Source organism: Watersipora subatra, chromosome 2, assembly GCF_963576615.1.
Source record: "Watersipora subatra chromosome 2, tzWatSuba1.1, whole genome shotgun sequence".
NCBI lineage: Eukaryota > Metazoa > Bryozoa > Gymnolaemata > Cheilostomatida > Watersiporidae > Watersipora > Watersipora subatra.
Window position 1 is genome coordinate 62,087,244 of NC_088709.1, and position 144,179 is coordinate 62,231,422.

At 34.1% G+C, this 144,179-nt stretch overlaps 4 protein-coding genes across 4 annotated transcripts; 2 read left to right on the forward strand and 2 right to left on the reverse strand.

Moving 5' to 3' along the window:
- Nucleotides 1–10,887: 10,887 nt before the first annotated feature.
- LOC137387696 (uncharacterized) lies at nt 10,888–12,662 on the reverse strand. Its single transcript, XM_068074184.1, has 2 exons — nt 12,295–12,662; nt 10,888–11,392 (listed from the first exon to the last, which is right to left on the reverse strand). The coding sequence occupies exons 1-2, from the start codon at nt 12,627–12,629 to the stop codon at nt 11,212–11,214; spliced, it is 516 nt and encodes a 171-aa protein (XP_067930285.1). The 5' UTR covers nt 12,630–12,662; the 3' UTR covers nt 10,888–11,211.
- Nucleotides 12,663–32,340: 19,678 nt separating this feature from the next.
- LOC137386983 (uncharacterized) lies at nt 32,341–94,251 on the forward strand. Its single transcript, XM_068073240.1, has 22 exons — nt 32,341–32,467; nt 48,397–48,513; nt 56,616–56,842; nt 64,363–64,529; nt 65,331–66,084; nt 66,647–66,898; nt 67,798–67,980; nt 68,651–68,835; nt 69,180–69,633; nt 70,767–70,880; nt 73,030–73,121; nt 73,464–73,605; nt 76,330–76,547; nt 78,934–79,121; nt 80,282–80,490; nt 81,693–81,821; nt 83,576–83,850; nt 85,961–86,204; nt 89,265–89,353; nt 90,491–90,641; nt 91,670–91,876; nt 93,190–94,251. The coding sequence occupies exons 1-22, from the start codon at nt 32,455–32,457 to the stop codon at nt 93,907–93,909; spliced, it is 5,130 nt and encodes a 1,709-aa protein (XP_067929341.1). The 5' UTR covers nt 32,341–32,454; the 3' UTR covers nt 93,910–94,251.
- Nucleotides 94,252–98,221: 3,970 nt separating this feature from the next.
- Nucleotides 98,222–114,278, reverse strand: LOC137387122 (FK506-binding protein 2-like). The gene is made up of 5 exons (XM_068073430.1): nt 114,136–114,278; nt 113,515–113,723; nt 107,837–107,982; nt 102,847–102,977; nt 98,222–98,523 (listed from the first exon to the last, which is right to left on the reverse strand). The coding sequence occupies exons 2-5, from the start codon at nt 113,700–113,702 to the stop codon at nt 98,365–98,367; spliced, it is 624 nt and encodes a 207-aa protein (XP_067929531.1). The 5' UTR covers nt 113,703–113,723; nt 114,136–114,278; the 3' UTR covers nt 98,222–98,364.
- Nucleotides 114,279–122,097: 7,819 nt separating this feature from the next.
- On the forward strand, nt 122,098–134,434 carry LOC137387631 (putative uncharacterized protein DDB_G0271606). Its single transcript, XM_068074111.1, has 7 exons — nt 122,098–122,124; nt 126,798–127,732; nt 128,345–128,474; nt 129,775–129,831; nt 130,857–130,997; nt 132,629–132,857; nt 134,036–134,434. Exons 2-7 carry the CDS (start codon nt 126,924–126,926, stop codon nt 134,191–134,193), a joined length of 1,524 nt encoding a protein of 507 aa, XP_067930212.1. The 5' UTR covers nt 122,098–122,124; nt 126,798–126,923; the 3' UTR covers nt 134,194–134,434.
- Nucleotides 134,435–144,179: the final 9,745 nt, after the last annotated feature.

Sequence of the window (144,179 nt, forward strand, 5' to 3'; positions counted from 1 at the left end):
GGACATGTTTTACTAGGTAAAGGCACTATTTCAAAGCCTAAATCTCACTAAAAATAGGTTTATCAGAATTATTTCTTATAGTTTCAACAGTGCTGGTATTTAGAAAGTTTAGCTACTTTACAAAAATGTTATTGACCCCATTGCTAGTAGGCCTATATTGATAGTGATATTGATCAAGTGGATTCAAAATTTTTGCAACGCTCACATTCTATGAGGTCTAGAAGCTGCCTATAAAAAAAACACGAGTTTGCTCTCCAAACATAGACAGACTCATATTAATAGCCAGTGAACCAAACAGACTAAAATAGTTATTGTATTTGGGAATACCAAGCATGAATATACTTCTGTAGCTCACACCAACTCCGCTAGCTAAATAAACTTGCTGAACTTTTGCCAGCTACTATAGCTGGCAAAAAAGCAACAAGTTGGCAACACACACCAACTTGTTGCCATGCAGCTACAGTATTATAGCTGGCAACAAACACCTATAATAGGTGCATTTGTAGACAGGAGATGACAAGCCTTAAAGTAGAATTATCAACAATAATTAAGATTTTCAGGTGTTTGTCTCATCATGACTAGTAGACTCTGTATGACTGTCTATAGCAATTGGCAAGCACTTGTTTGAGCTGTTCCGCTGTTCTAGTGCCCCTCTGCAAATGAAGAATAATCACGTATTGCAGCTTCTCGTAGCACACAAATTCTCAACAACAGGTCTTTGCATAAATAACACATCATTGAAGAGAAATGCATTGCTTCCTTTGGTTTGCTTTAAAAAAGCTAGGGTCCTATATGTTTGTGGCAGGCAGGGGACATATTCGTGTTCCTAAGTCACCCTCTCTACTCAGTCACACCTTGATTCACACTACTATGCGAAGGGCAGTGAATAGAGGTTTGTCAAAATACTGGGTATTTAACCCATTAGGCAATGTTTTGATCTATGAATCCTGATTTGCGCCAGATTTGTGTTTGTCACACAATCGCTGCCACTAGTTTATGAACATGCGCATTTAATGCTTTTATTTTGGATAGTGTCTTGTCATTTTTAGGTTTGGCAAGAGTATGTTTGAATAAATGTTTTGCTCTTATAAAACCACAAAAAATTAAGAGAAAAGTTTGGTGAAAAGAAGAAAAAAGATGAAATTGATACAAATGAAGCAAGAAGGTAAAAAACCATAAGTTTGGTTATCAAATTATTTCTTTTGCAAAACACCTGAAGTGCATAAAGAAAATTTTATTGAGGCCTGAATAACCTGAGAGTTAAAAGTTTCGGTTAAAAGTTAGCAAATTAGGTTTTGTGATTCATCCAATAAAAAGTTAATTGCCATAATTGTTGTTTTTGCTTTTAGTGTTGAAAAAATTACCTTTACATCGAGAAATTGAAAAACACTTTATCTTAGTCTCTCCCACCTCCCTTGGCTGCATTCATATGTTGCTAGGGTAAATTTTCAATACATATGTTTAATGATCTTGCAAAGCTCACTATAATCTTTAGTGTTTTTGATTTCAATGGCTATTATTACAATGGAGCGTAGTCATAAATCTATCTCAAATTATAAAGTGATAAAAGGAAATGTACCCATCATGAGTTCATCTACTGGTTTGCAAAACTGTGGATGCAGTCAACATTAAAGCATTTGTACTTATATGACATTGTTGCAAATTCTCTAAATATTATGTATGACATGAATTTATAAAATTTTCAACTAGTTTATAGTTATGCATAAACGTCTTTTTCTTTTTTAGAAGTTTCAATTTTTCATATGTTTTTTTATATTTATATTTTTATGTTTTTAAAGCCCTTTTTGTCAATATTAGAAAAAAATGATACACTGATCAATATAAACAAACTGTGCAATGCCAACCTAAATAACACTGCAATTTGAATTTGCTTCCACAGAATTTCTCTAGATCTTTTTCGATAATTCGTTCAATTGAACTGACTAATTAGGACGTAACAGTAAATTGAATGCTTGCTGAAAACTCATATGCATTTAAAAAGTCAAAGCGTTGGCCTGGTGCAGCAAATGGCGTTTGAGAGTATCCTACTTAAGCTAATAGCCGAAAAGCTGTTTCACGTTGCTGACTAAAATAACAACTCCATTATCTTCAACATTACTCATATAAAAGATATCATATGTTAAAAGGCTGATCATTTCATCTAATTTGGTGACTTTCATGAGCCTCTGAATAAAAATTTGATGGAGTTGTCAGACCATGGAGGTATTGAATATACTAAACACCTGGCTTTTCATCAGTTGCGCTTTTATGTGACTCCATATCCCATTCAATAAGTATTAATTAAAGGCTTTGAAAACATTATAAGGCAGTTGCACCAGGCTTGCAGGTAATGCTGTTATAAATATTATCATTCAAGGTGCTCGCAGATCATGGAAAATGATAAGTTCCTCAAATTCAAATGTTTCTGCTAACAACCAGCATTCTTGTGTATACATTGTCATTTCATTTTATTCAGTTATACTCAAAGGCTAATTAATTTGGTTATATTTCCAATATTTAGTATAATATGAGTAGTGTCCTTTAGTCTGAAGTTAAAATAATTGCCTTGCAAAGAAATCGAACCATGGATTTACATGTAGATTCAAACGCAAGCTACCACTATCACTGCACCAGTTGGTCACCCTGCTCTACCATTAACTAATCATGGATGTGCATAGTGATTACACATAAAAATCTCTCATGACGTACGAGACTGCTAGCTAATAATCACTGAGAGTGCCAATTGTTAGCATTGGGTCTAATAATGAATTATTGCTATTTATAAAGTTGTGTACTCTAGACTTGTTTTGGCTATCAATAATAGCTCTCAATTACTGATTTGCATCCACGACTTAAAAAAATTTAAGTATGCAAAGGATTTTGTTTTCTGCTCAGCTAAATATAATCTGCATACAACTATTTACATACACGTACTTTGTAAATGGAATACTTTTTGGATGGTTTCTATGAGTAAATAAATAGACTTTGGGAGCTGTCATATTTAAAAAAAAATCTTTTTTAACTATTTTAGATGCTACTAATTAGATACTACTTATTTAATTTTTAAAAAATCTTTTGGGTTTTTTAATAAAACTTAATTGTTAATATTATCCAATGACCAAACACTCGCTTCGCTCGTGTTTGGGAGCTTTGTGATAAATGCATATGTGCACACAACTCCCGAAAATTGTTAATTGACAGCCGTACCCAAATGCTTGTACCGAAATCTCATCAAAAAATTTAACAATTTTTGTGTGAAGTCGTTTAAGTATAATAATGATACAAAACACATATAAACCTATTTGAGTATGTTACCGAGTCTTTGAAAAGTGTTGACAATATCCTAAACCTTACTCATCTGATTGAATTATCCCTTACTCGAAAGAATAATTTGGGCTAAAATCATCATTAAAACCTGATTTTTAAACCATTTTTAAGCCATAAACCACTCCTAACTTTTAATCAAAATTAGGAGTGGCCAACAAAATGCCAATAAAGCCATGCGACAGATAGTAGAACTATAACGCCGTGCGTATTTCACGAAAAAAATGTGCACATTTCACCAATCTATGGCATTGTCCAATTGCCGAAGGTTTCTGTAATTAACGTACAATTACTTAAAAGTAATTGTTTTTTGCTGGTTTTAAAGATAACTCTGACATTTTGGACACTTATAACGAGTACTTTGGTATTCCAACTGATGTCCAAAGCAGTGAAAGTAAAGGAAATGACGATGGTATTTGTTTAACAATTCTTATAAGATTATTACAACATTTAATTATAAGAATAATTATTCGATTTTATAAGATCGAAGTATATAGCGACCGATAGTGTGAAATATGTTACTGTTATTACTTTTCTAAAGATTCTTTTGATGATACTACAGCTGTGCCCAATATCGTGGTACTGTCAAACCGTTTTTAATATATTGCATAAGCATTTAGTTATAAGAATAATTATTCGATTTTATAAGATAATTAAAATATTTAATTATAAGAACAATCGTTTGAATTTACATGATCGAAGTATATAATGACCGATGGTGTGCAATATGTTACTGTTATTATTTTTCTAAAGATTATTGCAGTACTGCCAAGCCGTTTTTAATATCTGCAAAATAAAGTAATAGGTCTACATTTTCTTATAGATATACAGCTATTTTATGACAACCAACTAAAATCTGTTTAGATTTTTAAATTTAGCATAATTTTCAAGATATAAATACAGAAATCTAGATAAATATCACACCTTCTTGATATTGGTTGCTATGACGTTTTGAAATGTAAACAAAATTGTGCATTGGTTTTCGTTTCTCAAATTTTAATACTAGTTTTCTCAAAACTATGTTTTCGCACTAATGATAAACATACATTCAGTTTATTGACCATAAAATCTGCTGTAATTAAGCTGGAATAAATTTTTTTTGCAAAATAACTGAGACTTTTCTCCTTCTTCTAGTGTAGATAACTCTAAATCTCACACACTAGACTTAACAATGGTTACTGTGATCATGACCGATTTTTTCATTTTGCTCTAGTTAGCAAAACAAGAAAATTCCAGGCACACGTGAATGCTAACGCTTGCTTTCTGTTACAGATCGCTGTCAAAACCATTATACACTCAACACAACCAGCTTTCCAACTGTGTATATCTCACAGCAGCTTGCCATTTTGCTTCTAATATTGCATTTCTCCTATTGCAGGGGAGAGATATAAACACATAATCTTGTCCTTTCATTATTGTTGTTTGTTGTACATAATAGCACCCAGTACATTACAGCTACCATTGCAGCTACCATTGCAGTTCTCCTATTGCACTGCAGTGCCATTTGACTGCTAATATTGCATTTCTCAAACAGCGGTACCCTTTCTTTTTTCCATTATGACTTCGGTCGTGGGCTGTATGACAGTGGAATTTCTAGTGTATTATAATAACGTGTCATCAGAATAATAGGCTAAAATTTATCTGGAAAGTCAAGTTTTTATTTACTGCAAATTTTTTTTGCGGTGAAAAAAGCTTCTTGAAAAATAAATAATAAATAAAAATTAAATAACCGTTGAATAAAAATGTGACTTGTTGGATGCTGTTGTTTGATTTTTAAACAAAGGCAACCAATGAGCTAAACTGAAACAAACTTGTCCTTGCAAAAAAATTTGACTTTCTAGCTAGCTAACTTTCAGCCTAAACAATTACTCCATTAATGCTATTAGTGTAGGGTTTTTGTTGGCTTTGAGTTTTACATGATCATCATTGTGTTTAATTGTGGAATTATTTTTAAACATAACCGTAGAATAACTGACTAATTATAGTATATATATTGCACTATAGGTTTTATTATACAACAGTTTTAATACCATAATTCTTTATGGTTTGCACGCATGAAAAATGTACTGAGAATACTTTCCAACTACCTACTTTACATACTTCCAGCTATCTTCATTCCATCAACTGTACCTGCCTAGTCTATTTTTGTGTAAAGGAGACTGCCGTGTTCCTTTTACTGCTCCTCTATGGAAATCTAAACCATTGAGTTCAAGGCAATAAAATAAAGTGGTTTTTTTTAAATATATCAGCGTGCAAGCAAATTAATGTGTGCGCAACAATGAACAGCGTGCAAGAGACTGCCAGCAATCTCTGTTTTCCCTGACTAGTTGGGGTTCTATTATAGGCTTGTGACTTTGGCTGGTTCCGCTCCATCAGTATCTCGGCAACATGTCGGTTTTGGCAGCCGACCTTCAGCCGACTAAAACTTTCACTAGCAGCCATGTTTTCTGCAGAGCTGGGGCTTGGCCTGGTCATGATGTCAGCCTCGAGGTTTGCTAGGCAGACAGCCCTGGCCTCGGCAATAATGTGTCACATTTGTATAAATAGAAGACAAATTCTAGTCAATTAAGATAATAACTAAAATATATAATTTTGCCCTAATATTGCTTGGTAAAAGGTATTTACAATTGTCACTGCTAATCCTTTACAGGGCACAAAATAGAACTTCTTGTCCATTGCTCACGGGCTCCTAGTTATGAAATGAAAATCATTTGTTAGCAAAGCTGCAGGAATAAGAGAACTTGGATTGCGAGCCTTTAGAATAGAAATATTATAATAACCGTTCAAAGTTGGTTGCTTAAAATTTTTAATTTCGAATGATCTTTGTTATTCGCAAAAAAAATCAAAAACAAATTTAAGTTATAATAAGCCAATCAAGGTGAACAAATCTTGTCATATGTATTTGTCTTCCTTGTTATAAAGAGAAGACAAATCTGAATTAAATCAGCGGCCTCCTCATAAGCATAAAACAAAACAACATATTTAGTGGTTCTTTTTTTCAAAATTAAGATGTATTGACTGCTATCTTATTGTGATAGATAATAAATACTTCTGTCAATTTTATGTTGGAATATATAATGATTTGTTGTTATAACAGAGCTGACATGTAATTATTCAAATTTTTTTGTTAATAGATGTGAAGCCAAAAGATTTTACTGAGTTTAAAATACTCTCATGCCTTTTTGCTAATTCTTTTTTCCAACTTTCTTTCTTTTTTTCTTTTGCCATATCCTTCTTTCTCCCTCTCCTCTTTCTACTTATATTTGCCAACATATAAAAATTGTCAAAGCTATGTTGTAATACTCTTCATGATATCTATGATTACTAGTATGTACATGTATATCGCCTAATTTATAGTATGATACTCTACCTATGATTACTAGTACGGATATCATCTAAGTCAGGGATGTCAAACTCAATTGTACAAGAGGCTAAAATTCAATACACTCTTTAGGTTGCGGGCCAATCAGGATAAACATTTATTTAACACCCTAAAACTAAATGTTTTTGAAACATGATTACGAATAAAAACACACAGGAATATTATTCTGAAAAAACTTAAGCCGTAAAACTTGACTTGCAACAAAATTCACATTACAGTTATTTGGTATCATAAGGTTCACCATGTCTTACTCTGCTGTGTTGTAGGTTCAAATATATGAAAATATGATTACAAGCTCTTAAAAACTCAAAAATGTACTTCACGCATTCACTAAAACCATGTCTATTGTCCTTAAGCGTCTATTTCATTATCATTGTGATGCTGTCACTTTGAGCACCGATATCTCAAAACTTAGCCTAAAAATCAGTTTAATTTTTTAATCTTAGCTCGAGGGGGTACATATCATTCTCATATAAACATGAGGAGCATGTTGGTCACCTGTGATGGTCAACAAATGCTGCAGAAGCTGTCCGCACCATATAGCAGAAAATATGGGTCACATGATCAGATTATGGCTAGATGATTAGACCAAGCTGAAACGAAACTCTAAAGTAGTGAGTATCTATATTTGATAGGGGCTTTCCGGTAGAACCCAAAGTGTTTGTCATAAACTAGTGCTTTGAGACGTTTTTATATTGAGCCTTTTATTGGCATTCGATTTCACGAGATAACATTATGTGTCAAAACAATAACCACATCGAGTTGAATATATCATTCAAATATGGGATTCCAACCTATGACCACTTTTTTTAACTGTTCGTTTTAAAGCTTTTAAGAGCTTGTAATCAAATTTCTATTGTTTGCGGATCCACAACACAACAGACTAGGACATGATGAACCTTTTGATACCAAATAACTGTAATGTAAATATTGTTGCAAGTCAACTTATAAATTACTTCTATTTAATTTTTTGCTCATAAAAATATCTGGTTAAAAACAAAATTCAAATTTATTTGCTCCTATGTCGATGTATATAAACCATAAACTTATATATCCCAAAAAGGCTCTCCTTAAAAACATCTTCTATCAAAATTATACATGTTAGAAATATGAACATGCTAGAAAACCTGGAAATATACATAAAATGTGTTCTGTTCAGCAATAAAAATATAAATCATTCAATTTTATTTGCCCTTATGGCCTTGATCTGATTATATGATCTGACCGAAGCAACAAATTCATTTGCATTTAGTGTAACGTCCTATGTTGTGGAGATTCTCAAAATGAACAGCAGATGCTCATCAGGCTAAAGGCTATTGTAATATCTTGCAATGCGAGAACTACCCAGCAAGTCAGGTGAAGCGCAGTTCTGCAGTTCTAGACAGTATTATGTAATCAGCGTTTCATATCAATGGGCCATGAATAGCAATAATGTAAAATTATCTTGCGGGCCAGATAAAATTTCAAGGCGGGCCGGATGTGGCCTGCGGCGTGAGTTTGACACCTGTGATCTAAGTTAAAGTGTGATACTCTACCTATGATTACTAGTATGATTTAACCTAAGCTCTAGCATGATATCTTATTGTATGATTACTGGTACTTGTATAATCTAATCTATACGGTAGTGTAATATTCTGTCTATTATTACTGATATGCAACTAACATGTATATGTAGAACAGTAATCTACATATGACTACCAGTGTGCATATCAGTTAAGCTAGAGCATTAAACCGTAGCTGTGACTAGTCATATGTATAGACTGTGAGCTGCAGTCTGGAGCATGTAATTCACTGCTGGTTATTGGTATATACCCTAAAAGATAAAATTATTTGATAGATTTAACAATTTGCGAGTTCGCGTACAGTCAATTCCGCAAATTTTTAAAATCCGTGAATAATTAGTGTTATTTTTAACACAAAGGAAAATAACTAGTACTTCAAATTAAAAACTAGCCGCTAGGCAGAGTTAATAAAAATGTAGAAGAGTTCCAAACTCTATTAAAACCATTGTCAGAGTTTTGAGTCAAGCCCGTTGCCAACGCATCATACTTTTTTACAAAATTATGCAAGGTTGTCAGAAGTTATTTGGAATTTGGCATGGCATTGTCATCACAAAAATCTTTTCTACATTTATTTATGTTAAAAAATCATTACTTTCCACGAGTTGTTGGCTTACCAAAGACCTCCAAATCTATGAATTTGTATGAAAACCTTTGGATACAACCAGAAATTTACAGCTTAGCATGATTGATCGACATAAAATTCCTAGCTAAATGGAAACTTAAACACGTGATGTATGCATGTAAAGGTTTTACTCCATTGCTATTGCTAGCTGCATGCACAGATTAATTTATTTGCGAATGTGTTCATCCGCAAATAAATTAGTCCATGAGTATGCAGGAAAACACAACTTTGTTGAAATTTAACTCCGCGAATAATTTAATCCTGTAGGGTATGCTATCCAAACTATAATTACATCACGTAAAAAATTATAAATATGTACACTGACACTTACATTTATATTACGTTACCAAAGATTTAACCAATGATGTAACCAATGATGTAATCAATGATGTAACCAATGATGTAACCAATGATCATCATCTGGTCTGTAGCTTGACAACTACATAAAAATGCTGATATGTAAGCCTTGTAATTTATTGTATGATAATTTATGTATGACAAATTGTACGTACATGTATCATAAAGGCTGTTTGACTTTTCAAAATTTTGATTGCTAATTTGAGTCAACTCAGTTTTTGTGTGAGATAAAACATTTAAAGTATCAACAGCTTCAATATCTGAAAGACACGATTTGTTTAGCTTAAGCCACACATTTTTTTATGCAATTAATCACAAAAATTGAGTCGAGTTTTTCAGTTTCATTCTATCATGGACATAAATCACGCACACCTCTAGGTCTATAGAAATTTAAATAACATTATGTGACCCGTGGATCTGTATGAATTCACTGAAGCATGCTGAAGCACTTAATTCACTAACACTTCAACACGTCAGGCATATGTATGCATATAGTTATGAAATCGTGATTCATCGATACAGCTGCACTGAAAATTAGTCTCTGTGTGAATCATTTGTGAACTTTGTAGTTTAGGGAAAAAACTTATTCCCAACTAGCGTGTTCTCAGTAACCAATAAGTTTCCACACCCTAAAAGTTGTTTGCTCCTTATTATCAGCTAAAGAGCTCTTTAAGGAATTTTTTAAGTCTTTGCTATTTTTTAACACTATTGCAGTTATTTATAATTTATGAAAATATTCTTATTGTGCATTTGGCAATAAAAACATAACAAAGACTAAAGTTATCACCAAAAAGATTATTGTCACTAGTTTTGAATTGCTTTTAGAGCACTCAACCACTTTTTATGTTTATTTTCATACTTTTGTCTATTTAATAGTGTGTTTTTGTAATCCTAGTAGTTTCCTAGAGATCTGTATCTTACACAAAACTTTTCACAAAGTTACACAAGCTCTTACACAAAGTTTTTTCATTTTTATAGAAATGTTATGGCTGATATTTTGAATCAACATTTACTACTCTTGTGTAAAATAGATATCATGAACCTAAAAATTCCCTGTTTATTCAAATGTTTTTTACTATTGAAAACTATTGTAACATTAAATCAAAGGCAAAGTTAATCCTCAAAGTGTAGTCTTTTACCTATAGCTTGCAGATGGAAAGACATAATTGAGTATTAAGTAAACAGAAACTACCGTAATTTACTGAACATCTACTTTTCAAATTTTTATTTCTTCTACAAAGTTTTAGTATTTAGCTTTGGTATTACATGTATGAGTATTAATTGCATTCAGAGCTGTCTTGCATTACACCTCTAGGTATCAAATGAGAACTAAAAGTTAAAACCTTTTTTCAAGCATTCACATCAACGAAGCTATAAATTATGTTGGAATACAGACAAAAACTTTACCTAACATCTATTTTCACGCCTTCATCAACACTCAGAGGCAATATAATTATTTCAGCAGTTTTCACTTTACCCAATAAAAAAGATTGAATGTTTCACTTTCAACATTGATAAGATCAATGTTACATAAGAAAAAAATGTCCATTATTGATTATAGCTTAGTACATACTGTTATTATTTACATTTATGTACAAAATATTCATATTATAATAAATAAATATATAAACTGTATATAGTGCAGAGGTAAACTTTTTATCAACACTACAATATTCAAACATTTAGGCTACGACTATGTAATAAATCTTTGTTGCCAAAACCTAATTATATGTTCAACTATGACATTGTTAAAAAGTGATTGAAAGTAGAATGCATTATCTCGTTCGATAAAACAACAATATTATTTGCCTTTGCTGTTGTTCAATCTTCTGTTTGACACTCCAAAAAGCTACTAAATTATCTTCCAGCTAGTTAGTAGCTTCTATACTGCTTCATTTATTTCTGTTAGCTAGCCTCTGTAGAACTAAATCCTTATTTCTCCATTTTTAGAAAGAGTAAAGTAATTATGAATAAAAACTTGAGCTGCTTGATGGAATCATTGTAAATCGCTTCTTTTGGGCCTCTCTGACTTTTCTGTAAATGTCGGACTCTTCCAGTGACTCCTTAATGTTTAGAGAACTCGGCCTAGTTGAACGGAGGTTGGGCAGAGCTTTTTGGTCTATTACACTGTCTCGCGGCACCAGTCTAAAAGGTTCAAAACAATGTGCATATATGTGTATAGCACTTTATAAAACAATCAAGAATGTTGATGCTAAAATCTGCATTAGAATATTAGATATGTTTCAACATATAAATAGTTTAGCAAGAAATTCATAGCTAATCAAACACCTTGGAAAATAAATTTGCTTTTGAAAGCTGGCTTACTATAACTGAGGTATGATGCTTATTGGTATAAATAATTTCTACTTTTTCATTACGTTAAATGCCTATTGGCCTGCATAAACTGTATGACTTTTACAAACCTTATATGCATATGCCTTCTACAAGGTTACCAAAAATAATCGGTTCTAAAACTCAGTATGGTTTCTGAGAAACAGCTTTTTGAATACCAACCAAATGGGTACCGGACGAAAAATGAAAAAAAGTTAGTGCAGCTCTTGGCTTACTGTGAGTCGCTTCTAAGCTACTATTATGTAGTGATTAATAAGTATAGTCGACATCTGAGATTATGTTGGCAATCACAAGATCTTAGCTCATTCTAACATGATTAATAATAAGGGCTAATACTGGTGAGTCTCTCCAAAGAATCACTCATCGAAGGAATGATAACGCAACCAAACGGCTGTATCACAATATCTAGTCTTTACTACTTAAATTGGCCAGATTTGCCCAGGAAGCACATAATTATTTTGGCCTAGATTTAGAAAAGGATTTAGACAGAGTTCAATCGTTTTTTTAGTATATGCTATCAGCCATGCAAACTTACAAATTTAAGTTACAAACAAAACTTCCTCAAGCAGCTTATTTTAAAACCTTCACAGTTTCAGCCAACAAATTTATCTATACTTTACTGTATTTTCTGATTAATACATTTGTTTTTTGATGTTAGATAATAAGTAATTTCAAAACAATCTACATGTACTTACTTTGCTATTTTTCCATCTTCAACTGTAACTTTCAAATCAGCAAGCAAGAATTTACTTGATCGTTTTTTCTTCAACACGCCTATCGTACTTGATCTTCTCCTGCCGAGTGCCTTCTTTGGTGGTAACTTCTTTTTATGAACTGAAGATCTTGAGACTTGCTTTCTGCTCCAGTCCGTTCTTTTAAAACTTGCCGAGTTTTCATTGGTTAATACAGAGTCAGCTTTTTCATTATTATTGTTATTGTTGTTGGTGAGTATTGGTTGACTTATATTGTCATAGTAGAACTCTCCATCACATATTTCTGTTTGTGTGTCTTTGTCTGATATATTTCCCATGTCGTAGCACTTCACAGCAAGTCTACTCTTGGTAAGTTTGAGTTGTGTTATGGTATACTTCTTTTCTCTGATAGTATTATATACTTGCTGAACACACGCAATATCTGTGTTGTCGTCACACGCTGTGATAAATGAGCTATTTCAAAATGCTCTGAGGTTTAAGCTTCAGTGATGGATGGTTGACGTATTCAAAGCGTAGCACTCTGAAAATAAATTATTGTCGCAGTTTGTGTTTCAACAGATTTAAACGCACTAGGTGGATTTATGACTATTTTAGGTCACGCACGCACATTGGCTTGATAATTAAAAACACACTGGTTGGTTACAAATACTGTGCACTTCAACTTTGCTCGAAGCAATTTTGAGATTATTTAATTCTAGTTTAAGATGATTCAATCTGTACATTTTAAAAGTCACTCATCTCAAACTTTGAAATGATTTATCAGAGTGTATTGACATTTTTCTATCTTTTGAAATTTTGTGCGCTGTTTTAGGTTATATGACTGTCAGGATTTTGCAAGATTGGAATGAGAAAAAATTGATAGCAATGAACAACTCAAAAGAAATACATGCAAGTGTCTCTAAAATGACATTGATATTTGCACTTCCTGTTTTTCTTTCTCATTAAAACATAAGCTATTGCATTTATGTTGCAATGGCAAAGGACCTCTATTAAAATAAAGTTTATTTTCTATTTGCTCATGACTGTCTGATTTAAATGTGAAACATAGTTTCAAAAAACGGCTGTAGATGATGCAAAGGAGTTGAAAGTAGATTGAATAGAATTTGTTCCCTTTTTACTCTAAATGTAGAGCAAAAATTGGAGTACCCAATGCTAATGAGACCATATATTTAAACATATTTAGCATAAATATAAACAACATGTATGACTTTCGATAAAGTTTTTTTTGGCAAGTTTGTGCACGTGTTTTTCTTATGAGCACTGAGCTGCAATTAAATATTGTCAATTTTAATCGTAAAACTTTCTGGCAGTAGAAATACCCTGAAACAACAAACAAGTTATTAAATAATAAAAAAACATCTACATGTTCCGACATAGTCTTTTAAATTTTAAAATGAGTGATCTTTCAAATGTTCTATGCTATAAAAAAGTATTTCAAATAAAGCCCCTATGTCAATGTTTAAGGAAAAACTTTATTCATAGGATGTGTGTGGATCAAAGCTGCAAATATGATTTTGTTAAAGTCATTGTGATAGTTTATTATGCTTTATATGAAGTCTAGTTTACGGAATCGATGTGCCAGTTTGTTGCAATATATTCACTAATTACAGTGTTTAACAGTGGTATTTAGCGAGCCAAATACAACCATTTTTATTAACATGCTGTTCTTTAGCAATATTGGAGTTCAATATTAGAGTGAATTTTGGCAAATTCTACATTTTCCTATTTTAAAATTAAAAAATTTTTATATAAAGAGAAAATTGGTTTTTCATTGCTACAGCTTTTAACTACAGATGTTTCTAGATAGCATATTGAGAAAGATTCTTAAATGAGATAAGAAGTCTGCATTTTACAAGAAAGCTGATTCAATTCATAAACACTGAATATATATATGCTAGCAAGTATCGCTACTTTATGGAATGTTAAGTTGGAATATAGCGCATAGTTAAGGCCTATGTATTACCTGAATGGGTGCTTAGCGACATAACACACATAGCAACTCTTATAAAGTTATATACGACTGACGACTGACGTAGAACTATAATCTTTTAAGAACATTGAGCAACCCAGGTGATTTATAATAATAAGGAAACTTCCTGTAATAACTGCCAACAAAGATTTGCATTCAGGGTTCAATAACTGTTTCATCAACTGAACAAAACTGAGCAAAATTTTAACCTAACCTACACTTTTCTTTTTATTTTATGAATTACTAGTTCTAAATCAAGCCAGATAGCAGACCTGCAATGAGGATGACATGATATCTGCTTGAAACCTGCAATACTCAGTAAAATATAGCACTGATTGTGCCCAGTATGGAGCTCCATCGTACATTTTTAAAAAAGCTATTTCTTTTTCACAATACTCAGAGCAATGTTTTTCATCTACGTGAGTACTAAAACCGTTCAGCAATATATGAGATGACTTCTTTCAGTGTTAATTAAAGATTTGTAACAGATCCTGCTGATATTACCACATAACTTTTGCACCTCTTTAAAACATAAAAACGGAGATGTTTTATAAACAAGGCACTTTTTTACAAATGACCAATACTTTGGCAATCTAGTGTGTCGGACATGATGTACCAGAGCTGCGTGCTAGAACTTGTTAGATATGTAGATAAAGCACATGGATTATAATTCCAAACTACTAGATGGTAATCTATTGATGCTGGGTTTAGTGCTGAAAGTTGTTTGTTCAAATTTTAATGAAATGATTCTTTTATCTCTACTTTCTTTTGCGGCTTTAGTCAGTTGAACGGACAGAAAAGTCCGGCACTGATTATAGTCAAGGTTGCATTAGCAGAATCAAAAAATGTAGACTATAACAGAATATTTACCTGTCTGTCACTAGTACACTTGTTCTCAATCACTAAGGTTGAGGTGGCCATCACATGCTATACATGCACAAAAAGCTGCATTCAATTGATAAAGGATGCCTGTTTTTTTTCATATGATGTAATATAGTTTTCTGTACCTAGATGCCATATAATAATGCAAAAAATAACCAAGCCTGCAGCTTTCTTAAAATTGTACGTAAATAATTCACGCCCATATGGTTTAACTTTTGGCTGAATACTGAGCGTCATTAAATTTAGGTTCAACACACAAAAAACCTCACACTAGATCAAATTTTAACAATAATGAGCATACAAGAAGAGAAAACCAAAAATAAATGTATATTTGGCAGAAGCTTAAGGTGACACTCATCATTTGCCATCAGAAAGCCACAGATGACAAGCAATGGTATATAAAGATGTTCATCACCATCTTTAACATATCCTGTTTGGGCTAAGATTTGCCACTAGAGATCTATACCAGTGTATGGACAGAATGAGATGATAAACGCAAAATATTTTAGTAGAAAACATATCTGCGCTCTGACCTACTGGCTCAACTTGAGTTAACACTTTTTGATGAGCGGAAAGCACCGATTCTTGTTTTACGATTAAATAGTTATTTATTTGGCTTATAACATCTTTACAAAGTATTTATAGAACTGCTGTTTGATTAAATATAAAAATGGTTTATTGAAAATATCATTTGCTTCAATCAATTGCATCAAAGAAAGCTCTGAACATGCATTCTCAATAATTCAGACCAACATATTATATCCTGATAGCATGACTTGCAACTTTGTGGATGGCAGTGTGCATAAATTATTTTCATAAAAAGCACTTTACTAAGAAAAGTAATTGTAGTCGGGGTGATATCATATAGTGACAAGCATGCTAAACTTAAAATTAGGGTGTCACAAAATTTCCTGGTAGCTCATGGACAGAGTTATTCCATTACCGATGATCCAATATGAATATCAAATCTTCCAGAAAGTTCCTGTTTTACTATCGATAAAGCAAATCAATGTATTTTTCTACTCAGAGGTACTTGGTATAAACACTTTAAGGCTAGAACAATAGCTACTGTGAGCGTGTTAGTCCAAATATGTTAATTAAAAAATATACAAAAGCTCGATAGTTCTGTCACATACTGTTCATGTGTAATGTTTAGGTTATAGACTTTTGAGCCTGAACTGGTTTGTTGTAGACCATTTGAAAGCACTTCATCAGCACTCAAGAAAATTGGTTTTTACTTTTTCAAAGGACAGAGTAGCTCATACTGCATGTAGATAGAATGCTGTTGAGCCATGCTACTTAGCTTACCAATACTCTAATCACACAGTTAATTACCGCTTTATTTGATTATGGTTTACCACTCATCATTTTCTATAATGATCAATTTTGAGCTTTTTGTTGAAAAACCTATCTGATGTATCCCAATTAAAATTTCTGCTAAATAACTTTTCAGTAATTGTAAGACATTTTTGCTTTTTCTCTAAATTATATTACAAACTGGTCAAACAATCGAGCTAGTAAATCATTTAAAGTCACACCTGTAGACAGTATAGCTTAGTTATATTCCTATAATTTTTTATCTGAAACACAAATACATTGTCTCACGACCAAACACGAGCAAAGCGGTTGTTTGGTCGTGAGACAAACAACCACATTTTTTACATCATTACATATAACTACTTTACTGTAATATCATATAAATATCAGCTATTCCTCACTATCTTATATTCTTTAAATAATCCCACGACTAAACACGAGCGAAGCGATTGTTTGGGAGATTTATGATGAATGCACATGTTCACGCAACTCACGAAAATTATTCATCAACACCGTCGCAAACCCTTGTACCAAAATCTCATCAACAAATTTAACCATTTTTCAATGAAGTCGTTTATGTATAATAACGATACAAAACACATATAAACCTATTTAAATATGTTACCAAGTCTTTAGTATTTGTAGACAATATCCTAAACCTTACCCGTCTGATCGGATTATACAAAAATAGACAGATTAATTTTTCCTGAAATCGCAATAAAACACTTGAAAAGCTTTTTTAATCATAATTAAGACAGGCCAACGATACGCCAATAAAGCCGTGCGGCAGATAGTAGAACTATTAAGCAGTGTGCATTTCACCAGTCTATGGCATTTTTCAATTGCCGAAGGTTTGTAATATTTTTCCGTTTTTAATATCTTGCAAAAATATTTAATTATAAGAATAATTGTTCGATTTTATAAAATTACTATAAGATTTAATTATAAAAATAATTATTTGAATTTATCCTAAGATTTCTGTAATAAATGTAGACTATTTGAGGCGCAGACCGATTTACGGGCACGAAATTGTGGTACACAGTTTATCAACCTATGTTTTTTGTCCAATTACCGAAGGTTTCATTAAATTATTTAAAACGTTATCAGAAATTCTTTACATCTTATGTAAAAGCTAGGGCTGAATTACAATACCCCTTTATGACGAGAACATTTTTTTATTTTGCTCCAGTTTGCAGAAAACCTCCAGACGCGTGAACGCTCATACTTGCTTTCTGTTACAGATCGCTATCAAAACCATTCTATATTCAACACAGCCAACTTTCAAATTGTGTATATTACACAGCAGCTTGCCATTTTACTTCTAATATTACATTTCAGAATTATAATAAACATATTTTCTTATTGCTGTTGTTAACTTACATACATTACAGTAGGTTAGGCCTACAGCTTTAATTAATATTTATTTTATTGTTGTAAAGCATAGGTTTGAGATAGTAGTAGATTATGTGTGAGTTTTTTACAACCTTTTGTTTTGCATAATTGACTTTTTGAATTTAACTTCAAAACAACTTGACAACTACCATGGACATACAACCTCCCAGAACACCACATCGTGGTCGACGCAGTGTCTCTCAATTGTTACAGCTCAATAAGAGGATAAACAGAAGGTCGTCACAGCAACCATCAACATCAAATGCTAAAGTTCAACAAAACGCTACTCAAATTAATAACAACAACTCATCTGATGCAGAGAATTATTTAGTAGATGTTGTAGGCGATGTAAATGACATGGACTTGGCAGCCTCTTTGTTTCCAGATGATGATCATGATTTTATGGACATCATTGACCATGAAAATATTGCACAAAACAATATTGCTCCTCCCAATGCTGCCCCCCTTCATCACATTCCTCATTTTCAATCTTCCTATTGTCCTGATTTTCAAGAACTGCATAACAACTTTCTAGGCAGACTTGACAACAACATATAGCATCTCAAATGTACTGGATGTAATGAGAAACATTTACACTATACTCTGTCAATTCCTGCTGACAACTACTTTTTCAACAACCAGCACTACCATCTCTTTTGTTCCAATATCACTTGTTCCATTATCAGGTCATGGGCTGTATGACAGGGGAATATCTAGTTTATTTCTGTTTAGTCAGTTTATCAGTCATGAATAGTGGTAAAATACTTTCTTTAGGATAGGTTTAATGCTTGATCAAAATAAAATCACTTTTTGTTTTTTTCAGTTAGATAAAAGAACTTGTTGTTGCATAAAAGTATAACATTACTGTAAAAGCATCATTGCAATAAATTGATATTTTTTGTATTAGCGACTAGCTAAAGTCTCAACCTTTATTGTAGCTGTTATTTACAATCCAAGCTACTTAGTTAAAAATATCTAACAAACTACAGCTTCGAATTTAAGGAAAAAGTATCTTTAGAGCAAGAAAGTAAGCAGAGCTATTTAAAAGTAAATATTTCTAATATTTTCAGTTAGTGAAATGTCTCAAGGAATAGCATGTGCAAAGAAAACAAACATTTGAACAGGACATATTTAGAGTGCAATTTATTCACGACTCATACGTAGAAGAATACGCAGCGTATATGTAGTACGTGTGTGGCATTAGAATTATAATTGCATACAGTGGTGAAGTATGAGGTAACCATATGAGTTTTGAATATCAAACATGTACCACATTGCGTACTCTCGTACACATGGTGAATAAAATGCACTCTAAATATGCCCAGTACTAATTTCCATTGGCTTTGCTTCTGTTATCATCCAAGGTGTTACCTTTTCGTTACACTTACTGTTAGCTGGTTTTATTGATTGAAAGTATTAGAAATATTTGTTCTTTGTTTAACTCGGTCTAATTTTTGACCTACTGTCAAATGAAGCTTAGCTTCCTTGACAGTAAAAAGGCTCAGGTCAGTCAAAAATCCATAACAAAAGAATGACACCAAATCATTATAACTGTTATAGATTTGTGTGCAATAATAGCAGAGTATTACTCAACTGACTAATGCATTCTCTATTTAGTCTATTGGGAGAATACTCCCAATTGTGTTGTTGGATTGTGGTCTTTATCCTTAATATGGTAGGGTAGTCATGATTTTTAAGTAAGTATTTTTAAAGCTGGAATGCCAAGAAAAAACTTTCTAATAATAGAAACACATAGGTCTATTCAAGCGCCTGACATGTACACCAAACGAAGGATAAACACATGCTAAAATATTTACAGCCGTACGTGTAGAGACCAAATTCATGTTTACTTTATGAAAACTTTGACCCGACTATATCATATGCTTGAAAATATCAAGGCCTTCTGAAGGTTAATATATTACAGTGATCCGGAGTAGATGTGCCGTTAGTGACACATATGCAAAAGATTTTATCTAAAACTTGCCGCACCCACTAGAAAAAGTTGCATAAAAGTGTCAGACGTCAAAGTCAATAAGGCTTGGCATTAAAAAAGAATGATTGGTTTTGCAATTGCCTGCAACCAAAAGTTGTATTCAAAAGAAGTTTAGAAAGCTCAAAAGTTTGAAGAGCTCAGCCATAAGTGTTTGAGGTTGGGGAGAGCAAGTTGAAGCAATGCTAGACATTATTGAATATTTGAATGTATAGGTTTTTCGATTGTCGAAGCATAGTTTCAAGAATGAAAACTTGTAGCCTGAACTCTCTTTGTGCACAAAAGGTAGGTCTTTGCCAATTGGAGGGATTTTGATCAAGAGCCTGCGACGACAGCCTTGTCCATGCTCCTGTCCAAAATACTTGTTAGAGTTTGGGATACAGGTTTTTTATATAGTATTTGATCTGATGACCTTCAAATGACTAGCCAGTGACACTAACACCCTGGCTAATCCTTTTTAGTCTGCATTTTAGAAAAATTGTCTGTATAGCTTTTCTCTGTGCTTTTCAGCATTTTATGATGATCTCCCACAGCTCTCTAAACTGCAAACATACAAGCTATAGAGCGAATAGCTATCAAACTTCCAATAATTATTGTTCGCTTGACGAATTCTGCACTACTGAAATATTCTAATGAAGCAGTTTTTTATCTTTTTTCAAGCAAAAATAACATTAGCTTTTTTCATTTCTGTAAAATGTTTTTGAAGAAATAATATGTGTTGCTTGAGAAGCTGTAATGTGCTTGGAAGAATCTATTTATCATTCAGGATGTGGTCAGTCAGATCTGAGCTACTTCAACACGTGTCACAAATTATGGTTGTCTCGTAGATGCTTTAGTATGATTTGTAGTTCTACCAAAGTTCAGAGACTTCAATAAACTGCATCAACCACTGCATTACACCAGACTTAGTTTAATCATAATCATAACATCTAAATTGACAAGCATTAATACATGCCTATGACCATATAAGATTTTAGTGTTGTGACACCATCAATACTGTGATGCTAAAGTTGCAAAACAGTAATTATGTTTACGTTGTGTTCTAGAATTTTCTTATGAGCAACTAATTTATGTGCTTACACAATCGAGTATTTAGATTCGATATGCGTTGTAAACCAACAGTTTTGAGAATGAAAATATAAGCTATCATTTGAGCTGTACAACTGATACCATTGACTTGAAAGACAAAGTCATAACGACTAAAGATTTGAGTCTGAACTGTTCAGGGAAATCAAAAACTGATTCGTTCAATCTATATTCAGCTGTTGATTTATATAACATTATAAAGTTTAGAAGTCGTTTTACATATGCCTACTACATGTAGCTTGTCTATTGGCCATTAACTTTATTCTGGTTGAATATATTTTTGATAATATGAGCCAACAAAATCATTTCAAAACGATGCAGTGACGTCTCATTGCCGATGCAATGCTAACACATTGACTTTGCAAATGATGCATTAAATGCATCATCACTTACTAACGAAATTGTTGTTAGTAAGTGGAGCCAAGTCTTAACTCACGCATTATCTGATAGCATTATGCGCTACCTACCAAAAGTATGCATATAATTTATTTGAAAGCTGCTGTATCTATCAGATGATGTTGTATATAGCACTCAGCTGTTGAAAAATGTATTATTCTGATTTTGTGAAAACAACTTGAACTAAATTGGTGAATTTTAGGGCCACATCGTAGACTTGATGACTCTGACTAAAGAACTACTTAAATGTCTTTTCAGCCATGTCCAAGCAAATTGATCTGTAAACACTGTTCTTTTAGCCAGTGTTTCATGCATACTAATCAAATTTTAGGTCAATTGGATCATCTGTTTTCTCATTTTTGGTGGCAGCTCAAAAAAAACTGCTGCCTCTACCATGTATGCAATACGGTGTATACGGAATTCCATATTACTGCTTGTTAGCACTAGTTTAAGGTCCGTAATGCTTCAGCCAATTACGATCTATTTCCAGAGTAAATTTGTTTTGCTAGCTGTGCGTGTCGAGCATTTTAGTAGTAAACTTAGGCAGGTAATGTTTAATAGAGCTCCTGACGAGCTTAATCTTAATTTACAAACTATGTCCATAAATCTTTATAATGCTTTACTTTTAAGAAGTTTCTTAATTCCTTAAACAAGAGATGTTAATAGACATGATCAAAAAATATGCAGGCGAAACTAGTTGTCTGTTTACTAAAACAATAATTCAGCTTTATCCTATGTTTTATTTGTAATCTATTTGTAATTTGGTTTAATTAATTCAATTTATTTCAATCCGGTCATTAATAAAGTCCTTACCTTATAAACAGTAACACATACTTTTATATATAGATTCCATCAAATAGTTGATCAATAAATGTCTTTCTAGATATGACTAAATATACATGTACATTTTTTCCAGTTAGAAAATAACTGATGATTTAAACGCCCGGAAATTTAGTGATTCTAATATAAAACATCTGTATTAACAGATTTTTTTAACTTAGTTCTGCCTAACTGTGCCAGGAACATCTTAGATATCAATTATATTGTAGTTTTCCAAATCTTTTGTTAGTGTTGACATTTGTTAGCAACGTAGCGGTGCAGGGGAACTTGTAAAGTTTTTTTGAGATATATGAAGCTATCTTAGGTATGGGTTAACAAGGATAAAATCAATTTTTATGTTAAAACTTACCTCATGATATAATGATAAGGCATGTTTGACGTGCTTTGAGGCTAATATTTAAACAATTGTGATAGCACTTTTGGTGACCACTCTGGAACCAATCTTTGCAATTCCTTTTTATAATAACTACATGTATGTGTACATACTGGTAATAGTCTAAAACAGTAGAAATATAGTTTATATTTTTTATTAATGATTGATAGTACTCTAAGAGAGCATGGTAAACTATAATGACAATTTTGCCTAAACGTACACGAAATTGCAAACATAAATTTTAACCATTTTAAATTTTTATTAATAAGTTAGACATGTAATCACATTTATAATCAGTTTGCTCAGTAAATTTTTATTTTTATGAAGCACAAATGCTTTGCTAAACCGGGTGTAGTAGCCAGTTTGCAAATTGCAAAGTATTATCCTTAAAAACTTGTTTACTATGAGAAATATCGAAGTCCGGCTCTTACTACCTACATCTAGTTTCAACTTGCTTGCAAGAACCAGCAACGTATTTTAGCAATTAGATCATAAAAAATAATATATTCAAAAGGTCAAAAGGAATTGCTTGTCCTAATATAGTCATATTATAAAAAAAACAGCTACAACGATTTCCTTGAGCGCTATAAAGGGCCTATTTTCTAACCACCGCACAAAATTTCAACATACATATAATCTTCTTAGGAAACCAAAATAGACTTCATTTGTGCAGGTGCATTTATGTATGACTAAAGCAAAAACAGAAAAGCTTGACCTGAAGCTCAGTATGAATCATGCATTCGATGAAGGCTCACGCACATGATTATGATTGCTATGAGGTTATTGTATAGTTGAAACCTTAAAGACGTATTTTTTCCTGAGACCATACTCAGCTCAACTGAACTGAAATGAGGGGAGAAGGTAGAACAAAACTTAGCTAGTGTTTTATTGGCCATAGTAGTAGCCATGACAACAAGGGAATAGAACCGTCACTGGAACAAAAATGTTCTTAATAGGAAATTATTACCGCTATTCACTCTGCTTTATGTAGGTTTGCTTTTTCCTTTTTGTTATAAGATTCAAAAAACATAATTAAAAAAAATTGCCTGCTGCTTTCATTAAAAGCTGCATCTCTTGTCTCAATTTTATAATCGTCTGCATCAAATTTTTCTGTAAAATATACAACAAAGATGATAATTAAAAATGATTTTAACTAATAGATAAAGTGATAGTTCATGTTTAAACACACAGAGCTAATTAACTTTCATGTATAAAGCTTGCGGCTGTTCCATCTTAAATTTTAATTAATAGCATTTTAAAACTTCATATATTTAAACCAACATAATCATAATTTTTCATTTAAAAAAAACCTTACCGTCACAAGAACAAAAAACCGGCTCCAAGATGGAACATAAAAACAGTATTTTTAGCAAAACACAAATGAATGATATACAGTGTCAAAATTTTCAATTAGCCAATGCATGAACAGGAAAAAAAAGAATTTCGTTTGTTTTTATTTTAGTACACTGCTCCCCACCAGCTAACTACATGTGTTGCTTACCCAATATTGCTAATAGCTTTAAAAAGAATTACTGAAAAGGTCTGCTCCGTATTTATATGGGAGGTTATATATTTATTAGAGTAGTAGTTATAAAATTACACCACTCAGCTTGTTTGTTCATTTGGTGGAGCTAACAAGAAATTTTTCCTTCACAAAGATTCGAAATTTATTTAAAGATTATCTGTAATTGTTAGGTGTTATTAGAATTCACTTGTTTAAAACCTTCAAACACAAGTTCTGGTTGCATGAATAAGGGTGTATATTAGGCACTTTAAAGTAAACTAGTTCATAAAATGAGTAATTTTAATACATTTATGCAGCTTGTATATCACTAGTGCATTTAGAGATTTAGGTCGGCTTTGTGGCTTTGGAATTGAAATATTAATTTAACTATTAACTAATCAGTTAGTTTAAGTAGAGGCTATGTTCAGAGCTACACATTTACTTTACCTCCCTTCAACCTCATTGAATAAGAATTCCGTATATTTACTTTTTAGACAAAGTTGCGAGGTTTTTTACATTTGTTACAAGCCAAAGACTACTAATAATAGGTAGTTCACAAATTTTTTATAACTTGTGCGTATTATGTTTTTTTCAAATTTCTGCTATTCAAATTACAGATAACAAAACAAACAGAATTACTCGTATCTTCAGCAAAATGCCATGTGCAATAGGGTAGACGCCTCTACAATGTAAATAATCTATTCCAGGAATGCTTACGTTATATAGGGATTTGCATTATACAAACGGTAAAATACCTATAAATTAATAATCCGTTATAAGATCTTTCCAAATTTACCCCTTTGGCCACACAAAACACTAGACTCAACTTTTTAATTTGTTTGCTGTCTAGTAACTGTAATATTATTAGTTTGCATCAATAAACTGTCTCCTTTTTCTGATTAGTTTCATTGAACTTATAATAGACTATGATTGTGGTAATTTTACAATAAGTTGATTGGAAACGCACAACATCGCCATTGAGTTACAACCATTTGCTCATTTTTTATAACACAAAGGCTATTCTGGAAAGTAAAGCTAATACCAAATGTTTTATACGTCTATAATAAAGCAAAACAAAAGAATATGTTTTACTATAAAAAGAGCTGTGTCTACCTGTCTGCCAGTTTTTCTGTATCCAGAGGTCAAGGTTAGGATAAAAGATGACTTTTGGTGATTCTCCAACCGAGTGTCATTCAAATTGGTAGACCAACACTGTAATACCTGCACCAATCGATCGCTTTTAAGGATTTATTAACAATTGCACAGCTACCTGGATGTATTCTCGGCTTTGCCTACACACCTGATGATATATCAACAAACTAAAATGTCATGGAAGCTGTATATATAATAGATATAACGCCATACATACAGCATTTTTCCTCGCAAGAACGGCAAGTTATGTTGCCATTTAAATCAAACTTCATGTTATATGGATTATTTTGTTACCTGGAATTTTCATTACAGGAAGTATGCTTTATAGAAATGTCTACTGTACAACGCTACATTAAACCATAAAAAACCAACGTACTTTTTATTTTAATGGATATAAATTGCAGGTACAAATTATGCTATCTCCTTTCACCTCTAGCGCTTCAGAACAATCATGTTTACTTTATTTCTGCAAGACATTATAGAACAGAGAATGCCTTTAAAAACCACAACTCAGGGTTGCATTCTCTCTGTTGCAACTGCTAGTACATATAAAATGCCAAACGAGAGAGTGACCTATGATCTGTTAACATTGACAAGTAACAGTCTCTCCTTTGTTTGTAGCAGTTCGGCACTAAAACTGTCACACTCAGATGACCTTCTACAGCCAACTACTAGCAACAGTAGTCAAATGAGAGTAATGCATATAACTGTCTTTAAATTCCTGGTTAGTGCGAATCTGTACATCAATGCCAATCAAATGCATCTCACAGTTGTAAAGAAATCACATAAGCTTTTAGTGAGATCGGTGCACACAAATGGAGACACAACAGTTGAGCCTTTTGCTATGTTTTCACGGTGTAGTCAATTTGCAAATTTGCATCAATCGCAAAACTGAAATGGCAAAAATTAGGAAGTCTAGCGAGCTTTTTTACGTGCAAATTTGTATTGAATGTTTCATGTTTGCAATTGTTGGAGATGATTCTTCTGAAGGATGGACAAGAAAATATCAAACAACCGATTATATTTCAAGTACTTCTACAATTTTGTTGTTCCTATTTCAAAATTGTGTTGCTAGGTGAGACGGAACTGTATTGCCATGACCTTTGACATAGAATTCCATATATTTTTTAACAAAGAGCCCGCATTAATCCGCAACATACGAATGTCTATTGATACATTATTGCCTGGTAACTTAATGCGCTCACAATTCTAAATCTACACAAACTCTACGATAGAATCTTAGTGATTGAGGCCAAGCTGGCAGTTGGGAAATTATCATTTTCTATGCTTTGTTAGAATGTGACCTGAGGTCTTTGTTAATAGCTAATATGTGTGGGCAAACTTTGTATGACTAATGATGCCTAACTGTATAGTAAACATGTTAGATGAATGCTAAATTATTGTTACTAAATGTGTAAAGGGTTATTCCTCCTTCATGACAATCATACATCATGAAAAGCATGACGGTAGAGAATAACTCTAATTTACCGTTGATCACATTTATGTAATCATCAGTACCGTGACTGTGGACTTTTGCCCACGCCCCGATTTATACATTACGACGAATTCAACCGTGCCCAAGTTTTGTTGACTTTAGCCTTAAAAATACTGGCAGTCAGATTGCCTCAAACATTAAAAACATTTACAAATGATAGAATAATATTAATAATTCCTATTATTATAAGAAGCACAAATGCAATTTTATGTATTACTCTAATTTGACTACCGCTGCTGGTAGTTGGCTGTAGAAGGTCATCTGAATGTGACAGTTTTAGTGCTGAACCTCTACAAACAAATGAGAGACTGTTACTCGTCAATGGTAATAAATCATAAGTCACTCTTTTGCTTGGCACTTTATTGCTACTAGCAGTTGCAACAGAGAGAATGCAACCCCAAGTTGCTGTTTTTGAAATCATTTCTTGTTTTATGTCTAGCAAAAACAAATTACACGCAATTGTTCTGGAGCGCTAAAGGAAAAAGGCAATGGCATAATTTGTAATTGTAAATTAGATAAAAAACCTTCTTTTCTTTATTTTCTATTTAACATAAAGTTACACAGCAGACGCTCCTATAACAGATATTTCCAATTACATGTAACGTTCTTATAAAATCAACAAAAACTTTGTGCAAGTAAATTTTTATGTGATGAGTTTTTGAGGTCTGCATTGGAATCCAAAAGCAGTCTTATCTATCGTGAAGGTGCTAACACCCTAATTTCAAGCAGTCAGTAACATATAGTGTAAATAAGCAGATGCTTTAGAATGTTTGTCGAGGTTTTTTTTTAACTTGTTTGATTAAACCATAACTGCCATGTACAACTTTTATCGTCTTTACTAGGTAAATCAGACACGCTGATTCCAATTTTTTACTCAAAAGAAAGATTAGTCCACTAACTTTCAGAGTAATGAAGGCTTTTTTACAGTGTTTTAATATCGGTCTCGAAAACAACATGATCGGCACAACAAGCTTCGCCCATAATTATGTGACGTAACCTAGCTTTTTAGGAACGGAAGTTAGGGATGTTTAGACCGATTTAGAATAATAGAGATGGGTGTTTTAAAGTCCCTTCTTATCTAAATTCAGCCTTAAAAATAATCTCAGTCTTTTCTGAAAGGTAGATAAGCTACTTAGTTGCATATTTAAAATGAGCTCAAAAAGCGCAATAACTAAGCTAGCCTGCATGTGATAAAACCGCTCTTTTTGAGCTCATTTTTCTTGGCGTTAAGCCTATTTAAACATAATATAACAAGCTATGAGTAAATTTCAAATAGTTTAGGCCTATAGGGCCTATACCTTTCATAAGACTGAGATTATTTTGCAGGCTGGGTTTAGATAATAATGGGTTTCAAGACACCCAACTCTATCATTCTAAATCCTAACATACCTAACTTCCGTTCCTGAAAAAGCTAGGTTTCGTCACATATTTATGGGCGGAGCTTGTTATGCCGCAAGAAAATATTGATATTTTCTTATAATTTTCAATTGTTGTTGGTGTAAGAGGTAGTTTGAGTGCGAAGATATTTCAAGATTAAAATTGACAAAAACTTGATTGTGATTAAAGCGCTAAGACCAAGACAAAGTGTTGTTGTGGCATCTATAGTTGCAAAGAAATGGGCGGAATTGAAATGCGTAACGCTGCAGCTTGAACACAATAGCCGATACCAAATATAGCAACGATAACAACAAATGATGACATTTTGCACATGTTATTTTACTGAGTGTTTTAACGGCAATCAATTTTTTGTAGATTTTTATCTTAAAACATCCTGGTTGTCAGATTACTTCAAAAACTTAAAACATTGGTAAAGGGTAGTAAAATTCCTTTACTTTCTGATAAAATCTACCCAAAAATTTTATAAGTTCATTTTCAAAAACAGTGAAAAAGTATATTGATCTAAATGTGTACATAAGGGATTAGTACTCTCTTTTTGTAAAGTTTAGCTGATCCTAACGATCTTAAATGTGCATAACTGGACCAAGGTCAACCTCATACATGTTGGCTATTCTATTCATTTAACCCTAAAGATTCATCTGGCTATTCAGATTTTATACAAGTTAAAAATATTTTATTGAACGTTATCTATGTTATGCTCTATATGTTATAGAATGAAAGTTTTTAAATGCTCACTAACTGGTGAGCATTTGCCTTCTGCAGTAAAAAAACTATAACACAAGAAATGTTCTGCAGGTTTCATGCTGATCTATAACAACTACGAGCAAAGTTATTACTTAGAGAAATTGCAAACAGCAGGCAATTCCCAAGAGAACATGTGGTGACAGGAAAAGCATCCAATCTCAAATTATTCTTGCTCTCCCTTCTCCATCAACTCATTTAGATTAATCTACACTCAGACAATCGCATATGTGGATTTTGGTATAAAATGGCTGTAAATAGCAGAGCCAATCAAATGTGACTGCCGCAATGAAAAACTACATTTGGTAGCACATCAACCAGCAGACATTTTTTGCAAAAGTACATGGTATATACATGTGAATGTTGATCTTCTCTCGATAAGACTAGCAGATTGTTATGATAACATAACTCTGTAAGGCTAAGGTCAAATAATAATTACTGTGTGTTATCAATAACTCTGATTATCTCTCTAGTCAGCATCCTGTGTGCTGACTAGTAAGAATGCCACTATGGCTACTCTCATTATATCTGTAGCTGGTTATTGCATGCAATGAAGAGGTTCCATCTTAAATACTCAGATTTGTTTCAAAAAGGGGCTCTCTATTCATAGAATATAGGTATGCTGCATTCAAAATATCTGTGGTAAATGACACAAGAATTTAAAATAGAAAGTGAGCAAGAAAGTTCCTGGATCTGTTTGGAGTACAAAACTGCTTTACGTGTGCAAAAAAAAATTTTTCTAACTATTCTCCCAAAATAGCCAGATGAACAATATTCTATGAGCTTTCTAGAATGATCAATATTTTAGATTCAAAATATAATGATAACAGTAATGATAGAATTAATAAAGTATTATAATCAAGCAATTGTAAGATATGAAATTGTCCTTTTTAATCTACTGTCCGTTAAATCAGTGGTAAAATGACTTTTATTTTGATTCCATCGGCAATAGAGTATTTAATATGACAGTGAATATTTTTGATTGACATGGGCGCCTAAACCTCAAGCTTTTATTTTTAAAAAATGACATTGAAAAATGAAAAATGAAAAGTAAAATAAATAGCTGACAAAGTGTAAAGATTTTAATTCATTGGTGACGAGTTAAAAGGAAAAAACACATTCAGGATGAACTAATTGTTAGGACGAAAATCTGATTGCGGGAGCAATGCCTCAAAAATTAAGTATTTCTGCCTAGCTTACTGCATGCAAGAACTGCTCTTGTTCTACAAGCACTGTAACTCAAAAAACGGTTCTGTTATCTTGACTTGACATGTCAAAGTTCAGTGACAAGGAAACATGAACGGCTAGAGACATGTGCAGTCACAAAGAGCAATTTAAGCTTGGATTTCATTCTTGCCACCATGAGCAGCTTTTTTGGCGGTTGAACCCCAAATTTTTGTTTGCAGGTCAGCAGTTCTAGACCTCTAGGTAAAGATTGCATGAGGAATGTTCAAATAGATGGTTATTTAGTGCACAACTCACATCTACAAATGCTACCTGTAATACGAGTTCATATTTTGTTGAATACTGTTATAACATGTCTGCTGAAGGTATTTGCAGCAGCCATGACTTAACGATACAATATGCACAGTCTTTGATCTTCTCAACTTCCTTCAGAAGAAGGCATGCCTCAACAAGATAAGATATCAAAGGTTGTTCAGGCAGTAATTTAGCAAATTATAGCTTTCAGCCGCTAATTAGTGGTTTGGCTGAGGCAGCAGTTTTAAGGACAATCGAAGGACAACGGAATTTCTACTGAAGAGAACAACACTGTCTTAGTAGTTAATGTAGCCTTTCCAGAACTGAACTAGGACTAAGAATAAAGCAGCTCTTTTGGAAAAAAAACATCATAATTGTGCCGATTGGTTTCAAAACTTCTTTGGAAAAGTTGATTGGACAGATCAGTTATGAAAGTAGTCAAGGGCACAATCGGGCTGATCAATAAACAAATTTACAGGGCAATTCAGAAAGAAAATTGTATGATTAGTCTGTATTTATTACAATAAAAATTAAATAAAATATTGGTTAAGTTGTGCCAGCTGTATAAAAGTGAAATTGTGTTGCTTATGCTGTTAATCATGGTGTTTTTAGGAAAAAAACAGTTTTAATGAAAACTGTTTAGCTTGATTGCAATTAAAATTGGTACATTATACTCAAGTTCCACCTACATGTATTTGTTGTACAACTTTTATGTGGAATAATTACAGTGCTTGCAGAGCTTGTATGAACCACATTAAAATCTTGTAGCTTTTAAAATCAGCGGTGTAATAGTCTTACCAATGTTATAAATACGGATTCTCACTTTTCCTACACCAATCTTTTGCGCTGAAGACGTTGCATTTCCTTTGTGACATTCCTAAACTTCGATACATGTATAAACTAATCTAGAAAGTTATCTGCATGTATGTGACCACAAGTTTTACAAATGGGCTGACCTGTATGTGCAATTAGATTTGGTACAAGTAAAATTTCATTGCAAAGGAACCTTAAATATAGTGTTTATTTGGTTCAAATTTATTAATATATCACACATTGTCATGGAGTATGTGTGAGTGCCTGTGTGTGCGTGCGTGCATGCGTGTGTGAGCGTGTATGTGTTTCTCTGTTAGTTTGCATAAACCCTATGCATTTCTACGTGTTTGCCAGATTTTCTCCAACCATCACAATCATGTGTGCTGTACCTTCCACAAAGTTGCAAAAACAGTTTAGTTTAACAAAATGTTAGACCAGAATGGTTTGGTTTAACAACTCCATCTGGTATCAGAAAGCAATCTCTGTAAGACTCACATGAGAGCTATCTGATAGAAATCTTTGGCATCGCTGATAATACTGCTAGTTAATAATATACCAGGCGCCTCTCTCCCTCTGGTCCTCTGTATCTAAGACACACCCACAGCCATGAGTATACACTAGACTTCAAAGCACAAATTTAATTTGGAACTACTGGCTAGAAATACAATAACTGTAACTAAGTCAAAACAGAATAGCTTGTGATTAACCGATTTTTGATTCACTATGATTCAAGAGTTTCAAAAAGTTCAATTCCTTGCTTCGTATTGCATCTGCCTTTATTGACAGCCATTGGCTAGGCTTTGTGAAGTAGTCTTTACTCCTTCCAGTCAAGCCACACAACCATCAAGCATATTACTTGTAGCAATTCATATTTACTCAGACAAGAGGAAAGTATGGTAATGCAATGTGTTAGGAAGAGGTAATTGGTTTTATTAGAAAGACATTCATTTGTGTAACACCGCTTTATTGAGAACACATTTCCCATCTGGCTGTAAGCCATTGCTCTACGATACGATCGCCTGAGCACAATCTCTCTACCTGTACATCTTCAACTAAACAGCTAGCCTATTCTGGCATCCAGTGCTACTGCAGGCGTGTCAAAAAGGTCAAAGGTTGCAATCTTCTGCTGTTTGTTGTTATCTTAGGAGGTCAAGTTTCATTTGCATAGTGGAGTATGAGGTTATTTCCACATTCATCTGCTTGTAGCTGCCCAAAGGCAGCTGTGGCCAGCATTGTCTGCCGCTGGATTTTGCCGCACTACTTTTCGACATTTGCAAGTTTGAGAAACTACTAGAAGTAGGTCATTGACTTCGTTATGTCTGCTGCAGGTGAGGCAAGAAATATGTCATCTTTATTGTGTTTGGGTGGTAGATACCTTTGTAAATTTCACTAGCGTGGGTTTCAATTATGGGCCCCTCAGGCTACTTGACTCAGCATGACATCTTGAACGTTTTAGTTCCCCAAGCACATTGCTTTAGTATCTATACCTTTGGCTACTACAAGAGGCAAAACGCTTATTAAACGTTTAGGCATTCTGAGGTCAAACATCGTAGTTGGATGTTAACATGATGCAAAGCATTTTGTAGCCTTTTTGCCCAATTAAAATCAACTTATACCATCTTACGAGTTTTGATCTTGTTTTTTAAGTTGTCATGCACTGAATATTTTATCTATACTACAAATTTGTGTGAGTTAAACCAAATCCAGCAATCATTGGCTAACAACTAGAAATGACTAGTTCAAGCAGAGTGCCTCAGCTGCCTTGTTTTAAGTGATGCTAGCGGTGAAGGATGAGTTCAATCAAATTTTTAGTAGATTCGATCATGAAGTATTTTGTATTACTTGCAATCGTTTTTAACATTGGTGATGATCGACTGTATGGATGTTCAAAGATTAAAATTGAAAAAACTTTATTTAGGTTTAAACGTTCAGAAAAAGTATGTGTGAAATGTCGTCACAAGTTGCTATCATTGCTGTAGTTGATATTGGCTATTGTGTTCAGTATGCAGAATCGCGTGTCTCTATCAATCGGTTTCTTTTTCGTAGCACAGCTATGGACGTCATAGTCGTGTTTTAGCTGGATTAGACCGTTTTTAGATCTATTTTTGTTGAGTTCAATTTGAAAATATCCTGGCAGTCAGATCACCTCAAACATCAAAAAAAGTTGCCAATGATGAAAAATACTAATACTTTTTGATGAATTTTACATTTTACAGTTTACATTTCTAAAGGGGTAAGATTGAATAAATTTGAACATTGAAAAAACTAAACGTTTTGTCTTGTGACTACTACAAATATATTTTTGGAGCCTGCTGTTTTTTGTGTAATTTTAAAGTGACTCCTTCACTAGGCCACACCCAGTCTGAACGATCTGCAGGTAGACTTTGAGCATAAACAATGCAGATGCCATTCTAATGACACACATAGTTTTGTAGATTGGCTAGGCTTCTATGTACAGACCAAAGCGCAGTAGAGAAATGTTGCGCAATATAGCTGGCACTTCAAACATATCCAAACATATATGACTGTTTATGGTTAAACCATAACTGTCACGAACAACTTTTATCGTATATACTAGGTAAATCAGACACGCTAATTCTGATTCTGTAATCAAAGTAAAGATTAGTCCACTAACCTTCAAAGTCATTTAGGCTTTTTTAAATCGTTTCAATATCCGTTTCAAAAACAACACAATCGGCATTACAAGCTCCGCCCATAAATATGTGACAAACACCTAGCTTTTTCAGTAACAGAAGTTAAGAATGTTTAGTCCGATTTAGAATAATAGAGATAGGTGTCTTAAAACCCATTATTATCTAAATCCAGCCTGTAAAATAATTTCAGTTTTTTATGAAAGGTATATAAACTATTTAAAATTGCTCGTAGCTTGTTACATGATGTTTAAATGGGCTGGACGCCGAGAAAAATGAGCTCAAAAAGCGCGGTTTTATCACAAGCTAGCGTTGTTATCGCGCTTTTTTAAATATGCAATGTTAAATAGCTCATCTACCTTTCAGAAAAGACTGATATTATTTTTAAGGCTGATTTTAGATATTAATGGATTTTAAAACACCCATCTCTATTATTCTAAATCGGTCTAAACATCCCTACGTAACTTCTGTTCCTAAAAAGCTAGGTTACGTCACGCATTTATGGGCAGAGCTTGTTATGCCGATCGCGTTGTTTTCGAGACCGATATTAAAAGGCTGTAAAAAAGCCTTCATTACTCAGAAAGTTAGTGGACTAATTAATATTTTGAGTACAAAATTGGAATCAGCGTGCCTGATTTACCTAGTAAATACGATAAAAGTTGTTCGTGACAGTTATGGTTTAAATAAACTCAACAATTTATAAGTTTAACATTTACATTTTTGGAATTGCTTTCTGTTTGGCAGTAAATTTAGGTAAAAAAATCAATAATGGTTCAAAAGAATTTTGCTTGATACAAAAAGCTGAGTCTCACTGAAATTAAAACGGTTTCTCATCAGAGTTTCTCAAAAATGTTTCCTGAAAGTATTCTTGACTGAATATTTTCAAATTATTTCAGATTAATATAATAAAATGTGGAATGTACCAATATCAAGGATGGACCTCTCTTTATATGCTCCGCTGAGCAATATCTACAGACTCACCATAACTCTAACACTTCACATCAATCATAATCTTTATGAATGCTAGGAATTTGACCAGCTGTCACTTCAGGCAATTTTTATGCCATGTTTCCATTATATACATTAGGTAATCCAAAAACTTGGGTCATGTGCAAGATTAAAAAGGCACAATCCAAATGTCAAACGAGTTTTATTACTCACAAATTTTTATTGAATGCTTCATGCTTGCGGAAAATGGAAACAGCAGTTGCGAATGATGCACAAACAAATGCTGTGTCCGTTAGTCTATTTTAAAAACTTTCTATACCTCAATTAGCCCTAGTTTTAATTTAAGCAGCAAGATTGTGCTTCATTAACATCTTTGGCAGAGCATTTTTATCTCTTTAACAAAACACGTGTACTAAACCGCAGCTACTTATAGCATAGTAACTCAAATTGAACACAATTTCGAATCCACAAGATAGAATCATAGCGCTGGTAGACTAATACTATTCTGAGTTATATCAAAACCTACTCCGGGTGTGACCACATGAGAGCATCTGCATTGCCAAGTCTTAGACTCACCTAAAATTCCAATACTTAAAGTTTTTTAAACAAATTGACTAGACAAAATCTACAGTTTTGATATTTTTCAGTTGGTCAAGCACCTTTCAATAAATCAACCAGTTTTTATTCAATGAGTGATATACAGTATATTTGGATTGATGATATTCTTCAAGGTAATAGCGGTAGTCCTTGCGGTAGATTGATGATAGGGTTGCTATCACAACTTAGGAATTTTTATGACTTACAGTTCCTAGTTTTATTTTTAGTTTTTTCAATTGCCAAAACGTATTATTATTATTACTAAAGCTGCCTTCTTGTGTCTGCAACTAGTTTACCATATTTATACTTTTAAAATTCTTCATCTGCTATTTGGCAAGCTGTAGTTACATAATCTTTCATGTGCCAAGAAGTAATCTTTCCTTTTGCTTTGTTTTTATAAGTCATATCATATCACCTGAAATCAACTTGTCAAGTTGTATGAAATAATCTCATTGATCTAGTCCCTACTAATCTTTGCTAGTGCAATGTTAGTCTACAGATGCTCTCATAACATTTTATGTCATGAACTGGGGTTGATCAGCAAGTTGCTCCTGCATTCTAGATTTTTAAAACTGAATATTTCAATATTGCAGCTACGTGTAATTGTGCAAGTAATAGTGATAGGCTGGGCAATGAAACTATTACTCCATATTATTTCTAAACTTTTGTAGTGATGGTTATTTGTATTTGTTATTATTAGTTGTATTCATGCTACTAGTGGATGTGTCACATTCAATAACTTGAAACAAAAGTAGTCTTATTGGCAATTACTTGTGGCAGAAATACATATTGAGCAAATATTGATGCGATAAAACAAATGTAGTCAAACATGAATGCTAAGGACATGGGTGCACTTCTGTCTCTGTGTCATCTCTGATACTTCTACACAAATTCTCCATCAGTTTCCTAGCAAATGTACTTACAGCTGTTCTTTTGTTGTTTATTTGCCATGTTTTGATATTTCAAACCCGATGTAATCCTTCACTGAGAATAATACAACCTAGAAAACTGACAAAGTGGTTTTACGACCTCATGATCATGTAGATGTCGCTGCATGTACCTCCAGATCTGAAGCATAACAACCTTTTTAGAGATTACGTCAAAGACAAAATTAAATTGTGAATAGCTGGATAAAATTCAAATTTACACAATGTTATTCCAGTATAAGATAACTGGTTAAATTTGGATGATAACTTATTGAAATAAGGTAATTTTTTGTCTAATTGTGGTACACTTTTAGCCATTCAAGGGTGTTTGTATTGGTACCTTGTGCTTATTTTGCTATCAAATATTTTAATGTCTTATACTAAAATAGGTTAGCAAAATTACTTCAAAGGGTAAACTTACGCCAACAAAGCCAACCATAGGTGAAAAATAGTGACTGGCACATTTCCAGTATCACTAGCTTATTTCAAGCTGATAACTACGCATGCATTTTACATGTGCCCATAGCTATTGATTTTATATACAACAAACTAATGTCAACATCAATATTTGGAAACAAAATAATGACTCAATACATTTATCCTTGCTTTTCTAGGAGGTCAAAGGTTATATTGCTAGTTCATGGTTCAAACATCTCTAACTATCAGAATTTGTACATTGGTATTTATGGCCATAAGTTAATTTGTGGTGAGTCTAGGCTTTCATGTACTTGAACAGCTTTATCCTTGTTTATGTTTGCTCTGTTTACTGCGCAGTGTGGTTATATTCAAGATAATGGCTCATTTCCATAAACCGCCCTAGACCAGAAATAAGGTGTTTTACCCTATTTCACTTCAAGTATGGCCATCAGTTCAAAAAATCTTAGCGTTTTTAATCTATGATGCATCTCAGCTTGAACATAAACTTGCAAAGAATATTTAATTTTTTAAAAGTATGATGAACAAATATGTGGGATGAAATTATTTTAGCAGCCATCAAACTGTGTCTGACAATAAATTGTTTCACTAGTGATAACATTTCAGTGATTTGTCAGCTTTGACTGGATTGACACAAGGCAACATTTTTGGGCAAGTGGCACTTGTGAGCTGTGCATTTTTTGTTAAAGATAAACTTGCACACAATTTTAGTAGACTTTATTAGAAAGTATCGGTATTTATCTACATGTATCATTTGCAAATAGTTTTGACATTTTAGTTGAAATGACTGCCAGGATGTGTCAAGAATAAAATTGATAAAACTTGATCACTGTTAAAATGCCAGAAAATTCACCGATGAAATAAAATTCATGTTGGCTTATGCAGTATAAATGTTTTTTTCTGATTGGTCATTTGCATTGATTTATTAGCTGTTATTAAAATTATTTCAAAATCCTAAATAAATGGTCTAACAATGAGTTTACATTTGTGTACATAGGAGTACACATTGGCTTACATATACAGAGGTTTACTCGAGTACAAATATGTGTATGTACATATATTTTGTTCAGTATGTTATGTTCCTAGTTCATAGTATTTTTGCAGTATTATGCAAGAGCGGACAATTGAAACGAATATCAGTGCTTGACATCACTAAAACACGTTCACATATGTTCATTCGTGCAAAATGCTGTAAACCTTTATGGATTGTCTGTGCTAATGTATGAGTTGCAGAAAAAAATGTGTAGCGCACAAGTAAAGCCTGATTCTAATTCTAACATCGATTATTTCCAGTCATCTGTTAAAATAAAACGGCATAAATTCTCTCAAAAATTGCAAAGAAAAGCATTTGGGTAGACAATAAGTCAATATTCAGGGCAAAACTTTGGTCAGCAAAAGATTGATACGTGAAAAGATCAATAAAACTATAGCCATTAATCGACATGGTGCTAACAAAGTTTGAAAAGAACCAGATAGGCCCAAATAGATACGCCCCACTATGTTGGTGAAGTTTGAGAGAGTGATCCAATCATATAAGGCTACTGCTCATGAAAAGGAATCAGTCCTAAAGAAGAAGTAACATGCTTGCTTCAAAATGTAGCTGTGATGTCACTAAGCAATTAAAAAGGATGATAAAAGCAGTAAAAAAGTTTGCAGACTCACCAATTACTTCTACCAGCCCCAGTCTCATAATTTGTGTGACAGCCAGAGATTTAACTTTTTAGTTGGATTTTGGCGCGTAAAATGGGGACTCATCGATTCAACTAAACATATTAAATATTTAGAAGTAAATATTGAATATCAGAACACTAAAGGTTACAATTATCAAGTTTTTGAAAGATTGATTGGATTTTGGTAATAGAAAATGGCTAACTGAAGAGCTATGTTTTAAAATATTTATGTTGAAGCATTTCACAAATTGCTGCGCTAGTCCTGGGTGTGGCCATGACTCATAACACTAGTTTAAAACACCCTACTTGTAGGGTGTCTTAAACTAGTGTACCAGACAGTTTTAAACATGTACCAGACAGTTTTAATTAAGTTTAAATTGATTTTCTCTAAAATTAATCATACAACGGACACATTTTTTATATAACCAGTATGCGCTATTTTAGCCAAAAATATATAAAAACACTCATGATTTTGGTTTTGCTTGTGCATTGATATGTATAAGACATGCTACTGACTTTACTCAATCTGGTTATTGTGAACCATCATGTACTTCCAGTATAACAAAAACTGGTGGTTTCCTATAAAACTATGGTGGCGTGTGATTGGAATGTGAATGTATCATGCCTACGGCGCTATAAATTATAGTTGGTTCACACTATATCATAGCCAGTCTTGACAAACTGTTGTTGTTGCAGAGTTGTCTCTCGGCGAGCGGGGCGAGCAAAACAACAGCTTGTCACAAGACGCATTGCACCTGATGCATCAGCTGCACTGAAAGGGAGTTGTTCTCTTCCGTCTATGCAGCTTGACTGCGTTGTCATGACGGTCGCTCCATCGTTAATCATAACGGATTTTGCGCAAAAATTTATGTAGAAAAAATAAGATGAAAACATTTAACCAGAGACCAGCATCTGCTGTAAACTTTAGTAGATAAAATAAATAAAAAATAAAATCAATAAGAACAAATAAAACTGACTGAGCGCACAAATACCGTAACAACATGTTTAGTTGCTGCCTAAGTTCTTAAGTTTCTTAATTTCTTAAGTTTGTCGGAGAGACTGGTTAAACGTTTTACTCTTATTTTTTCTACATGAATCTTTGCGCTACATCCGTTATTATTACCAATGGAGCAACCTACATAACATCGCAGCGAAACTGCATAGACGGAAGAGAACAACTCCCTTTTAATGCAGCTGATGCATCAGGTGCAATGCGTCTTGTGACAAGCTGTTGTTTTGCTCACCCTGCTCAAGGGGGACAACTTTGCAAAAACAGCAGTTTATTAAGACAGGCTAACTATATTGTTGTATTTCGGAGTTGATGGCACAATACTTTGGTGATGGTTAATATTCAAAAACCAGTTACAATAGCAGTTGATAGATGCGGTGTAGTAACTAATAGCTGTGGTATAGTTAAATGCATGCCAGTGATATTTATGCATTTTTTGGTACGTACAGATGTGTGAGTAAAGAGGAAAAGGTTGTCAAGAATAATTTGGTTAGTTTTTGAGTTTTACTGCACAACTTTCTAAGCTTAGCTGCATGAGATGATGAGTCTGTTTGAACAACCTCTACTATGCATTTTTTGTTATGTTTGGAGCACCTTTTAATTATTTCAAATAATGGTAAAGCATATCAGAGTATAATATTAATTTTAAAAAATACTAACAATGCTTCCAAGGCTAGATGAAAAAAATTTATCTCAGATAAAAACAGCCATTAAAGTTTTCCTCCATAGCCTACTTTAAAAGTACATTTTTGCTCTTCACCACCGTGATGCATTTAAAAATTAAACTAACAAGCACTAAAACATTTTAAGCTCAAATTTTGGCTTGCAGTGAACTTTTATTCTGCAATCTTAAAATATTGTGTTATATTAAACTGATCCATTTTTCAGTATTTTTTTTATCAAGACATACTCCTTTCTTTGTGGTGTTTTAATAAATCATTTAGAACCATCCGCTAAAATTATTAAAATGCAGCGAATTTACTAAGCTTGCGAAATTAGAGCTTGTCCATACTATATAAGATAGATTCAACTTAAGGCCGGTTCACACTATGTCACCATTTGTCAGCATTTGTCAGCCATTTCGGCATTCATCGTCGATTAGGTGAACCGTGAATTGATGGCATTGACGAAGCATCGCAGACACATCGGGAAAGCATGCAGCTGTCAAACTTTCCCGATGCATCAACGACTGTCTTTCAAATGTGAACCAATTCAGCTATGGTAGTTCGCCGTCGTGTATAGCGTGATTAATTCATATATATTTATAATAGTCACTGCGAGACTAGTTTTGGTTCTCTCATGCAAAAACCAAGAGGTTTCTTTGTGAAATATTGAAAAGATAAACTGTCACAGAGTATTTCCTGATGCAAACTCAGATGGGTGTGTGATGGTGTGAACATGGTTATCATCGACAGTCACCAAAGGATTGTTGCATCAACTCCGAATTATGACGATATGGTGTGAACCAGCTTTAATTTATTACCTGTAGGCATGGTACATTCACATTCCAACTACACGCCACCATAGTTTTATAGGAAACCACCAGTTTTTGTTATACTGGAAGTACATGATAGTACACAATAACCAGACTGGGTAGAGTCAGTAGCATGTCTTATGCATATCAATGCATTAGCCAAACCAAAATCATGAGTGTTTAAACATATTTTTGGCTAAAATAGCAAACACTGGCTATATAGCAAATGTGTTCGTTGTATGATATAATGTTTAATTTGATCCAGTCTTTTAGTGACTCAGGCTTTCAATAGAGTAATTACAATTTTTGACTCAGAAAACAACATTTAGAAGATAAATCAAAGTGGATTGATACACATTTGGCTAAATGGTTGCCTACAGCATAGTTTATTTTACAATAAATTTTTACCACATTTTTTGCCTCCCCATTTAGAGAAGTTCACAGCCCTCTAAAATCTTTTATGAATTGCTTTGTGCTAACAGAAATAATTTATGGAGGGCATGCAAAAATGTGTAAAACTAGTCAAAAATACTTAAACTCTGCAGACAATTTTTAAACAAAATTAATATTTAACACTCTGAAGCCTGACTTTTTAAATATAAGCAGATCCCCTGGTTGTAGACCACAATTATTAAAAACTTTCTATTGACTGTGAAAGCACTTAAAATATTATAATTTCATTTAAACTGAATATGATACTGAAGTTGTAAGCATGCAGATCATAACGGAAATCAAATAAAGCAAATTTTTTTATTCATGCTCTTTCAAAGAAATGATGTTTTACTAGTATGTGAAAACATGACTGATGTACAACAAATCTGATAGTGTTTATATTTGCTATGAATAGAAAACCAATAATGTTAGTGTAAAGATCTTGTTGCTGAGAAAGAGCTTTTCAGACTTCTTTATTCTTCATTACCAAAAATCTTTATCCATGTGTCATTAGAAACTAAGGTTTAGTCAGCCGCCATTTTTAATCTTAGGTTGGTTAGAAATAGGTTCTGTATTTGGGCAGCATCTCAAAACTATTTGGTAAATCAACTCAAAACTCTGCTGTTCAACTGAAAACCTAGTTCCTAAAATCTTATAATCCTACATCAATAGAAAGAGCCAAAGAACTCAGCCCACACAAAGAATCAGTAGAAAAACAATTCCGTTTCTGGCCCAGTCGTTGAAGCGTTAAATCTCGAAATTGCCAGCTAATCAACAATGGATTTTTATGATACACACGTAATACCTTATGATGCTTTCAAATTCTTGTCGTGTATTTTAGAGGGTTGGTGTAATAAATTATTGAAAAAATATCTATCGTGTCATAAGGTATGCAATAAGCATTAGATTCCTTTTGCGCACATCCATAGATTTGGTGTTATCGTCTATATTCACCTTTAAGCAATATGTGAACAATACTGCAATTATTAGCTCGCCCAGTACTCTGTCAGTCTGTGGGGCTGGGAGAAATTTTTAGTTTTGCAGACAAAGTGCAGAAAATAACTATTTGTAGTTCTGCTCAAACCCAGCACTAGGCAGTTGATTGGTGTAGGTGTTAGAGTGTTGGTTCATCAAACGGAATGTCGCCAGTCAAATTCTTGCTGAAAACTATCTCTTATCTTGTTTTTCAATACTGAATGCAGACAGAGTAGTACCCTAAGGAAGATCGTCGGATATGGCTTTAAATATTGTTCTCGCAATATGGTTCAGATTTCCAATAAAGTACAGAAAATAACTAGACACATAAAAAAATCTATGAGAGTAAATGATTAGCATAAGTGGTAATGCGCATCGATAGTATGCCGAATGTCATGAGTTTGAATTTTGCCCAGTGCAATCTTTTTTTTCTACTGTTAAGGTCAAGCGCCTTCCCTTAACTGGCTACTGCAATCCACCCCTGTTTCAGGCAGAGAAAGAGTGTATGAGTTCAAAGTGAATAAGTTTGCATTTGACTGTAAGCCCCATAATCAATCTACAACAGAGTCATTCACAACTCCACAGGGAGCCAAGTCACCCAATTTACTACCATATAAAAGGAAGGTGGATATGTACAAAAACAAGTAAAAACATAGCCCATGATTGAAACTGAATATAATAATAGTATAAAAAGAAGTATAAATATGATTAAATAATTATTGGCGTCGCCGAATAAAAACGTACAGAGTAATAAGAAATAAGCATATACAACAGACAGGGGAGACGAATCACGATATTTAAAAAGGACAAGACAGTATAAGGCATATAGGAGTAAATAAAGTAAATGCAACGTCCGCCACACTACCCTCTAACTATGGCTTCAGACAGACTTCTACTTTGGCAGTTTTGTGTGTCATGAGAGATCATCAGGTGAGTTAATAAATTACTCTGAAGTTGAAAGAACAGTGCTGGTGGTAGTGTGTTGGATGGTTGACCCACCCATTGTGTGTTTAATCCACATATGATACCATTTGTTGGCAAATAGCAAGACATAGTTACTGCTATAGTAAAGATTACATAGTACGAAATCCAGTAAAACATTTAGCATACATTGAAAATCTTTGCTGGAAAGAAATTATTTGGTTGCCATAGCTTAAAACATTAAAATATTTACTATAGGCTGTGTTTGTCCGCTCAAAGCCATTATTGGATGTTAGAACAGAATATTCCAGTATACGGGATTTAAAGTCACTACATTCAGATTGGTGGATCAACACTGTAACAGCTTTACCACCTCATTGAATAACTATGCAAATAGTTGTTACATTTGATAATCTCTCACGCAGGCTGGAATGATAGTGTCTTAGTATTTATACAGATCTCATACCACAATTTTTATGAATATTTGCAGTCAGACCCTGTCATATTTCTCATAAAGCTACGAGGGAACAGGATGAGCATCTAACCCTTGTTTTTACAAGTCAAAAGAATCATGGCTATTTCTGTAGCTTACAGCATTATATTATTATTAGTAGTATTGTTAAAATCAAATATCATTGTCAATAGTATTGGAACTAGTCAATGGAAATCACCAATTTACTTTGATTGATGTCCCATAACTGTGCATATAGCTATTGTATGTGCTTTATTAACACACCTGCCAATCTCCCACAGCACAGGTGAGACTGTCAGAGTGCTGGTCAATGTTTGAAGTACTAGCCGATGTTCGAAGTACTAGGCAATGTTGTAGAATACTAGCAATGTTTGAATTTAAGGTTAAAGGTGGTAATAAAAAACTGTTTTTGATGGGACTAAAACTCATGATAAGCCAACACTCTAGCTGTCTAACATATATATTAATCAACAGCCTAGTACCACTTCATAACCACATATCCCTATCCTGCACTCATTCAGGTAAACACCTTAAACACCCATAGTGTATTTCCATTACTAGCATAATCTATTCACAATCACCTCCAGCTGCTAGGAACAATTGTGTTATCAGGACAAAGGTATTTGGGTCAAATCCTTGTTGTCTTATCCCGTCCAATCTCCTTGTGCTATTTCACAATTAATTAACCAGCCATCAAAATGATTATATGGCCAAAATGTAAACAAATGGAATATCTAAGACTGATTGTCGCTTACCAATAACATTCCTCCAGATTTCTTACAACAATCAAAACCCTATTGCCTAGGTAAAGCTAATACCTGTGCTAGCCGAGAGCTGCCATCAAACAACTTCCAGTTGACCTTTGCCTCGTTGTTAATCAACTGCTGTCATAATTTTGTCAGCCATTGATTGAAGCAGTAGTCAGCATGTTATGTAATAAATCATTGACGTCCGGAGCCGCGGCTGTAAAGGAGGCGTCACTTTAAAGAAATGCTGCCCTGTTAAACAGGCAAATTTACTGTTGCTGACGCCAGCAGTGAAAGAAAGCAAATTCACTTGCATATTTGATATTTTTGTTAGATGTTTTATTACCAATAAGTATCTGACTGCCAAAGAATATGTTTTATTGCAGCTTTTTTTGCAATGGCCACACACATAAGACCCTTTACTGCAAAATAGTTTCAGAACTATAAGATCAATAAACTTCAAATGATTATCTATTAAGTAATAGTACTGTTGACAGTGAATACTTGGCTTTAACAATCATAATAATTGTAACAATAAAAATAATAATAGTACTAATAAGACTGTGAGCTATAGTAATAATCATAATTCTTTTGACTTGAAACATGCTTAAGTTGCTCATGATAAGAGTGAATAGAGTAGAAAAAGTGTTTAAGCTTAATCCGCAACATATTTGTGTGGTTGCTCTATGGCGTCAACTAGTATACATTTTTTGCTGAACAAGTTTGTTTCAAAGCTTTATCATAAACCATGTGACTCAAACGCTATAAAAACGTGCATTTGCCAATTTCAAATACTAATTTTTAACATATAAGGCCTATTCATTTGTCACACAAAAATAACTGAGTAGCAAAACAATTATAACAGCCCAAAGTGCCGTCAAAAAAGTAGTTTAGTCTACAATAGAAATGGAGGCTATAAAGTCACCAAACACTTTTTTTAATTAAAGTTGCTAAAACCAATACAAAATATACGCAATTTAAATCTTGAATAGTGCAATGAAATTCAGCTCTATAGATGTCAAGAGCAAAGAGGTTTTTCTTGTTTCTGTTGCCGTCAGTGCTCTCCATAAAGAAGAAGTTGAAAAGCAAAGGCTAGGGCTATCGTCTTGCTACATGTCTATGAGCTTCACCTTTGAGAATAATACTCATGGTACTGAAATCAAATATTTTGTGGCACCGGATTGTCAGCAAAGACATTCTTTGACATTTTTTTGATTATTTAGGTTCATTAGGATTGATGCTCTTTCTTTGCAATGCATTACCCGAACCTGTGGGACTTACTATTGGTATCAGGTTTGCTGTTAATTTGTCATTCTAGCTATATGTTTGAGGTTATGTTTACTCAACATGTTATATTTTAATTAAGAATAAAAATGCTATCAAAGCTGTCAGCTTCTTAATTTTAAATTTTTTTAAAAGCTATGAAATATGTGCATTTCTCAAACATAATCAACTGTGTGATTTTCCACCAGGTATTTTTGTGACAGATCATGCTGATGTGTGTAGCCATGGCCAAAGGTGCCTATGCTCTAACCAAAAACATGCTAAGGTTATACACAGTGCCAATTCTACACTAAAGCAAGTGCCAAACTCAATTATTTTTTGACATATCTGCTCAGATCAAAGCCAAACCTACAGTTATTTTCTTTTTTTAGTCTTTGTTCTCTTATGAACACCGTCTGTCAACACTGCTTTTTGATACTGCATTCAAGCAATTAGAACTGAAATAAGCCAAAAGTTAAAAGTAACTAGGTCAATTACTTGCTGAGGAGGTGTGGGTTTAGCAATGGGTAATTTGTAACGTGACAACAAGTTTTTGCATGTATAAATGTTATGTGACAGGTTCCTGATGACTTAGTGCACTCAATTAAGATACATTGATGATGGTAGCTTGCGAATTGTATGAAAGTAGCTAGTAGATAATTTTATGAGTTAATCATGTGATAAGTTGGTCAATAATTGAGTTAATTAGTTGATGTTTTGGGCCGATTAGATAGTGATTTGTTAAGCTGGCCAATTAAGGAAAAAATCGAAGACTGAACTGATGAATTGATAGCATAAAAAGTTTATTATAAAATGTGTTGATGAGTTGATGTATTAAGATGATCATATGTTAAGTTTATGATATAAGGAAGAGATCATATAATGAATTGATAGGTTGATATTGATATGAATGTAAATTACATCAAATTGATTAGTTAATAATGAAAGGAGTTTATCATATATTGAGTTAATCATATGATGGTGTATTAAAATAATCTCACATTAAGTAGAGCAGTTAATAATATGCTGAGTCAATCAAATATTAACTTGATGCCTTAGTGATGTAGCCTGTCTTGACAAAATGTTGTTTTTGCGGAGTTGTTCCCCCATCGAGTGGGCGAGCAACACAACAGCTTGTCACAAGACGTACTGCACCTGACGCATCAGCTGCACTGAAAGGGAGTTGTCCTTTTCTGTCTATGCGCCTTGGCTGCGATGTTATGTCGGTCGCTCCATTGGTAATCATAACAAGCTTTGCTATGATGCTATGCTTTGCTACGAACTTCGTTATGATTACCGATGGAGCGACCAATCTAACAACCAAGCAACCAAGTCGCATAAACGGAAGAGAACAACTCCCTATAAGTGCGGCTGATGCATCATGTGCAGTACGTCTTGTGAGAAGCTGTTGTGTTGCTCGCCCGCTCGACGGGGGCACAACTCTGCAAAAACAAGTTTGTCAAGACAGGCTATTAGTGATACTATGAGTAAAATCGATTAAGATTTGATGAGTAAATAGTTTTTTTGTTTTGCTTCAATGATTTCTCAAATTTTTCAAATTCATTGTTGTCCTTGACTCGGTATTTAGGCAAAACTTATTCACTATCTAATAGGTAATGCTGATAAAACCTAAACATCATTCACAAAAGAAATATAAAGCTATAGAACATACATTGTCAAATTTTATTGCTACATACTTTCTAGCGAAAATCTCATAGGAGATGAAAAAAGTATATTGATTGCAAAATTTAGCTTTGTATGTTTTGAGTAAAGCCGAAAAGCATAGAATGTCAAATGCTTTTTATGACAGTTGAAGTGAAGCTTAATTCAGAGTGTAAGCAATGCTAATCGATTATACTACTTTTTATGCTTTGGTTCTTCCATAGGTTTTAAGGTACTGTGCAAAATTCTAAATGTTCCAAGTACATAAAGCTTTGCTTTGGCGTTTATTTTGATGCTCTCTAAACAAAGTTTGCAACAAAACTAAAAAAAAGTTTATGCTTTTTAGCTCACTGTTTCACTTTTTTTCATCTTGTTTTTACACTTTTTTTAAACATAGATTTTTATAAATTTGGAAACTCTCAACCCTGTTTTGTTTGCTAAGCGTTAAGTAATATGAGGGTGGCATTCATCTAATTGCTAAATTTAGGTTTCATATTCTTATTAGTGGTAGCACCTTTTTGGCTAATAAAGTTTTGTATGTCTCTATTCATAGAGGCCTTCATAGAGTACTCATAAGGCTTTATCGTTATTCATAGAGGGTAGATAATTGCTTCTCAGTGACATCATTGTAAACATTAGCTAGTTAACTTGTGTAGGTTTTTATAACTGACTACTTCATTGTTACAAGTTTGCTCTGTGAAGATCATACTTTTTGGGTAAATTTTGTCTAAGTTCACTTCTAATCAAGAAAAGTATTCCCGCTTCAAATTCACTACCTTGAAATTAAAAGCACTACCTTAAAATCAATATATATAAGAAAACTAACTACCAGTCGTTGGTTGTACATAGGTCTTAAGAACTTTTAAATTTATTCCCCATATCATTAGAAAATGATAAAAAATTGTGTCCGCACGGCCAAAAACGTCCTTCATCTCAAATTTGGTGTTCCAAAGTCCTTACAAAACGCATGATTTGAGACCCTCTCCTTTCCACAAGATAATATGGCTGTGTTTGCATGACCACACTGCTGTACAAATAGGCTTTGCATTGCATGGCTCCACCTTTTGCACTTACAGAGAGAGAGGGGCCAAGAATAAGGGCCTCAAACAGAAAGGGGTGGATAAAACAGTTGAGTGCAAGGTACAGTGGAAGAATAGAGGAAGTGGCAGAAGACTCGGTACTCTATGAAGAAGGTAATGCCAGCTGAGAATACACGCTTCATCAACGATCTCTTTTGTCGTGTAATTTTGCATACCAGAAAATTATACAGAGAGCTTGAAAATTGCAACACAAAGGAGAATATTTCTAATTTAGGTTCAAACAATTTGGTTTAATTGCCCTCTTTCGAAGGGATAGTTTTTCAAAAATTTCCCAACTGTAACTCATCTGATAAGGTAAGTTCTATGGTAGCCACATTTCTACCTCAAGTGGATAGGGTGCTTGCTCAAGTAGCCATAGAGCCATCTAAGGCTGACACATTGCTCTCTTAACTAACAACATGCTACTAAAGGCTGGTTCACACTATATCGTCGTATTTCGGTGTTGATGCCACAATGTTTCGGCGATTGTCAAAGATAACCATGTTCACACTATCACATACCCATCTGTGTTGGCATCAGAAATTGCTCAGTGGCGTAGTGTTTTCATTTATCTTTTTAAATTTTCATGAAAAAACTTCCCTGTTTCTGAGTGCTTAGTCCCGCAGTGACTATCATAAGCGGATATGAATAAATCACTCTATCCGGCACCGTGAATTACCGTCGCTGAAATGGTTTACATTTGAAAGGCAGTCTTTGATGCTCAGCGAAATATCAAAAAAGTGTGACAGCTGCAAACTTTCACGACGTGTCCGCAATGCTTCTTCGATGCCATTAATTCACGGCTCACATAATCGACGGTGAACGCCGAAAGGAAAACCCTGACAAACGGCGATATAGTGTGAACCAGCCTTAAAGTATTTATTTCGATGTCTCTGATGTTCACTGATTTCCCCCTTTCACAAATACATAGTTCTAATTATTCACTTATACTCATGCAGTCATGATTACAGTTCAAATATCTTTGTGCTAAGGTCAAATACCGGCTACATTTGTTGTCAAAACACATCATTTCCATAGTCAGCTTATTCCAACTTGTTACTAATGACACTATGGCATGCTGAGTAGAGATAAAAATGTTGGGTTATGCCAGTAGAGAGAAAGGTTTTCAGTGGTTGTCCAAAAGAGTTGAAAATAATTCCTATTCCATTTTATGATTACAAGTTAAATTGATTTGTGATTTTCTCTTAAATGCTAACAGAAGAGTGTGACACGGCATCTATTTATACAAGAGCAAAGGTAATTTCACATTAAAAGTCAATGGTATCATTTATAAGTGCTTTTCAAACTTTAAGAGCACTTCATAAACTGATGACGTTTATTGAAATCTGTGAGTTTATTTTTGTTTAATTTAATTAAAAACCTATGTTTTTTGTAGTTTGCAGATTTTCAGTGTTCATAATGAAAGCTTTCTGAACAAAGTATAGCAGGGAAAATTTCTGCATAATATTGCTTGACATCTCAGATTATTGATGATTCATAATAAATTGTTACTACACTGACAATGTTTTCGAATGATGACTATAACCTTGGTAGAAATATCACAATATGGTTAATATTCTATGAGCCAATGTCAAAAATTGTCTCATAAGACAGTGTATTGCCACAAAAGATATCTCTGTGACACATCCACTGTACATTTCGCTAATGGTGTAGCAACAGCAAAGGTAGTTAGGCTGTCAAGACTTTTATTACATCACTATCAATATCAGACTTATGTATCATTTAATCACTAGCACTGCTGCTGCCACAGTCTGGAGTATTACCTATCTTAGCATTACTACTGAATCACTGTGTTTCCATGATGCTCATGATTTGTAAATTTGAGCCAATCCGCAAGTGATCCGCGCCATGGACATGGCATAAACCCGCAAGTTTTGTGATTCACAAAACTTTATCGAATCCATCATGCTTGCGGAATCATGGAAATGACACTTGCAAATAATACATATTAAAATATCACTGGCTATTCCATTCTGAACATTCTCACGTTTCAGTCGGTTTTTATTTCGTTTTGAGCAGTAGCAATGCACCAATGTTCCAACGATTGCTGCTGAGCTTAGCGTGACAAGACTCTATAGCTATTTATAGAGTCATTAATTTGGCTAATACTTGACCTATGGGGTCAAGTGATGGCGTGAAATGTACATCGTGCAGGTGTTCATTGAAACGCTCGATTGCCAAGTAACTGAACTCGTGCACAGCTACAAATGTGGATCATGCAATCATGGGAACATAGTGATGGTAACCAACTTAGGATATCGTAAATCATACAGTCAGTTTGCAAGAAGTGTTATGCTTGAATGCCATGTTCCTTGCCCTACTTTTCCCATTCATGTTTGCTTATATGTCATCCATACAAATTTAAAAGGTATTTTTAGCTTATTGTTTTAAGTTGCAGTGTAGTTTTGCAGTTGTTTTGCATGGGAATCTAGGCAAAATTATTTCCTCAACCGAGAGCTGTTTACCGATTGTACCAAAAACCGTTTAATACTTACCGTTTCGTTTGGATATATTGAACTTTTTTAATCATGTATTTAACCCTCCTTATTTGATGATTATGGAAAAATAAAAACTTGCATAATACGAGCTAAACATTATTAAGCCTACAATAAATGTATAGCCTTTAATATTAATCTGAAGTTAATAACACGAAATAACTAGTTTAATTTTATGAGCTGTGTTACATTGTAAAAGATAATAGAAAATTTATTTTATTAAACATGCAAAACAATGGAAGCTCATGCAGTATCCAGTGGCATCTACCTACAATTTTGCTCACTGAGATAATCTCACTTAGAGTCTTACTAGACATTTATGCAAGCCATAACATATTGGTGTTTGTATGGATTTGATTTTTCCTTGCCATGTCTTTGACCTTTACCAGCTTCAGATAATGTTTTGATCCAGCCCGGTATCATCTTCAGTTCAAGTAAGAGAATAATCAGAATCACATCAGCAACCTATATTAAAACTGAGTGTTTGTTAGTATAATACAGGTTTCATATTATATATCTTTATACAAATGTGTGCGAAGACAAATGAGTATAACATGCTCAAATAAAAAGTACACAATGCACCGAAATGTCTCATGAAAACAAATCTATTCTTAGTTTTGTCAGTCAGAAATTTAAACAAAAGCCCATATCAGAAACATGGCAGTCAATCTAATATCAAAAGCACATGATTTCGTGGGATTCATAACCGGTGTAGATCTGTAATCAAGGTTTTATTTTAAAGTTATTATTGAAAATATGTACCTGTAGCTATTTTCAAAAAGAGGTTTTCAATTGTTACTATAGGTATAGCCACACATAACAAATTATTCGGTAATCTGACCGAAATCATGAATTTCCCAGAATTCTCAGTGTTACTCGGTCGAAGATCACAGAATTATTTAAACTGTACGCGCACACCCACCGAATTCGCTGACGGAATGCTTTTTTAATTGGCTAAACAAGTTATTAGCGAGCATGATTCTAGCAGCTTTTGCAATTAGTATAGTCCAAGACACGTATAACGCAATAAAAGTACGAGTGCAATTCACCATAGTACACACAATGAAATTGCTTAGGTTGCGCAATTGTTGGTTAGCGATTACAATTCAAACAGCTTTCAAAATTTACATAGTCCAAAGCGCATAAGGCAACACGCAAGAAAAAGATTAAGGCACTGCGTCATAGTAGATACGATGCAACTGATTTGATTGCGCTAAAGATGGCAACTTTTTCTACAACAAAACATTTGCTGCTAATAAGAAAATTGTTATTATTAAAAAAGAAAAGATTTTTAGCCATAGTGTCCAGACGATAAAAACAAACAGTAGCAAAGCAATTGCAATCAAACAAAGCAATTGCATCGTGTGCACTATGTTGAATTGCACTCGTACTTTTATTGTGTGCCGTTATACGTGTCTTGGACTATACTAATTGCAAAAGCTGCTAGAATCGTGCTTGCTAATAACTCTTTTAGCCAAGTAAAAGCATTCCGTCGACGAACACGGTGTGCGTGTACAGCTTAGATAATTCTGTGATCTTCGGCCGAGTAAAACTGGAAACTCTGTGAATTTCGTGACTTCGGTCAGATTAACGAATTATTCGTTACTTGCGGCCGTACCTTAAACCATAACTGTCACGTACAATTTTTATCGTATTTTCTAGGTAAATCAGTCATGCTGATTTCGATTTTGTACTCAAAATAAAGATTAGTCCACTAATCTTCAAAGTCATTAAGGCTTTTTTAAATTGTTTCAATATCCGTCTCAAAGACAACACCATCGGCATAACAAGCTTTGCACATAAATATGTGACGAAACCTAGCTTTTTCAGGCACGGAAGTTAGGGATGTTTAGTCTGATTTAGAATAATAAAGATGGGTATCTTAAAACCCATTATTATCTAAAATCAGCTTGTAAAATAATCTCATTATTTTATGAAAGGTGTATAAACTATTTAAAATTGCTCGTAGCTTGTTACATGATGTTTAATTAGGCTGAACGCCGAGAAAAATGAGCTCAAAAAAACGCGATTTTATCACAAGCTAGCATTGTTATTTTTCTGGGCGTTCAGCCTATTTAAACATCACGTCACAAGCTACGAGAAATTTTAAATAGTTTATATACCTTTCATAAAATACTGAGATTGTTTTATATGATGGGTTTAAATAATAATGGGTTTTAAGACACCCAACTCTATTATTCTAAATCTGACTAAACATCCCTAACTTCTGTTCCTGAAAAAGCTAGGTTTCGTCACATATTTATGGGCGGAGCTTGTTATGCCGATCGTGTTGTTTTCGAGACGGATATTGAAACGCTTTAAAAAAGCCTTAATGGCTTTGAAGGTTAGTGGATCAATCTTTATTTTGAGTACAAAACCGGAATCAGCGTGTCTAATTTACCTACAAAATACGATAAAAATTGTACATGACAGTTATCGTTTAAGACTGGCAAAACAGCATAAAATGCAGATATCCTAGCTTCACCTTATTGTAGACAATCTAGCTTGGGTTATTCTTGTTTGAATCAATCTAATTAAAATCATAAAGTTATGCCTCCAGCTAATAATTGGTGAGTGTTCTTGCTGATATGTCGAGCTCCTTTAATTTAATAAGTTTTGAAATGATTTGTTGATCACAAAAATGTGTAGTACATTTACCTAGTTTTAGCTAAGGAAGGTAGTGTGCCATTTAAAGGGATTTTGGGGAACATCGTTGTTTGTTGTTAGCCTTGATTATAGATTTTGCTTTTCTGGTTTATAAGTTTTTCATGAATGTTAATAAAGCTAATGTTTTAACCATAATCAATTATGTTTTTAAAACAATGCTAATCTATATATGAAATGCCTAATTAACCCTTTCACTGCCGTAGAGGCATGAATGCGTTTTCGTGGGACGACTGCCGTAGACGCATTATTGCGACTTTCCCAGCAATTGCGTAGTTACCTAATTTTATTATTCGTTGACAACATAATCTACAGTCTTTAAGACTTTTATGAACTTGACAGTGTTGTCCGAAGATTGGTCTATAAAATTAGCCTAAAATAATGAAGCAATTTTAAAGTTTTGTCTGAGAATTTCAAATTTAAAAATGAACGTGTTTTTCGTGTGATTTCATTAATTACCACCCGCGAGTCAGAAAACAGGTAAATAGTTATGTTGATGACATTATAGCCATTTCAGATTCATATTTTCGTTATTATACAGATAATTAAAGCAGCAGCACTGTCTCTGATAGTGGTGAAAGCAATAGTTTTGCAAGAGTAAGGAACATTGTAGAAGATCGTTTTAGTTTCGCATTGATCATAGCTTCACATAGTTTTATCATCGCACAAAGTATAAATCCATTGAATTTTTGCATAGCAATGTTGGTTAAAATGTTGGCAAAATAAAATATGTAACAAAAAGGTTCTAGATAGAGATTGAAATTGAAAAAAATACTGTTTAGATATCAGGAAGCAGTATTGGCAATTTTTGGTAAAATGGCTGGCAATTGGCAGATACCCGAATTTGTACATAGTTGGCAGTAAAAGGGTTAAATCACTATGAGGTTTGAGGGAACATTCAAATGTAGTAACTAGTAAGTGATTACAGTGAACCCTAGCCACACAATTTTAATTTGTTCCTATGCTGGCATTGTAAAGCCAAAACTATGTAGAGTGGTATAAAAAACCATAGTAAATATCTAATGCAAACAGCCCTTGGTAAAAATCATCAAAATTACTTATTACTCCTTTGGCTCGGGAAACGACCAAAATTTAATTTATCGGTTGCGTGGAGAAACAACATTTATGTCGCTTTCGGTAGAGGTTTATAAAGCTGTCGTCTAGTAACGTTAAACAAAGGATATGAACACGAGTAAGTTTTAAATATCATCAACAAGATACTATTTGATGATTTACAATATGAAACGATTATATGAGAAGCGTTGCTTTGTGCTAAAAGCTAAAGAAATCGCGCCTTCCTGGAAAAGAATAAAAGTTGGAAAAATCAGTCAATATTGGCTCAACTTTCAAAACAGTAAAATAAAAATTTATTTGATCTTGTGATCGTTAGTGATTTTTGTCTGATCAGAATAAAAATAATCTAGATGATAAAAGTGATGTAAACTTTTTAGACTTTTAATATACTTGGAAAGTTGGAATATACAGAGAAAAATGATCGGTATGGTAGCTCGCACGACTACGTTATAGCGCTTGACTCTACCGAATGAAATGCTTCCAAGCATTTCATACAAGGACAATTGCACATGGTTGAATTTTTTTGTAGTAGTAGATATGTAAATGAATGTTTATGTCCAAAATATATTGTTCATATAATAAATATAAGACTTGAGCTATGCCTGTTCATAGAATTCCGATTTTACTGAATTTTGAAAAATAAATTACACGACTTTTGGGTGTTTTTGCCGGGCTTTAACCCAGCCAAAGGGTTAAAAATTAGTAAACTAATAATATATGTTAACCCTAATAACTATAGTTAGATACGATAACTCGAGTGTATTTAGTAGTTATGATCTGTGATAAAGCGTACAGTGTAATATGTGCAGTATGTACCATAGGAAGTTTTTATTTTTGAGGCAGACGCATAACAGAAGTATTTTATAAACGTTGATTTCAACTTTAACAAACTTAAATTACTGAGCACATGCTTAAAGCTATGTTTTAGTATGTAATTCTAACTATTTTACTGAACTTCAACATTTTCATCGCTAAAGTTAATCAAATATGTGTTTCTAGTTTTGTTTTCACAATAACTAATAACGAATAACTAAGTGATATCAAGTATCGTACCTTCTTCATTAAAAGAAGAAAATACCAAGATCTCTCAAGCAACAGATTATGTTGCTTGAGAGATTTTGGCAAACAACATATCGCATACTTGTTACTCCGATAAAATCAGCACACCGACTGCCAAATTTGAATTTCGAGAAAAATTGTTGTTGGTTACATTTGGCAATAAGATTGTATAGGGAGTGTGAAAAATCAGCGTCTTGTACATTACAGGGCAAAAAGTTATATAAAAGGCTTATCGTAACCCGAGGGTACAATGCATAGCATAATTTGACAATTCTAGTTGATTTGGTATTAAGGAAGACCAACTCGGTGGAAAGAGTACTTAGTACATTAGTTCAGCAAGTTTTATTTTGCTCCAGAGATTAGTATTGCATTGGCCAAAATTCAGGAGAAGGGTCTACAAATCCTGAATGGGGATCTTCAGGCGCTTACAAATACCTTAAATAATGGTTAAATGCATTATAAGCTTTGATATGGAAGTTATCCACAATGTTTATGCAATGTTATGCATTTGGTTTATAATGACATTCATGCTGTCAATAAAAACTTTTGCATGCTCACCTACTTATAAACCATCACCGATGATTCCATAAAACTAACAGCTAATAAATATATTCCTAACTTTGGTTATTCAGTTTTTCATGGTAGCAAATCTTTTAGATAATCCCATATTACTAAAAACTATTTTCAATATTTCATTTCTTTGATTAGAGTAGAGATGGTGTTTTACTAACTCGTGTTAAAAAGCATCTAAACATATCCAGGTTTTTCACTTTGTTTTTTCTTTAATTATAAAAAAGTTGAAATTAAAAACCTTTATTCTATGAGATATTTAATTTTGAAAAACTCTATTTGAACTGAGGTTTGGTATGATATTCAAATGATTTAATTTAAAATCTTTAACAGAACATGAGTTCGAACAAATTACATACAAGGCTCAGCATGAACACACGCATCACACAGAGATTGTTGGCAGCTTAGATCCTCCCGCAGAATGGCAAGATACCACTGATCCAAAAAAGTCAACTGGATTTGACAGCATTTCAAGTGAAGAGGTAGACAGCACAGTGGAGACAGATTTGGCGGAAGGAGACGCGTGGAGACTCACAGAGAGAGATAACGAAACGCTTGAGGTACGCTTGACTTTGAAGTACAACTATCATAGCCCTAAAGCAAACCTGATCCAATTTATATTAGCATGTCTTACCAAGCCAGGAAGGCCTTTGAAGGATTTTTATAAAACCATGGCGAAATCCGCTCCAGGTGTAGACTTAAAGAACTAGATAAAAAAATGAAGAGAATTTATTTCTGGTGTCACTTTTAAAGCATCCCTTTCATGTAAGCCTAAAATAATTAAAGCAACTAGTGTAACGAAGCTCTGACAAAGCATGACATGTGTGGCCTTGATTAACTAACACATTAGACCGAGGCTTTCGTGGCAAGATGTAGGTCTGCCAAACTTGGATTTGCAACTTTGATCTGTTAGTGAATTGAGTTAAATCCTGTTCAACTAGTAAGTGTATGGCTGCAGAAAGCACTTAGAGAGATTTCAGCTCAAACAAAAATAGGTGCTATCATCATAATGTTTTGGCATCAGTGGGCGTGGCTGACATGACCAACCCAACCCTTCAATACACACATCCTGCTGGGCAATCCTTCCAAATCGTCGTGTGATATTGGCTATTTCCTAGCTTTTAATATTTTCCTGGACAATCGCTATGATTTTTGGGAAAGTATGCATTCTATTTATAAAATGCTTTAAACTGAAAATGTATAATTACATTTTGATTTTAAGTAATAGTTTTTTGACACCATAAAATAGATTAACTTGTTACTACTTTCAAAATTTCAACAACGCAGAGTTTATTTGAAAATGCGTTTTCTACAATTTTGAGCTGGTTTTGCTGGGAGCTGCAGTTACTTCTCAAGGGCTATTAATATTAAGAGTTTAAAAACACATTCCTGAAATTAATGCTGAGCTACTAATTTTGAAACTGCTAGTAGGTTTAGCTTTTTTAATATTCAACTCTTTTGCTACCGTGAACTGATGTATCGGTAATCGCAGTGTTAGAGATACTGCGTGATCATACGCGAGAGGGAAACATAGTGCATGGTAACTGGCGAACAGTAACCTTGTTATGGTACAAATCATTCAACTTTAAAATGAAAATGTACCTCACTTAAAGTGAACAAATCGATGATCATATTAAGCAATTTTTTTTACAAAATCACCTTGCCATAGTTTCAAAACTCTCAAAATCGTGAAATTATATTTCAATTACATCGTCAATTCAACTCAATATTTCTAGCCATATCATAGTTTGCTGAAAACTTGTGTTCTCTGGACTAAAACCTAACTCAAGGACTGATGAGAGTAGTGAGAGAATTCTACCTCCAATTGATTTTTTACAAGATGTCGGCGCCTGAAATTGCTCTGCATTAATAACAGATATGACAGAGCGGTGTGTTATTTGATTTAATATTTACATTTTTTATGTCGTGAATCTCAGGTTTATATCAAGTTTCCTGTTCAAGATTGCACTGGTCAAGCTATGACAGGTCTGCAACTTCTCAAATAACCATAAAAAGGAAATTCCATCTTACGGTTACAATCACACAATTTTAAAAAGTTTGATATTCAGTAGATAGAGCAGCTTTGCTTCGCATTCCCTTTGGTCAGATACATATTTGCCAAAAGTATTGAAAAGACTGTTTGTAAATGAGGTTCATGCCATAGTATCTTTTTGTTTATGAAAAAAAAGGTTTGTGTGTTAAAACAACAAAAAACTCACATAGCCGATTACAACAGCAATTTCAGAGTAAATATCAAAAGGTCAGCCCTCACTCGCGGTGGGGGTTAAGGCAGCCATCTAAAATGGCATTTCTCCATTCAATGTCTCAAGTACCACAGCCTACAATTACAACAATGCAAGCTTAACGCTTTCGCAGGCAAGTTTTTTGGGCTATTTGAAACCCCCTGGGCAGATTAATTTCTCACAAATTGGTTTAAAAAAATCATTGATACACTTTTATTTATGATATTGTACATGCGTACTGTGTTTTTATTATACAGGTAAATACAAATAGATATTTATAAGTCCAATTTTTATATAAGTGTTTCTCTAGCTATAGTAATTTTGGAAGCATTTGCCCTTGCAGAGGCCTAAATCACAGTCTTGACATCATGCGCTTATTATTGTTCCTCTATTGCTTTGCCTTTGCCTATAATAGCCTTTGGAGGACGCCGTGACAGTAAAAGAAAGTTGTTGCACTCTGAAAAAATATTTAGAAAGCGGTAATAGAAGCATAAACAAGCTACAAACCAAAATCCCCATTTTATTCAAATACGTTTTGACTTGAGATTTTTTGTTCGTTTAATAGTGCAAAAACGATCGTTTTTTTTCTCCAAACGGCTAATTTTTTGGTTGCTAACAGAGACCAATTATATATTTTAGTTTACTATTAGTAAAAATTAAATTAAAAAAAACAATAAGCTAACCAGAAATCAATTTAAATAAAAACGTTCGCGTGGCGACGTAATAGTCGCTCTGCCCATTGGCGTCAGTATCGCGAAATGACAATAATGTCGCTCTGCCTGCCAAAGGGTCGCCTTTAGTATTTATACATAAAGGAAAGTGTGCAGAAAAATTCCCTTCATTAAAAAATAAAAATAAACTTACACAAAATGTTAGTAGATTTTATCAAAAAGTATTAACATTTTTTACTGTTTGTCATTTTTGTCGTTGATGTTTGAGGTGATCTGACTGCGAGGATGTTTCAAAATTAAAATCGACAAAACATGATGGCGGTAAAAAAGCTCAGAAGAATTATATGTGCCCAAATGATGTCACTAGTTGTTATTGTTGCTATAGTTTATACGTTCAAGTTACAGCAGTACACATCCTTATTCTATCAGTCCCTTTGTAACTATATACGTAATAATCAAACTTTTACTTGATTTGAGCATTTTACCTGCAATCAAGTTTTGTCAATTTTAAAATATAAGCATTCTGGCAGTCAGACCTGCTTGAACAACAACAAAAAAATTGCAAATGGTAGAAAAACGACTACTTTTTTGAAAAAGTCTACTAAAATTCTGTTCAAATTCATTTTTATGTTTTAACTCTTTTGCTACCCTTTTAAATCGATTTAGGAATTACGGCTAGAAACTCACAAATCGTTATCTTTTTTAGATCTGACCAACAATTTGTGGTAATATAAGTACAGACCCTAAGCCAAAGTATCGGCTTATTAATAGGGTTTCACTTTTTTTTTTCATTACAAAGCCTACACATTAGCTAGACTAATCATATTTGGTCTCCGATGAAACAACTCTGTTGCCAATCACGTGCAACCAATAAAAAAAATTTTTGGATCAACATTTCCAATTCTAATTATTTTGAAAAACAGCAAAACCAGATCGTTATCATCATGGAAATAAGGAACACACCGGGTTCGATAAATGCAAAGCAAGCGGCAGAAAAACTGAGAGTGAGATTCGCTAAATCATTTTATACTTATCTTGCAGAAATTTTTTTCTGAATAAGATGAGTTTTGCAGTAAAACGATATCTGGTTTTGTTCTCAAATTATTGCTTAAATAATGGCATTTGGTCAGAATTTAGTGGTGTAGCGAAAGAGTTAATCGTTTTCTGGTACCGTCTAAGCTTTGCACCTTTTACTGGGGAAGCGGTGCTCATGCTGACAATTAAAAGAGTTTTTTTATCTACGCCAAAGCATCAGACCCTGTCAAACAAGGGACTATTTAATACAAAAAACTAGACTGATATACTTATTACTAATTTTAAGTATTACTTTCAAAATTTCAGAAAAAAACTGAATAACTTTTTATTTACAAAAAGAACTTTTAGTCGTTGTCACGATGGTGTCGATGGTGCATCTCAAAATCATTCGGATCATTCTTGAAAACATGTTTAAATCTTCCTAACCGGTTTTAAACCACTTCATAAAGGAATTTAAAGGTAGTGAGTCAGATGTAGAGTTTAACGAGTGAATCTGGGACTGTCATTCTGGTTATTCTGACGGCCTATCTTCACCAACATATTAAAACCACAGCAACAACGAAAAAGGAATTCATGTATACTGACATAATCTAGTCAGTATTATTATTATTTCAAGGTTTTTTTCATTATTTCTTGTGATGACATCACAAGTATTAACCAAACTGATTTGTGTTATGACCATAGAGTTATCTCCCCCTAGAGTGATAACTACACAAGCGTTTCCGGTGCCGACAAGGAGCGTTTAGGCCACGCCTCTTTTTTGTGCTAGTCAGTCGTAGTGATTGACTAGATCAATAACATCAGCCATGAGAAGGGTTAAACAAGGATCATGAATTCCAGTTGAGATAGTAATTAATGCTCATATTAAAGAAATGATGATTATAGTTTATTACTTTAATATATGCTTATTATTTAAAGCAATTCAATACCTACCAGGGATTGCTAAACATATTATGGAAATGTTTACTTTTTCATTTCCATAAACAAATATTTCCATAATTTTAGGGAAATGGAAATTTTATTTTACAAGTATGGAAATGGTATGAAAATAGAAATAATATGGAAATGAATTATGGAAATGCTAAGGAAATAGAAAAAATATGGAAATGAATTATGGAAATGGAATTAATATGGAAATGAATTATGGAACTTTTATGGAAATGGAAATAATATGGAAAGGAATTATGGAAATGGAAATAATATGGAAATGGAAATACTATGGAAATGAAGCAGGGAAATGGAATTAATATGGAAATGAATTATGGAAATGGAAATAATATGGAAATGGAAATAATATGGAAATGAATTATGGAAATGGAATTAATATGGAAATGAAATATGGAAATGGAATTAATATGGAAATGAATTATGGAAATGGAAATAACATGGAAATGGAAATAACATGGAAATGGAAATAACATGGAAATGGAAATAACATGGAAATGGAAATAATATGGAAATGAATTATGGAAATGGAATTAATATGGAAATGAATTATGGAAATGGAAATACTATGGAAATGAAGTAGGGAAATGGAATAAATATGGAAATGAATTATGGAAATAGAAATAATATGGAAATGGAAATAATATGGAAATGAGTTATGGAAATGGAATTAATATGGAAATGAATTATGGAAATGGAAATAATTTGGAAATGGAAATATGGAAATGAATTATGGAAATGGAATTAATATGGAAATGAATTATGGAACTTTTATGGAAATGGAAATAATATAGAAATGTTATGGAAATAATATGGAAATGAAGTAGAGAAATGTTATGGAAATAGAAATAATATGAAAATGAATTATGAAAATGTTATGGAAATGGAAATAATATGGAAATGAATTATGAAAATGGAAATTGTGACATACACGCAATCCCTGATACCTACATGACTTGCCAAGGCACTGAATAGATGAGTGAAAGTGAAGGTAATGCAAGCAGTTACTCATAGATAAAATACATAGTCATACTGGGGTTGTATTACATTGGTGTGATGGGAAGCTAATCAACTGCCATCAACTATGAGCTGTACTACCCGGTGTTGCCCGAGTAATAAAAAAGTATTTGGACAGAAAATTTATTTTTATATAACATTTACTATTCTAAATTTTAAACTTCATATCATGAGAAAATATTTTTAAGCAGTTTAAATGAATTAAGAGGAAAAAGAAAACAACTCTGAAGGTTTGCAAGCTCTTTCAAACAACTACAACTTTTAAATTTCATATCATGAAAGAAGTGTTTTGTTGAAATAAATTAGGAAAAAAATAAAACTGTAAATGTGTTTAAATGTAAAATAATTAGCAAGTAATGGCTAAATATAATCTGTTTAGCTATGATTACAATGGAAAATTATTTAATAAATAAGGTAATAAAAAAGTATATTTTATTTTTATATAATTATAGTTAGTAGAGTTAAGTATAATTTATTTTTATTTAACATATAACAACATTTACCACTTTAACTTTCAAACTACATATTATGAAAAGTGTTTTGTGTAATTGAAATAAATGAAGAGAAGAGAAGAGAGAAAATAAAAACAACCATAAATGTTTTCAAACTTTTTCAAACAACTACCACTTTTAAACTTCATATCATGAAAGACTTATAATATTCTTATATATAATACTTAATACTAATATTAATACTACTATACTACCACTATACATAATACCACTATACTAATATTACTAATACTTAATACTAATAAGACTTATATATTCAAACAACTACCACTTTTAAACTTCATATCATGAAAGAAGTTTTTTGTTAAAATGAATTAAGAAGAAAAATGAAACTGCAAATGTGTTTAAATGTAAAATAATTAGCAAGTAATGCTAAATATAATCTGTTTAGCTATGATTACAATGAAAAATTATTGTAATCATAGCTAATTTTTATTACTTTATTTAATAAATAAAGTAATAAAAAGTCTATTTTATTTTTAAATAATTATAATTTAGTATTATTAAGTATAATTTATTTTTATCTAACATATAACAACATTTGCCACTCTAACTTTCAAACTTTTTGCTTGCTTACATCAAGCAAAGATGTCCATTAACTAGTGGACATCTTTGCTTCAAGCTAGTCTATGTATTTGATTGATATGTATTGAAATCTAAGATTACACGCAAGGGCTGTTTGTGAACTGAGGTGACAATGAATCACTCTGTCACCATACAATGTCAATACTTTCAGTTGATGGCAGTCGATTAGCTTCCCATCACACCAATGTATTACAACCCCAGTATGACTATCTTATCTATGAATAACCAATGATATACAGCCCCTCATGTGTGGGGGCTGTATATCATTGGAGTAACTGATTGCATTAACTCACTTACTTAACACCATCTATTCAGTGCCTTTGCAATGCATGTAGGTATTGAATTGCTTTAAATAATAAGCATATATTAGAGTAATAAACTATAATCATCATTTCTTTAATATGAGCAATAATTACTATCTTAACTGGAAATTCCTGATCATTCTCATGGCTGACGTTATTGTTCTGTCGATCACTACGATTGACTAGCACAAAAAAGGGACGTGTCCTAAACGCTCCTTGTTGGCACCGGAAACGCTCGTGTTGTTGAATGCATAGTTATCACTCTAGGGGGAGATAACTCTATGGTTATGACCACAAAAAACTTTTCGATAATTTTTTATATCATCTAAGAAGGTGGAACTAAAAACAAATTTGCCCCAAAGGGTAGAAAACAAGTTTAAACGATCATTTAGTATCAATAGGGTTCCTTTGCTGTCAGAGGGTTAGCTGCATCTTTTGTAATTTGGCATCAGGCAATCAGTTTGACAGTTTTTATTTTGAAAGTAAATTTTTCCAGTATGCTGAGCATAAACGAAAATAACTTTCCTAAAAGAGAACCCCAACTGAAAAATTTAATAAAAAGTCAAATTAATCTGGACTGCAGTAGCAATGGTTTAAGATGGTTTATAATACTTTTTTAAAAATATATTATATAAATTGATACCGAGATGTTTTTATACTTAATAAGTGGTTTTGCGTCATGTCTTTTGATAGCTATGCAATAGCTATGTAATCTGACTAGGAACTATTCAGTTGTCCAAAAATGTTATAATTTAGTCTTTTGTCTGTAGGCTGACATGAAAAAAGTTGTCGGAGAACTCAAAGACGCTGACCTTGCTAGCGACGAAGAATCTTTGAGAGCTGATGCAAATGGTAACCTTGAAAAGAAAGCAGAAGAAAAAAAAGCAAAAAGAATTTCTTCTCCTACTGCTTTTCCCAGCAACTTCACTTCAATAAGGCAAGATAAATGTTTACCTCTTCATATACCTGGCCATCACAAAAGAAATATTGCTTCGTGCTGAGCAAATATATTTACATTTTTTTGGTTTTAAATTGGTATTTTAGTATATTTTTATTTGATAAGTTTTGATATGTATTAAGAATAAAACAAATGTGTGTATGAGTTGCAATTCCATATCTAATATGAGAAACAGCATGACATTTTTAACATCGATTCTTACGATCTCAATCTCACTAACCTCTGTAAGTTTTCTAAAAAGGTATATTTACACATTGCAGCTGCTCATTTTGCATCACACATTCTGTAACTTTCATATTAAAAGCAGCATCGTAACATGAATCGTTTTCTTTAGAAGTTATAGTGCTAAACAAACTTGCAAATGCAATGTTTGTATCTGATACATTTCGATTACTTTTAATGTACTCTCACAGTCATTTGCAAAGGCATGTTTTATTTGGGTGAGAGTGACATGCGCAATGGCTAGTAGAAAACAGTAGCGAGAAAATACATTGAAAGTTTTTATTTTTGTATAAGTTGTATCTGACCCTTTGGGCGATGTTTGGATACAAAAAGTGAAACTTATGCTTGAATAAATATGGTAACTTTATAGCCTTTATTTTTTCACAAATTTGTATTCAAATTTGCACAAAAAACTTTTGGTATAAAAAACAATTTAACACTTTTTTCAATTGGCCTTTTGTCAAGGATGAATCTAGGAACTGTGTGCATTAATAACTGTTAGTTATTCCTAATTAGTCATTTAAAACTTATTTAAATTTTTTTACATGCACTTAACAGGGCGGGAAAAGCCACAGAAATGTTTACCGAAAGAATGAAGTCTATAGAAAAAAAGAATGACGCAAAAGCGAAGGCCAAGCTAAAACCAGTCATTGCTACAATTGGACGGTTCTCATCAGCATTTCGAAAATTTGAAAGCAGTAATGAGAGAAGACACTCTCTAGAAACTTCCACCTCCATATCAGAGTTTAAAGCTCAGCATCCCACAGTTTCAGCATCAGCCTCGATCTCCACGAAAACTAACATTCATTCTCCTCCGCCTGCAGAATGCAAAAAGCTTCCTCGAACTCCTTACAACTCAACATTATTTGAGCCACTTACAAATGGAAAACACGGCACCTCAGAAAAAGTAAAAGCTTCACCAAAAAGTCCAACTTCTCCACCAATTTCTTCTCCTTCTAAACTCATTCGTACTCCGCTTGATCTTACGGTTGTATCCGGTCAAGTGTCTCCAAGAATGAAGTCTTCTGTCAAAACTAGTCGCTCTGCAGCCATACCTTTAGAATCATCTCGTCTGATGAGAAATGTTTGTGAGTCGGGTAATGCACCAGATGTTGTTGCAGCAACCTTTCTACCTGATCTAGCAGATAAAACATCTTGCATGGATGGTAGACATACTTCTACTAACATAGCCATTGCTGATTCTATTTCGGAACAATCTAGAAGCACTCTCGAGTCTGGCCCTTTTGAGTCATACCCAAATGACACAGACTGCTCATTAGCAGGTGTTAGTAGAGACCGGCCAGACTATCGGGTAAAATTTCATTTACTCACCTGACTAACTTGATGCATGTAAAAACAGTTTCAAGTACCTGGAAGGAAAGTCTAAAAGCAGATAAATTTTCTCAATTTGAATAAACCTTTTTATAATTTACATAAATAGTGTTTATCTGTATATACTGGGTTAGTAATTTTATATAACTTTGTAACTAACTCATGATCAATGCATTCTAAGTTATTAAAACCAAGACTGGTTCATAGCCAAAAAACTACCTTCCTTGTTCCATGGGACGGTTGAAAAGCTTAAAAGAACTACATTATAGCTGGATGGAAAGAAACTTGTTCAAAAAATTTATCATTTTGCTTTAGTATAATATGGTTTTCACTTATTGTATATATTTAAGCAATGTTAAGTGTTTTTTTTTATTTACAAGTTTAATTAACAAACTTTAATAGGTACTTTAAACTTGTTGTAAATCTTAAAGTACCACCTGTCAGTAATTAAGTATTAGTAAGCAGGTGATTTAGAATTATAGACTGTGTGGTAAACTGACGTTTTCAAAATGTCTTGAAGAAATTTGTTTTGCTTCCTATAGCAGATAAGCAAACTGGCTGAAAAGGAAAGTCCTCATTTCGACATTGATATCGTCATACAAAGAGATCCACTTCCCGCTACAACATCAGCAAATGACTTCTCCACTGAACCCGCTACAACAGCCATTACTCTTGGTAGAGATGAAGTTACAGTGATGAAAATAGATTCATTCAATCCTAACTCAATCGTGGCTCCATCTGAAGTAATTACTGTTTGGGATACTGAAGTGCCCGTCAAAGACACACATGAAAAAGTGAGGCTAAAGTTACAGGTGGAAAAATTCACTTGATGCTGTATTTCATTTCTCTTTTAAAATTTTTAATATCTGTAGCAACTCATATCGATATGCCTTTAGTTTTTTTATTCTTTTCTCATTGGCTACATATCTCTTGATGGAGTGCAATGATAGAACAGAAGTTAAGGTGATCTCTGTGAAAACCGTAGCAACGAAGGCTCGACTAAATTAGTTTGTACGCAGCGCGCCAAACTTTTACAAATTTAAAACATACGAACATAAGCTAAAGCAACTTTCTCAACACAAATCTCAAGTTGTTTATCGATATTCCTAGACTTGCCATCATTATCGCTGTTTATGTTGTTTTTTGCCTAAATGAATATTTTTAGACTGACGCAGACGAGAGTTGTTGTAAAAGTTTTTTAATCATGATAGCGATTGATATCTTAACATATATATATATATATATATGATATGTTAAGATGTTAACTGATGTTAATATGATATACTAACATTAGTTGTCGCGACTTAATATAAAGCTTATCACTTATTATCATGAACTATCATTTTTTGCTATTAATGAGTGATGACTCATACTATTACCAAAATAATAATATAATTCTCTTATTAATTCGTCAATCTTGATTGCTAATTTCTGTGCTAGCTGTTACTGATGTTTGTGACCTAACACATTCCGTTCATTATTTTGAGATTTTTTGGCAGCCCTGCTTAACTACGTTGTTGTTTTTGTGTTCCTCATGTTAATTTAATTGCGTTAAATAAACGAAAAAACCATTTGTGCAGCTTATACAGACTGTAAAACTAAAACTCAAAAACAATCTTCAAATTTCAAGGTATGGCCTATACATGGTGGCAGCTAATACATTATGATTTATGTAATAAATATCACGCTTTAGGTAATTCCACCCACCAAACTACATGTCACTCATTTGAACAAGGACATCCTACCTCCAAGATCTATAGAGCAACCGATATCTAGAGATCAATCAATCGAGCATCATGCCTTTAGCCAAGACAGTCGAGTCAATTCTCTAATCGACTACAGAGAGAAAAGACATGACAACGAAACTCAGATGGAAGTAAGAATTTATTGAATGCTCTATGATTTGCATCACTACTTGCCTAAACTTGTGAAACCTCTTATGAATCTCCTCCATGTTGGATAAATTATCAGAGCTCACTAACCAGAGTATTAAAATGTGTCCAATAATTTCACTTTGAATGGAATTATCTTCTTTTTTGACAACAATAAATAAAATATAGCTTGCAGAAATTTTTTAGTAAATTTTATCAAAAGGTATGTGTAATTTTCTATAACTTGTGGTTGTTATTTATGTTTGAGGTGATCTGATTGCCAGGGCGAATCAAAATTAAGGTCGGTAAAAGCTGATTGCGATTCAACCACTAAGATCAAGCGAAAGAGTGAATATGACATTTGTAGTTGTAAAGAAACTGACAGCTTAGAGCCGCATAATGCTGTTACCTAAACACAATAGTCAAAATCAACTACGATAATTATAGCCACTACTGACATAATTTTGCATGTATTTTTTTCTAAGCATTTTAACTACAATCAAGTTTTCTCCATCTTAAAACATGTTAGCAGTAAGATTACCTCGAACATCAAAAACAATCGCTTTCGACACAAAAATACTGATACTTTCTGATAGATTTTACTAAAATTTGGTTTAAGTTAGTTTTCAATCTTTTTACTAATTTCTAGTTTTGCAAACCACAATTTATTTGTAGCCAGTTATGGTAACCATTCGGCCACATCCTATCTCCCAGTGGCCTAATCACGCCAGCGAAATCAAACGATCAAAAGGTTCTGAAGAGCAAAACACTAGGCAAATGCGCAGCTCCGTGGTAATTCAACCAAAGTTGAAAGTCTTACCACTTGAGGAAACTCCAGATGGAACTCAACTCTCGTTAAGGTATATTTGCTAAAATTTTGTTTATGAAACCAGAAGATAGATGAGTGAAGATTTCCATTTTTCTTATGAAAAACTGTTTTATTCAGGTCTCAAATTACAAAGAAGTAAAAGGACTGCTGAAAACCAGCACTATATAGATGAAAATATACGTGTACATGTTGTCTTTCTTTTGCTAAAAAGTATAGAGACGTTTCATTTCCTATTAATATGTTTTCTATCTTATCAAAAAGCTATTATTAACAGTTTTACAATAAGCTAAAAGATTTGTATTTATTTTATGGCAGTTTTTATCCTTTTAGTTATTTGGTTCTTGAATATTTTTGATAAAAAAGATTTATTGATAGAGAAAGAGCAAGTTCAAAGAAAAGGCCAAAAGATTACAATGCACCATCTACCGATTTGCCCAAAGAGCCAGACCACGAATTCCGTGACTATCGTTCTCAGCCTAAACATTCGCATCATAGACCAACCACCTCTCGCTCTCGTCCTGAGGCTTCCAGTTCTGCTCATGGCTACCCCTACCATCATCAACCTCAAAGAGAACATATTAGGACCACTGAACAGCAAAATGTCGCCAGCCACCGACAGCGTGAGACAAATGAATCATATTACCGTTCAAATTATGGATATGATAGAAGATGCGTCGATGAAAGTTATGAAGACTCTGCTACTCTTGTCCCACCTGTTGTCAATGAAAAGATGAAATCAACATCACTGGATGACTTGCGGATGCTCAGAGAAGGACTTGTTGCTGACACGAAATCAGTTTTCTCTTCTACCAAAGAACCTGGCAAACAGGTGAGTAATGCAAATCTTATTAGTTGCAACAGTTGTAATGGCTGTAACAGTAATAGTACTAATAATTGTATCAAAGAGTATAGTGACTGCAATAGTGATAGCAATGTTGACAGTTGCAGTCACAGCAGCAATACTAATGATAGTAGCCACCAAAAGTAAGAGTGACAATAAAAACGATGATAGGAGAAACAGGAGGAAAGGTGGTATTGTTAACCGTAATAAAGATGACAATAATAACAGTAAAATCACCGGAAATTGTAATAGTAATATAAATTGTAATAACAATAGTAATAGTAATAATGAAATTAAGAGCAATAATGAGAATGGCAATATTAGTGCTGTCAAAGCCGCAGTAATAATACAAATAACAATTCTAATAGTAATAGTGTTACTAGTTATCATGGTAGGGCTAGTAGCAGTGTTGAAAGTTGCTGTAAAATTAATAGCAATTGGAATAGTAACAATGGACTAGTAGTAGCAGCGGGAGCAGCAGCAATATTAGTAGAAGTAGGAGGCGTAGTAGCGGCAACAATGCAAGCAGTAACAGCAGTATTCATAGTGGATGTAATAGAAATATAACTAGTAGTAGCAGTAGTGTTAGTACTAGTAGTCACAGTGGCAGTAGTAGAAACAACAGTAGTTGTATAAGTAGTTGTAGTAGTATCGGTAGTAGTAGAGGTAACCCCTTCCACTCTTCTAGCAAATCTAGAACAATCTGTAGCAAGACATGTTTGGCTAGTTCTACCCAATCAATTCTAGCATTCATAGCCGAGTATCCTATTAGGTTACTATACTAGTTGTTGATGATATATTTCACTTGCAGTTAAATTAATAAAAATTGGCCTACTATAAAACACACTCATTCACACTCAATATGAGGTAGATATCATTCATACGTTGAAAGAGCCAGAAAAACTTCATTTTGAGTGAACGATTACCATGCCCGCGTATTTCCACATGTAGAGGGCTTCACATCTGTTAGCAGTGAAGTGATGAAATGAGCAGAAATTTCATATTTAGTGGTCAGGTCAATAAGTATGCTGCTCCTAGAGCATTTGTTCCTACACTTGACTGTCTGTGATTAATGTGAAAGTATTTGAATTGCATCATAATTCAATGCCACTATATTTTAGTATTTTGGTGAGCGACTTTATGCAGCATCTACACAGAGGCCACCCAGGTCAGTAGAGGAATCTGATTATACAAGGGAGTGGGTAGAAAGAGAAAGCTCCAAACAGCCTTTACCAGTAAGTCTGAAGATGTCAACTAATATTTGTCGACATTTTGCTTAAAAATTCTGAAAAGTTTTTCCTGTTTGTACAAATCTAATTAACAAATGTTGGTTCAGAATGTGTAACATTTTACAAAAAATCAAAGCCAACTTTTAGTGGTTTGATTATTAATTCACGTTAATGATGATCAGAATAAGAAGTGATAGTTGTGAAGGACACATGCTAGTAAAATTGAATAGTAAAGCCTGGTTTCCATATGACAGCGCAAGGATCCAACAGAATGGATCCTTGCGACGTGTGTGTGCGATGATGTATCCCACAATACACCGCTCGACCTTTTCAACCTATCCCACAATTCAAACGGAGAGCTGGTTTCTGAAGAAATCGGTCTCCCCTATGAAAGAGTAAGCCTGATTTTCCTATGACAGCGCAAGGTCGCAACGGAGGGCTGTTCTCCGAAGAAATCGGTTTCCCGTACGAAAAAGTATGGAAATTACCCACCCTGTCCAATGCAAGCATGGCGCCTACGCGTGCTATGGAAACACTGTGTCGCAGCCCAAGAAATGCATTGCGCACGATCGCTGGGCCGGGCAAGATCATTGCTCTGTCATATGGAAACCAGGCTTAACAAACCTCTTTGTTTCAGTGATTTGATTCTTTTTTCTACACCCGAACACATTCTTAGCAGCTGCAGGTTTGCAGTACCTGACCAGCCAACAACAGGTTTAGATTTAATTCCCAAAAGAGGTCATTGATAGCAACAGGCATGACATTCAACTTTAGATTGCTATTTGCATTTCTCTAGTTGTCAAGGTTTCCTTGTTACTGGTCTCAGACATGTCAAGCCAAGATCACAAAGTGCTTGTGCAACAATGCTCTTAAAAACACATTATTAGCAATATAATATTTAATTACCTGATCAATAGATGCTAATATGGTGGCATCATGTTTCAGTCCTATTAATAATTTCAAAGTTAGTACATCGATCAGTTAAGAGCTGTTATTGCTAACAATACTTTTGAATTTTATTTTTAATTTAATTTTAATTTCACCACATTTGTGGTCTATTACAATTTGAAATGTGATAGAAGCCTAATAATCAGAAGTGTTTGCGTTTATAGGTTTATTTATTCAATTTTAGTAAAATCAAACAAATTTTTTGTTTTTTTCATTTTTGTAATTGAACGAATATTAAACAGACTGATTTCAACAAAAATTACTCAATGTTTTACTCTGTGCACAGTGAAACATTTTGCACATAATTTTTAAAATCCCCAGTTAGTAGAGAATAGATATGAAACAAATTCAGCTAATTATTTTATTTACAAAAGGAAAACCACTAACTAAAATGTTACAGCACATAAATTACATAATTTTTTTATTATATATTTCAATACATCAGAGCCTTGGCTTTCGAATGAGCCTATATTCAATACACAAAGAATAATAGAACTATGAAAAACGGGGTGTCAAAAGTACGTCCTGCAAAAAAACACTTGGTACAGGTACTCAAAATGTGGCGTCATTATTCTCATTTAGCCTTAGGTCGTCGATCCCTTTCGCTGCCATTGAGGCTGTGTTTTTCTGTGACCTTCGGTGCTGTTAAACTCGGAGAGCGCTAATAATAAACTAAGATTCTAGATAATCAACAATGCCCGCGATTGTGCTAACCCCCAATGCTTGAAATTAATTAGTCTCAGTTGTCACCCTTAACATCGCATTAAAAAATAAAGAGCTAGTGCATAATATTATTGGGAAAATATAGTATGGTTCTTGGAGTCTGAGGTACTTATCATAGAAATAATATGTACATGGAGAACCAATGACACTGATTCCTTTGTCATCTTCATTCGTTCTCTGGAGTTGTCCTACCTTCGCCTGCCACTAGCGTCGTCATCGTCCCTTTCGTAGTTGATAAATAAGCGGTAAGAGCACACAACAACGAATATGAGAGTTGTGACGCCAAAATTTTCGAGACTATGCCAGTAAACTTTTTCGCGGTAGAGCTCTGGGGAAATCCTATGAACACCAACCAATGTCTGTCTCACCATGGCAAACAATAGCTCATTCAAAAGCCAAGACTCTGATGTATTGAAATATACAATAAAAAGATTATGTAATTTATGTGCTTTAATAACTCACTGTTAATATTTATTATTTTTAGATGTCTATTAACAATAAAGTACAATCTCCAGTTAGAGAGGAAAAGAAGGATTCATCATGGTGTGTTGATAGAAGTTACGCTTCTCCACCTAGGTGAGATATATTTGTTTTTACAAGCTATGCAAAAGGTTTATTGGGCCTTTTTACCGGAAAATTGGACTTGCTAAGCTTTAACAATCAAGCAAGTCAGAATAGTTCATGGTCTACTAATACTGCGCAGCAATAATACGGAAGATGAGGGCTTGTTTACAGAATAGAAGATTCTCAGGCTAACTTAAACAATTTCCTGATAGTTTTTTTTAATTAGGCAAGTTAAATGTTTAACATCCATGATTAGGTATCAGAATAATTGATTTTTACAATCACTACATGTATAGTAAGTTACTTTTTATGAGAGTTTAAATTTACTCAGTTATAGTTTTCTGCTGATTAAAGGGGTAGAGGAGGCACTTATCGTCGAAGGACCCGATCTTTAGGCCGAGCTGCCCCAAAATCTAAAGCCATTCTCCAGATGGCAAAATTCTTTCAGGATGAAGCAGAAATGGGTGCTACTCATAGGGAGCCCAGTGTATCTGAGGTAAACAAAGACTAATATTGTGCTCCATCTCAGATTTTTTGCTGATATGAACCTGTTTCCTTTTTAAATAACTTATGTCGATAATTTACAAAGCAAAAGGTTACAACATTTGTGATTAACGTGCATGAACTTAAAGAAAACTTTGAAAATGTTTGTTGTTTATAATTCTGTCAGAGGCTTGTCATTAACCAAATATTTTGTCAGGTATAGTCTAAGAAAATTAGATTAGTTTTACTTCTATTTCATTTTGGCTAATCAAAAGATTTAGCTTCCTTTATCGCAATTGAAGTACTTTGCTAGTTTACCCAGCTTAAAACATTGTCCAATAGAAATATTTAAAAACATGTATAACCTGTTCCGAGAACGTTTAAATGACAAAGGTTTCACGTTATCCCAATAGTAAAATACATGTAAATAGCATTATTTGTTTTAAGATTTACTCAAACTTACTTCTTAGTCTGATTCAATTAGAAAAACTGAATTTAACATCTCAATTTAATGAGGATACAGTAACTATTGCATTATTTGTTTGTACCGACAACTTTTCCCATTTTTATCACGGACATGTGGTTTATTGCCTATGATTATGGTAAGTTTACATCAAGTTAATGGGAGCACACATGTTTAATTTCAGTTTGAATCAATTTTTTTCACATTTTCTTTAAAGAATAGAGAAAGCATAATATTATTATGCTGTATTATTTATCTTGAGGTGTTGACTGATGTTCTAAAAAAAGAATCAAGGAGATTGACCAACCGGAAGCTGAGATATAGTCAGCCAAACACAGGTCTACCAAAAAACATAAGTGTTTTGGTAATAATCAATATATGACGTATGAAATCGACTTTTGTGCCATTGGTCAATTAAGCCAACTAATGCGCTCTCCTATAACAATCACGGTGTTTTAATTGGTTTAATCCCTGGAAGTATAGAACAATCAAATTGGGCCTAACAATCATTGCTCTGAATTCCGAACTAGTCCCTCTGACGTGTAGATTAGTTTTAGAATAAAATAATTACACGCATCTATTATTTCGCAACATTCTGCTATCACTTTCTACAAATTATATTAGTTACATCATTTATTCTATACGCAGTTATATTATTATCTTGTATAATATGCATTATTATTATATTAATCATAAAAAATAATCATAGATAAGATAATAGATCAATAGAAAAATCAAATCAAAAGTTATCGTTTTCTTTTCTTACAGCAAGAGCAGCACAGTCAAGTTATTCTTTTTAAAATTATGACTGTAGTGAACTTAAAGTATGTTAATAGTGACGATAATCATGAAAATCAACTGAATGCTGCAATAGATACACAGTAGAAAAATGATGAATGAACAAAAATTCACATTCCATTTCTTATTCTAAACGAACTGCAATCGCGGATGTCGCATATAGACTATACACGCGCCGTTCGTTGAACAGAGGATCTTCGGAGCATATCCGTGGCGATTGAGTTAAAATTTGAAGCACAATAGTCAAAGTTTGCTCTTCTGTTTTGAAAAATCACGGCGAGGGGTTGTGGGCAAATGCCTTTACCACACAATGTTTGCTTGATTTTCCTGAGAAACCAGAGCTAGTCTGTAAATATTTACTATCGCGAGAAGCGTTTCACATCTCGTAGCCAAAACAATCATTATATGTAACGGCGGTAAGGGTGCGCAACTCCGGCACATGAACATTAAATCGATTTCAAACGTCACAGTTGTCGGGATTTTCGAAGGGTTTTCCTCTGATTCTTTATTAGGTAGACCTGTGTTTGGCTGGCTATATCTCAGCTTCTAGTGGGTCAATCTTCTTGATTCTTTTTTTAGAACATCAGTCAACACCTCAAGATACCTAATAAAGCATAATAATATTATGCTTTCTTTAATCTTTAAAGAAATTTTTTTTTATTGTATATGCATAATATAAATTGGAACGAAATTGCAATTGATATGCTAAATACACCCTTGCATCGTTTTCTCTTCCTTGTGCCTCAGGAGAAAAAACTGTATTTCTAAAGCTAACTATGAGAATTTTATTATTCATTTTTCGTCTATCCATTTAAATCTGGAAACTTGCGCAAACTTGATATCATAGATTTTATGGAATTTATTGCATGATAAAATAAAAAAACTTTGCATAAAGTTTTTACATCGAATAAAATTGACTTAAAGATTGACTTACGCAGGTTTTTTGTAGATTTCATTAGAAAGTATATTCATTTTTTATCATTTGCACTTGTTTGTTCTGTTTTAGGTAACCTGGTTACTTGCATGTTTTTAGATTAAAATTGATAAAACTTGATTGCGAGTAAAATGCTCAGAAGAAAAAAATGCGAAAAATGGCATCAGTAGCTGTTGCCTTTGCGATAGTCGATATCGGCTATTGCATCGACATTGAAGCTTACAGGTTTTAACTTTTTTGGTCTCTTTGCAATTATAGACATCATAGCCACACTTTTTTTTATCAGACTATTTTAATAGCAATCAAGTTTTATTTATTTTACTTTTGAAACATTCGGATTCAGATAACCTCAAACATCACAAACAATCGCAAAGGATAGAAAAATGCCAAAACTTGTAGATAAAATTTACAAAATTTTTTGCAAAGTTTATCTTTAATAGGAGGTATGTAATAAGGATGTCTACTCTACTCTGTCAAACTCCATTACTCAATTAAAACTTTTAACTGATGAATATAGGTTTGTGACTTTTCATATTATTCAGGATGAGCTCCAATCAGCCTCTGTTATTGATATGGTTGAGTCGACCACTTCACGGACAGCTGCCTCAAGGGCATCTATGGATGATATTTATCGTCCACGTACTAGTGCTCACTGGCAGTCGCATGAAAATAAAGCACCCATTAATCGCAAACCGCACATAGAGAGAAAGGTTGAGCAGCAACATATGGAACCTCAAAACAAGAACAAAAACTTGCAAAGGTGAAGGGTTTCAAAAGTTTAGTGATGATTGAATATTTTAAGCACATTTTTGCTGTGAGAATAATAGCTTGTCATGATGTCTTTGTTTGACTGTTTGCTAGTATTAACAGCAAACATGTCTGCCCTACTTGTCAAAACACTAACGAGCCAGTTTATGCCGATTCATCCAAAGTTTTCAATAACCCTTTGACAGGGGAAACGACCAGAATGTCGTTTACCGGTTGCGTGGGGAAACGACATTTATGTCTATTTCGGTAGACGTTTATAAAGCTGTCGTCCAGTAACGTTAAACAAAGAATATGAACACTAGTAAGTTTTAAATATCATCAACAAGATATCAGTCGATGATTTACAATATGAAACGATTATCTGAGAGGCGTTGCTTTGTGCTAAAAGCTAAACAAATCGCGATTCCTTGGAAAAGATTAAAAGTTGGAAAAACCAGTCAACATCGGCTCGACTTTCAAAACGGTAAAATAAAAGATTATTTTATCCTGCGATCGTTAGTGATTTTTTGGCTGATCAGAATAAAATTAATTCAAATGATAGAAGTGATGTAAACTTTTTTGGACTTTTAATATAATTGGAATATTCAAAGAAAACGATCGTTGTGGTGGCTCGCACGGCTACGTCATAGCGTTTGACTCTACCGAAAAAGATGCTCCTCAGCATTTCATACAGGCACAATTGCACATGGTTGTAATTTTTTTTGAGTAGTAGATATGTGAATGAATGTATATGTACACAAAATTTTGTTCATTGAACTAAATTTAAGATTTGAGCAATGTATGTTCATAAAATATCGATTTTATTGAATTTTCGAAAATAAATTACACGAGTTTCGGTTGTTTTTGGGGGGCTTATACCTGGTCAAAGGGTTAAATCACAAGATGTTTTTTCTAAGGGATGTTGAGCTGTCTATTGAGTTATAAATTTACTTTTTGGATCACGTTTTTTTTAAGAATGTCTTGCTTAAGCCAACCTGAACACTATATGAAGTTTTAATAGTCTTTGTGAGGTTTGATTGAGAAAACCTTTGTCCAACAGTGGCTCAAACATTTTAAAGAAATAAGCTAAAAATTATTGTTAGAAAGCCAGTGAGTTGTTTTGGTTTTACTGATGCAATATATATAAAATCACAAATTTGGCTATCTCAAAAGTATTTCAATAGCTTTTAATGTTGCTAATATTGATTATATTACTTCTGAACAAAAATTGAAATTGGTTTGATTTATAGCTGAATAACCTTTTCAGCATTTTAAGAAGAAGATAATCTTATAATATGGTTTTTGAATAAAAGTGTATGACTAACTAGTAATCTTCATCGGTGCTACGGTACAAGCCTTATGAATTTAAGAACTTGCTGATGTAGCATTCGTAAACTAAACTATGCCAAGACTATGCCTTGCAATCGACACGAGAGTACAAAACAATGAAATAATTGCTTATAATTTCCCGACTGATAATCAAGTGTATTTTATATATTACCTCATTGGTAATAATTTCACTTCAAACATAAAAAAGTTTTCAAATTATACTATACAACAATCATAAAAAAGGGCAGCAGCTAGCCACTAAAATAAAATAAATGGTTTGACAAATAGTGTTCAAAATACCTTTTCTCTACTAAAAAAGCAAAAATTAGGCAAAAGATTGCTAAAGCAGCTAGTAATTATGTAAAGCTATTATATTTAGGCTGATATATAAGCTAAGCTAAATTTATCTCAGCTGATATAATGATTTTCTTTCGCAAAATACAGCCAGCTATGAAAGAGTTCGTAAAGGCAACGGGTACTCTTTTGTTGGGGTTATAAATTTCACCCTGCTAACCAAACTACCAATTTTAATCTGATTAGTGTCTTTCTTCATAGCAGCTCGTTGATGACTATCATTAGTAAACAGTTTTTTCTGTATAAACCAAAATGTTTTAAGCCAAAGAATGCAAATGAAATTACAATGCTATATTTATTATCACCTGTGGTGCATGTAACCGAAACATTAAGATATATACATAGTAATGACTAGTCTCTTCATCGAGATGTGTCAACTCCTCATCCGGCGGACAAAAAAGTAGTGCACACAGAGTTTTCTACTGATTCATGTCTTTGTTAAATGGCCATAAATTTATATTGCATTGCTTTGTAGCATTAGTACTACATGTAGCTCATTTTTAAAGAAAATATCTTGTTATTGAAACTCACATTTTTTTTGCCAAAGTGTATTGGTGATCTTACTGGAATCTACAGACTGTATCAAGTGGTGCGTTAAATAGAGGTTGAAGTGGCTGGTTTTAAATATTCAAGGTGCATTCAGTTTTTATATTTTTATGGTTTTAATAAATCTCAGTTCGCTGTCACCATTAGCAACTTCCATGTTCCCTTTTTAGGCAACAGCCAAAATCGAGCATGAGTGGTGTTGGAAGTTTCATCGATGCTTACAATGAGCTCGATGCAGAGGCGCAGGATGGTAGTTTCTCTAGAAAACCAAGGAAGACTCTCATAGTAAGAGAAGAGAAATTACGAGATACCAGAGAGAAGAAAACGTCTCATGCACCTAGAATCATACATCCAGCAGGTAGATACAACTTTTAAAAAACTTTCACTGAGCAGAATTTCGATTAACATATTTTAAACTTACTCAGTCATTCATTAAACATGTGGATTTGTCTTACCCAAAATATTTCAGTTAGGCACTAAAACTTAAACAAATGTATTCCAGCAACTTATATATAAATTTTAATTTATTGATACCAGTACCCAGGCAGTTTGACTCGCCACATAAGATTGCCAGGTGTAATAATTGACTGCACAATAATTCTAAAATGAAGCAAGGTGGTTGGTTGACGCGGGTGACAGTTACATTTGCCAAAACCAAACGTTTGAGTTCTGATGCAAGCAGTATTTTCCCCAACCTGTAAGTGTTGGTGCAGACAGAGGGACAGACAGACAAACACTGTTCTTATTATGGTAAATATTATAGGAAAGAATGTAGTAGAAATTAGACAGTCAAATTAAATTATAAGATTAGCTGTGGGATGTATGTTAGAGCTAAGTATTCTTCCGAGTTCGTGTTGACATGAAATCTTTTTTTTATCAGCAAGTAATTGTGCAAATAAATATTCATTAAGTTGTTTAAGTAGATTAATAGTTATAATTTTTAAATATAGTAACAAGCTTTAGCGAAGGGCATTAATTATAGAAAAGTTTTTTAGTTTTTCTGAAAATTGCATAGCTCTTGTGTTATTGTATTAGTTTAAAATTTTTGGCAATCAGCTTGAAGTACTGTCATTCTGAAAATGATTAATTATTTGCTGGAGTTTTGCATCAAAAGTTTTAATTTTTCTTTGTCGTTTTATTGCCTTCCTTTAATTTTCTAAACAAAATGCATAAATTCAGTGTGAAAAACTTTATCTTGAGAAGATAAGAAATTTGAATGCCTAGATCAGCTGGATCTACATGAGACAGCTATTACTCTAAAAACAGTAAATTTCAAGTATTGTATGTTTCAGTTTTGAATGAAACTTCTCTAACCTCAAAAGAAAAGCACAGATTTTCCGTATGAAATTTTACCTGAGCATATTGTTTTAAAAAGGGCCACTAATATTCCAAAATCTAATTCATATTGTGAAGCCAAAAAGATTGAACGCTGAAAGACATTTGAATTTTGGTTCATGTTAACAATCTTGTTCGAAAAAATTTGATTTGAGACCTTGAGGCCCTTTGGAACTCTTGTAGTTGAAACAGAGACAGATGTTGAAAGTGTAGATGATCGACCTCTGGCAGCATCAGCATTTAAAGCATTTTTAGGAAGTGACAATCATTTGACTCCTTTGGAGCAGTCAGTAGAGCAGGCCTATCAGACTAGCATTCGACTAGACAGAGAGCAGAGAGTCATGAAAGCGAAGGTTGGACAGAGACCATCTGTTCAACCTGCACCACCCAAGGTATTTGTCTCTATAGTTTTGTCACTTTGTTTTATTTTACTAGATTGATGCATCAACCGTGTTAGTAATAAACAATGAAATTATGCTACCAGCTACCAACTACAATATTCACATTTTATCTGGCGCAAAATTCTAGTAGGGGACTCGTGAGAGACCATCTGAAGGCTGGTTCGCACTTTGCTGTCATATGTCGGTTTTGCCCTTTTGAGGATTATTCAGCGATTGTGCATACAGTGAGCCGAATAGATTATTGCGGCATTGCAAACACTTTTACAAAGATTTCAACTACCAAACTTGCCCGATATTTTCCTGAGCACCCACTACAGCCTGTGCAACGCGTACCATTTTGACCATAGCTATTGGCCGTCACAAATTGGGCTAATATTTTATCGTTTCAGTGGCCGCATTGTATAATTAAAAATGCTATACCACAAACAATGAAGTATTGTTTGATTAAGACTGACATACGGGGTATAGTGTCAACCAGCCTTAGTAGTAATGGAGGGGCTCATTTAACAAAATGTTCCATACAGTGAACAAGGTTTTGTGCATGAAGCAAAATTTGGCTTCCAAACTTTTTGAAACATTTTGAAAAACAAAATTAAATTTTGAAACAATGTGGTCCATGATATTTGTACAAAGTGAGACAGCTATGCTGATATATAGCATAGGTAATGCAGGACATGAAGACATGCTTCTCTGTCTCTCTAAATTAGTTTATATTGATATTTCGTTGAACACTGTATATTACTTGTAAGTTCTTGTCCGTAGTAGTAGTGAATGCTGACTAAATAGCTAGTGCTGTCATTGGAGATAATTTCGCAATGAGATGTTTGCAAAGGTCACGGCCAGCTTAGATGAGTTTGCTGTGTTTATTTGTGTAAAGCTATCACTCAGTTTCATTCCCAACTTATTTTATTTTTTTTAAATGTATAAACATTATAAAAACATTGTTTTACCCAAGACATTCCAAGACATTGTCCAAGACATTGTCCAAGACATTGTCATACACAAGACACTTTTTTTTAAATGTGCAAACATAATGAAAACATTGTTTTGCCCAATACATTTCAGGTAAACACTAAAACTTAAACAAAAATCTTTCATCAACTTACATATGAAAATGTTTACACATTTTTTTAAATGTGCAAACATTATAAAAAATAAAATAGAATATTTTTTTGATCTTTTGTATTCTGAAGGCTGAACCATGGTGGAAACAGGAAAATGAGAGAGCGAGACAGCGTCAAGCATCTGAAGAAAGGGCAAGAGCAAAAAAGAAACCTGCATTAGTAGCCAGCTCTAGTCTAGATAGCCTACCAGTACACCAGGTGCGTATTTCACCTGCATTCAAACTATCTGGAGTGGAGTTTTCTGTTTTAAATACAGCTTGATAGACTCAGACACCAAAACTCATAAATTACGGAGACAGTTTGACCTTTTTGAACATATTAAAAAGATTCCTTTGTTAAAGCATAAATTTGTCTCATTGTTGAGTATGCTTTTAGATTGAGCAATTAGTGTCATACACATATAGCCTTGGCTTATTGGTGGGGTTATGTTACCCCTCACTTCGATCATTCATTGCATACATGTAGGCTATATACATCGCACTGCATTTCTCCACATTTGCTTTAATGCTACTTTCTATTGGGTTTTTTAATATTAATTGTAAACTTTTAATATTGACCTTAAATTTTACCTTGTTTTGTTTAGTCTAGACATGCACAAACGCGTCAACAAATTCCTAGCTTCCGTACATCGTGGTAAATGTTATGTATTTTTACCGATTCTTTGTGTTTACCTTTTTCAGAATTTTTCTTGTTATTTAACATTTATACATATTATAAGCCTTTTATAATGCTTAAACAAAAGCAGATATTAGTCAGATGCCCAGTACAATTGTACATGTATCAATGCAACGTAATCGCTAGCATACACGCTTAATATTTATACCCTCATGCATAATTTAAGGGTTTTTAGAGAAACATTTTATTTTTGTCTTCAATTAGCTTGTCTTATGTATACTTTTGACAGTTTTCACAATTTTTAACATGACGTCGTAACTCCAAGTCATCATTAAGCGAATGCATCGTCAAGCTAAGATTAAAACTAGTTTTAAGTTTTTAAAGACTAAAGCTATAAAGACTGTGAAAAGGCAATATAAAAGATTAAATCTGATAGCACCAAAGCAACCATTCAAAGTAGGTTATTACAATTTTAGCTAAGATGTTATTAGTTTCTAATACTCTGCCAGTCCCATGAGCTGTGAGAGATTGTCAGGTGTGCTGGTAAAGCACGCATAATCTCTCTCTGCACAATAATTCATGCATTGTCGATCACATCTTATTGGTACAGAAGACAGTGTGCTATCCTATCAAGCTGAGTGTAGTAAGTTCGAACCTCCTACAATACAATATTTTTCTCAACTTTTAACCATGGCTTGAGAAAGGTGGAAGGACAAACATGACTGTTATCACTGTTAAGATTTTGCAATAACTAGCATCTCTGGGTGAAGGCCGGTTCAAACTATATAGCCTTTGTAAGCATTTCACTTTCGGCAATATGTGAACCATGAATGGTTGGCATCGTTGGAGTATCACAGACACGTCGGGAAAGTTGGCAGCTGTCAAACTTTTCCGATATTTTGTTGAGCATCGACAATCGCCTTTCAAATGTGAGCCATTTTGGCGATAGTAATTTGAGGTCGCGGATAAAGCGATCTATTCATATCCGTTTATGATAGTCGTTGCGGGACTAGTTTTTGATTCCAGCACGCAAAAACAAAAAAGTTTCTTTGAGAAAATTTTAAAAGATAAATGAAAACACTATGTCACGTAGTATTTCCTGATGCCAACGCGGAAGGGTTCGTGATGGTATGAACAAGGCTATAATTGACGATCACTGAAGTTTTGTGGATTCAACTCCAGAATACGGCCATACAGTGTGAACCAGCTTTAATTTAAGAAAACTAGCAACGTTCACTTTTTATGTCCCTCCTCTCCTCCATCATTTTTGTCAGATGGAAAAGCAACAAACAACCTAAAGTTTTTACAACTGTTTTATGCAATCTATTTAATTCCAGGCACATGCAGGCCGAGTCAATGAGCCACCATACGCCAACTACCACGCGCAGGTGGACAGATACAACGCTGAGGCAGAAAGAAATGAGCAAGTCGAAGACTATTATGCCCAAATAAGGAAAAAGCCTGCTGCAGAGCGGACCGTATCCCTCCCAACCACGTCCTCACAAGAGCAGCAGCTATATGTACAAGTTGCTCCACCAAAGCCTAAGAGAAACTCTGCGTACCAGTCAAATACCAGTTTGAATGATCAGCATGCTCCAGAGTTACCAGAGAGGTATCACTAATGGCTTATTTTAAGATTCTTTGCTAACTTGCGTAATTTTTTCATTTACCATGTTCCAATAATGTGGATGAGGAATTATACCAGTGTTGAGTTATGGTGCAATAAGCATTTTTATAAACATTCTTGCATGTTGTGGATTTATGAGAGCATTTTGTTAAAAAGATAATGATTTCTGTACTAGAGGTCATATCAGGGCATTATAAACTATGGAAATCAATCTAGGAATAACTGCAGCCTGAAAAATGCTGAAAATAATATACCTTGCGTGTCATTTTCTTGCGCATAATTTGCAAGAGCCGTTTTTTCTTTTGCACGCATGAAATATTTGATGAAAATCTGTGAGTAACAAATTGGGCTTAACTTGTGGACTTTTGCCGTTTCTGTCTTGCAGATAAGACAAACTTGTGAATTAACCAGGTCAGGGAATATAGTGATAAATGAACTAATTAAAAAGTTCTACGATGATGACATTATATCCAATAGCATGAGTCATAAAACTTGTGCAAAAAACTTCAAATTTCCTGAATATAAATTATCAAACTTTTCACTTTGCATAGTTTTTTTTTCAAATAATTTTGTCACCTAATGTCCACATGCATTAGTTCAGCCTGACGGGTTACGTTTTTTTCAAAATAACTAAAACTTCATTAGAAGTAGGCTTGTTACCTCATCATAATGATTGATATGTATTTGCTTGCAACACGTTAAAATAGTTTCGTGTACAGATGTGTACAGAAACATGTGACTGAAAAAGTGAGGAATAGGCAACAGAAATTAAAAATTGTTTAAAAGCAAAATCTTCAAAAGTTGTTTTTACTTAAACTTGTGAGAATATAACAAATTTTTGATATTTTACTAGCAATCAATCACTGAAATATTTTTTCGATAATGCTTTTTAGAGTTGCCTTGTCCTCTCTTCAATAACTAGTGTTTGTATTTAAACTATTGAACTTAATAGGTTTTTGCAGCAGGCAATGTTGTTATAGAGTTGGCAATTTTCCTAAATTTTTGGATGTTTATTGCCATTTTAATGATAACGTAAAATATATTTTATTCAGAATTAAGTTATCAGCAATATTATACAATGTGAGTTTTGTGCATAAATACTAAAAAATAACTTCTGTGAATCAAAAAATTTATTGCTAGCCATGTATGTACATGAAACAGAGCTCTTCATCTGGCAAATTTTCTTTTTAGCACTAATTATAAACTGCAATCTGACTTGAAGAATGCTGAGTGCTTTAAATGTTGAAAAAGAAAATCCAAGCTCCGAGCGTCTCATGAAAGCCAATTTATCTATATCCAGCACATGAGAATATTGACAAATTGTCTCAACGCACTTTTGAAATTTAAGTTTAAGGAGTGCCAGGTTATGACAACCAAGTTTATTGACAAAAAAGCAATCAAAGTTATGGCCAGTAGCATAATATATGATCAAAGTTTGTTTTCCGTCACAAAAGAATGACAAGTGAATCACGAGCAACAAAATATTTTGCAACTGATTTCTCCAACCTTGGTAAATTCATCATGTGTGTGAAAAAGAAAATTTTGAATAGATAATGAACTATACCTTTTACCCATTAGTTTAAGTTGCCATACTCTCTCCATAAAACATGGAGATTAAAAATAAAGTTTCCCAAAATTTTGGTATATTTTATCAGATGGTGTCAATATTTTTTTATTCTTCAGACTGTTTTTTTTATTTTTGAGGTGATCTTGCTGTCAAGATATTTCAACAGTACACTCAATAAAACTTGATTACGATGAAAGCGCTCAGATCTATCAAAAGTGTGATTATGATATTTATCATTGCAAAGAGACCGACAGAATAAACACGTGTAAAGCCTCAGCTTGAAAATGATAACCAGGATCAACTATCAGAACAATAACCATTAGGGGCGTCATTTGGCACGTGTATCTTTGTTGAGCATTTTAATATTGATGAAGTTTTATCAGTGTTAAACTAGAAATGTCTTGGTGGTCAGATGACCTCAAACCTCAAGAACAATCGCAAATTATAGAAAATGCTGATATTTTCTGATAAAATCTACAACAACCTTGTAAAAGTTGTTGTATCTATAATATTGCATTCGAATTGAAGGCAAGAGCTGATGCAGCCATTACATGGTGATCACCAACCAGAGGTGGCAGACGATAGGATGTACAGTAACCCATATAGTGAGCCAGAAAAACCTACCGACCAGCTGGTAGACCAGCAAACGCAACAACCTGCAGAAGAGTTTGATAATCGTTATGCACCCCAACCTGGGCCTGCTGGTGTTGAAAGAGGTATGGCAAGAGAAGGGTATCCAGAAGAGAGACAGTCCTACACAGTAGAAGAGAGGGTAAGCTGGCAAAGGCATATTTAACTCTTTGAGTGCCATTTTCGCATTTCTACGAATCTGCAATAAGTTCGATTGATGACAATTGATCATCCGCAAATAAGCATAATATGTTTACAAAATATCCACAAACCTCACAAATTCACAATAGAAGTCTCTGTAGATTTAGATACAAATTTATTTGTTGTCGACCATACATTTTTCAGAGTTTTATTTCCGACTGGTAGTATATTCATATTATGTTATATAACTTTGCATCAATTTATTCTAGCTTGATCAAACTGATCTCACATTATCTTACAACTTTTAGCATTAAAATAAAATGTCTATCATTTATGAAATATAAACTAGAGCTCGCATAGTTGTATTTTCATTTCAAGAACAAGCTTCTTGTATTCGGCATCATCTAGTATGCTATAAAATCATTCAAGGTGTGCACTATTGGTCACATTCTGTTGTTTAAAAGGTTCCGATGATATCTTGGTTATTTGGGCTAGATAGACCAAGTAATAACAGAGCAAGCGCCAAATAAATGCTGTGTTTTAAGGGAAAAAATGTGGCACTGTAGCATTTGGTACAACATTTGGGTTAAATTAAAACAAGGATAGTGAGTTCATTGCTATCATAATTAATTATTTGTTGGAAAATCTGTTGTAATAATATGACCTCCATCCTATCTCGCTTACAAAGCTATCAAAAAGAAACGAGTAAAATATGGAAAATGTTCAAGACGGAATAGCTTTCACGATCTTTTTCTCCTCAACATTCACAAGTTTCGTTTCTATTTTTTGCAAGTGTGAAACGGTCGGTGAAAATTTGCGAGTAACAAAACTCGGTTGAGTGCCTGTTTTTGGATTTTTTGGTTTGCATATGATATGATCTCACACTAATATGTGTTTATATTATAACCTCACATGGGTTATAACCTCACATGAAACAAAATTAACTGTTAGCTACTTAATTTACGCATAATCTCATAAACTATAAGGGATTTGAAGCAATGTTTATAAAATATCGGTAAACCCTCTAATAGGTAAATCACTCTAATAAATAAAGATTGAATATAGCTGCGGTAAATATTTTCTATTCTTTGAAACTATTAATTTGGTTATAACTTGATCATGTCTCCGCAGAAATAATTTTAATTTACTAATATACTTCAGAGCAAATTGAAATTTCAAAAATTTTCTATGTTGTTTGATTCCTTACAAGCATAGGGTTCACATTTAAAATACAATGTGATGCATTTAGATTCCAATTGCTTTTTCTCTAACAGTTCTGGGAGAACCACTGTAGTTTTGACCTTGAACCGGTTACATAGGCTGAACCAGTCAGAGTTTTCTAGCCATAGATACGGAATGCTCTATTTAAAGCTAACCCTCTAGAGCTAATTAATTAGCACAATGTTTTCAGAATCTGACAACTAAATACCTTTGCTAAAATACTTTAAATGCTAAGCAACCTTTAGATAAACTGTCATTAAGCTTGCCTTTGCCTGAGATGTCCTTTATTTCCAATCAGATAGCCCGCTGTAAAATTGTAGATTTTGCGATGCAAATTTCTGTGGCTCTATCCCTTTGAAACCTGGTTTTCCTTGTCAAAGTGTGTAAGTATCGCTGGGTGATCTGTCCCACGATAATGAGTTTTTCAACTTTTATTAAATATATCTGAATATGTTCATAATATAACGATATTTGGACAAACTCTGGTAAGAAAGTCAGGCAACACACAGCAAAGGTCACAACAAAGGAAAAAAAGTTTGTTTAATTCTTAGGGCTAAAGCCATAAAAACTCGTATGATTTTGAAAAATTGAGAAATTATTTATAGTAGCGTCATCATATTCTTCTTGCACACATTTATCTTTGTTTCATGACTCAAAATAGTCTGGAAAAAATACGGTTAATATTATGCAATTCTTCATTTGCATCACAGCCGTCCATGAGCTACCAAAAAGTGAGTGGTATCATTGTTTTTGTGATGTCGATCCAATAAAAATTGTTATTATAATGAAGTAGATGAAAATATTGGACAACGGTTAAATGTGGAAGGAAAACTATTGATGTAACACCCTGTGCAAGAATTAAGCTGATTGGTTTACGCCGTTACTTAGAAACAGCTTTGTAAGCAGAGCCATGTGAATGGCAGTATTACGACTGGAAGGGTTTTCTGACACACCCTACGCAATGCTGGAATACCAGCCGTTAGGGTTGAAGGGTTTAACAACAACATTTTTTTCCGCATGCTTTATTTTCTAATCAGATGGGTTCAACAGGCTGGTTCTCAGAAACCAAATGGGGTGCTGAAACCAAATGTTGTTGGTGACTGGAGAAAGTCACAGAACATGTGCATGGGAAGTTTAGACTAATCTGGCCAAAATATGTAAAAATACATAGCATTTACACAGACTAACAGACACCTGCACACGCACACACACATGTTTACACACACGCACGCACGCGCACACACGCACACACACGCACACACAGACACGCACACACGCACACAGACACACATGTTTACACACACAAACTCGCACACACACACGCAGGCACACACACGCACACACACGCGAGCGGGCACACACACGCTCACACAGACACACATTGACACACACTCGCCATAACAAATTGGCATTTTAATAGAAATTTGTTTGGTGTGTACTAACATATTTTATGGGATTCATTCTCACGTCTTGAATTCATTAACTACCCTGTTGGTCCAGTATAGCTAAAATCAGCATGTAGAAGGTAACTCCAAATTTAAAGGTATATTCTGACCTAAACAAATGCTCACTGCATACGCCGCCATTTTAATACTTTGTCTGTACTTCTCTAAGGTAAATATAGAATAATCAAAAGGACTTTAACTTCCCAGCTTGCTAATTTAGTTATTCTTTGAAATACTATACCGCAGGTAATACCAAACATAATATAGAAAGAAGTCAGGCATATTTCATCATGTAAGGTTGAAAAATTATTGTCCGCCGTCGTTTTCTTTCTGACTCGATCTAGCCTGGATGCTCAGTGTATGCATGAATAAGTAGTTGTATAATTTATTTTCAGAGGATTTACCAGGAGCAACTTCCGAGGGAGAACAGGCTGTATCGTCAAGATGAACCAATGCCTCAATCTTATCCCAGCTGGAATACAAGGTTAGAGTAAAGCAGCCCCTTATCAATACTAAAAATATTTGTTGGCCCTGTCAGTGTGAATAGTGGTTGGTGCTATTTCTTAACACTTTGAAGAATCTCAGCAATGCATGAATAAGCAGCTTTGTTGTATGTTAAAAAGGATTTCAGCAGCGATATGCAAGCTGGTGCTAGAGGATATTAATATCTGCCATCGGTATCTAGACTAGGTATTGATGTACTGGACTAGAGAATGCTGTGATTAGTTACATGTAGGTAAGCTAGGAATGCATGCTAACTTATTTTGGAGTTCTTCAGAAACCAATTTTTTGTACCGCTACTAGAATGTTTGCCTTTGAGCTAATTAACTGAGGCATTGAAGACTTGTCTATTTTTATTATTCAAACAAAAATGCTATCTCTCTGAAGTTATCTTTGGACAGTTTTACAGTTTCAACATTACCTTTCTGGTGTTGTTAATTTTTTTGTCAAATTTTCTAATTTTTTAAAATTTGATGGCGATATATTACAATAAAAAATCTAATCTTATGGCCTAGCCTATGATAATAAAATTATTATTTTCAATCACAATACTATTTCCAACCAACTTTCGGTTTTTAGCCGTCTTTTTCACTATTTCTCCTACAAGCTTTCCTTAATAGCTTTAATAATCAAATTGATTATTCTGAAGCTATGAGCTGTAATTATAAGTAGTATGGGCTAAAGATAACTTATTTTATTAAGGGATGAAAAGCTCGCAGGGACATTCGCTAACATTAGAAAGTTGCTTTTGCAAAATATGTAGTAAAGACAACTTTATCTATATCCCTATCACTGCTTTTAGTTTCCTTGAACATTTTTAACGCAGTACTTGTTTTCGTCACCTTTGTAATTAGCCAATGAAAAATGACATAAGACTTTTGTCTTCACTAAAATCCATTCAATGAGTGGAATCAGGAATGACAGTCATCTGCAGAGTAATTATTGCGTCGCTCATACATCGATGAAATTAGAAAGATAGATGAAAGATCATGTTATGAAAGATGCCAAGATAAATTCATGGTTTCGATAGAGGGAAAGACTACTTTAATTATTTTTTGGATACCATTGAATGCAATATCTTTTGAGATTTGGTGACTCTAAGTTATATTGCTGTGGACAGAAAATATCCACATGGGAGCTGGCAGGATCTATCCACCATGCAGCCCCAACCTGCCGACTACAGGTGGAACAGAGATCCCGGTCAACCGGATTGGAGGGTGCCAGTTGATTACAGACCACAGGAGAGACCTGCTGAGCTTCGCTATCCCCAGGTATTTTCCTCCTTATATTTTCGATAAAAGGACTTCTATTGTAATGGGAAAAATTTTATTGATTGAAATTTTACATCTATTAGCTTATTTCATATTTTAATCAAATTAAAAATATGAAGAGCCTTTTTTATTGAAGTAGCAGATTAGTATAGTAACTACTGTCCAAACTTGGGTTAAAATTGATCCATTCTAATTTTTGCATCATGTCGTCACAACTGTCATATCTTGAGAAACACTCTTAAAGGCGCACACGATGTTATTTAATTTTTTTCCAGTGCTAAAAACAACCCGTGGTCATGTAGTCAAAAATTTGCTACATAAAATATATCAAAAAAATACAAGATTAATTTTAAATAAAAGTGAGATTAATGAAGCGGTAATAAGTGAAACCCGGTTTTTATTGGTACCATTTCGATGTTCGTAGTTATTCCATCACATTTCATGTTTGTGTGCCTAGACATTTATTACCATTCGTTTGCTTAGTTTAAGGTTAATTGACAGTATATCTAAATTACATCCATTTATGCCAATATGATCCTGATATTTCTCTTTTTAGCAGTGATTTTAATGTTAGAAAAAGCAAAAAACATTGTTAAACAGAAGCAGTTGTGATGCAAGTTTTAACTCTTTCACTACCGCGAAATTCGTTATTCTGACTGAATTAATTTGGATTTTCAAAAACTTGATACACCACTAGTATTTAGGCAATATCTCGAGAATCATTGCAGATATTGCTTTACCGTAAAATACATATTATTCAGAACAAAATTTTCTACAAGATATGCATAAAACTGTTTAGCGAATCTCACAGTGACTCTTGCAAAATATCTTATGCTTCCTTTGCATTAAAAGAACGCGGTGATTTTTTTATTGCCATGACGATAGCAATATGGTTGTCCCGTTTTGAAAATTACTTAGAAATGGAACTGCTGAGCAAAAGTTTTTTGATTGGTTGCACATAGTTGGCAACATGGTTGTTTCGCTGAACACAAAATTTGTCACATCTTTGTCACAATTTATCTATTCAGCCGGTCAGGGAGTGGCACGACGCCAGACCAGATCCACGATGGCAGGACCCAAGGCAAGATTCAAGATATAACACGTGGTCTGATAGAGAAGAGTATGACAGGTCGAGACTCGCTATGCCTGATTCCCGTCAACATAATACTCTGCCATATCCTGAAGCTAAAAGCAACTCATATCGAATGGCCCACCCACAAGTGAGAAGTCTCGAGGTAAATACAGTAAATGCTCCCATAATACAAACCTCATATGAAGTGAGATTTACAAAACGTAAAAATGTTATGTAAAGTTTTTATGTTAAGTGATATAAAAATTTCTATGCTGCGTAAAGTGGTAATTTGGTGCAAGTTTTCTAATTTGATTTAAATATCGATAATGCCATAGTTAGCCTTAAAAATATCATTTTTTTCTTGCCGCTCTTTAGAGAGAAAACAACGTACTAAGGCATATCTATTATACATACTAGTACCCTGGTAGTCTAGTTTGCCGTAGAAGAATTTCAGGTGTTTTGATGAAGTGCTGATAATAAGAAGCTATACAATTACTCACAAATACCTAAAAGCTATCAGTCGGCGCGACATGTACTTAAATGTTATTAATTTTATAATATCAGCCTTCCACAATATAAGTTTGCTTTACCAGAGGTTGTAGTCGTAATTGCGGTAGACAGATGCTAAAGGGGTAGCTATGTAGGCCGAGGTGGTAAGTCACCGATGTCTGGTAGAGGCATCATGACAGTATTTTAGTAGTTTAGCAAGCTGACCATGCATGTTGAAGTTTGATTCATAGTGTTTTATTCGAAATAACTATAAAATTACAGATTAAAAATGATTTCTAATATTATAAACAAATCAATATTAAAATATATAATATATTTTAAAATTTATTTGTTAAAAAAGAATTGTCACAATGATGAGCTCGTTTGGTATTTTTTCAAAATAAAAAAGTGTTTTATAGTTGCTCAGAGAAGTAATCAAATTACCTTGATCAGATTACAGATCAATTAACAAATTGAAAATACTGTGTTGATGTCAATATAAACAAGTGAACAAGATTTGGAAAAAAACATTGAGACCTGCATTGGTGCCAATAGATGCCACCTTAAAGCAATTTTTTTATTCAAGTACACCATATAAATGGATAGCATGCATTTATTGCCTCTTGATTATACAAAGCCTGTAACATAGATAACCTACAAGTTTTTTTCACAATTGTCAGACAGGGTCGATAATAAGCAAATGAATCAATTTTGCATCCATTAAAACTGCGAGAAATTTAATTTGAAACAATAGGTATTTTTTCTGAAAAACTGTTCGAATAATGGTTCTAAACCAGAAAAGATCTATTTTCGGTCAATGAGTTTCAAGATGTGTAATAGATTAATGTTGACGAATTGTCCAATGACAGCATTTATTAAATTATCATGAAACAAGGTGGATAATTCTGGTATTTCTGTACACATAGCATGAAAATATATTGAAAGAAAAAATGTAATAAAATACATGTAGTTCTACATTTTCTATAGAGACACAGAAATGGTGAGTTGAGACCAGATGTGCTTCCCGCTGAGAGAACTGCAGATAGGAGGCCTCGACGAGCAAAATCAGTACCAATAACCCGACCTTCACAACAAAAGCACAGCAAAGGAGCTGATACTAAGCAATCAAAGCATAAACATCCAAGCAAGCATGATACGCCCAGACTATCCAGACAAGATAAGCAAGATGATAAACTTGGCAAAGGACAGAAATTCAAGGAACGACCATCAAAGAGTGGAGGTCACAAAGAAGGGATGATCAAGCATGTACCTCAAATACCGATAGACACTGCCCCAATGCCAGACTTCATACCTAGTCACTACTTCAGTGAGCAGCCATTTGGTAACCCCCATCAACCTAGTTATGGGCCTCAGGCTATGCCCGGGCCTCAACTTAATCAAATACCGCCTCAAATGACTTACAACCAGCTTACTTACAATCAACCACCCAATCAAATTCCTTACAGCCGCCTATCGACCAATCAAATACCGTACAATCAACAACCTTCAAACCACATGCAGTATAACTTGGAGCCATACAGACGGGCACCAGCGAATCAGCGGCCAATGCAACAAAATCCACCTGATCAATATTTGGCCAATGAAAACGCTTATAACAAACATATGGCTTATACAGCCCCAAATGATAGGCCTCGTCCAGGCGTAGGAGTTATGTTCGACCCAAGGGTAGGGGCAACAGACTTTTAGCTATTAGTAACTATTGCTACACACTTCTTCTTTACACAGGCTTCTATTCACTATATTGACGGCCAGCCCTTTATCTATTGACATGTATAATAGTTTAAAATTAATTCTAGGCTTTGCTTATGTTATGCCTGCATGCTTGATGTATGCCAAACTTGATATTTGATTTATAAAAATATTTTAAAATATTATGTCAATTTGTCAGTTAACTTAAACGGCTATTACACACTTTCCAAACACTATGATCTTATATATTATATAGATATATCTTGATCAAGTATTTACCCGCAGTTATTCTAAGCTTTTAGACTTCAGTTGTAAATAGTCATGATAGCGTTAATAAAAATTTAGCCTTAGATCTGATTTTTATAATTTTCTTTAAAACAAACTGGTGGATTTATTCATCTATTTGGGCTTCTATTGGCTCCAATGTGGGTAAAACCAGGTGACCCGTCCTCGTGATAGGTTGGCATTTGAAACACCAAACAATCCAGTTAATAATTTGATTGCTTAAGGCATAATATACTGGCAGGTGCAGCCGTCTTTGCATCGTCATTTCATTATTTTTGTGAAAATAGGTGAAAAGATATGAATTGCAACAGAATCTACCACTGGTGCACTATATTTATGTTCATGGTTTCCAGCAGGTCTCTTTTCTGCACAAACAAGCACCCTAAACTCATTTTCAGTTTGTGGTACACTCAATAACAGTTTTAGCCTCTTGCACATCTTTGTCGTGTTCATGGTGTAATTTATGAAGCGCAAAATTATTCCCGCTTACACTCCTTCAACTCTTAATTCTTGCCCATGAAATAAATTTGAAGAAATTAGGGTTGTTCACCTGATAATAGAAGTAAAGAGCCAAGTAAATGGCCTTGAACTTGAAACATCAAAAATGAAACTTGACCTTGATGGCACTGAAGCCAACAACCTGATTTGTTGTCAGATACCTTATCTGCTCAGGCATAAAGAATGTTTGGTTCATGAAGTAATTTGCATTGGTTGTGCTTTTGGTCTTTGAAGGCTAGCAGTAAAGCCAATCGGGATAGAGCAGACAAACACGCATACAAACAATTTGGGATTTTTATATACATTATATAAAAGTAGGTATTGTGTGTGGTAATCATGCTGCCAAGGTCAAATGTTTTGATAGATAAAACTTAATGACTGTCTAAATATAATAATATAATAGGCTTTCAACAGCAAGTAGATAGGTTGTTAGTAACATTCGGTCATTTGATTTTTCAGACTTTTAAGACATTTGTCAAATAATAGTTTTTGACGAAGGATCTTTCAGCTTATTTTATTGAAGATTTATTGAAAACAATAAATCTGGAAGAACTAAATTGCTCTGAGCGAGAACCAGATGGTGACAGAGTCGAAGCATTGCAACACTGATCTTTGTCATCTTATAATAAACAGATCTTTGCTGCAATTTTAAAGCAAAACTCTAAAAAATTATTCTTACCAACTTTACAGTCATCGAAAATATCGAAAGAAGCTCACTAACATTGCTTCTTAGAAATAGGCTCACCATTATGTAGACATAATGATAGCTTACCTTAACATAATAATCTATTAGAACTTATGAGCTGTCATCATCCGCAAATTTATTTAATGCAACTATTAAATAGTTGCATTAAATAAAGAAAACTTTTCTCAAGACAACTGTTGCAAAGGTGTTTGTATAAGTGAGAATTGTCCTTCCATGTTTAGCTTTTCAGTAAGAGTAGACAACTCTGGGATTAATGATCAAATTATTGTAATTATGTCTCGCGGTTAATATACATTTTTAGTACAGCAGGAAAATTAAATAAAAAACAAATCCTGTTTTTTTCCTAATAATGCAAGCCGTCATCTACATTTGTACATTACTACATTTTCAACAACAATAATGCCTATAAAAAGAATTTTTGAAGTGTGGGAACTGATGGTTGTCACAACCCTTTATGATGTATAGCTCTGACAGCAACTATTCGGACAACATGCTGTCCCATGGGACTCTTCACACTTTGTAAACATTTTACATAAACAGAGATGATAAGCTGAACTATCAACATTCATGTACTGGACTAAGATTCTCGGACTATACCTCTCACATTTCAATTTTGATTGCAAGGAATTTCTATTTACGTTTTACAGTTATTTCTGGTGTCGACAAAGTTTTTACTCTGACCCTAAGCCGCCAGCTTAAGTCTATCTGTCACTGGCTCTGTTTGAGCCTTAGATCAGTTTTCAAAACACATCTGATTGTCATTACAACTCTAGCAATGCATCAGCTGATGAAAATGGGTAAAATAAAAACAAACAACTACAGGGTAGGTGATCAAGTACTAGCCGAGGCAATTTGTTTAATGCTAGCATTCATACTTACATGTGACATAATGCGTGGCAATTATTATCTCGTCTCTTTTCAGCTTTGACAGCTAACATATTACCGTGAGAAAAAAAGACAGCCCCCTTCACTTTTGGTAACTGTTGCGGCTTGTATACCATTAAGTAATTAGTCCCTTTTAAGTCAAGCGAAATGGAAAAAAATAAGAATCATCTAGTATCTGCTATAATATATTTTGTTTGAACAGTGTTGCTGTTTTTACCTTAAATTATAACTTAAATACTATGGCGCAATGAAACTTGATAGTAAGATATTTTACAGTAAAATTTTGTGTAACTTTTAGGATTGTTTTGGCCTAAATTTGGGATGTATTGTGGCTGATAACTATATGTGCCCGTCCTCTGTATATGTAAAACAAAGACATGCGTTGTGAAACCAGTTTTTTTATGCAATGGCTACTAATTGAAAGGCTAAAAAGACTTTTTACTATGGCGGAAAATAGAAAGCATGACCGTATTTTCTATAGCATATTGTCTTTACTAGTGCAATGGTGACCTCGTTCTACATTGCTGGTACCGAAGCAGTACAGTGTGCCACAAGAAATGGTCAGGTGTGGCGATAGAATACAAAGGATAAGTACCTGCACAGTTATTCGAAACACTTGAAGGTAGTCGCCGGGCGTTGGTGTACGATATAGGACATTGAATGCCCTGAGTTCGAAACCTGCACACAACAATTTTTGTTCTACATCTAAGGCTTTGGACAGACAGACACAGCTCTGTTGTAGTAAACATTGGTCGTCTTTTATACGACACAATTAGACCAAAGGCAACATAAGTGGTTGGTCAAAACAATCGTGATTCTAATTCCTGGGTTCTAAATTGATCTTTCCAAAAGATGCTTAGCTAAATTGACCTTGCACCATCTGGTAAATGATCTTATGATAATGGCCGCATAATTTTGTTGTACAACGTTCATGTCATCGTGTTAAATCAATCATCCAATAAATATTAGAAGTATGCTCTAGCAAATGAATAAATTAAACATAAAATGGTTTTACAAAAAAATAATGCAAAATTGAGCTTTTGTTGATCAATATGCCAGCTAGCACAAATTGATATTTAATACTGTTGACAGCTAGTTTATGATGTTTCTATGTATAACTGCCAACCAATGGCCTAAGGCTAAGCATAGGCTACGTTGAGCAGAATGAACCAAAAATTAGAATAAGTATTTTTCAGAAATTATTATTTTGATTATTTAATTGGTTGGAACACCTAGCAGCGCATCATTGGCTAGAATATGTGAAGATTGGTTGCACACATCACTGGTAACTTTGAGAGGGAACATCACTACTATGTTGCTAAGAGGTCAAATCTATTTCTTTAACTGTAGAACGGTTTTGTTGCAGTCTGAAACACGCTTAAGAAACATCGTGTGAATTCGGGAACATTAAGACTGCTGCAGCGCCAAAGGTGAACAAATTCCTTTCTTTTTCTTCCATTAGACATATTTTAGTTTTTTTCTCGGGTCTAACTTGGTTTAAACAGAATTGACCGTCATTAACAAAGTACATATCTATCTAGATAAGTATAGATAAGCATGAGTATAGATAGGTACGATATCCTCTGCCTGCAGCTTTGTTATGACTGCCTAGCTGGTCATCAGAGAGTATGTTTTAAAACGATCGGCAGAGCATAGCCTAAACAAAAGCATTTTGACATATAATAAAAAATTGACTCTAGTTATATAACCGCTGTTTTCGTAGTCCAAATATTAATACAAATGCTAAAACTTGCTCAATAGTGAGTAAATAAATTTTAATGTGTCAAGGACGAAATATTTTACTCATGTCAGATGTCCCAGTGTACAAGGTTACACCTAGTGCTAGCTTTTCATAACGGCTCTTATTTTGCCTCCAGTGTGCTTGAGACCCAACAGGTTTTATCTCCACCTGCATGTATAATCTATGAAAGCAAACACGGGCTTTCAGTATTATTATTCAATCATAACAAACAAGCAATCAGCTTCACATGCGTGATCAATGAACGACGCATCCAATATTCAATAGATCTGAGAACAAAACAAACAACAAGAGAGTAGAAAACCATTTCGAAAAGTTGTTATAGTTCGTCATGCTTTGGTCCTGAGAATTCGTCGAAAGAAATCAGCCCGTCCTTATCTTTGTCTTCGTGCTCCATGATCTCTGAGATGACTTGCTTGGCATCAAAGTCGCTAGATCCTCCCATCTTAGAGGACTGTTCATCAAAGTAACTGTGCAGCTGTAGCAGAGATAATGCTAACTTTGGTCAATTCAATGCATGACAGTGTTCAACAGGAAGTAACAAGATCCCGAGAACTCTTAAGAACGCAAGCTTTTAAAGCCTGCATGACTGCTTGTGTGCTAACTGTCTACTAGCAAAGCTATTCGGCTTGAGCATGTCACACAAGAAATATTTTTCTGCAAGATTCTTAGGGCAAAGAGAAGTTGATCTAATGCTAAAAATTGGTGCACAACTAACGGATTGTTCGGTGCGAAAATATATCTTGGCACATATATATTTTACGCGATGTCTAGTCAGCAGCTGTTGTGTGGGTTTCAAAGCCACGCGTATGATGTATGCGGAGGATGACTAAACAGAGTTCAATGTTTCATGAAATAAAATCCATATTAATAAATCCCACATTGTCCTCATGCGTGTCTGTGTGTCATGTGTGTCTCCGTAAACGCAACGGTATTTCTATGTTTTTTTGTTGATTTCATGCAAACGTCATATGCATACACTCCATGCCTTCCATCAAGTTGCTAAAATATTTGGTTTTAAAGCTCTGTCTAGCTTTTGAGAACCAGCTTCCTAAACACCCACCTACAGACTGCCTGATTGATAAGACAGAAATTCTGAGTAACACCAGGCTTAAATGTGTGTCGATATTTGCCAGCGTTTTGGCATCTACGTTTTTGGTAGCGACGCTCTCGAAATTAAAAAAAACTTGACCATGATACAGTAATTGTTTATTAAAAATTCCATGGAATGACAGTTTTTATATAGAAAACACTAAAAACTTATTATGAAAGTATGAACTTTTATTTTTGTTAATAAGTGCGTTTGAAATGTAGAGGAGGGGCACGCTGCAACAGACAATGAAGTTTTGGCTATGAAGTTGTGCAAAAATATTGGAATTTAATTCAAATAATCACATAAGATGCAGAAATAAGTTTTACATAAGTATGCCAAATCCCAATCCTGCTGGTTGTATACTTTGGACAATATCACAAAAGTACTAATTGCGTAATAGTGTGTCAATGTGCCCCAGTAGGGGGTACATTGAAACACCTTATGTGGCATGTTGAAACATCCTTGACTGTTATAGTAAATTTTAGCTTTTGAATTGCGTTCTCTTGAAACTTATTTTTAGCCAAATGATTCAATTTTCCACCAATCATCTGAGCAAGAAAAACTTGAAAAGATTTAGCTATGAACTTTTGAACACTGGGTACAACAATCACGACAAACAAACTTCCACAGTACAACAAAACATATGTACATGTTGATCTAAAGATCAAACCTTTTTTTATATGTTAGCATTTGCAGTCGTGATATCAATATTGTGCAGAAATTTAGGGTTCAAAGCTTCAACTCTATTCGAGCTGTTCCTCTCCATAGGAATAGAGGGGCAACTTTGAGACGTGTTGCAACTTGCCCCAACGCAGTGAGAACACTATGTTTCCATGACTCGCACAATCTCTGTGTTTCAAAGTGCCTCATATGACTCTGAGTAACCAAAATGTTCATCCTAACTCAGGATGATGTAACATCATGAAGTTGGTGGGTGCATTGTGAAGAGAACATGTCTATAGCCGCCTCCACTGACTTGTTAACGCGGGATGATGTACAAAAAAAATTAGCAATTTTCTAAATTTAGATACAAAATTAATAGAGCAAAAATTTACCAATAAATTTTACCGAATCATAGCTCACCTAAATTGCTGCTCTTTTCATTTGATGCAATCAAGATATCCCATAAGATGACCTAGAAGCTCTTTAGCTAGTGAGGTAAGAATTCAAAATGATGTAAGCGAGAAATTTGAGGATTGTTTCAACATGCCTCGCGTTGCAATGTGCCTCACTCTCCCCTGCCGTACATGTACACAGAGATACATATGGCACAATATTTCACACTATTCTGCTATAAACTATATAAGCTTAAAACAAAATGTATAGTCATATTTGTTGGAGATATCCTCTCCTTGCTATTATCAATTAGAGGAAGAGTGGAAAGATGAATCCACTAAAACATTAAAGAATGAGTCAAATACCTTTTGTTAGGCAGCAAGTGTTTTGGTTAGCATAGCCTACGAACATAAATTATTTACAAAAATATCGAGCTACAGCTTTCAATGGCTCATCACCATGGTGGTCCACTATGACCGAAACTTAGCAGGTTGTTTATCATGTATTTTCCTACACTCTAATCAAGGCAAAGACTATCACAATTCTAAAACTGTGAAAAGTAGGCGACTGGACTCAGAACAGCGCATGTGAATCCTCCACGCAACCCCTGCCCCCGCCCGACACATAAATGATCTATTAAAAACACTGTATAAGGAAACGTGGCTATACTATGCTAAACGCCGAGTGCCATATCCGCGTTACTCTGAGTATTTAAACAAAATATAACTTGTACAACTTCAGGCTAGTCAAGATACAGTATAGAAAATCTATCCATTAACCTGAACCGATAGTCATTACCAGTAGAATAAAACTTTTTTTGTTAAAAACCAAGTACATTGAAACCTTATAGTGAGATGTTTTACTATATAAATGTTGCTGTATTACTTTTATAATTGATTTTGTACAAATTTGGGATATATCACATGGCTGAGTGACTGGATGTGCCAATCTTCTGGGTATCCATATATGCAAAAAGTAGAAATGCATTTTGAAAGCGGTTGTTTCATGCAACGGTTAGAAAATGGATGGTGAAAAATATGTTTTTTAGCAGAAAATAGGAATCCTTTGTATACTGTCTTTACTAGTGCAATGGTGACCTCATGCATAAGTGCTAGTACCCAGCCAGTACAGGGTGTTGAAAGAGATCATCAAGTGTGCCGATAGAGCAAGAAGATTAAATATTTGCACAATTATTTGAAAACACCTGAAAATAGTCCCTGGGCACTGGCGTTAGACTGACGGTTTACAAAGCCAAATGTCGTGAGTTCGAATCACGCGCATAGCAATCTTTTTCCCCAACCTCAGCTTTGGGCAGATCTACTCCATCACCAGAGTAAAAGTGGTTCAGCTAAGTTAACTAAGTGTTGAGCCTCAAATGGTTGGCAGCATTACACAAATTTGCAAATTTAAAAAGAATTGTTTATTATTAAATATTTATATTATATAATAATCATGCAAAATAAATTTTTAAGTTTGGAATTATAAAAAATTAATCAGAGATGAAAAATACGAGCTTCCAAGTTCCAGGCTGAAAATGGCAATCAAAGAAAAATGGGGAGAGCAACTCCTTGGAGTGGCCTTGCACTAGTATATAGCCCTCTTGTGCAAAAAGATTACATGAGGGCTACATGCATGACCTTTCAAAACATACCAGATGTCTTAAAGATTTGATAAAATGAAAAATTGACTTGCATTTTCTGTGAATAAAATAATGAATTTTTGTTGCAAATTGGGCATGCTTACAAACCTAATAAACTGGAAAAACCAATTCAAAACAGACCAAAAAAACAGTTTTGTAGGTCTGATGATACTGTCCCCAGCAAAGTGGTATTGTAACCACGCATGGCTATCATCATGCTGTACTGATACTAATGATGTTAACAAAAATTGTTTATATACCTTGACCAGCTGTGCTACCCGGCGTTGCTCGGGTATCAAAAATCAGCTTATAAACAGTGAGGTAGTGAGAGTTGCCTGCCACTTGCTATCAGCCTGGTACATTGCTAATGAATAATTCGAGTAAGCTTACTAATAAGAGCTGCCGCTACGCCATCACCCTGCGTAGTAACGAAACGCGATGCATATCTGCTTCCATATAGCAACATATATCGCCCAATGAAATCATTCAGCTTGTGTGGCTGAGTTGGTTAGGCGTTGATCTCGGACTGGGGGAACCGGAGAGTCCGAGATCAAATATTCTGCTTACATATTATTTAATCCAAAATTTTAATAGCTATAGCTGAAATGACGCACCAACATGAGGAACGATATAAATACAGCTGTACATAGGCTGTCACATGGAGGTAGATATTTGAGGAATTCCAGTTATGAATAGAATAATAGGCTTCTTAGTGTCAACAATCCCTTCAGCTTGGCAGTGAATTTTTAAAAATTAGATTATTCCTAAAGAATGCTAATCCATCAGATTTTGCTACTTCCAACCAATGCTCTGGTTAAATATGGTTAAAATTCTCCAATAGCTCGGAGACTGAACTTACACTAAACATTATCTGATTCACCGAACGGGAAGATAAAGAAACCAACACAACTGCTGTTGATGCAAACGTGCTCAAACGAAAGTGAACAAGTTACCCACTAAATCAACCCAATGCCTATCAGATCGACTCAGTAGGCAGAGTATAATAATCTCACCTCATCAGAAGAGAGATGCTTGTCCTCATCTTTGTCTATTATTTTGAATATGTTTTCCTGCTTTGGGGCTTGTTTAATTTCGAGAAGTTCGACATCAAAGACGAGTGTTGAGCCGGGAGGAATAGCATCTCCTGAACACACGATAGTTTAAGAGTAAGTACATTTAATGAAAGTATACGCAAAGTAAGTATATTTACTAAGTTTCTATACAGTGATAGTGTAGTGACACCTGGGTGTGCCAGTTCTGGAGCGATAAGCTGGGCAGACAAGCAGATCATGTTTCTATAGGGCGCTACAGTAAAGCTATGCTTGTGTGATGCCTTATTTCAAGGTCATGCCTTTCAGAGATTAAGTACAAAACAATTCATGGATGATCAGAAAAGAATGCTCAACCAGGTAGTCAATGAATATTCCAACTTCGGCATTGGTCCAAACAGACTTTCATTTTCAACAACAAAATTTACTGCATCGGAAGCACAGAGAAAGATCTATTTGCATGCGCAAGTGCTGAGGTTGTTAAAGGTTGACTTGCAACAAAATTCACATTACCGTTATTTGGTATCAAAAGATTTACCATGTCTTACTCTGCTGTGTTGTAGGTGCAAAATATGTGGAAATGCGATTACAAGCTCATAAAAGCTCAAAACGAACAGGTAATCGCAGCCATCACAAAACGGCCATAGATCAGAATCAGCTTCTTTCTCTGACAAAGTAATTACATTTGGTTATCGTTTTGTTACGTGATGTTCACACGTAAATTGAATGGGCAATAAAAGGCTCAATATAAAACCTCTCGTAGCACTAGTTTATGACAAACACTTTGGGTTTTACCAAAGACCCCGTATCAAATATACTTATAGATACTGGCTACTTTACAGTTTTGTTTCGGCTTGGTCTAATCGTAAAGTTGTAATCTGATCATGTGACCCATACTTTGCAAATAATTTCTGTAAAATTTTTCGATTATCACAGGTGACCAACAAGCTCATCATGTTAATCAGACAATTATATGTACTCCTTCGAGCTAAGGTTAGAAAATCAAACGAATTTTCACGGTAGATTAAAAGATATCAGTGCTGAAAGTGACAGCATTACAATGACGATAGAATAGACGGGTAAGAACAATAGACATGGTTTTATTGAATGCGTGAAGTATATTTGCAAAAATATTTCGACAAATGAGGTTGCGTGAAAGTGTAAACAGAAGCCATGTTATACAACTACGTCCCATTTGAGCCATTTTGGAAAGAGATTCTAATTGAATCGGTTGAAGAAGCTATTGTAACTGTGATTACAATGAAAGGACATACTCGAGTGTTGTTGCTGCAGAAGTAAGTGCAAAACAGATCATTCCAACTATATTTTTGGCAACCAAAATAAAAAAAGATAATCATACTATTTGAATCCAGTTGTAGGAACTATCTGAAATTGTGGTAATACAACTACAGCAGAGGCTAATACAAGTGTAAACAGCAGTCAAACTTGTAAAAAGTCGAGCAGCCTTTGAAGACATAAACAATACTCATCTGTAACTTGTAGTGCAAGTTTAACACAAATATAACCTTTATCTTTCTTATTATATATTATATTATATATAATATATTATATTATATATATTCTATATCTTTCTTGATAATTTAATTTAAAGTTCAAATTACTTCAAAGTATTACAAACAATGATAATTAAGGAAACTCCAAATATTGCATAAGATCAATCAAATTATATTAAATCAGGAATGCATACATTTAACTAGATGACTGCTTGGGAAATGTTGCCAAACGAGTATTGTTATAGGAGATTTTTAAAGGTAAATTTATCACAGATAACTGGTGAATATCTTCACAATTAACAATCTATAAAAACTTTGAGTACAATCAAAAGCAGCATTCTGTTCATCACACAGACAATAATGCTCAACAATCAAATGATGGTAAGGCGTCAGAAGTTACTGGACGGTTTTAATGCATGACCTTTGGGTGCGTTTCAGCAATAGGTAAGTTTAAAGTTCATTCTTAACCACTAAATCCTAACCACTAGAGCTAAATGGATCGTGCTGTTGCAGATGCTCATCCATGTAGATTCATGAGCGGAATTAAAGCCAGGTGATCACAATTATATAATTCTGGTTTAAAATGATGATGCCGTGACAGCAGCACAATGAATAGACTTTTGGGTGCCTTCAGATTCCCAACCCTAGTTAGGTTATTATGATAAATATTGAAAGAAGATCTATCATAGAATAGAGTGCACAACAAGCATTAGTTTAGTGATGTGTCTCTCCATAGTCTTGGGGTTATCCTCCACACGCCCTTTGGCAGTACTTGACCGCCATGATAATCAATTTATTAAAGGCACGCAAATGAATCCAAGAAAGTATTTCAAAATACACCAATCACGGTTATTATGAAGCAACTGTTTGGTTATAGTAGTCTAGAAATCGTTATAAAGATCTCAAGCTAGAGCTTATAGTGAAGCATCACCATGCATGCCCTTACTGACTGCTAATGGAATATACTCATAGATATATAAACCATATAAAATAAGGTATATATATCTATGAATATACTCAACTCAGTTTTTGTGCACCAGCTAGTGCTGCACAATAAAGCGATATAATTCGATGTGACGATATATTTCAGTGGATGATTTTATATTGGGTCAGTTTTCAAATCAATATGAATATCGAAGCCGATATTTTATCGAAATATCGGCTTATTTTATTTTGCAAAACTGGAGTTGTTCATTCTCCTTGTTGTAAAGAGGGGACAACTCCTTTTTTTTAACCGATATTAACCATTATTTTCTCACATCTTTCATGTTAAAGCTTAATACTATATGTTGAAAGAAGACAACTCCAATGTTCAATATTTTTTGATATTTGATATATTTAGAAACTAAATAATCAAATGTACATGCAAGGATATCGTGCAGCACTACCACATATTTTAATCAGGGTAAAAACTACCACAATTCTCCTAAAATTTTGCACGGCATTCGATTGGAATTGGGCATACAAACGTCGTACATTTGTCCCAATCACGTACTCTTACAGATAAGGAGCTAAAGGGAGAGGTTGGTACATTCAGGTGGTGATAATTTTTCCGGAAACACATTATGGAAATCGCCTATAGTGAGCTGCTTGAATATCACATAGCGGTCCTGCTACATTTCATTAATACATAACCTCATGCCTTGCAATCAATTTCAGAAAAGGTAATGAAACTCCTACATATTATATTAAAACTGTGGGAATAAACAGTATTAAAATAAAATATGGCATTTCAATAAGTCTTTTCACTTAATTATTATCATTTTTATAATGAGAATGACATCTCTATTATTCAGATGATGGCAACTTTTATGTAAGCGTATTTACTAGCATTGTTACACAAACAAAGCTCCGTGATCTTGGCTGGACATGTCTGAGTTCAGTAGCAAGGGAACCGCGACGACTGGAGACATGTTGCAGTTGCAAAAAGCAATTTAAGTTTGGTTGACATTTAGGTCACCACGGTGGTGACCTAAATGTCAACCAAAAAAGGCCACTTGTGGTGACACCACCACCAGTGGCGACACCACCAGTGGCGACACCACCACCAGTGGCGACACCACCACCAGTGGCGACACCACCAGTGGCGACACCACCAGTGGCGACACCACCACCAGTGGCGACACCACCACCAGTGGCGACACCACCACCAGTGGCGACACCACCACCAGTGGCGACACCACCACCAGTGGCGACACCACCACCAGTGGCGACACCACCACCAGTGGCGACACCACCAGTGGTGACACCACCACCAGTGGCGACACCACCACCAGTGACGACACCACCACCAGTGGTGACACCACCACCAGTGGCGACACCACCACCAGTGGCGACACCACCACCAGTGGCGACACCACCACCAGTGGCGACACCACCACCAGTGGCGACACCACCACCAGTGGCGACACCACCACCAGTGGCGACACCACCAGTGGCCTATTTAGAGAATTAAACCTCAACCAGTTGTTTGCAATTCAGGCATACTAGACCATTAGTCCATGACTGTTCTTCATCACCATGTATGTAGGTCAAGGGTAGGGAACCTATGGCTCACGAGTCATGTGGCTCTTTTGATGATTTCATCAAATAAGCCACATATGGCTCGAGCTCTTTGATAAATCAGTGGAATAATTTTCTCGTTATTTATTTACCATAAAACTAACGCTAAACTTAGTCACAATAGACACAATAAAAATAATATCCATTTAATAAAAATATATTTTCATCTGCAACTTTGTGATGTGGTGTCGCAGCAAAGAGTTTATCGTGCTTTCTGTACTCCGCCGTATGTTTTTACATTGTTTGGCTCTACATATGAATGCGAGCAGTCATCCTCACACATGAAGATTATTAAGACGAACCTGCGGTCACATTTAATATATGGAAGCCTAAATGCCTGCATGAAGCTGAACCTCATCCCGTACCAACCGGACTACAAAGCTATCATCAAAAGCATGCAGCATCAGAAGTTCCATTAATAGTAAGAAGTAAATTTCATAATAAATTTGTTATAACATTGTTGTTCAATATAAATCCAGTTTTCTTATACTCTACAAATTGCTCAAACATTTGTTGGTCAACAACACTAAATTTGTTGGTCTTCCTTTTCCATTTTACGTTTTCGAGATTTCGAGATGACTCTCTTAGAATTAAATTTTGAAACATGTGGGTTTTGTGGCTCTTTCAGTCAAGAAGGTTCCTGACCCCTGGATTAAATGCATGGCTATTAACTCAAGTACAAGTATGCTCAAGTACAACATCATTTCATTACCTATGAAAGCAGCATAAAATGTGATTTTTTTTCTGCAACAACTTCTGTATAATTTTCCAATCTGCACAACGACACTATTTTAATTGTTTCTGTATTACCGACATGGCTACCTCAACTGTCATGATATCACATTTCCTCGGCATACTGTCAATGAAGTGGTAGTTACCTGCTCCTTGATCCCCATAACCTAGATGGGGAGGAATAGTCAATTTCCTCCTAGCACCAGGACAGAGACCAGCGAGACCTTTATCCCAGCCCTGTATAACCTGTCCCTGGCCGAGCACAAAGTCAAATGGAACATTTCTGTCTCGGCTACAAAATAACAAATAGCATGAAACAAACAAATAACAAGAAAACTCCAAGCCATTGTAAAGATAAAAAGTATAAGACGACAGCCACTCAAATTTTTGTCCAAAACAAGTTAATTGCAATTTATATTTGAAGAATGCAAATTTACCTATAAAGATTTTAACATATGAAGGTAAATTTTTATGGTTTCAAACTAAAGAGATGAGATAAACTGTTTTCAACATCTTAAACCACCTTTTTTTATTTTATATTTTGTGTTCACACTGAATTTGATTTGGACAGCATATTGCATAACACATTTTGGATTATTTGCAGCATTCAATAAGAGACAGTGTTTAATTAAACTAAATAACACTTTACAGTCTTAGATCAGCGATAAATAGAACACTGTTAGGTGATTAATTTAAAACTAATTAATTTTCAATTTATTAAAAATTAATTTTTAATTAAACTTGGCTGACTTTGGAAGTAGTCTGATAATAATATAATGGCAATGATAGCGACATAGAGGTAGTAATTCTCATCATCTTCCACCAGGTTACAAAGTTGAAGTAGCTGTAGTAGACTAGTCTGCATCGCCGAGTTCAAGGTCAGATGTCCTTCCTGCCACCAACAGTGACCTTGACGGAGGTTGAGCCGGCACCAATCGCTCACATGACAACTCCCTAATCTACACTATAATAGAGGCAATATCCATCCGAAGCTACGCCAAAAGCGATAGGAATAAAACTGCCCAGCGCAGGAATTGAACTTGGATACTGTGATTCACAATCCGGCGCTCCAACCACTACACCACTAAATTACCTCATCTTATCTCTACTTAAACGAATGGAAACAATTATCTGCATGCGTTGAGCAAATGAAAACATGTTAAAGATGAACCTGAACCACATTTTTAATAGATTTTATTAGAAAGTATCGGTATTTTTCTACAATTTGCGACTGTTTTTGATGATTGAGGTGATCTGACTGCCAGGATGTTTCAAGATTAAAATCAATAGGACTTGATCGCAATTAAAATGTTCAGCCAGATCAAGCAAAAGTGCGATTATGACATCTATAGTCGCAAAGAGACTGACAGAGTAGAGACATGTAACACTCTAACTTGAACGCAAAAGACGATATCAACTATAGCAATGATAACAACTAGTGATGTCATTTTGCATGTCTTTTTCGTCTGAGCATTTTTATCGCAATCAAATTTTATCGATTTTAATCTTGAAACATCTTGACATAAACACCTGAAACATAAAAAACAATCACAAATGATAGAAAGGCACCTATACTTTCTGATAAAATCTACAAAAATTTGGTATAGGCTCCCCTTTAACAACCCAACCTGAACGTAGTTTCACTTTGCACTTTAACAACCCAACCTGAACGTAGTTTCACTTTGCACTTTAACAACCCAACCTGAACGTAGTTTCACTTTGCACTTTAACAACCCAACCTGAAGGTAGTTTCACTTTGCAAAATCTTTTATTTTTAATCGCAATTTATTGTTTGCATTGACCAGTCGTGCTAGACAGAATAAAACTACGAATTTTCACCAATTTTAGATCTATGGAATGGACATTGGGTGATTGTTGTGGAACAATAGTACTACTGACCGCTATTCATATTTTATCAGTAATAATAATAATGAAGCAACAAACTAATAATATTGATAAATGTCCGACTCGGAAATGCTTACAGTCTTTTCAAAAATGGCTGGAAGCGTTCGTTCTCATTTTGCAACGCATTTGTGGTAGTTTTTCATGGCATCAGAAAATGTAAGATCGTATGATGAACAATTTTGAATATATTTTTACAGACCGGATGGTTGAAAAGTTATGGCGAATTAAAGCGCAATCCATATGAGCGTAAAAAATAAGACTTCTTTGCACGGGAATCGAACCCAGGACACCCGACTGCATCGCACACGCACTACCATCACACTACTCAGGAAACATAACATTGTACTAAATAATTCCCAATATACTGATTATTCATGATGATCTCTCATAGTTCACAGGACTGGCAAGTAAACTCGCAGCAAAAAACACAGTTTAATCTCAACTTACGATTGCGTTTACATATAAATCCTTGGCAAATGACACAACATTTGAACATATATTTTTTGATGAAATATAGAGTAATTTCCAACAAACTACATTGGAAATGTCTTGAAATAGTTTAGTTTTGTTAGAAAAAGTATTAAGGCTGATATAAATTGAAAATAAAATGCCTGTCTAATAAATATGTTTACAGTAATATAAATTATGGCTAGTGTGAGTTACGGTAAGTTCCTATCACTCTCTCTACAACCAACCCTATGCTTTGCTGACAATACAACACGCTGACGAGAAAACAAAATCTTACTTTTGGCCATTATTACCTTATGAATTTAGATTTTAGAGATAATGCAGGCTTTCAAATTTATTTTTGTACATTGTTTTGTGTAATGCATTTGTTTAAAAGCTATATAAAAGTTATTTCAGGTATTTATTATCGCCTTTGAGCTGGGCAAAAAATTAAACACAATATAGTGTATTTCATAAGAATATTAGTTCAAAGATTTGATGGCTTCGACATACAAAGGAAAAAACAGAGTGGATTTACTTGACTCAATGTTTGACTATATAGTGAACCTTCAGGATACGATTTTGATTTGTTCCAGGGTTGGCATGGTATGGTGAAAAAAATGCATGTAGTATTAGAGAAACCATAGTAATTAAATAATGCAAGCATCGCTTGGTAAAAATTGTCAAAGTTTTATATAAGTGCTGTACATATTAAAAACTAGTAACAAATAGTATGTTAACCTTAGTAACTATAGTTACCTACAGTAACTTTAGTGTATTTAGTGGTTATGATCTGCAATAAAATGTACTATTATAATGTACCGTAGGGAGTTCTTACCTTCAAGACAGACGAATGTTTTACATAAACTTTGAGTTCACCTCAAATACATTTAGCTTACTAAACATACACGCGCGCGCAAGAGCACACACATTCATCACACACATGTTAAGAGAAGTTGTCTGACCTTTTGTTTAAAGAGATCGCAACTTAAATTTTGCTACTGGTCTTAAAAGGAAAGTCTTACCGTTTTACACTTGAGAATTGCTAAACTAAAGGAAATCAGTCATTGGGTCTCTTTCAGGCGTTGTCAAACTATTTTCGACAAACAGCATTTGGGCGTCATTGCTATTTTGACGTACATAATAAGCATACGAATGCGAAATTTTAACTCGAGCAAAAACTTTGTTGAATTCTTATGGTGAAGAAAGATTCGTGTGGTGAGGTGAAAAAAATCTTCATTTTCCACTTCGAAATGTGAAAAAATCCTATATCAGGGTAATCGTATCCAGAGAGTGCACTGTATAGTAGTCCCGAACTATTTTGTTTTTTAACAACAGCGATGAAACATGATAGCAGGTCCTTTGTGCAAAAAGGTACCAGAACTTAGTTACGAGCTAAGAGTTATTTATCGTGGGCATAAATATTTCTCTGAAGGATCATAGATGCGCTGTAAAAATACTATTGTAAACTTAGTAGAAATCTATTTTACATCATTTAAAACTTAAACTACATTTTCATTGCAAATACAACTGACGATAGACTCAATTAAAAATCAGAAGCTGAAATTAGTTAGATTTTTCAAAGCGTAAAAATCTTGACAATATACAGTAATACTTCAACTTACGAGTGCTCCAACGTACGAGAAACTTAAGATACGAGCCAGCTTTCTAGCAAGTTTTAGCACTAACATACGAGCCATGTTTGAGATACGAGCACTTGAGTGAGTTGCCAAGTATGTCGGAGGTGTTTTATTAGAACAGCATCACTCTGTATTTTTCAACTGCTCAGGTTATACTGTTGTACCGTGTTTTTTTGTGCACGATTTTCTGTGCAGAATTATGTGAATTAAAAGTACTGTGCGTAGACCGAAAGTTTGCCAGTAAAATGAAAGATAATACAAAGAAAAAGCAAATGATAACAGTCGATATTAAACGAAAAAGTATTGAAAAATATGCGAAATGTGTATGCGTGATTCAGATAGCTCGGCAATATGACAGAAATACATTCATAATTATCAAACAGAAGGATTATATTCAGGGCATTTAGTTCGCAAAAGGACTAGCCATAGTTTCTAAACGGTGCAGCGATCTTCACGACCGCTGATGGCATTGGACAAACAATTGGCCGGTGACAGCGTAACTGAAACGATGCAATGTGAAAAGGCCGGCGCTATCTATCCAAACTGTTTAATAGACATTCGGACAAGTTGGCTAGTGATCGTGTGTTAACCATTTGTGACGACACCTGTGTTCGTCCTAATCGCAACATGTTGCAAGGGCGACAAAGGCAAACGTCCTTAGATAGGTTTATCTTAAAACGGCCGGCTAGTCGTGAAAGCGAAAAAAAGGAAAGATTTCTCGCTAACCAGTGAGAAATTTCAAACTATGAGCGCCGAAGAAATTTTAATTACGTTTAGTTGAAAATGAAAGTTTGCTTTTAGGTTTGCTTCTAAGTTTGTCTTTTAACACTTTGATAAAATCTAAATTTATCAAAGTCAACTGTTGTAACGAAGGATAACTTATATCTCCCTCCCTGGCAAATGCGAGTGTTAACTGCTATTGTATGTATTTAATTTTACATTTTAATTAATCACATTTCCTTGCATTATTTTTTATTTGTTGCTTTTTGAACGCGTGTAGTACGTAAGGACAATAGCCAACATGTTCTTTCTGTTACAACATCTTGTTTTGAGTGTTTTATTTGCCTTTTTTTAGAGTATGGAAACCAATCAATATATATTTAATTGTTCTATATATAATATAATTGCACCAACATGCGAGTAAATTGACATACGAGCTCAGTCTCGGAACGCATTAAGCTCGTAAGTTGAAGTATGACTGTAGAATGACAAGTCAGTTCATTTGAGCATCATACAACTAGTATGATAACATCCCAACAGACCGCACTGTCACCGATAAACAAATCACTAGCAAGCGATTAGCTTTGAATGTTGCAGCAGATGTCCCCTTTGATCAGCGAAACCAATATAGATTGTAGTTCTCAAGTATTTTGATAAATATAGTTAACATACTGAAATTTCAATTTTGGAATGGTGGGATGAGTTTTATGTTAAGAGTTCAAGTATTAAATTGTTTAAGCAGCTCATACCAGCAACACTCTTCTCAATAGCATTGTATGAAACCCATGTAAGGTTGGGTGAATCCCTGGAATGTAACCAGCTACAGCAAAACGTTAAATTTGCAGCTGATTTTTAATTTTTAAAAACTGATTTTTATAGCATCTGCAACAAGAAGATTTGTTGCAGATACTATAAAAACCAGCACACAGAATTGGCTTAATATGATACTAAATCTTGATGTAAGGGAAATTAATTTCTGCAACCAGTAATTTTCTAAAATAGAAGGTGGCAACTTTTTGATATATATGTTATCTGCTAAATTTATCATGAAACTTTGTTTGTCGAAGCTTTTAAAAATAACTATAACTTAAAAGAGATATGTATTTGCATACCTTGAATCAAATTGGGTGCCATCTAAAAGAGTACCAGTGTAGTGCATACTAAGATAGTCTCCTTCAGCTGACTTTTTCTCACAATCTGCCACTTCAACAAGCTCTTCCACTTGCAAGTCATCCAGAGTAAAAATGCTTTGAATATTGGTAGCTACTAAGAGTGTTACTAGCCATGCCATACGAGCCATTTCAGCAGTATTTATTAAAACCTGCAACCAAACCTTTGGAGCATTAGCTTTGAAGACATAGTTAATATACTTGCTTGGTGTGGTAGTCCCGGAAGTGTGATGGTGTATTATGGGGGATGTTCCTGTACTACCAGGCTAATCATTAGAAAAAAACATGATCCCCATAATAACTTCAAATGAACCAGAATTTTAGCATGCTAATTTATTCCACACCTTCTTCACTAGAATTAGCTGAGATTACTGTTATGACGGTAAACACAGGAATGCCGGGCTGAATCTCCAGCGCTTTAAATCATGAGATTATATATAGCGATTTTGTTTTACATGTAGTGTGACACTCGATTGTTCAGCTTTTATCGATGTAATGCCTCCAACATACTTGATTAGCTTTAAATACAACACAAGTTGTAGATAGACTGTAACTTATACATACCTTTTCTTCAAAAATAGTTACTTTTTTAACGTGGCAACGAGGGTCACTCTGTAGCCTCTTGGACACGCACTTACCGTTTTTTTTTAAATGTTCAAATTATTTTTTTTAAATACTCAAGGATCATGTGCTAAAGTTTGGTAGAGACTCCACCAAGATGGTTTCTCAACAAATTCACGGGACGCACCAGATGGCTATTCCGTAACTCTGTCTCGCACTGTTTTATCGCCCCAAAAATAGCCCGGCTGCAATAATGCGCCAGCTGTTTTTCAGTCGCGCAAACAATCTGGAAAGTATGTTAATCCAACGATAAATCCCTCAATCAAATGCTTTATTAAAACAGCATAAAACTGGATATTACGACTGAAAAAAGTTGTTCTAATTACTCTAACCCACTAATAATTGTAAAACACTATAAATCACGCAGAAACAAATGCATATCTAGTGATTACGATATGTTATAAAATGTAATACTAATACGTAACGTACGTGCATTCCCTGAAGTTCACCCCCTCCAAGACAGATATAGCAGCTACCGGCGGTGTAAGGGAGACTTCACGGCAATACGTTTGGTACGCTACTTTTTGTCCTGCTACGTACCACAGGGTAAACTTTAATTTTAACTTAAAATATTTAACAATTGAAACACCTTAAAATAAGTTTAAATATTACACTAATTCGAATTTGGTCTTCGGTTTCAATCAGTACTGTATTGTCCTATTAGGAGACTCCGGAACCATCCGGAGCACTTTTCTTCTGTTAAAATGTCGGAAATTGCTAAATCGGCATTGCATACATCGTGGAAGTCACTACGTGACACTAAAATTCACAGGCCCGTATTCCCTGAGGCGGTTGGGCAGCTGAGTAGCCCCAACCTTTTAGTGATCTTCGGCGGCTAATTAGTAAGATTTTCAGTCTAAGCTCATTCACTTGGAATTCCCAACAACTAATTACCTAGCGCTCTAACGCAACGTTGCGCTCTAGCAACTGGTGATGAAATGGAGAGGCTCACTAATCTAGTATTGTTTTGCCTGCCACCAATGCATTAGGCGAGAGATACTTTTCTGCATTGAAGCGAATCCAAAGATTGATGAAGAACACCATGGGGCAGGCTGTCTAAATAATCATCTAATGTTACACATATATAAAGATGATGAAATAGATACAGAATCAGTTGTAAAATATTTCTGCCATGGACACATTGCCAGAAGAAGAGCTTTTTAAAAGACCAGTGTCAAGCTACAACAATCAATCTTCTATGTACACATGTACTTGTATGTTTGTGTTTGCAGGCCAAGTTTGTTGCTCACTGTATTCTTAGGTGGCCATAATTTAAACATAGTAAGTTTTAAGCAGGCCAAGTAATTTATTTGTTGTTTTTTCCTGGTGCATGTAATATAATATTTAAACCTATTTATGTATCTGAAACAGGTGCACTTAAATTTAAATTTTAAAAGACAAGTGTCAAGCTATAACAATTAATCTTCTATGTACACATGTACATTTATGTATATTTAGGAATATAAATGTAGATATACATATATATGGTTACAACTCAAAACCATATAATTCTGTAGCTACATGTAGCTCTCTCTGCAAGACTTAAAATGACTCAACTTGGGAGGACCTGAATATCCACCTTAAAGGTTGACTTGCAACAAAATTCACATTACAGTTATTTGATATGAAAAGATTCACCATGTTTTACTCTGTTGTGTTGTAGATGCAAAATATGTGAAAATGTGATTACATGCTCTTAAAAGCTCAAAAACGAACAGTTAATCGCACTCACACGAAACCGCCGTAGTTTGGATTATCTTTCCAAAACGGCTCAAATGTGACGTAGTTGTAGTAAATGGTTTCTGTTTACACTTTCATGCAACTTTATTCGTCGAAATATTTTCAAAAATATACTTCACGCATTCAATAAAACCATGTCTATTGTTCTTATAAGTTTGTTTTATTGTCATTGTATTGCTGTCACTTTCAGCAGTGATATCTTATAACTTACCGTAAAAATTCTTTTAATTTTTAACCTTAGCTTGAAGGAGTACATATCATTGTCTGATAATCATGATGAGCCTGTTGGTCACTTGTGATAATCTAAAAGTGCTGCAGAAATTATTTGCGAAGTATTGGGTCACGTGATCAGATTACGACTTGCCGATTAGAATAAACCGAAACACCACTGTAAAGTAGCGAGCATTTATATTTGATACGGGGTCTTCGGTAAAACCCAAAGTGTTTGTCATAAACTAGTGCTACGATAAGTTTTATATTGAGAGTTTGGCCTTTCATTGGCCTTTCAATTCACGTGAGAACATCATGTGACAAGACAATAACCAAATTTCATGACTACGTCAGAGAACTAAAGAGACTCCAATCTAAGGGGGCTTTTCGTTTTTGAGCTTTTAAGAGCTTGTAATCACTTTTCCACATATTTGGAACCTACAACACAAGTGAGTAAGACATGGTGAATCTTTTGATACCAAATAACTGTAATGTGATTTTTGTCGCAAGTCAGCCTTTAAATAATACAATATACACTTTAGAATGCTCTAATTTTGCTCTTAATTCTTAAAATTTTCTCAGGGGAGGGCCCCCAACCCCCCTTCTCTGGGAGGGTGCTTCTGCTCCCCTCCCAGACCCTCCCCGCATGTACGTACGAGTCGGTCTTCAGCAACTACTAACTGACAGTCTCCTGACCACTTTTTCTTTGGACAATACAGCCCTGGTTTCATTATACAGTATCTTTTTCGGCGTGGCGCTTTTTCGCCTCGCTTTCACTATCACTTAAAGTCGGTTGTCTTAAAACTTTCTCATACTGATTCGGCGAGGAAGGTCGAGCGAAAGTTAGTACTGTTTTTTAAAGCGGCCCATCGCATACTTGGCCACTTAGCCGCCACCTCGATAAGCAGCTTGTATGCTCGTATCTCAAAATTGTTTTGCATTCCACATCAAAATGATGCTCTAAATGCAAATCGTGTCATTGGTTTTCCCCCATGTTGTGGCACTTGTACGTCAAAGTGTGACTTTACCTATGAGTACACTTGCATGTAATGCCCGATTAAACCACTCACAAACATTTAAAGTTAACATTGGTTCCCTTGTTTATTACTCTATAAAACCTAACTACACATGTATGCCTACACATAGTTCAAACATAATAAAATCAGGTAAAAGTATGAGTTGTATTAAATACTAAATGTGATGCCACCTACATGAACATTTGTTTGGTTTTCAGCTTCGCCGGACTCCTACCTTAGATTACTGGTCATTCACTCACTGCCTAGCCATCTGCCTCTAAAAAATGTGTAAGAATTATGCAATTTTAAATTTAACGAAAAAATTCCGTCCCGATATCTGTCTGGTAATTGTTAGTTGTTTGGCTCTGATTTGTTTAATGACATACATGTATACATTCACAACCTTTAAGTGGGATATACATATGATTCGGAAATTGAGTAAAGTTAAGAGAAATGAAAAAATAAAAAACACACTCCAATTCTCTAGTCCTTGCTGCCCATATGGTTATTACATCGGCGCTTAGATGGTGACAGTAGTTTTGCTAGGAGTGTTTGGGTATGCAATCTGAACATAGATAAGAACCATTGTGTCAGAGCTGCAAAACCTAATGACTGTGCCACATTACAAACTAAACTAGCAAAAGAAAGAGAAAGAAAAGGTACAGTATATAGAATACTATACAAAATGTTTATACGTTTTAATGTCATTTTTATTAACAAAAATATAAAGATACACTTTGAATTAACTGTGAAAATATAATGCTTCATCACTAGTAGTAACAATCTTTGTTGATAAAATTTAGGAAAAAGGATGTCAATGCCTGCAATTGCCGCCACATTTAATAACTCGATTTAAATATGGTTTTACTATTATTAAACAATAACTTGTGAAAATTGAGACAAATAGCATTGTTGCATTAGAAACTGACGATACATATGAAATAAACAATTGTTTAAAGCATAAATAAATTTTAATTGAATAAAAATTATAAAATATTGGTAATAGCTTTTTTGTTGCTCACTATATTTTTTGTAAGGTGGCATTGTTAACTGAGCCCCTCGCATAACAAACTAATGTTTAGATCGGGTAAAATGGCGCTGTCTGACAGGCAAAAAGTGTTCTCTACAATAATCAACCGTCAAATTAATCCACTGATTTTGTGTACGATCTCTGTGAATTTTTGAATTTGTGTTAGATATCTGTAATTCTGACGATAGTTGTCTTCTCGTGAATGTATGTTTGCTCAACCTTCAGTTCAGTAGTTGTCTTACCTTGCTGGGCACCAATGTTTGCTCCTCAGTAGTACAAACGTTAGCCTCTTTATTACTAGTATATAGCCTTTCAGATGGCAATTATAAATTTTGTGTGTAACCTCGAATGTCATAACATTCTGATCAGCAATAGTTTAGCCTATCTCAAGCTTCGATATAATATATGAGTGTATTTTACAATTATAATAATAACTCACTCGAGCATCAAATGAATAGAGAAAAAGTGTCTTAATAATTTGTAGTATATAATGTATATTTCATAAAAATTATAGTTGTCCTTTATAAAAAGTTAAAACCAGGGTGGCATCAATTACTTGACTCATTTGACCACTCTGAGCTGTTCTCTTTAAGAAATAGAAGAAAAACATTGGCAGTAGTTCACCTGTTTGGTCTCTCTGGCCCACTTTGATTCTTGATGCTCCTTTTATTCAAGCCATTTGGGTATCATTGCTTTTAATATTTTTGTAGTGAACGTTTGACAAGCTCTATGCAAACACTGAGTAGGTATAGTAAAGCACATTTGCTGTAGTTGAGCTCCTTCCCTCACATTTTTGGGAAGCACATGAGGTCTTAAAATCTTGATCATTTTACGAACCTGTAGAATTCATTAAAGTGTCTCTATCTTTTTTGCTGTTAGCTTTTGAAATCTAGGAAATTTTGGAAGTATATATATTTGGCTCCATTATTTCTGTTCTTTTTTCTGAATGTCATATTTTGAATTAGCATGCAGGCTAAAATGCCTAAGCTATAACTATATATGTCTGTCAGTCACCAATGTTGTCTGATAATTATGCATTAAGTACATAGGTCTAGCATTGTTACATAACTGTGACATTGCCGAATTTAAATGACTTCATAATAGAATAAGACTAGACCTTCACACAACCCTGAAACATTGCCTTTGGCATTCCCCTCTTTTCTCAAATTATGAAGTTGCTTTTGTTTAAATGCCACCCTGGAGTTACTTACTATCAGTATATCGTGATAATATGTTATATTATTACAAAATACTATAATATCATTATATTAAACTATTAATATAATGATATTATATTAAACTATTAATATAATAATATATTAAAATAATACAATAATATATTACATTTTATATAATATATTATTATATTAAATAATATATTACATATTATATAATATATTATTATAATACATCATATATTTTAGTGTGGTTTATTTTAATATAGTGTAAAATAATATCTTTGACCTGACCATATTACTACAAAACAAGCAACCCATGAATGGCGTTTCACATAACAGAGCATTGCACTGCACTTCTTTAGCATTATCAAGGTGAGTATCATATTATTATGCTTGTTTTTATTGTTATGTTTTAGCATCTAGTCACTAGCTGCTGCATAAACTTTATGTGTAAAAGATTTATAACACATTCGGGCAGCGTGGCTTTCAACCAAAAGTTAATCTGCTGACTCTGAAAGGCCATGAAGGGCTTCTTTTACACAGATACGTATAATTATGTGAAAAATCATATCATGCTACATGTATGTACTGTTAAAGCCATCAGGTTGAATGGTTTTTGACAAGTACAAACAGGTGGTTAGTATTTAGTGTTATGACATTTATACACATGCATAAATGTCTCTCATGCAAATAGCATGAGAGACATTTTATTTCAGCAATTGTATATTTTTATGGTTAATATTAAAATTTTTCTAAGTCTAATAGCGGTCCATGCTAAGTACTCATAAGGTATTTATTTTTTCTTGCTTCAATATTTTACATTATCACCTTAATAATGATGATTAGTATATGCAGCATTCAACTGTGTATGGCTAAGTTCAACCGTGTATGGCTAAGTTCAACCGTGTATGGCTAAGTTCAACCGTGTATGGCTAAGTTCAACCGTGTATGGCTAAGTTCAACTGTATATGGCTAAGCTCAACTGTGTATGGCTAAGTTCAATCGTGTATGGCCAAGTTCAACCGTGTATGGCTAAGTTCAACCGTGTATGGCTAAGTTCAACCGTGTATGGCTAAGTTCAACCGTGTATGGCCAAGTTCAACCGTGTATGGCTAAGTTTAACCGTGTATATGGCCAAGTTCAACCGTGTATGGCTAAGTTCAACCGTGTATGGCTAAGTTCAACTGTGTATGGCTAAGTTCAACTGTGTATGGCTAAGTTCAACTGTGTATGGCTAAGTTCAACTGTGTATGGCTAAGTTTAACTGTGTATGGCTAAGTTCAACTGTGTATGGCTAAGTTGAACCGTGTATGGCTAAGTTCAACTGTGTATGGCTAAGTTCAACTGTGTATGGCTAAGTTAACTGTGTATGGCTAAGTTCAAAATGCGTGTTCAGCTTCGAAACACTCTGTTGTAAGCAGTCCTCCTTAGTTTTGGCGATGTACCTTTTGACTTGAAATAACTCAAGTACTCAGCTAAATAAGTTCCCATCCATTTTCGATGCTTTAATGATTTGTAAATGCCAGAGGTTTGAGTGAAAAGTACAGATGTACATCATCAAAAATATGATGTTAGCCACTATTGACTGCACCTTTTATGCTATTTGTATCAATGACCACGGTTTTAGTAAAAAAAAATTATTTTCACTCTAAAAATTTACAATGCAATATCATCAGTCTTCCAGATCTGAACGATTTCCTAAACACCCTGAATGATACGTTTGTTAATGAAATTCTAAACTGGTTTCAAATAGCCTGCCATGAATTTTGGTGTCAATTACTAGTTAAACATAATTTTTTCATATGTCTCATGCTAGCCCATTAGCTAACACATTGTGATTGTCAATATTTGTTTTTCTGAAAGTAAACAATACAAACATTTTCCAAATGCAAATGTATTTGTAATAGAGCTGCAACATTAGTTATTACGTTTGTTAGGTAAACATGAGTTTTATATGTAAAGATAATGCAGTTTAATCTTTATACAGCCTACAACATAATCTACTTGTTGAACTACATGTATGTTAGTGTTAATTCATTGTTATTATAGGTAACCATGCTTATCGCTTGCTTGTAGATTATGTACTAAACTCTTGTAAATGCAAGTGCTGGGAAAAGCAATTACGACTTTGCGTCATCAAGTGTATACATAATTAATGTACGTAAATTTTATATGTAAAATGAATAAATATGTATGCATCTATCATTTATTATTTGCTTGTGATTGATCAGCCCATTTTCACATTGGGTGCGCTATTCATGCGACTTGCATCAGATTTGACCTTTTTTTTATTAAACCTCCAAAAAGTGGGGCTATGTTGATATTGGAAACAAGTTCCTCCTGGAGAAAGGAAATAATGAATTTCATAGGTATTTCTACTCTGCCCAAATGTCATTGTTTGCACTCCATGAAGTAAAGACAATATGTTGTGTATTCTCATGTTTTTACAGCTATAATTGCTGTTTTCACAATTTAGTGATGTTTGTTGGGCAGCTGTGGGCATTTTTCACAAGCACTAGGAAAGCAGGTTTTTATCTGTTTACCAAAGCTAAAAATGATTGCGACATTTTTCGTGATTTCAACTAATGGATTGTGCACTAGCTGTTTAATATGTGTACACAATGGTATACTACTCAAGGACACTCAGTCACTGTATATCACTATTGTCTATTATTGATTATTTTGTTGGCTGTTAGCTTGCCATTGAACGCTTGCTTTAACTTGTTAGCATATTCTCTAACAGAAAGGGTGTGATGAGGTGAGTGTACTGCTGGTTATAAGTGTGTCAGAAATTGTTTCAGACGATAGTGTTTTTTTTCCATCGTTTTTTGGTCATCGTTCTTTTCTCTCATTTTTGCTAACTCTGAACGTGAATTTGTCTGCCTCAACATAGTTTTTGGGCAATGGCTTCCTCACAGGAGGCCAAGCGCGAAGGTTTGTGGCTTGTATGTATAAAAGCTAAAAATACCACAACGATTTGTTTGCATATGTCTAATTTCGCTAATGAGGAAAACTTCCCATTCTTGCTTTCACATTCTATATTCAAAGTTGAGCAAAATAATTAGCCTTTTCAGCTTGGCTGACTTTTGGGCCTTTCTCTGACTTTGGCAATAAATGTATGGGCCCATTGCATCAATTTGCAATATAGGTCAAAAAACTATTGCAAAGTGTGACCAAAGAGTATAACCTGTTTACAATGCATACTTCATGATTACACATCTCCCATCAGACTGTCTACAAAGATGTATTTTGATGCATTCATATGTTGTTTTCAGCATCATGATGATTTAGGTACAATCTGGTTAAGTCTTTAGGATAGGCGTAAATATATCAATTGGTAAACGGCAGCGAATAGAATAAGGCGTGAGTGTCTTCATAAACTTGAAAGTCATAAACTTTAAAACTTATAAATAACTTTTAACTTGAATCATAGACTTTCATAAACTTGAAGATAACTTGAAGATAACTTGAAGATGTAATTAGGTTGTTTAAATGGTTGGCACAGTAGATGCTCTGTTGATAGACAAATGTCTCTCTTTAGTCCACAACAACCACAACAAGTTGTTTAGGTTTCATACTGATATTTATTGCACCACAGCTGACTGTGTCTAGAATTAACCTGTTGATTACTAAGTAAAGACAATTAGCTAAAGAACCCACACAACAGTGATTGATTCGCAGCTGTGTGTCACCTTAATGTCTCCTTCATAAAAAGAATACCGAAAGGTCATTTCATAGTCTATTTTGTTATCATTGAAGGTTGTGCAAAAAAATAACTTAGGCCAGTAAAGTTTGATTAGTGAATCAGGACTTGCCGACAACACAACTACATGTATAATCTGCTAAATATTGTTTGTTCTTATGTAACTTTTAGCTTCTATTGCCACTTTACTACAATAGTATTGGGTAATGACAGTGGTGAAAACTTATTTTTGTGGATAAATTTGTTATTATGTATTAGGAGTTTATTTACCGTAGCCCTCAAGCACTAACTATTGAAAGTGGTCTCAGGCTACTGTTGTTAATAATACAATGAGAAGCATAGTTTACCTGCTGTCATCGAGGTGATTGTGTGATATCATATACTGCAACAATCATAAAACGCTACTGAAATTGTACGATGTCATAGGCTCAAACATATTGTGTATACAACCTTTGCGAAGGTAATACAGAATAGTCCAAGTCAAATTTATTCCAGAGGAGGGTGGTTTGCCGCTGCCTTTTTTGTTAGATGCATTGCCATTATAATTATCTATACACAATCATGGCATGCAAAAAGGAAAGTTTTAAACCAGTTATTGGTTTAAAACTTGGCATTGACATTGGTGTTTGTGTACTTCTAAATAACTAATCATTACTATAATAAAAGCCATTTTTCTGAAGCCTCAATTGAAGTTCAAGAGAAAAAGATTGCATTATACAGAGTTTGAACTGATGATTTTCGGCTTGTTTGACCAATCCTCTATGCAGTTTACCCCCAATGCAATGCAGCCACCTTATTGTGGTTAAAACTATTGTGCAATTAATGGTTACATCTGATAATTTTTCACAGGATATGGTTATTTATGTCAAGGTGATTAGCTACAGTCACATCTCGCTCACACAATTTTCTGATCACGTATCATTCAGAAGATTTGTTAATCACAAATGACCGGACCTAGTGATAAATGAGCTAGGAATAGACTAGTGTAATTCTCGCATTAGTTTTCCATTAGACCGGTGTATTGATTTTTAGTTATTTACATTGAATACACATTTAGTCACTTATTCTGAATTTATCAAACTATAGCAGTGCTACTCCAGCTTGATAAAGCTCTCATTATTATCAACTCTTTGTAATCGCAAGAATAAATAAGCAGTTATTTACGAATTTTCAACTTACATTTCCCAAGGTTGGTATACTTTACAAATTCTAATTTGATTCATATGCAATAAGAAAATGTTATACTGAATGCTGAAGAAGATGTATGCGCGCGTTCTTTATTTATGTTACAATTCTGATGTCATAGTTGCTGTTATATAGAAATGAAACATACAGACTCTGTAAACTCAGCAAGCAGAAAAATAATATATCACACACAGTCAACCCTTGTCACTATTAACTAAGACAAATGGTTGGCTGAGTGTGCAGCTCTTCTGATGCGCCTGTACAGCGATATCTCAGTGTGTGTTGTTTGTCATTCAGATATCCAGTTATAGCGATAAAATTGAGAAAAGGAAAATCTGCTTTGCACTGGATTAAAACTCAGAACTTCCAGTTTGTCAGGTAGGTGTCCTTCCCACTCCACTACGCATCCGCTTGATGATTCTAAACAATAATTTTGCACATACTTATGCAGTGCTTGCAGAATTATTAGCATAACTGACGTGTAATGACATGATGCATCATCCCATCAATCTAACTTCACGGATTTTATTATAGTAAATATTTAGAATGGCTCAAGTTACTAGCTTAAGTTACTCGAGTTCATTGGGTAGTTATTTCATTACCTGTGTAATGCAGACATTCAGTTAGTAGGTATGTATGTACAGGAAAAATAACAATGTCTACGTAAATTGTACTATACACTTTGCAATATACTATATACTTCAATATATTTAGCCTATTAGAGAAATAATCTTTATGAAGCAAAAATTTATAAAAATAGCTACCGATGTTATATAACTTCTGTACCAGCAAGTAATTCTAGATGTTTCTGTTCACGTAAATTAGTACAACCATTTTGTTTTACTGAATATTACATAAGTTACTCTTTCAATTTTGTATTGTGGCTTTTAATCTACTTTCAAATCCTAAAATTATATTTCATCATCATGAAATTCAAATAACATAAAAAATGATATAATTGAAAAACGTATTTCACTCTTGTAAATGATTTATATAAACATATCAAAAAGACATGCTTTTATACATGTGATAGTCTAACATTGGTACTAAAAATCATCATCGAGTGTTTAAACCAAACTGAACTTAGATTGCTGCTGCCATGACCACATTTGTGCATCGTGTCTGATATCTACACGAGCGGGCTCTGTTTTAACGATGGTCAACTGTACATATGATGCGTAAGTAGCCTATGTGATATGTCATGTACAATTGTAGTAGAATTGAGCAGAAGTCTCATCATGTAATTAAAGGATAGTTTTAATCATTCATCTTATGAAAACCTGAATTGATTGTGTCAATTTTTTATTTTGCATTGTAGATAAAGCCATATGCAACAGTCCCAATTTTTTTAATTAAGGAAAACCTTTATTGAAGGTCTCTTAAAGGCGTCAAAAAGCTTTGCGGCTTTTATGCCAATCAACTCAACAGTTCGTAGCAAACGTCATTTGTGACAGCTAGCTTATCAGCTTTATTAAACAAGGTTGCCTTTGATATTTTTTTCCAAGTTAACTATTCTATCACTATTTTAGCTTCGATTACGCTCCAAGTGAGAATGAAGCTAAACATAGCATAAAATACTTGTACAAACAACTAAGCTACCCACGCCAAATTCTTGCTCATACCGAGCACTAAAAGTTGTTTAGGATCTATACTGATATTTATTGCATCACTGCTGGCATTGTCATGTGTTCAGCATTAGCCTGTTGATCACTTAGTGATGACAATTACCTAAAGAACCCATTCAACAGTGATTGACTAACAGTTATGTATAGCCTTATTGTTTCAATTGTTAAACGAATAACTAAAAGTCATTCCATAGTCCACTTTGTTATCCTTGAATTTTTGTGCCAAGGAAAAACAACATTGGCCAGTCAAGTTTGATCAGCACAGGGTGGCTGGCCAAAAACCCAACTATAAATCATCAATTAGTGCCAATTCTTATGTAAATTTTGGCTACTATTTCCACTTGGTTCCATTGAATTGAATAGTCACATTTGCAATAACCCATTTTTTTGTTTTTGTTCTTGAAAATTATCAAAAATTAGAATAATATAAATTATACAAAAAGAATATTTCATTTCTGGTTTAATTATTATTCACAAATTCATTTGCGAAACATGCCTAAACTAGTCTATTGAATTGTCTTTATTTATGATGTTGAACTTTTTATTAGGTAAAAAGAATCAACCCATTATCAGGCAAAAAATTGATGTTCTGGTTTAGCTTAGAAATCTATACATTGTTCTGAGCAAAAAGAGTTGATGGCTATTTGATAAACACTAGTATGAAAGTGTTTTTCAGTTAAATTTGACAAACATTGTTGTAGTTCTGATGGTCTTTGTCAAATATCGGATGTGTTATCAAGATAAGCTTCAATTATTTCACAGTTGAAGAGAACATAAGTTTGCTTTAGTTCATGATGACATTATTTTCAGATATATGGCTCTATCTACTTGCAGAGGATACTGTGTGATAGCATCGTAATATAATATATCACAATCTATGAAACAATTAATATGATTAATTTAATTATATTCCAATAGGTTGGCTTCGGCAAGATCTGGATATCTAGCATTCAGCAACCGCAAAGTACCTGCATAGGTAACTTTGGTCAATAATTGACCAATACAAGATATTCTGTCTTCATTGAACAATAATCACTACAATAGATGGAGCCAGCACAGCAAATGCAACAACCAACACCGATTATACCACCGCAGATGTCACTCCATCAACTGCAACCACAACATATTTTGCAACCGCCACATGCACAGCCGCTACAGAAAATGCAGTCACCACAACAGATCCACATCCCGCAGCAGATGGTGCCACCCCAACAGATAGAGCCACCCCAAGATATGCATCTTCCGCAACAAGTTCAGCCGCCGCAATGTGCTCAACCACTACAATATATCCAATCACCCCCAAATGTCCAACAACCGCAACATACACAACCACCACAGGTCCAGCCTCCACAACAGATCCTACTATCACAACATATTCAACTACAACAGGTTCAGCCATCGCAACAAATTGAACTGTCACAACCGACTAATCAATCAAAGCAGATCCAATCATCGCAACAATTCCAATCTCCACAACAGGTGCATCCACAAGAACAGATTCATTTATCACAAGAGATTCAGCTCCCACAACATATGTATTCACGGCAACAGGGTCAGCCTCTGCAACAGATCCAACCATTACAAGTCCAGCCACAGCTGCAGATTCAACCTCTACAATATATGCAATCTCCACAGCAGGTCCAGCCATTACAACAGATCCAATCTCCACAACAGATATATCTGGAGCAACATATTCAACCCTCACAGCCAGTTCAACTGCCACAACAGATTCAACCATTGCAACAGATTCAATCGACTCGCTATATGCAGCAGTTACCTCTGGAAACTCAGCCCCAAACATCTCAAAATGAGACTAATAAACTAAAATCGACCACTCTGAGATGGATGAAAATGTAAGATTATATTTTACTTTGCTAAGTTGCCAAGGCAACCACACAGTATGTTATTGCTATTCATCCAAAAGGTTGAGTTGCAATGACATGTATGTATTTGTTGAAGTGTTTCTCTAAGCATTAATGATGTGAATTTAATCTGAGCACTTAACTTTAGAACATTTTTATTCAATAGTCATAACTGCTGGTTAGTCGCTCCATTTTACCGTGTTTTTCCTAAATAGAAAAATGGATAGGCGTAAGGAGCTTTAAAAAATTGTAGCGGAGAAAAGAGTTTGACGATTAGTGAAAGTTCAGCACAAAAATCATAGTTTTAGTTTATTAAACTCTAATTAATTGTTTTTATTTGTTTTTGAGTAGAAATGTAACACTTGAAAACTTTAACCGACAAACTAATAGGCTGATCAATCACGTAAAGATTTTATTATTGGCTGATTTAAAACAAGCTTTTTTAATTTTATCATTTAATACTTTCGAATATTAAAACAGCTATTAGCAGATAAGTTATGTGAGAGGTTTAGATACATAGTGTCACTAAGAAACTTATTGTAGCTATGATTTTAGTATCAGCCAAAGCCAAGCACCAAAAGCTGTATTTATTTCTTCATGTAGATTGTCACAAGCGCAGGTAGTGCTAGGTGCCTGCGCTGTTCTATTTGGGTCTATTCTCCTAGCTGTGGATGAAACGCCATATGAACCATGGATAGCTTTAGTCAGCTATGGTATCTGGAGTGGAGTCTTTGTAAGTTACTTAATTTTCTTTATGTATTTGACTTTGTTCAAGTAAAATAAGGACTACTATATTAATGTGAGCTTGTCTTGACTTGTTTACCTGAAAGCAGTGCTACACTGTTTTGAAAGTATTTAGTTTATCCTTCAATAGTGATACATACAAAATAGTCTACCAATAAGCATTGTTACTAATGCGCGTCAGCTTTTTAAAAAGTGTTTTACGTTCGTCAATGAAAATTATAGATTTAGGCCTTACAATGTATTGTAATTTTTTATGTTTGATTAATAACTAAATTTATGGTTTATATTAATGCTATTCATGTCATATTATCTTCTAGAATGCATTCATATGTTTGCTTTCCACTATAACTAACCATTCATCATACGCGAAAAAAGAGTATACTCTAATTTAACGATGCTTCGAGATAGCGATTTTTTATAAATATATATTTTAATTACCATATATTAATACCAAGGCCTCACGGGTTTGGCTCTCTATTGGCACTCTTTAGAAAGACATAAATTTCTAGTCAAAAGTATTTCATTATTTTGAAGTCTTCAATTCAAGTATGCCCAACAAATCATAGGATAATTAGGTTTAGTATTTTAATATGTTGTTTTAATATGGTGTAACTGAGTAATCCCATATGAGTGTAAAATGCAGCGTGCCAGTTATTGAACCTGCAGGCTGTTCAGCGAGGACACAGTTACTGAAGACTGGTTTACATCTGTACATATTCTTGTAAGTGACAGTTAGTTCCATGATAGAAACATTTTCAATGGTTATTCTTAATTCACTTTGAGTTTGTAGCCTCGGCTCTGTATCTCATGGGGATTTTCTGTCAATGACAGAACATATTGACCGAAAATATAGCTATTTTATGGCTAATCATAATAAGGGACACTGGGACAAAAAAAATAGTATGGAGGGTCCTGTAGCAGGTAAAAAAATTCTGATAAAAATTAGCAGAGAAAACTACTAGAAGACATGAGAATATTTTTTAGGCAGTGCTCATGTTAGTTGTCTACAAATACTATTTGTAATTTTGGAAACCGCGTGCAGCAGCGTTAATAGAGTACATAATTATAGGATGCAAAGAATGCAAGTCAAAGCGATCTAGGGTAGCAATTGAGCTCGAGGAAGTCATAGCAATATAGGATAGCAATTGCACCCATGCAAGCCACAAAAATCTAGGGTAGTAACCGCACCCATGCAAGTCATATTAGTGTAGGGCAAGATTACAAAGTCTACGCGGCTTGAGCATGGTCATCCATTGTACAAAGAATTTACAGAGCATCATGTTTTGTAGTTCGTCGTTGTTGGAGGGTTCGGACTTGCTGCAGCGAAGCACAATACATACAACTGGGTGAGTAATTGATTTCAAAAGATATTTAATGTCCCATATTAGCCAACCACTGCCCTTCAATATTTCTTGCACAAATACGATTCTTGGGGGTTTTTCGCTTCACAATCTTTAGTATTGTATATCTATACCAAATAAAAACTCAAAATTAATATTTATCAATAAGTAGCTGAGAAATAATTTTTGGGTTCATCTTCTTGTTACTAGGCTACCATTTTAAGCATCGATGTAAAAAAAAAGTTCAAGATTTTTTATAGAGGCTCTGGAATTCGTTTTTTATACTGTGCTTGGTTTGCTACCATCCCTATGTTATCCCAAGTTAGCTTAGTTTTCCAGCTTTTTAACCAAAAGAAGAAAAAAATGAAAAGCAATATAAAAGAAAGTTCTATTTTTAAAAAATGTTTGTAAAAGAGACAATGGCAGCACATTTCAGGGTGGTTGGTAAGTCAAGAGGTGTAGTTACTTCTCTGATTAGAGAAGCAAAAACTTTCTACGCACGCCTAAAGCAATGTTAAGTGTTATTTCAAAGCCTATAATAATATTTTAAGCTTAGAAACAACACTTAGCATTATTTTAATATTTTTGTGTATTATACAAAAATTGTAAAATTGTCAGCATTTGTACTGTCTGTTAGTGATTTACATTACCTATTTGCTATTCAGACAAGTTTACCTATGTCCATAGATGAATTAATTTAGGTTTTTTTAACTTGTATTGCGCTTATTCTGCACAAAAATCTTCTGCAATCAAAATAAATATATTTAGATTTCATTCTAAAAGTTATCATCATTAGCCCTCATCATCATTTATTATTGTTGCTTGTTGAAAGAACCCTCCCAGGTCCTTTAGAAGTCACGCTCAATTTGTGTTTCCTTGTTTGCAAGACGAGACAACTCTAGAAGCATTCAGATTGCAAAATTTGTTTCAATAGCCGAACCATTTCTGCGTGCATTTATTTTTATAGAAGCACAAATAAGGAAATAGTTTAATGTAACTCGAACACTACCTTTATATGTATTTGATTGTAGGTCCGCGCCACCATGATCTTCAACATCGTCTGCTCAGCTGTTTTCTTTTTCCCACTAATTACAATGTCATCCATCGCTCTCAATCTCAACTCTATTCCTTACTATGAATGTTTGACCCCTTCATCGTGTGGATACTTCAGGGTAAGAGGCTGCAGAATATCTTAAACAAATTGAATCTGATACGGTAGGAGACCATCATTTTAAATAACAGCCTACCGAGTTGGGAGAAAACAGCTACACATAGTTAAAGATCATGTGTATAAACAACTTCAAGCTTACTCACTTTTTTGCCAAATTATCAATCTAAACTATTAAGCAAAGATAAGTTGTATTCTTTTTAGTGATTTATATATCTACTGCGCTTATCCTAATGTACAAACAACTTCAATTTTGTATCTTTTAACAAGAATTTCTATTTAGAATTAGTTAAATCGGATAGTTTCTCAATAGAGCTTTTGTGTACACAAGCTTTTTGTTTACATAATACATGATTTCGGTTTTTACAGCTTCCTGTGTAAAAATCTTTTAGTTACTATGTAAAGTTCAGCACTTTTATGAAGTGAAACTTCCACTCTGGTCTTTACTCAGTTTAGTAAACTTTTTGGCTTCAAGTAAATAAAGTGAGCCAACACTATAAGGTACCTGTTCAGCCATGTCAGAACAATGCCACATTTTATTCAAGCACCTGTTAACACCCACAAAGTAATTTCCAACATATAACATTCAGTTTATTGAAACATCTAAATTTTATTAGTGAAGTGAAAGGGCTCAAGTCAATAATAAAAAGCGGAAAGAACATACAATGTATGAAGTAAGTTAGGCAAGTTACTTTGAAGTCTAAGTTAGAGTAATTGTTAAACCCCTGGTTATGTAGAATTAGGTGCTGTTGGTTTATTTAGCATCATCATTTCGGTGAGGCAATTTATGTGTGCCAATTTCTTGCAGCGTCAGAGTTCGGGTTGCAGTGTTTAATGCTTTAAAATGAATTTATTCAGGAGTTTTAAAATGGGTCATTGAAGTGACCACTATTCGTGAGTCAGACCATCAGCGGTTGATTTGAATGTTTTTACATAAATAGCTGAACTTTTTTAAGTGAAAAAAATCTGTTAAAATGTTTCCGTATTAAAAGGCTATATTATGAAAACTTTTGGAAGTTGAAAACAAAAAAACTAAAAAATCAGTTGAAACTATAATAAAAACAATAAAATTTACTAAGGGATGTAAGATCAATTATCAACTTTAAAATTTACAGATGGGTCTTGTTGAAATTACTGAAAAGGGCCAAAACATCACCAGCAAAGTCAATACCAAAACATTGACGCCAAATTATATCATTTTTGATTCTATGCCATAGTTATATGTTATGAAGCCTGCTCTAACTGTAAAGTAGCAATAAACAGTGACATATGTTAATTGTTTTTATTGAGTTATTTTGATCTCATTCTTATATATTTAATGTATTATTATTACTTTGTTGTGTAATAATTTGCACCAACTGCACAAATTAAGTAGTTTTAGAAAGTATTTTTGACTGTGTAAGCTATAACATAGTACCACAGCTTGATTTCTTTAGCGTGTTTAATCAAACACAGTTTCAAACATATTTAGTAGCCACCAAGTTGAATCAAATTCTTTTGAAGAATTTTGAATGAATGCATGCGAAAACAACTTCTAATTTTTCCACTGCTATGCTGTATATTTATAGACTGGAGCCTACACCAAAAGTTTAATAATCACTAAAATATTTTGAAATGTTTTGGTACCTGCTGCAGGGATCAAATTCTGCATTGGCTCTGAATAGTCTCCTACTAATAATATCTATTGCTGAGCTAGTGATAAATATTTGGACCGCCATACTATGCTGTCAGACGGTATGCAACTGCTGTCAACTGTTTCACCCTGCACATGCATCTACTGCACTCCAAAATCACCAAAATATGACTGAATCAGAAGCCATTCCTGCTTATCAAGCCTACCAGAAAAACCAAGAATTTCCTACAGGTGATTATAAAATGATTGTAAAATGATGAGCCGTATTCTTTTCTATAATAAAATTCAGGTCTGTCCATTTGTTTCTAGAGCAAAAATTTGCAGCTGAAAAAAGATTACATCATGCAAACTTCAAACCCACAGCATCCTGTGTTGCCATCTGACATGCCAGCACCTGCACCAATCATCCGCCATCCAGCATTTTAGAAAAATTGCACATATACTCATTTGTTATCATTAAGTTTAAAATCCGTGCTCATACATACTTAGTCTTTGCGCTCTCTAAAAACAGTCATGTCGGTCTGTTTGCTAGTTTGAAATCACACTTCAAGTGTCAGGAAAAATTATTGCTTCCAACAAGATTTGATATCATGATTTTTGGCTTGGTAGACTGACACTCTAGCACTTGTACAAAACGACAACTTTCAAAACTTTGGTAAAGTTGGGCAGATACTTCTATTCTGTGCTTTATGGGCACAAATTACAATCTCTCATTGCCTCTTAGGCTACTAGGACGCAAGTTAGTTGGTCTGTCAAAACCGCAGTTGAAAGCTTGGAAATAAGCTCGCTTTGTACGCTTTTCAAAACAAGATAACATCTGCACTAATGACCACGTTCAAATATTTTAAAAATTTGAGCAGCTATTTAACCTTTGTGCTTTATCTGCATGTCTGAGGATTCTTTACGGCACACTAAACTGTCAGGGTACCAGTTATAAGAAAAAGAGTAATCGCACTAATCTATAGTACGTTAGTATCATTCCAATATACTTTAACAAGGCATAAAATGACTTACACTGTTTAAGAAGTTGAACTACATCAGAAACAAACTTCAGCAACATTAAAATAGCCTGTCACATTAGAGTATATTAAATACATAAAAATAGATACAGTAAACACTCCTTCAACCTGAACCTCTTATAATGTAAAATCCAGATAACGTAAATAGTTTGTGTAAAATTTTTGTTTCGTACTATTTAGAACATTGCATATAAAGTAATGAGTCAAACTGGTACAGGTTTGCTAATTTGAGTTATATAACAGTAATCACCTTTTTAGCCTTAAAATAATGCTTTTTTTGTTGCTGAACGTTCAATGTTTATGTGCATTTTTCTGGATAAAAATTCTATTAAAAGATGTGAAAAATATGGTCATGTGCAGCAACTACTATAACAAAGCATAATTTTTTAGCTTCAGATTTAGTAGACCAGCAGCCTGTAGATAGCTGTGAGGTACAGCCTCAAGTTCTTCATGCTTATGATGGCCCCGAGCAGCCATTGCCAGACCAGAACCAAGGCTATCAGCAATCGCTACCCGTTACTATGCAGCAACAGACAGAAAACCTGTAATCATGAACAATATGAGTGTACATAGTTTATAGATAGAATGCTATTAATTCAAAGAATTCGTAATCTTGCAACTCAAATACTTTTATAACTAGCTGTTAGCTTTTCAATTATATTTATATATCAATATTATACTTGACAATCGTGTGAAGTAGGCAAGAAGTGAGCTTGTGTTTTGAAATATAATCTGGAATAGTTTTGGTATGTCACTAGACATTATCATACTGTATATTACTGGCATCGACTGTCAACTCTAGTCTTGTAAAATTTTGACACTTTTGTCTGTTACTAGCAGTAAGCCAGGTCATGCCATAAATTCCTTTCATTTTTCATCTGATAGTTTGTAGATAGGTGTTTAAGAGACTGGTTTTTAGGAACCAGACAAAGAATTGAAACCAAATATTTTAGCAACTTCTGGAGTTTTATTCACTCTAGAAGTTGGGATGGGATTGGCCACAAAACATTGAAACACGCATTCTATCAGACACACGGGCGCGCGCACATGCACACACACACACACACACGCACGCACGCAAACACGGGCGCACAAGCACAAATGACAAATGGGATATATATTAATTTAAATCAGCTGCTAAGGAGTTTCCTACTAACTTTTTGACTATAAATTGTTTGCGCTAAAACCTAACGCCGACATCTTTAAAAAAGTTATGAATATCGCAGCTTTAGTTTTATGAATATTATAAGAATCTATAATTCAGAGATGGTAGCAGCTGCTGTGCAAGTTATTTAAAAAGATTTAGGAGAAGTTACTCTAACCTTTTACTACCTTTTCAGAGAAGAAAGCTGGCCACAAATAAAAACGATTGAACCAACAACAACTACTTTTCAAACAAATGCAACAACATGTAGATATGTTAGTTTACAACATACTGAATGTAAAAACCTTTTTAGCACATGCATGCCAACAAGTAAACACAACTCTTAAAACCTTGCAGCTGATACCAGTAAGAGGTTAGCAAAAAACATTGCTCTGAACAAAATTCAAACTTGTGAGTCTCATGGCGCACCTTATTGTCAGGACACTGCTTCGTTATCGCAATGGCAATCTAAAATCTTTGCTTAATGTAGCATCGTGTTTTTTTAGGTGGAAATCTCAAAACTATCTATGGATGGAACAAAATTACTGATTCAGTAACTGTATGACAGTAATTATATGTGGCGCATATAGCTCACTGAATTATATTCACACTTGATCAACACAAAAACTGTTACGTCTGCTACTGGATCAATAACTGTACTATAATTTTTTCGATTGCAATATTAAAGTTGTGATTTTATGATACATTCCTGATACAAACCTTTTTCTGTCATTAAAAACATGCAGAGCTTAATCATGCAGTCTAGACTTAAAAAAAATCTAAAAAATGTATAGCTTTTCTGATAGCAAAATGGTTAATAAATTATAATCATTGTGCTAACCAAATGAGTTCAAATGATGCCCTGCCCATGTATGGTGGTAAATAAATATAAACACTAGAAACATTAAAAGCATCAGAGCCAGTGGTCAGCAGTTAAGGATGGTTCAACTACCTCTCATCAAATTGTTATGGTTGCTGACTAAATGCACTAGGGGCGTCCAAACTAACTTTCATGGCTCCCCATCCTAAATAGCAACTCTTTAGGAAACAAAGGCGATAAAATCATTGGGCAACAGTTAAAAAGGTGCCGCGGGTTTACTTACAAGTACTGAGTGTTAGAGTCAGAGCATATCAGCCTCATGTGGTATAAAATAATATTTGCTAAATTGGTGATTAGTTATTCACATCATTTAAACTGGTCGCTTCTATGAAAAATTATAAGATTCTGCTAAGTGACAGTTTATTGGGTATAATATATCTAAGTACTCTGGCTGCAAAATCTGCCATAAAAGAACATCAGTTGTGCTGATCAGGCTCAAAGAATATCTGTGCACACAACAATACAGAAATGTTGGAAGCCAGCTGATTAGAGCAGGTGTTAGTTGGTTTGCCATGTCGAATGCTATGAGTTTGGATATTGTAAGCTGTAGTCATTTTTCCCGATCTTCCACCACGGCTTTATACAGATAGACACAATTTTTATTATAGTAAAGATGGAAAGAAAAGGAGACAATTTCAACAAAAATTTGTTTCATAGTAAGTCAGAGATCAACCATAGTTTGTATGAACAGCTGGTTTTCTTGAACGAATTTGGCTACAGATTTCGACAGCATTGGCTACAAAGAATCTGGGATTTAGCCGTTGCTTAGCCTATGTTCAAAGATCTGTTTGTTGAAACCTACTGTAGATTGGTTAATAGATTATCCCACAATCAAACACAAGCAAAGCGATTGTTTGGGAGATTTATGATAAATGCATATGTGCACACAACTCACGAAAATTATTCATCAACGGATGTCGAAAACCCTTGTACCAAAATCTCATCAACGAATTACTCCATTTTTCAATGGAGTCGTTTAAACATAATAACGATACAAAACACATATAAACCTTTTTAAATATGTCACCAAGTCTTTATTATTTGTAGAAAATTTCCTAAACCTTATTCATCTAATCGGATTATACATAAATAGACAGATTAATTTGGCCTGAAATCGTTATTAAAACTTGACAAGCTTATTTTGTATCAAAATTAAGACCGGCAAACGAAACGCCGAGCGACAGAGAATAAAACCATTAAGTCGTGCACATTTCATAAAAAACCGAGCAAATTTCACCAGTCTATAGCAATGGTGTAATTGCCGAAGGTTTCTGTAATTAACGTAGAAGTACTGAAAAGGCAATCGTTTCTTTTTTGCCGATTTCAAAGTAACTGACATTTTGGACACTTATGAGTACTTTGATATTCTAACTGATGTTCAAAGCCATGAAGTAAAGGAAATGACGAAGATATTTTTTTAACGATTCTTATGAGATTATTACAATATTTAATTATAAGAATGATTATTCCATTTTCTAAGATTTAATTATAAGAATGAGCATTCAAATTTACAAGATCGAAGTATATAGTGACTGATGTTGGGCAATATGTTACTGTTATTAGTTTTTTTAAATAGTTTTGTTAAATAGATTTTCTAAAAATCTATATACATGTAAACATAACAACTTCTTGATATTGTTAGCTATGATGTTTTGAAATGTAAGCATAATAGTGCATTGGTTTTTTATTATTACTGTGTTACTATATTAATAATATTGGTTATTCTAGTAATATCAGTGCATTTTACTTCTAATATTGCATCTTTCTTATTGCGGGGAGAGATATAAAAATATAATTTTTTTCCTTTCATTACTGCTGTTTGTTGTACATAATAACGTCCAGTACTTTACAGCTACCATTGCAGTTATCCTATTGCACTGTAGTGCCATTTGACTGCTAATATTGCATTTTTCAACCATCAGTACCCTTTCCTTTTTCCAATATCACTTTGGTCGTGGGCTGTATGACAGTGGAATTTCTAGTATATATATAGCTTATTAGAATCTGAGTGATGTCTGACAGATGGTTAACTTAATCAATTTTTTAATGTCTATCCAGAACAGGTTATATGGCAAAACACCCTAAATGCTTTTCAGAAAAGACAATTATAATTAGAACTGATCCTATAAACTAACATATTGTTTTTGTGCTGCTTCTCTTGGTTCATGTGAAAATCAACAAAATGTGTAATAGCATCAGGCAAAAAAAAGATTAAAATTTTGTAGGGTTAGGTTGCTTGGATCTAGCTATACCCAAAACTAGACAATCTATTAACGAATTTACACAATGCCAAGAAGTTCATGTGGTCCTTTTGGTGGTGATTTGACTTTATATAAATCCAAGTTTTAGCACAAACGTCTCAATCCTAACACAGTACTTTGTAGTTGTTGCAACTAGGTTAGTTTTCTTAAATGTTTTATTACAGATGAATAAAAATATTGTTTGCTTAAGCGAAAGTATCAAAATATTAACCACATAGTCACCATTTTTTAAATATTGAGATTTATAGAAAAATGGTTAAAGTCATACATATAATCCTGCCACTTTTTGACATGCTAAGCATAGACATCTACTTAGATATGTTAAAATCAACAGAAGCTGGTGGCTGTTCATATCCTGAATTCTGATTGGGAACAGGCTGTGACTGATCATAGTAGTGTGAAGGGTATTGAGGGTTTGCTATATAACCATCCATAGACTGCTGTTCTACTAGTTCTGGAGCTAAAACAACGTATTCTCACTAAAAATAATTGGAAAAATCTCTATGACTAGTTTTCCCATGGCTTACTTTTACTTCTACTTTTTAAAAATACTTGATATTCACCAACACATAAATCCTCATTGCCAATGCATCATAGTTATCAACAAGAAAGACAAAGAACTCAGAAAAAGGAAAGTTGTTTGCTCACTGCATTCATTGCAATGTTTGTTCAGTATTTTGTGAATGGCAGGCTACCCCCTAAAACAATTGAAGCTAATCTGTAAGCTGAAAAAACAAAAACTGGCCGTGGAATTTTCCTTGCCTGCGCTAAATCGATCAAAGGTTTTAATTCGATTGATTTTTTTACAAATCAAGGTGGCTGACTAAAGGTACTGAGCTTTATCAGTCAGCCAACCTGCATATTATCAACCTGTTCTAAGGCGACAAATTATGGAGTTTTTAACATCTTTATACTTTTCGTTAAGAGTTTTCCAAATTTCATTCAACGCTCTTGTTAGCAAAAGGCTTTAAAATTAATTCAAAGCTTCTATGAACTGTTATAACCTTTAAAAATTAAACTCACATTTTTCATTTTTTATTATTATCAGGTAATATTTTAGCAATATAAAGTTTACTATAAATGCTATATCAATAATTTCAATTAAATGCTAGTAATGTTTACTTCAAGGCTGACATACAGCAGATTGCAGCATGTCGATGTCAATCTAATTACACATCGGTGATCATCTCTAATAACATTATTCACTCAACTGCACTACACGTTCACTATCATGTTTACATAAGCTAATGGTCTGCAGCATTCTGCAATCATTTTACAATGAGACTGCAAAAATTGGTGAGACATTAGTGCCGCAGCAACTGTCACAACAGGAAATGTAAATAGCAGTCCATCACAGCCAATCACCATTGCCGAAGTGCTGTACATTACGTGAATTGTCATAAATGCATGGCGCAGTAACGAAAATGTTTTGCAGCTACAATTTTTTCTGATTAATTTGCATTGCCTTAGGGATACTAACAATCTACAGTGAGCATAGCCAATGAATTATTGCTGAAAGGCAACCCTGACATACGGCAATATGGTGTCAACCAGCCTCATTAGCAAAACATGTCTTTTCTACACAATCACAGGTATAATTTGGTCACCTATTTTATGTTAGCCAATGAATATATTCATATTACATACATTTCATATAAACTCTACAAACATGTACATTAAATTGAACAACCGATAATGATATAATGTTGGTAAAATGACTGAGGCCTTCCCTTTAAAGAATTACCCGCAAAAATTCAAAATAACTGCTTTTAAAACAATACAATCGACTTATGTCATTATTCAGCAAAGGTTTGAAATATAAGAAATTAAAATTTTGTTTTGAAAGCGGAGGCATTCGTGAAACAAACTTTTAACTCTAATACAAGGTCACTAATTTTTGTCAAAACAGCTTTTAATAATGCAAGTTTTTAAATCAGTTGGTTAGTCAATGTATAAAAACAATAAAAACATTTAAATGATTATCTACATAATAAATATGTGACACAGCATTATTTAGAACTCAGTTTGGTAAAACCTTTACTGAAGTTTTATTGTTGTCATTTAAGTTTATCCTTGATGCATGTGTTTTTTCTCACACCATTTTGTGTACACAACTCTAAGTCTACCAATGTCTATTATTTCAAGCTTGCAGCTGTTCTTAAACTTTTTAGACAAGACATCTGACAAAGACTTTCGTAATGTTAAATTTTCTGATAGGAAAAATGAAATAACCACCTGTAGGCATTTGATGACTTTCCAAGTAGGTTTGATATGCAGGAACTGGTCCGGAGTTAGCCATATTCTGCTGACTGGATTGGATTGTGAGAGTGGTGGTATATGCGTAGCGGCTCACATAAGTCATGTTGCAGAGGCAGCCCACAGCCCGGTAGCAAATTATTGTACTCACTATATTTATTGCCAGCTCAGCAATACATATAAATAAAAACAGGCTATTCAAAACCAAAGAAGTGGTTGAGCCCTGCAACAAATAGTACAACACGTTTTAGTTCAAATCTAAAATTATAGTTGTAATTTCAGTGAACAAAACATTATGAACAATCTTAAACTAATTTTAACAGAACAATTGTGCCTCCCTGAAGGTATCTAGAATTCTCTGAATCAGCAAAAGAGGCAATCACATATTAAACAACTTATATCCTTCTGCTATATATATATATATATATATATACATGTATTTATGTGTATATAGAAAAAAATGTATATTTAAATTTCAGTGCTTGTTTGTAATCTGTCATTCACATTTACAGCTATAACGGAAAAGTTTTAGCAATGAAAGATCCCTTTCGTACTGGATTTGAACGCACTACATTCCAATCACACATCTACTACCAGGTATATGTAACTAAAAGACTAATCCGTTCTTATCATTTTCATCAGTTTCATCGTATACTCTTTTTTTTTCCCAATTACATACACTAAATAAGCAACTTTATTATTCAATAATATTACTTTTTGCATTTGTCATTTTTTTAAAAACTTTTTTTTCACCATTACCTGTTTTTTATATGTGATTTTTAAATGTGCTATGTATGGTTTTTCCTGAGGTTGGATTGCTAAATCTGCAAAGCTAAATACTTTTCTTGTAGACAATCGTATTATCTTGAATAAAACCTGCCTCGACATTCTCTTCACCAGACAAAAACAGTCCGATAATTTATTTTTACGGGTAACTGGACTTTTGAGCGACAGTCATTAGGGCGACAGACACTTAGGCGACACTTTCGGTTCGAAAGGCGACAACTTCAGACGGAAAGGCGACACGGCAGACAAACCGGCGACAATTCTAGACTAAAAGGCGACAAATTGGTTTGCTGTTTGGTTGAAGGCAAGGTAATGTACTGACAAACTATGAGATGCTGTCGTTGTGTGCTATGCTTACGTATATTTTTGAAACGTAGCCTTGAAAGTGTTATTGTTTTTTACAGACTTTTTTATAAATCGAAATTGCAACATGTATTTTTAAACGCCATTGGTGGGATTGGGATTTCTCTAATTATGCTAGCCCAGACAATTAACAAAATATTGAGGTATTTTTTCTAAAAATGCATCTAGCTTATTCAATTAAAACACCAAAACTTGTTTTTGTATCAGCATGTTTGTTCAAAATTTTTCAAAAAGACGTTCTCGGCTGAATTGTCGACAATCTTGTCTCTGATTATTGAAACTTTAGAGTTATCCCTTCTCTGATTGTTGAAACCTTAGAGTTATCTTACCTCAAAAAGAAATAGTTTTATGGTTTCGATCGTCAAAATTCACCGTAGCTGGGAGAAGAGTTTGCTCTTGGTGTGAGATGAAAAGACAATTCCCTATTATTGTAATTTCTCATTTACTTGTGGAAATAATGATTTCCTTATCCTTGTTTCTTTACAATTATGATAATAATTCAAATGTCATTATAATGCAGACTCAATAGGCTAAATTGCGGTTCACACGGATCTATTTTTGTTGAGATTTTATTTGAGTATGAAGAGTGAAGGCTTTTTCTGACATAGGTGTCTAAGATATATCCATATTTTACTAACTTCTGCAGCTTGTTGCAAGAAGACTAAACAGCATCACAGAAAGCTTATGGAGAAATGATCCACTTCAAAGCATAGAAATCTACTGGTCCTGATGCCATGTTACCCTAGAGTCACTTGAGATATTTGACCGAATTACCCTTGTCACAGATCCCGATGGCACACACAACCTGTAGTTTGAGACAATGAGGAGTGATCAACACCTCAAAGACCTTTGTGATATATACTCAGTTGCAGGTTAATGCTGCCATGTACCACATCATATACTATATTTTGCATTTTAACACGCACTATGAATCTTTTTTATATGCGACTATTTTAACAAAAGACAGACTTCAGAAAAGATGGGAAGATATTACATAGACAGCCATTGGCTTGAACTTTAATAACAACTTTATTAAATAGTGGTTTAGGGAATTTCCTGCAATTCTTTTTGTGTATGATTGGAAGAGCAAGTGCATTCGAGCACCTGCGAGTCACTGTGTACAATTATACTCCTGTAATTCAAATTATCTTCTCATGTAAGTTTTAGAATTAGTAGAAAGTAATATTCAGGTGCCAGTTTATAACCGTGAACCTGATCTCGTCATTCTAGATAGGAAAGAGAAGTTCTATCGCTAGATGGGTTTATCTACATAGTATCAATCAGAATAAAGTCATTGTAAAAAAAATTAATGCTGCAAACTATTGATATACGTATTTTTAAAAGTTATATATGATAAAAATCAGCTTTAATATTTGTATAAATGTACCAACAAGCAAATTTATTAAAATGTATAAAGCTAAACCCATATGTATGTATTTATTTTCATACTGCGATCAGAACAAGAATATACATTAATTTGAGATCTACTACTGAGGGTCCTAATACATGATACAGGAGCCAAAGGTAGTATAATGACTCATCAACAGCGGTATGCTAGTGACTCAAGAATGCATCGCTTCAAAGGGGTTGAAAAAGTTGGTACCTCTATGATGTCATAAATTAGGCGGTAAGGAATCTCAGACTCTTGCCATACTGATAAGCATCTTGCCAGTTTTTCCAAGCATTCAAGGAAGGAAGTGAAAAAGAAAATAGTGACTGGCTAAATGACTTCTGAGCGTGTTGACAGACTCTAAAGTTAAATTTGTAGAAAAGGATGAACAGAAGAATAGTTGGGCGATCAAAGACAGATTAATCTCAGCAGTTTTTTTAAATAACAACTATCTCAATTAAATAAATATTTGGTACATTCATTAATACAATATGAAATTCTACTGTGTGCAAAAGAATAGTGTAATCAGATTAATGGCATTAATGAGGATATAAGCAGGTAATAGATGCCAAGGAAGTAAGGTGGAGCAATGCGTAAAAAGTATGCTAATGCAAGATTTCGATCTGGGCATCAATAAAGTTGGTGTCTTGTTAGTGTTCACTACTAATTCACAACAACATAACAGGCCATAGCAGGACTTAATATTTTGAATTAATCCTGCCCTCAGAATTGTCGCCTCAATGTCCAGAATTGTCGCCTGTTTGTCCGCTGTGTCGCCTTTCCGTCTGAAGTTGTCGCCTTTCGAACCTAAAGTGTCGCCTAAGTGTCTGTCGTCCTATTGACTGTCGCCCAACCGTCCATAATTCATTTTTACGTCTTTACCAGTATTGAGAGGTACCAGTAGCAGGCCTGTATTGCCTGGTTGCAAGTTGTGGCTGCAAATGTTAGGCGACTAGTTATGAAAATTTGGGGGTTAAGGGGGCCACGAAGCTCAAGACGTTTTAGGCATCAACAATTGATGCAATTGATTGTAAGCATTGAAATCTACATAAATATAATGCTTACGGTTCATGGTAGGCAAAACTTTTTTTTTATTCAACGAACGATATAAAACTTATGAAAATAAAGATTTCTGCAAAAAATGATTGAAAAATAGCAATAGCTTTTGTTCTGTCAATGTGTCCATGGCAAAAATCTTTCACAACTGATTCTGTATCTACACGTATTTCAACATCGTTATATATGTGTAATATTAGAATATTATTTAGACGAGGCTGCCCGATAGTGCTCTTCATCGCCGTTTTGATTTGCTTCAATGCAGAAAAGTATCTCTCACTCACTGCATTAGTGGCAGGCAAAACCAATTATATATACATGTAACTAGATTAGTGAGATTAATCAATAACTACCGGTAGATTAGTGAGCCTCATTGCTAGTTGCACTAGAGCCCAATT

Excerpts from the sequence above, each read along its gene's own strand:
- LOC137387696 (XM_068074184.1), bottom strand. The coding sequence starts at position 12,629 with ATGGGAAATATATCAGACAAAGACACACAAACAGAAATATGTGATGGA. Across the intron at positions 11,393-12,294 it reads GAAGATGGAAAAATAGCAAA|ACTGGTGCCGCGAGACAGTG; the intron begins GTAAGTACATGT and ends TGAACCTTTTAG.
- LOC137386983 (XM_068073240.1), top strand. Across the intron at positions 64,530-65,330 it reads AGCAACTTCACTTCAATAAG|GGCGGGAAAAGCCACAGAAA; the intron begins GCAAGATAAATG and ends TGCACTTAACAG. Across the intron at positions 91,877-93,189 it reads CACAAGTGAGAAGTCTCGAG|AGACACAGAAATGGTGAGTT; the intron begins GTAAATACAGTA and ends CATTTTCTATAG.
- LOC137387122 (XM_068073430.1), bottom strand. The coding sequence starts at position 113,702 with ATGGCTCGTATGGCATGGCTAGTAACACTCTTAGTAGCTACCAATATT. Across the intron at positions 107,983-113,514 it reads GGCACCCAATTTGATTCAAG|CCGAGACAGAAATGTTCCAT; the intron begins GTATGCAAATAC and ends GTTATTTTGTAG. Across the intron at positions 98,524-102,846 it reads AGCATCTCTCTTCTGATGAG|CTGCACAGTTACTTTGATGA; the intron begins GTGAGATTATTA and ends TCTCTGCTACAG.
- LOC137387631 (XM_068074111.1), top strand. The coding sequence starts at position 126,924 with ATGGAGCCAGCACAGCAAATGCAACAACCAACACCGATTATACCACCG. Across the intron at positions 129,832-130,856 it reads AGCACAATACATACAACTGG|GTCCGCGCCACCATGATCTT; the intron begins GTGAGTAATTGA and ends ATTTGATTGTAG. Across the intron at positions 132,858-134,035 it reads AAACCAAGAATTTCCTACAG|CTTCAGATTTAGTAGACCAG; the intron begins GTGATTATAAAA and ends ATAATTTTTTAG.